We start from the raw sequence: 119,393 nt of genomic DNA on the forward strand, positions 1-119,393 counted from the left end.
TGTTTAGCCTGGAGGAGAGAAGGCTCAGGGCTGACCTTATTGCTGTCTACAACTACCTGAAGGGAGGCTGTAGCCAGGTGAGGGTTGGCCTCTTCTCCCAGGCAACCAGCAACAGAAGAAGGGGACACAGTCTCAAGTTGTGCTGGGGGAGGTCTAGGCTGGAGGTTAGGAGGAAGTTCTTCGCAGAGAGAGTGATTGGCAATGGAATGGGCTGCCAAGGGAGTTGGTGGTGTCACCATCCCTGGAGGTGCTCAAGAAAAAAATGGATGAGGCACTTAGTGCCATGGTCTAGTTGACTGGATAAGGCTCTGGGTGCTAGGTTGGACTGCATGAGCTTGGAGGTCTCTTCCAACCTGGTTGATTCTATGATTCTCTAAGAATGTAAATGAGATAGAATTACAATCGTTAGCTATAATGTCCAAAGTCTTGAGCTAAAAAATCATCTCTTGTCTTATTTCCATCACAACAATGATCCACTGTGATGCTCTAACCACCAGCATGGTGTCCTGGATGCCCCAGCTTTCAAAGATTGTGTATTTGCTTTGACTACTAGGTGATGTTTTTTTGCTGTTCTTATTCTGTTGTCTCGTTTGCTTTTCATTCAGGATTAGAGTCAATTCATGTCTCCATGCAAAGATAGTCCACGAGATCATCATCAAATCACACTTTTCTGTTCATCTGTTTTCCCATATGCAAAACACAAAATAGACTAGAATCATAGAATCATAGAATGGTCTAGGTTGGAAGGGACCTCAAGGATCATCAAGCTCCAACCCTTTGCTGTAGGCAGGGACACCTCCCACTAGAGCAGGTTGTTCAAGGCCTCATCCAACCTAGCCTTAAACACCTCCAGGGAGGAAGTACCCACAACCTCTCTGGGCAACCCATTCCAGTGTCTCACCACCCTTACTGTAAAGAACTTCCTCCTAACATGTAGTCTAAATCTTCCTTGTAAATAGTTCCTCCCCAGCCTTCCTGTAGGCCTTCTTCAGATACTGGAAGGCCACTATAAGGTCTCCTTAAGTCCTTCTCTTCTCCAGACTGAAGAGCCCCGACTCTTGTAGCCTGTCCTTGCTCCAACAGTTCCATGCCCCTTTTGTATTGGGGGCTCCAGAACTGTACACAGTACTCCAGGTGGGGTCTGATGAGAGCAAGGGGGAAGAATCACCTCCTTTGCTCTGATGGCCACACTTCTCTTGATGCAGCCCAGGATGCAGTTGGCTGTTTGGGCTGCACATGCACAGTTAGCTTATGTTGAGTTTTTCATCTACCCAGACCCCCAGGTCCATTTCCTCAGGGCTGCTCTCCAGCCATTCACCACCCAGCCTGTATCTGTGCCTGGGATTGTGCCGACCCAGGTGCAGGACCTTACACTTGAGCAACATGAGATGCTACACCTAAATTTTAGGGACCCTACCACTTAGTAGAATCAACCATTCCATCAGCAGTGCTCTTTTGCTTTCCATACAATACCTGCAGTGAGTGGGAGTCTAAGAATATTTGCAAAACCCTCAAATATCCAACAGCAAGAACTGAAAAACATAGCAGCTATCTCTCCTAAAACAGATGCACAGATGGGTAGCTTGTCTTCTTTTTCTTCTTTTGCAATAGCTATTAGTGAAATCATGCCTGAGGTCCAGAGCCAAATCCTTCCTCCTGAGAGGGCCTGATCTCTGTGGAACACTCTAAAGGAATGACATGAAGCTGATGACTTTTAACCACTAAGACCAGTTGACTAATTTCTTATAAATCTGCTCGTAAAAATGAAGTCAGTTCTGAAAATAGTCAGTAGCAAATTCCTAAATGCCTGGGAACACCTAAGACATATCTGGACCAAGAGTTAAATTACATTTCAAAAACTAGAATGAGTTGTAAAGGATCCATCTGTGGACTCTAGGCTTAAAAGCTACACTGTGCATGCTGGATAAACTTGAATTTTGCCTTACAAAACATGGTAAATTATATTTGACAGTTCACTGCACCAGACTTCAAAACTATAGTATGCAGATCAAGGTGAAACAATTGTTCCTTAGATGGTCATTGATAGTGACAAGTGTTATCCTAAGAGACATATAAACCACGATAGGCAGAAAAGGTACAACTGTAAGAAGGCTGCAGAGAGTGGTGGTATTTTTTGTTTAGGACACATTAAGACAGCATTTTTCACAAAGAGTGGAGGAAGAACCTAACTTTTTGGGTACTCTTTTTGGCACTTAATGACTTTAAACCAGCAATAAAGTTTCTTCTGATGATCTTGCTGAGGATTTGTCTCGTGCAAAGGAATTCAGCTGACTGCCGCTATCAATTTGTAGTATAGGAAAACCTGTTTATCAGTAAACAGATACATCCTGAGGGCTGAAGGAACATATCTATGGGGCAAGAATTTCAGCAAGATACTGTCCCTACGCACTTGCTTTTGAAGTCACACCTTTTTTGTATGCAAAAAAGTGCTGTTATGCTTATTTAAGAATACCTTTGCTACTCTTGTTTAAATAGTGTCCTGAACAATGTCATTAAATCATATAAGCTAGGGACAAATTAGTTTTTACAATGCTTGTTTTATAGATAAGAAAAAGTGAGGAAAAAGAGAAGCAGCTTGCCTATAGTCAAGGAGAAGCTGAGACAACAGCTTAAATCTTATCAATCTTGTGCTCTACTCAAAGCTCATTGAAATTATCCCCAAAACTGCTGCTGACATTAGCAAAACCCAGCAGAGACTCTTTATTGATCACTGGAACCACACTCCCCACATTTGGTCTCTTGTCCAAAACTATTTCACATTCCTCTTAAAAACACTACAAGTTTTCTAGTGTGTCATTTACAAGAAATCAGTCAATGAGTACGCTTTAAATGAGTAAGTCATGTGGGGGGTTGGTAATTTAGACCCATTAATAGTTGATATGTTAGGCTACATTAACTTTGTGGTCCTACCCATGCTCTAATCATAGCAGCAACTCCACTAGCTGCTGCACCTACTTCATCTCATTGCAAAGTAAACTGTTCAAGCAAATAATGAATTTTTTTTTGTGGTGTCGCAGTGAAGTGGATCCTCATCTCTTTAAGGGATTAAGTAGTCCTATGATATAAATAAATAGTGCCTCTCCCAGACAGATTTTCACCAGTTCCTTCAGAAAACTCGCAGACTCAATGTGATGCACTGAAAGAAGCATGAGTCACAACGCCCAATCTGGCTTTTCAAAATGCTCACGTGTGTGGAAGTGTTTCTGTCACTTGATTCAGTGGACTGTAAACCAGAATCCACTTATGGGGTTTGGGTTAACATTCAAACCTGACCCTCCCTCGAGTTGGGGGTTGTTTGGCACCATGGCCCTGACTCAGAATATCTATCACAAAGAATGACCTCACTCAAAACCATGCAAGTGACTCACATATTTAGTCCTTTTTGACTCCCTCTCCTCTTCAAGTTAAAATATTGCCCCGTTTTTCTGACATCAGCTCACTGACATGCAGCTATCAGCTAAAGTCAACACAATAAAACAGCTAAAGTCTCTCCACCTCTGTGGATGGCACTTCTATGATCGGAGTCATTCTGGCCACATCTCCAGGTTGCTAGAACCGGTTTGGCCACAACCTCACCACATCATCCCATGGAGCATCCCTGCTGTCCAGCTCACGTCCTTCATGTCTGCAGCTACAACTCAGGCGGTTTTAAGCGCGCTCCCCCCCGCTACAGCCGGCTCTTGCCTGTGTCTGACAAACTGCATCCAGTCCCCTTTAAAATGCCCCAGCGAGGCAGGCTGGCCCAGACCACATCCAGCATAGCGTGTGGAGGTTAATTTTTGTCAGGGTGAATAAGCAAAGTCTGGATGTTCCGTGACAGGAATCCTCACCTTCCAGCTCTCCATCCTTCCTCATGCATGTGCCTGAACATTTCTGCTCTACCAGAAACGCCGCTCGCCCACTTTTCCAAATGTTCCTGTGTTTTGTGTGCGTAACACTACGCGGGCAGGGTGAGATCTCAACCAAATTCACCCCATCGCCACATTGCCTTTTCTCCTTCCGACCGCTGTGCCCAGGCCCTATACCTTTGCCGGGCCTTGCCCGTACCGGCTGCTCGAGGACCAGCAAAGCGGGAGGTCACCTTGGTGGTGCGGCGAGGCTGTCGCGGCTGCGACCCCAGCCACGGTCCCCAGCCTGGCCTGCCGGCCGCGGAGCACTGAGCTCAGGGTTATAGTTAGGCGCTGAGCGAGCGCTGAGCAATGCGCCGCCGCTCGCAGCGGGGCCTTGTGGGTAAGGGCGGCCGCCTCTGCGGCGGGAGGACGGGGGAGGAGGCTCGGGCCGGGCCGGGTGCAGCGGTAGCAGTGCGCTGCCGGCGGGAGGCGGCCGCAGCATGGAGTGAGGGGTGAGGCGAGGCCGGTGGGGACCGGGGCTCCCGCCCGAGCAGCAGACGAGGAAGAGGAGAGGAAGACAGAGTCCGAATCCGACTCCACGGCAGTCGTTTCCCTCTTTCTTCCCTGCCTCATTTCGCCCTCCGAGCGGGCGCTTGGCCGGTACGATGGCCTGTCCGGTGGCTAGGAGCGGGCAGTGAGCCGGCGCCCGCCGAGGGACGCCCCGAGCAGGGGGAGAGGCGGGGGCACGGCGGGAAGCGCTCTTTCCCTCCCACATCTCTCCTCCCTCTCCCCGCACCCGGGCGGAGCAGCTGCCGCTTCCCCGCTCCCTTCATGTCTGGGCGGCCGCAAGGCGACCAACGGCAGCGCGCTGCCCTCTGCTCCCGCCTTGCTGTCCAAGCCCGGCCCGCCACGGCCCCCGCCCTTCCCCCGGCCTCTGCGCCTTGCTAGGCCCCGAGCCGGCCCGCCGGGCGACCTCGCTCAGTCCCCTCCTCCTCGGCAGCGGGGGATGGTCTCCCGCCGCCGCTAGGCGGGCCGGAGGATGAGCCAGCAGCCGGCGGTGAAGATGTCGGCGGCTCCCCTCAAGGCGGAGGCGCTGGACTCTGCGGCGGGGATGCTCGAGGGCCGCCAGAGGAAACTGGAGTCCATGATCCGCGACCCGCGCTCGCCGGTCAACGTGGAAAGCCTGCTGGTGAGGGGGACAGCCGGGCCGCGCCGCTGGGGGAAGCGCTTGGCGGGGTAACAAAGGGAACACTGCCCTAGCCGAGGGCGGGCGGGAGGAGGAAGGAAGGAAGGAAAGGGCTCTCGCGTCCTGGAGGAGCTTTCCTGGGGGAGAACGAAGGCTACTTTCCCGGGCTGAGGTGGGGGGCGGCGCCTCTGCACGCCCCTGGCCGGGCTATTGGCGATGGGAGCCGAAAGGCGCCCTGCCACCTAAGAGGAGGGCCCCGCCGGGCCGGGAGGTGGCAGGGAGCAGCGGGCCTTTTCTCCCGACGGCTGTTTCGGGGGTGGGTGGGTGTGGGTAGTGGAGGGAATACGCTGAGAGCGAGAGCTCCCCAGTTAGGTACAGCTCATTTGCGGAAAGCGAGACATGGCTCTGGAAAGATCAGACCTGGGCATGAACGCGCCCTTTTATTCCTGCCCAGTATCTTTTACTTTCGCGCCTCGTAGTGATAGTCTGGCCCTTCCAAAAGTACCTGCCTTTGTGTGCTCTACTGGGCACCCAGTACCTATCCTTTCAGCCCTCCTGTAAAAGCGTCCTCTAGTGAAGTTGAGATTTGCTGTACCTTGTGGAAATAATTCAGGAAAAGGACACGCCTAAGGGAGAAATGTAACTGGGGGGTCCTGTGGGGTCACGTTTATTTTCCATTGGAGCAAATGGATTCATCTGTCTCCCATTTCAGATAGCAGTTTTCTGTTTGCGTGTATGAAATATAATTTCCTTTAGTAAGAAATCCATGCCCTCGGGAAGGAGTGGGAAGAGAGCTGTATTTTCCCATTTAGAACATCCAAACCCTGGAAAGGCAGTGAAAGGGAATCTTTGTCATTATTTTAATTAATGTTATAATTACAGCAATGTATGGGTCTTCAAACTTTATATTTCCAGTTTATCCCAAGTTTCCCAGTGTTTCCTCAGAACAGAAAATGGGGGGAAAATCCAAGTTCTTCCAAGAGTCGCTCAAGGCACAAAGTCTTTGGGGTTTGGTTTTTTTTTTGCTTTCAAATGACTCAGTTCTGTTTAGCCAAAAATACAGGAACTGACTGAAGAGTGTGTATGCCTGCACTGTGTGGAGAGTATAGGAATTTCCTATAGCATCTGAAAAATGTTCTTCTCAAGGCTTTGGTACTGTACTGCTCCTTTCATTAGATGTTCAGAGGCATAATGACAGCCATAGTGGTCGATGAAGGGGAGTGGGAAACAGTGCTACATATCTAACTGGGATTCAGATAAGTTTTTGCCTAGGCCAAAGCAAGGAAAGCTGCCTCTGGGCTTCGCTCCCAGCATTTTCACTGTGGTATTTTGCTAGGAAAACTTTGACCTGTGGCCAAAAAAGACCAGTTAAAAATAGTACAGTCATTCTGAAAAATGCATCAGGTTAATACTTAACCCCAGCAGACTTCTTCACACTCTCTGCTTTTATGCTCACCGGTGTGTTTCTTTTATTCTCTTGCCTCCTCTGCCTTGGACATAGGTTAAATACTCTAGAAGCCGTTTATACTTCTGCAGGAGAATTCTGATTGCAATATTAAGATTGGGTTGCCTGTCTTTTTTTATTTGTTTGTTTATTTGGTTTGGAATTTTAAATGTTTTGTATGCTTACAGTGTAGGCCACTTCATATAATATGTTGGGCAAGTTGCCAAACCACAGGAGAGTGTTGTCTGGATTGTAAATGCATATTTTTTTATACTATAGGCCATCACTTTGTTTTTTGCACTTGCTGTTAGCATTGTATAAACAGTTGACAGCAAGTAAAATATGATGCTAATCAACTAAATATCCTATCTTTCAGGGTAGATGTGGATTCAACATGTCTGTGTATGAAATAATGAACTTTTCCAAGTTTATTATTTGTTATTATTAGGAAATTTGCAACATATTTGTTCTAAAAGGCTTTTCTTTTGGACTTAAGCATTTTTGCATTGTGATGTTTGCTGTATTTTTTATTGACATTCTGCTAGACAGTCTGAGTATGAAAACTTCAAACTGCAAAATTTACTTGTTTACTGAACGGCTCACTCTATATTATCACAAATTGAAATGTGTTTTCAGTTAAAAGTAGAAATACAGTCACAGAAACTAATAGTCAAGAAAACATCTGAAAAAGACTATCTGGAATGCCACTGTTTCATCCTCCAAAAATAACATGACCAAAACTAAAAATGTGGAATGGAATTCAAAATGGAATTCATTTCCTTACACTGTAAAAAGTCATAAACAGCTGCTATTCTGCATTTTGTGTGCATGCTTTTTTTTTAGGAAGCCATAAAAAGTGAAAAAACGGTTAATCTGCAACACATGGTGCAAATTTGAAAGACGTGGAGAGCTGAGGTAGTAAGCTGTCTTTCTCTAGATACCAACTTCCACTGCCTATCAAGATAATTAGTTCAGTGGCTTTAAACAAAGATACTTTTTTTGTGTACCTGCCTGACCACAGGATGTCTGACCACATCCATCTGTTTCTTCACCGTGAGAATCTATGAAGCCAAATACATTGATGTTTTCCTCCCATCCCTCAGTTGGGCTCACAATTTTCTAGTGTGGTTTTTTGCCATATTGTATGCCTTAACACTTGTCTGTTTATACCTGTGTTGAACATAATCATTTGTGCTTGATTAAAATGTATCTTTGAAAAAGACTTGCAGTCAATCTCGATTCAGTGGCATTAAGAGATGGAGAATTTGCCACTTAATTTGTCCTGGTAGTTAGTTACTAAGGGGAAGTGTCAACATGCAAATGGAAATGTGTGTGACATGACTGTCACTATCCTTTTTCTGCTGAATTTAACAACAACATCGGAGAGCTTTTACTCGTTAGCATGGTTCACATGCATAGCCTGTTCTTGGTGGATTTCTTCCAGTTTTGGTTGGACAAGGAAATTGAAATGGGTATGATAGAACTGTATACACTATTCCATGGTAGGTTTCAGAAAAGACATCTACAAAGAGAAGTGTTTTTTGCAACCTCCTTTAGACATCCATTGAGCGTTCCTTTTCTCATTTTATCACGTTGAAAGCCTGTACTATGTTGCTTGTGCCAAGATAAATAACTTTTTTATTTGTGACAGCTTTCTGTGATACCATCTCTTGCTCTTTTTGGTCATGTAACATTGCATTAGTGCTTATGAAAACCTGTTTTATATATAACATTTAGATTGTGCAGATTACTGTGCAAAACTACTTTATTCTTATTCTTCGCTCTTCTGTGAGTTTGTATCATTCAGTAATTTAATGCAGTGACATTTTTAAGTGTACTGCATGTACACAGTGATGATAGTGCTTAATGGTATTTGACCTTGAGCGATCTATAAGAAACCCTTCTATAAATACATTCCTACCAAATAGTTTCTAGTTGACAGCTACATATAATAAGAGCTTAAGGATTCTCAAATACATTTGTGTATTTAGGCTTTTGCATATATGCTCTGTAGACAGTATTAACTGAGTTTTTTTATGTAGCATTAAATATATGTTATTTAAGGGTGCTTTGCTAGGTGTTAGCTGAATTCTTCATGCATTTGAAAACTAGAGCAGATAGGTCAATATAGGCTGTGTAAATCTACTCTGTGTCTGCACTTCTTTGCCATGTGTAATTGTATCATTTAAGCACATGCTGAACCCAACTTTAGAGTTTTATAGTGGTGATGAACAGCTCTGATAAATCTTATCATTCCCCTCTCTGCACTTCTCTGCCTGGTTCTTCTGCTGGAGCTGCAGTTGAGTACAGTTGCATACAGAGAGTAACTTGTGCTCTGCCCTTGGTCTCGTTCAGTGCAAGCCTAGAATTTTAGTGTTAAGTTTAAACCTTGACGTTACGCTAGAGATGCACAGTGTTAAGTATCTGCTGCCTACTCAGCTATGTGTCAGCCTGTGAAAGGGGTTCTTAAAACTGCTAATTAGGTAGTGCATCAGTGAAATTGTGAACTCAGTGCTGGGCTACACTGGTAAAACATTCATGCTGGACTAAGAATGGACAGGTGATTATGAGAAGAATTATTAAGTGTCTTGGAATATATGTGCCTTAAAATTAAACAAGGTGCAAAACAAACAACTCCCCCCCAAAAAAAAAACAACCAAACAAAAACCAACACAAAACTGAACTAATTTGCTATTTCTTTGTTAGAATAAAGTTGACAGGCATACCATATGTATACTAGTTTGAACATGCATAGACATTTATCTAAGCTGATCATTGTAATTGAGACCTTAGAATTTTACTCCTAGTGAAAAGTGGGTTGCAGATACAGCTGTGACTCTGATACTATCAGTAGGTGCATCTGTCCATAGCAATCTCATCAACTGGTTGATGGCAACTTTATACCAAGAGTGTTAATTTAGCAGATCACTAGGCTGAGCTCTGTTAATACAGGGTCTCCAGGTCATCATGGCTGACACACATATCCCTTTGCAGGTTTTGGCCTTGTGGGCTTTCAAAGTCTTGAATATTTCACATGAAAGCTGTCTTATTTTCCTAAATTTATTGCCACATAATTTGAAACGGGGAGAACAATCTACTGTATTAATTTGAGCCAGTAAGCACAGACAAGAACTGAAAATATAGCAGTTAGCAGGCTCTAATTTGGTATTTGTTGCCCAGTAAGTAGTCAAAAAGCCAAATGGTTCTCTGTTCTTGAAGAAATTTTTTTTCTTCTTTTTTATAGCTCTTTTGCTGTTATTTCTCTTAGATTCCAATTCTTTCTGTACGTTTTCTGTTTCTATCTGTAACTTCAGAACTATTACAGAGCTGAAAAAGATTATCTTTACAGAAACAGAATTTTCTTTCATTCATTGTATTGTTCTCATGTGATGGATTTATATATAGTGGTGTAGTTAACTGGAAAAGGACAGATCTATTTTCTGACAGTTTCAGGTGCTCCTGTGTTACAGTTCATTCCACGATAAGATTAAAGCATTTCACTTGTTTAAGAAAGGAAAAAAGACAGTTTGCTCAGTTTCAATTATTTTACTACCACACATGTGATGTGTTTGGATTTTGCATGTACATTCACAGGAAGAATGTTCATTCCCAATATTTCACCTGTAAGGATCATATGGCAGAGTGGGTCATTAGTATCCTTTAGTTGTTCAGTCTCTGTAACAACTTAAAGGAAAGGAAAACACAGACAGCTATGGTATGAAATTAACACACTTCTCTTCTGCTTTATTCATGGTGAAGTAAAGAATGTGGAACTTTCCACTTTTCCAAATATTAGTAGCCTCAGTGTCAGTTGGAGAATGTGTGCCAATGCTGATTAAAACCGAGTCTTCAGTTTTTAATTAATGGCAGAGCAATGCCAAAGTATTTGGGTATTTGCCTAGTAATGCAATCCATAACAAAAGCTGCCTAATTTAAAAATGCTAGCTCAGTAACCAATCTCTGCAGCTATCAGTTGACTATTTCTTGCCAGTGTTTGATCTACAAAATATGTCTGGAATTATATCACTGCCCCCAAGGAGCTGACCTTTGGTTTTAAGGATGAAAGTTATTGAAAGTTGGTATTAGTACAAATGCAAAAGAAAAAGAAAATATTTTTCAGTAACCCATAAGGAAGGTTGGTTTTGGGGGTTTTGGGGTGGTTTTTTGGTTTTTTTTTTTTTGGTAGGAGGATGCTATGTTTTGTTCCAAGATTGTTCTAAACAGTTATACTGAAAAGCAACAAATGTTTCTGGTACCAAATTTATTTTAAATACTTCTTTCTTGATACATCCCATTGGTTAAGAACAAGAATACTATGTTTATATTGGCAGTCCTTGCTAGTAATAAACTTATTTTAATGAGTCTTTCACTATGTAAACAGTGTTGGATGTAGTGCTCAATTCTGAAGCCATATTTACTGTGCAAGAAGCTTTTGCTGCTACAATAGTGAAACGTCAAAACACTCCCTGCATTGCCAGCAGCAGTGTCTTCACAGCCAGTAACAGTTCAGCTTTTATAGAACAGGTGAAGCATCACTTGGATAAGAATTACCTGCTAACAGTGTTTTAAGACCATATGCTTTAAACAGTGATTTGTCAACTACTTAACATACAGAGGCTTTATATTTGGAAGGTTGTGATTCTGCTAATTTTGTCTAAATTTCAGTGGATTGGATAGTCTCAAACAGTAGCAGATGCTTATGTGATGTGGACTTAACTTTTTCTGGTTTGTGTGGGTTTTTTTTCTGTATTCATCTGCTACCAATACAGGTAATGAAAGAGGGCTATTTTTTTTGAGTTTTTGTTGTTTTGTTTCACATGAAAGTATGGATACAACTCCAGTGAGTTTTGATGTTAGTGTGTGGCATTCATTTTTGTTGGTAGATTGGTACAGAGGGATAAATGACAAGGATAGTGTGCAGGGGGTCTGAACCCTAGTTAGTGCATTTCATCAGACATTTTTTTCTTTGTTTCCATCTATAGGAAATAGAGATGACAAAGCTTTTCTACTTTAAAATCTGTATTGAAGAAGAATTTAATATTTAGGTGATACAAAAAAAGATGATCATAAGAAGACATCACGTCAAAGTGTAATTCTGAATTTTAAGGATTCAGATAACTAGTTGATTTATTGCCTCGTTACTGTTCTGAATCACAGGTAGTGATGTTATTAGTCTGTATAAGAGTAAAGAATCACAGGATCCAGCATAAAGAGGGATAAAGTTTGGGTGACTCATGTTTTTCTTCAGAAGGAAATTAAGAGGAGTTCCCATACAGACATGAAAGCTTTGAACCACAATGAAAGAAGGAAGGATAATCTTTACCAATTTTTTTTTTAATCTCAAAACAAATAATGTTGATTCTTACTATTACCAAATAAATAAATAACTAGAAGGAAAAAATGCTGAAGTACCATGTTTTCTTCCAAATGGTATTTAAAGTTTAACTAAAATCTTGATTACTCTTTAAATGCTCTGATGCATCACTGTTCTTTGTCCGTGTTTGTCACTGGTGTTATAGGGAGTTGTCCAAAGTCTGTAGGTTAGTTGTTGATTAAATATCAAACATTGCTCTCTCAACAGTGTAGATTTACTGTAGGATGATATAGAGAAATAGCTTTGAGTGTTCCTTGGAAATTACTTTCTATTGAATGAGCTGTGAGCTTGGAAAACTTAATCTACTTGTGTTTATTGCTATTGTACAGCTTGACTGACCCTCTGTGTTTTCCCTTTGTTCAAAATGAAGAGTGTTGCATCAATAAATTCAGTGGTGTGTATGTACATATCTTCAAAGACATTATGCTCAAAAAACTGTAATAGCTTTGGTCAATGGGCATACAATCATTTGGCTTGCCTATGCTATGAAAATGTTCTATTTCGCATCGAAGCTAGTTTTAAACTGGTTTTCCCTGTGGTTTCTAAAACTGGTTTGTTCTGGTCTCCGTTTTCAGTTTAGCTATGATTATGTTGAGTACAAGAACAGGGAGACAAAACTTCTGCTTGTTGATTTTTATTTGTAAATTACTTCTAGCATCGTCTGATATACAAGGAAGTAAATGTTATGGTAGACTTCTAATATGAGTAGCTCAGGTCTTTCAGAACAAGATGTAGTATGTAGATAGAAGATCTTGTGGGATTACATATTATCATTTCCACCCCTTCTTACACAATTTTATAATGATGCTTGACTTGTGAATGCTTTTTCTGTGTGGAATATTTAAACTTTTGTGATGCAACAACCATGAAGTCTCTTGCCTTAGGAACAGAACTGTTACCTCTAATAGTGCAAGAAAATAGACAATGGAAAATAGAATGAAATAATACCATGTTGGAAGTTGTTGGTTTAGTGAATAATGAAAACCTTTCTAATGACAGCTGTATACATGCATAATTTGTTTCTGTTACTGCATATTTTAGGACCTCTTCCTCCAACAGTAAAGGTCGGCCCACACAGGCATTAAGCCATAGTTTTTATTTCTGAATCTATTCGATGTAATGACCTCTTTAGGATGTATAAGGCTAAAGTACTGTGAAGTCTTCCCCAATATTTTTTCATGTGAAAGGTTACTGAGAACAACCACTTGAATTACTCACATGGCAGGGAGGTAATGACAGTTCATTATTGTGTTCCAGTTACTGCTATTAATTTAATTGTTATTCTGTGGTTTTTTTTTTTCTGTGATTACAAAATAGTCAGTAATTTTGTTAAACTAAAGAGTCCCATCCATGCTGACATTATAAGCACCTGCAGTAAGCTCTAGATCTGATAGGGAAAGCTAAAAATAACTGTGCTTTCAAGATAAAAAATATTCATATTACCAAATCGTAACATTTTGTAAAGCCTCTTTTTTTTTTTAATTGCTGTTAAGTTCACGGTTTGGTATTGCAGCCAAGAGGAAAGGTACCCCCAGGAAAGGGACCTGGGGGTACTGATAGACAGTAGGCTGAAAATGAGCCAGCAGTGTGCCCAGGTGGCCAAGAGAGCCAATGGCATCCTGGCCTGCATCAGGAACAGTGTGGCCAGTAGGACAAGGGAGGTTATTCTTCCCCTGTACTCAGCACTGCTCAGGCCACACCTTGAGTGCTGTGTCCAGTTCTGGGCTCCTGAATTGAAGAGAGATGTTGAGGTGCTGGAAGGTGTCCAGAGAAGGGCGACAAAGCTGGTGAAAGGCCTGGAACATGAACCCTATGAGGAGAGGCTGAGGGAGCTGGGGTTGTTTAGCCTGGAGAAGAGGAGGCTCAGGGGTGACCTCATTGCTGTCTACAACTACCTGAAGGGACATTGTAGCCAGGTGGGGGTTGGTCTCTTCTCCCAGGTAACCAGCAACAGAACAAGGGGACAGTCTCAAGTTGTGCCAGGGGAAGTATAGGCTGGTTGTGAGGAGGAAGTTCTTCACAGAGAGAGTGATTTCCCATTGGAATGGGCTGCCCAGGGAGGTGGTGGAGGCACCGTCCCTGGAGGTGTTCAAGAAAAGACTGGATGAGGCACTTGGTGCCATGGTGTAGATGACTGGCTAGGGCTGGGGGATAGGTTGGACTGGATGATCTTGGAGGTCTCTTCCATGGTTGATTCTATGATTAAATTACTTGAGTTGTGTGAAATATGCTTGCTTTTTATTGTATTTGTTTCCCTTAATCCCTGTCCCTGTTGGTTTCCCTGCTGTTCATCTCCCCAGAACTGAAGGGCTTGTCTTGACTCTGAAGGTGGTGATGCTTATGAAAGTGAGGGTGGGGAGCCAGTTGGTGACAAAATGTGAATATAACAGCAAATAAGTAGCAGAAACACGGTTTTGTGTGTGCACATTTGTTCCATTTTGGGACTACTTTAAACTTGATTTAGAAGATAAATATATAAGAAATGATAAATATACTAGCAGAAGCTGCATCTCTTGAAAAAAATCCTTCTAGTTCTCTGTTCCAAAAATTTGTATTAGGATTGTAGTGCAAACTTCCTAATATAGACAGCATAATGAAGAGTGGTTCATACATGTAGAAGCCTGAAACTGTAGCACCATGAGATGGGAATCACTTCACATATTTTAACGATTGACTGCCTCTGAAGAACATCAGTTTGTGTTAAAATAAACTATTTTAGGGCCTTTCATTTTTTTTTTTTTTTAAGAAATGCCAGTGTTTTTTCCCATGTGTACCCTGCAGTGTTTCTCAAATGCCAGAGTCCCAAGTATCGCCTCTCTGTGTGAAAACATATTTATCAAAAATTGACATGTTAAAAATGGAAAATATAACTTTGAACTCAATTCTGTAATGTATGACATACTTTATTAAAAGAACCCTCCTTGATTTACTTTATATTACTGTACTGCGGGATATTACTGAAACCAGAGACAATGCTGAATCTAAGCACAGTTTATTTTAAGCTTTCTATACATTGTGGTGTATTTTAGACTGTGTCATTGAATATATTTTTGATGATAGGGTATACATATTTTGAAGTCACACTGTGTAAACTTAAGCACATTGTGTCTTTCAGACTTAGATATATATTAGTGAAGTTTCTGTATGCTTGCAATGCGAGTACATTTTTATTAAATCAAAACCAAGCAATGTACAGTGAAATTGTTTCTGTTTATCAACATGTTACATCAAATGGATGCTGAATGTGAGGGGAGACAGGAATGTCTCAGGATCACACAGAATCCCAGGATATTAGGGGTTGGAAGGGACCCAAGGAGATCGAGTCCAGTGCCCCTGCCAGAGTAGGACTACACGTTTTGACTTTCTGTATTATCTATAAAGCAGGATAGAAGAGAAGTCTGAAACACATTCTATTCCTAAAACCTTGTAGTTACATTTTTATTTGAAGCTGATTTTTGTAGTGTGTTTCAGAAGAGGCTACCATGTGCGATTGGATTTCTTCCTTGGTACATGAGAACTGCTTTTGATTTTGCACAATGAGTAGTCTTTTCTGAATTGTGGAATTGATACTATTTTGCTGTTGTCATGTCTTGATTTATTCTCTAATGTATGAAATTCTAACCCTATTTGGTTAGTTGTCCTCTAAAATGGAAGAGGGTAGGAGCAGAAGAAACAAAAGTATTTGTTGCTGTAGTGTGATATGGTCATTGACGCTGAAAGGAAATGCACGTTGTGAGAGGGTTTTTTTTCTTTGTATCTGATTCTATTTTTGAAAGTAAACAGCACTGTAGTCTGTAAGTGTATCTACAACAGTAAACCAGAAAGTGTCAGCGTCCTGCTGTGCTTTAGCTGGCACAGTATTGATCTGTCACTAGTGTTAAGTTCTTAGCCCTTGGTTGTCCAAATGCATGTCTTGGTTTCAGCATGGAGAATAGAGGTCATACATGGAGGCTCAGGTGCAGCTGTTGTTTCACTTGTTGCTACAGATTTGGTTTTGGAAACCATCGTTCACCCTGAGCACTGTCAAGGTTAATTTTAAGCACACATTTTTGATTATTCTGCTGCTTTTGACATAATTGCTGGATTAGACACAGTGTGACAAAACAAGCTAAGAAACACTGTGGTGAAATTTGCCATTCTTGCAACACAGTAAGAGGTTGTAGCAGGAGATCTCTAAGATAATGCACTGCTAATTATTTGGTCTTATTCCTGTACTCACTTTCTGAAAATGTTAGTTTGCGAGTAAATAGATGTAACCCTATTCCATAATGAAACTTTTGGTATGTTTGGACTCTCTTCCACAGTAAAGTGCTTATATAGCTAGTTATAGGCAGATTTCCTGGGAAGGCTAGTAAGGAATTACAAGAAACCCAAGTCAGTTAGGGACACAACTTTAGAATGGTCTGAAACATCACCTAAATGATGTGTAGTAAGGCTGACAGACTGTTTTTTGTTGATGTAGGGATTTTGTTTCCTCGGATTTAAATGCTGCTTTAGTAACTACTAACAGTCTCTACTTGCTTTAGGGCAGTGCACACTGGTGTGGCTGTTCTATTTCAGCAAGTTTATTTGTTCTGTGCTCTGTACCTGGTGTATATGCATACAGGATGCATGCTGCAATGCTCTAAAGAGCCACATGTAAATTTTCTTCTCCCCCACAACGTTTAACCAACTGAATACACCTCTTCAGATCCTGGTGATCTTAATGCAAAGGAGTTTTTCCTTAAAATATTAAAAATGAGATTCCTTGAGGAAGCATCTGATTCAGATAGCTCCTGTTGCAGTAGATCTGTTCAGGTCTGTTGGCAAGGTGAGATAGTATTTGCCTATTAGAATCACTTGTCAAAGTTTAAGGAAATGTTAGGAAATGTCAAATTATTATCTATATGAAAACTATTTTCCTTGTTGAATTTGAAGTCTATTTTCTATTTTGCTTTGCTTTTCCCAACTTAGGATATTCACTTAGTCCTGAACTTCTTGCATTGTTTTTTTAGACCCTTTTTTTTCTTTGTATGCCAAAGACAAATTTGCAGAGAAAGGGGAAGTGAAGTGGAATGAGCAGAATCTGCATAATATTCTAAAGAATATTTTTCCATTTTAAAATTTCTTCAAGCTACTGCAATCTCAAGTTTTAAATATCAGTATTAAAAAAAGGTAATTTAACTATCATTAAAGGTGAACATGCATTTCTTCTGTTATATGACATGGTGATTAAGGCAAATACCACTGCTTTGAAAAACTATCTATTAAAAGAAAAATTGTATTCCTGGTTTAAGCTTCATAGTGCCTTAGAGTCTTGTAATGGCTTTATCTTGAAAAGGCTGTGAAATAGTGCTACAATTCTGAAGATACAAGGTACTTAGCTGTCAGATCGAGACAGATTCCTCAGGATGTGGGTTCCCTTGCGAAGATCTCTATCAGTCATAGACAAAGACTGTTAGAATGTCGTTCTGTTTTTTTCAGATAAGCTCTGTCGTCATCTGTTTAAGAGCCATGAATAGTCAGCAGATTAGAGAAACATTGAAATACTGTAGGATGCAGTACCTGTTTCTAAATGACTTCTAGAAGCAGAAAGGGTGAGCTTTTGCAAACACTAAATAGACAAGTATGGCTCTTGGGTGAGACAACTCCGGTCTGCAAGGTAAATAGAGCATTAAGACTAGCCTGGCTGTTCTGTAATTCTCTGAAGGGAGGAAGATGCAACAAAGAAGGCGAGCCTGTTATTTTTAACAAAGGTGGGCACAGCTGAGGACAGACGTGCATTCTCAGTGCTATTTATGTGCAAAAAAATAGTATTAATGGAGCCTGCTGGGCTTTTCTGCCTCAGCAGTAGCATATTGAGAGGAGGAGTAGACATGGTGGTCTTCATAATTGAAATAAGCTCTTCTAGATTATTCTTTAGCAGTGTATATATATATATATATATGCACTACTAATTTTAAGGGTTTATATTTTTTAAGGGCTTCAGTATTGAAGCATAGTCATAGTCGAGTTTTTGTGTGTTTAACAAAAATGTATTTATTTTCTGAGAGTTTGTAAATTGCACACCCTTGGATGGAGATGCCTAGCAGTTTTTAAAATTAGAATAATAAATGTTCAGAAATCTGAGGAAGACAGAAGTTTTTCAGTGTGGGAAACAACTTGAGCAATTCCAGAAACTTTTTAACCCATGTCTTTCTCACTTATTTGTATGGATTGAGTTAGAAACAAATGGCTAACAGAGTTCCACAAATAGTTTCACTATCAGTTAAAGAAGTAGCTCCACCTGCTTCCATGGGGCACCACCTTGGTGGATGACACAAATGTTTGTTGTGAATGGACTTGAGTAACTAATCTCATTTACAACTAATCTGAAACATTTTCCCAGTTAATCCTGGCAGATTTAGAGAACATGATAGTAACTACCACTATGACATTAAAATAATCCCAAACTCACAGTCCTAAGGTTGTCCAAAACAAACTAAAAAATTCAATGTATCTCTGTTCCTCAAAGAACTAGGTTTGAAATGAATGGTGTGTTTATTAATTAAATTATGCACTCTACTTTCTTTGAATGCATGCCATCCATCATCTGTGTGCTCTTACACAATGCTGGCAATGAAACTTCGAAGGAAGCATGGGGGCAAGAATAAAGCTGTGTGTACTGCTGTGCAGATAAAATGTAGTTGTTTTCAAAATTGCAGAAAACTTAAATTCAGATAGAATTTGCTTATTAAAAATTAGAAGAGAAGCAAATTAGAATGAGAGTGAAATAAATTCTACTACTATATTCAGATGTATGTAAGAAAGTAATGGAGTAATAGCACACTGTCTTAGGAGCTGTTGTACAGAGAAAATTATAGAAACTAGATAGGTCTGTTTCTAAAAAGAAACATTTAAAAGGTACTTGTTAGTACTTGTTTATGCCTAGATTGTAGTCTGTTGCTTTAATCTGCTGTTTCTTCCCCTCTGTTTTAGGAAAAAAACAGGATTGTGTATGTAAACAAACTTGTCATAAAGATGAATACTGGCTTATATTTTCTTCAGAAACATTGCTGAAAATAGTGGAATTCATCAACATACGAAATGCCAAAATAACTGATTTGAGGTCTTAGCTGCCAGTGCTTATTTGGAAGTTGCTCTTAGTGCTTTGTTACTATTGCTTCATTTCCAGTATGTACTTCACGTAACACTAGCACAAGGCAAACTGACTGTATTAAATTATACAAATACTTATTTGACTTTATATTTAAGGCACTTTTTTCTGATTTCATATTCTCACATCTGGGCAACAGCATCAACTACATCAGTATATTGAGTCACTTAAGAAAAAATGGTTACTTCTAAGTTGTTCATGAAGTGGTTGTTTTGCTTATCAACGATAAAACTATTTTGAAAGTTCCACAGAAAATGTTTAATTTCACAGTTGATAAAAGACAAAAAATATTTTTTATGATGCTAACATTTAGAGATTAATAAGAAAATAGCTGATTACTGATGTAGACTGGCTTTTTCTGTACTGATAACAGAATTCTTCCAGTGTCACAGAAGGGTTTGGCTTGGAAGTGAGCTGTAAGATCATGTAGTCCAACTGCCCCTGCCATGGAGAGGAACATTGCACACTTGATCCAAGTGTTCAAAGCCACGTACAACCTGACCTTGGACTTTTCCAGGGATAGGCCATCTACACCTCTCTGAGCAAACTGTTTCCATCTTTCCCCACTCAGTAAATAATTTCTCTTTCAGTTAAAAAATGTCTCTACAGGCACTTGTAAAAATTCTCTCTCAGACTTTCTTATAGATGCCCTTTAAGTATTTAGAGGCTGCTATAAGGTGTGTGTGTGTGTGTCCCCTTGGAGTCTTCTTCATTCTAAACAACTCTAACTCTCTCAGCCTTTCCTCATAGAAGAGGTATTCCATCTCCCTGATCATTCTGTGGCCCTTCTGGATTTGCCTCAACAGGTTTACCTCTTTCTTGTGCTGAGGATTCCAGACCTGGTCACAATAGTCCAGATGAGGTCTAACCAGAATAGAAGAGCAGAATCCCCTGCCCTGACTAGGGGGCCATGTTTGATGTAGCCCAGGATATGGTTGGCTTTTTTGAGCTCAGAGCTTACATTGCTGGCTCGTGTTCAACTTTTCACCCACCAGTACCCTGATGTCCTTGGTAGAGCTGCTGTCCATCTTTCCATCCCCCAGTCTGCACTGATACTGGGAGTTTCGCTGACCCAGGTGCAGAACATTGCACTTGGCCTTATTGAACCCTATGATATTCATGTGAAATAATAGTCCAACAATTTAGTGGAGTTACAGCTGGGATTGGTATTCTTGAATCTTTGTCTGAAAATCTTGCAAAACTGTCAGATATGATTTATAGAGAGAACAGACACTTGCAGTGTCACCACAGTCAGTTTTGTGTTCGTTTTGTTTCCTATTTGTAACCTGATATTATGCAACTCAGAGGCCTATTTTGGTAAGAAAATGGACTGAGAGTGTTAGAAAAAAAAATGTTTTCACCATTAGAGCACAGAAACTGTGACAACATCTCTTTCTGTAGATACTCCTAGATCTCCTCCTCAGAAATCCTAATGAAAATTTTATTTTAGGAAACTCTGTCCCAGGGGATGTCATTAGTTATTTTCATTAAGGTTCCTCTTTTGACAATACTAATGCAAAAAATCAAATACAGCAAATCCCAAATCTGTATTATTATACTGTTCAGATGTTCTCAAAATATGAAGTTGCCATCTTTTCACCACAATGACATGAGTTTCTGTGTCGCAGTGGGAAGTTTCTTTGGTTGTTTGTACATTCTTTCATATCTCTTTTCTTATAACTCTTTTCTCCAAGATAAACAGATTAGATACAGAGATTACTTGGGATTTTTTTTTTTTTATTAAATAAATTATGAAAGTGAAATGAATCCTAGAAAGATGAATTCCTGAAAGTCTCTTGAAAGGAATTTTGGGGCAGGGGTAGTGTTTCTCAGAAATATTATTAGGGTGCCCTTTTAGAAGCACTTAAATGTGTGTTTATCTTAAAACTTTCTAGTAAATACAATTAAATGGATAGAGCAATTTACAGGCTCAGATTTAGAATTAGATTTAGTGCAGAGGGTCATGAATTTGGTGATTGTTGCTAGTGACTGTGTAATTTTATTCTTTTTTTGTCATCCTAATATACAAGTTACTTGTATCCACTTCATGTTAATCTTTATTCTCATCTCAGAGCAACATGGAGCCATTTCAGTTGAAACCAGCAAATGAAGAAATGAAACTAGCAAACCATTTCCTAATAAAAATGTTTTAAGTGGATTCCTGGTGTCCTAGACGTGATGCTTGAATGTGTGTTTTGCTGTCATGTAGTTCTCTGAGCTTAATCATTACTGCTTTGAAGGTGAACAGATTACCTGTGAAATGTAGTAATGTTCAGTAATTTAGTAATGTGTTTAACTTATTTCCTTGGAATTCCACCCATTCTCCCTTAGATATTTAATTGTGTTTTTGGAGAGAGGTTTATGTGCCTCACAGGGAAATAATTGGAGGAAGAGGAAAGGGCAGACGTCCTGGGCCCAGCGATGTGTTGGTGGTTTTGGTTTTGTTTTGATTTTTTTCAGACTCCAGATGTTTTATTCTTTTACTAGACTATTTGGATGAAGCTTGGAGTTTAACTGTAATTATTTGCAACTGTTACACTGATGAAAATTATAAATAAAAATTACTATCAAACTTTTAAATATCAACAGGTTGATAGAACCTGTTTAATATTTTCTTACAAAGTTATAAAGACATCATACTGTCAGGTTTGCTTTCAGATCATTGGTAGGAGCTGGAATATGTCCTATTATGCATATAGATATGTGTACTTAGAAGTGTGTAATCTGATCTAATTGGGGTTGTCCCTGCTTACTGCAGGGGGGTTGGATTAGATGACCTTTAAAGGTTCCTTCCAATGTAATGCATTCTGTAATTCTGTGATGTGCTTCTATTACTAAAAGCAAATTTTGGCCAGAGATACATTCCATGTGAATGACTTATGTAGCTGCAAGAAGGTGTTGCTTACTCTTCATGTTCCCTATAATTAATTAATTTTTATGTCTGTGCTATTAATCCACTTTGAAAAACATGAATATTTAACACTAGAAATAATCAAAAGTATTTACTAATATCTTTAGTGAGGAAATACAGTATTGTTGTCTTTTCTTTGCTCTGAACTTTTCAATCAGTTTAATCAGGTGATACTGGATGACGGATGTTTTGTCCTGATCATCTCATTTTGTCAAGCATTTGGTGATAATTATTTGAATTTTGTCTGTAGTTTGCTCATCTTAGTGCAAGCTGCACTACTTCTATTATACTAGTCTCTGGCAAGCAATTTCAACCCAAACTGTCAAATATTAACCCAATATTACCTCCTCTTCTCCCCTTTTTCTCCATATGCACACAGGCCATCTTTAAAGAATAAGTATATTCTGAAATATTGAGATAAATTAGTATCTCTTTACTGGCCACTTTACAAGTAGTGGTAGTAACTGCTAATCTCTTTATTGTATGTAGGGGAAACTTTCTGCAACAAACTTAAAACGCTGACAGAGCACATTTAAGTGCATTTTAAAAATGAGCTCAACATAAGTGAAGATGGCTACAGTCTTTCTCAGACTTGCAGAGCTGGCTGCCCTCAAAGCTCTTACGAGCTCTCTTTGTCTTTAGAGTTTGGGCAATTACATTTGCTTTTCCATAAGCTGTTGTGCTGGCTTCCTCAGATATCATATTTAGAAACACATCCTGCGGCAACATTTGAATAGGCAATGTAACTTGCCCAGGAGAAGTTGGTGGGCTTTTCTGTGATCCATAATTTGCATGGAATTTCATTCCCTAGTTTTGGTCTGTCTCTCTAAAGCTATAGGCTTCTAAACAGAGATGAAAAAACTCATCTCTGTTGTTAAAAACCTCTTCGCTCAAGAAGAACATAATTAAGACAGGAGGGCAGGAGCACTGGAACTCAGCAATCTTTAAGATCTCTTCCAACCAAAGCTGGTTTATAACTCTGTAAATCTTTATGGAACATCTCACTGATGTCTTGATACTGTAAGGTGCAGTTCATGAACACAGTGTTTCTCAAGAAGTACTAAGATCTGTCTTCAGAGTCTAAACCATAGGACCCAAAGGCCAAATGTCTTGAGACCACTAACCTGGTGGTGAAAGGTATTACAATGTTCTATACAGCAAGACTAGCATCTAGAGATCTTCATGTCTATAGAATTGTTCGGCAGTAGTCCAGCTAAGATTTAAGACAGGTGAATAACTAAGGCTCATTTGCAGGATGGGAGATAGGAAGTTGAGGATGAAAACTGTCATTCATATTTTTTCAGGTGTTCTGCTCACCACTAATTCAGCAAAATGCAAAGCATTCTCTATGGATAAACAAATAACTACTGATAGTATACCTAACTACTGATAGTATACCTAGTGTATTTTTCTTAGAGAGACATGAAAATATTTTTTTCCCTTAGACTGATCAGTTCTAAAGACTTGGTAGATCTTTTCAATTATAGTGATAGAATAAAAAAACAAAAACAAAAACAAACAACAAACTCTTTACAGTTTTGTTGTGTTTGTTTGCTTTGTTGTGTTTTTTTTTTCCCCCCTTCCTCTCAGTTTTTCACGTCTGAATGAAATGACATTTTGTCAGGAGTAATTTCCTGCATATCTAACTGATCTGTCTTGGTTGCTATATTATTTCTGCTGACTTTCCACTTACTTCACCCTGCAATGAGCAGGTTTAAAGGAGCTAAATGACCAAAAATTAAACCCATGAAAGACCTGTCAAGTAGCTAAAACTGGCGTGCTCAGGATGAGAAGGATATCATTGCTGAGTCAAAGGACGGGGTGGGGTTTTTATTTAGAGGACAGGGAGACTGGTTCAGACTGCCCTGGAACTTCATCCTCAAACTTTGAATGGATTGTTGCTGTATGCAAACGTAGGCTGCCTGACTGGTTAATCTACAGCTCAGAAAATTACGATGGTTTGCTGTAAGTGATTTAGTTGTTGTTAGGTGCCTACAACATACACAGCTTTGGAATCAAATGATAATGTTAACCTGCTTTTAAAGTTTGTTTTGGGAAGACTCAAGTGAATGACTGCTTGAGACCTCTATCTTTTGTGGATATCATGTTTCAATTAATGATAGCACAGGCTTCAGCTTCTGATTTCTCTGCAGTTTTTATTCAAATACTTCTCAATAGCATCAACAATGTAGAATCATAGAATCAACCAGGTTGGAAGAGACCTCCAAGATCATCCACTCCAACCTATCACCCAGCCCTATCCAATCAACTAGACCATGGCACTAAGTGCCTCATCCACTCTTTTCTTGAAGAGCCCCAAGGACGGTGCCTCCACCACCTCCCTGGGCAGGTAATGTAATGGCTCTTATGCACAGTTTGAGCAAATAGGGGAAAAAAAGCTTCCAAAAGTTCCTTTATACTTGCCCTTGATGCAACATGTATATTAGCATGCTGTATAATGATAATTATTTCACATGAAAATTATCAGATTTGGTCAGTCTTAAGAACTTAAGTACAAGCTGTTCACTAAATTCCACAGGAGAACCCCTCCCAGACAACTACTTATGATAACTTTTCTTGATTGAATTAAAACAAAGCACTTACCAACATATTTTACAATTTCAACATTTCCACATTTGTTACTTGTAGAAATCCTTCAGGCTTTGTTAAAAGATGTAGCAACTACTTGCCCATGCATTTCGATAGTCACTTACCACAGTTTTTAGGCTTTTTCTCATTTTACATTTAACGCTCTCCTATTTAAATTATTTTAATAGGCCATAATATATTTAGACCTAAGTTTTAAATTTATGAACTTTATTTTGTAAACTTGCATTTTTAAAATAACTTTTATGCATTCCATATAGTTAATGTATGCAACATTTGCTGTAATTTGTTTTGTATAGGCCAGCCAATTGCAGATGTTGAGGCAATGTAGGAGTGATAGAGCGCATAGATTTTATTTGGACATTTCTTATATATGTTATTGTTAATGTCATGTTAGGAAAGGACTGTATGAGTGGCAAGAGTTTGTATTAATGTTCTTATTTACATAATGTTTGTAACGAGCTTATAACTTTACTGAAAGCCAGATCTTTAGTTAGAGGCGAAGTGACATCGCAGAGCTAAAACTTTAAGATTGGAAAGACTCCTGTTAAACTATGAACTGCTTTCCAAGAAATTATGGAAAACAAATGCTACAAATGTGTATGTGCAACTTTATATGGCCACACAGGTTCTCTGCCAGTGTTGGTGTTCTAAAACCCCAGTGGTTTATGTAGTGACATTTTGGCTTCTTAGGAGATGGTGTCAGGCTAGACATTGTTCTGCTCTTCAGTCAAGTTTTGAAGTGCTCTTAACATTTCTATAAAACATTTGGTAATTTAGTGATGGCATTTTTAACCTACTTGGGTTGCGTTTTACTGCGTAGTCAACTTAAAAATTCTCTTTGAAGCATGTAGAAGAGAAGTGCTTATAAAAAAGCTACAACTTAAGTAAAATTCTGTGGTAAATGTAATCCTTTCACAGAAAATGCTGAGGTGGCATCATTCCATGCAACAGAAGTCCAAAACCCCTTTCTAAATGTTTCTTAATAATAGTTATTTAGAATTTCCCAGCCTGTGTGAAGTTAGTAGAGTTCCATTGTATAGCTGTGAAGGAGACTTTAAGTAGCTTTTTTTGTCATTAATGAGACTAAAGAGAGTAAAACCTTCAGACAGAAGTCTGAAGAAGGTATTACTTAAGTTCAAGGAAGAACTCCATGAGGGTATGTCTCTGTATCTAGAGGGAAAAAAGAACATCTGAACTTTTGTAATGTAAAGAGAAGAATTCTGAAAATTATTATTCAGAAGTTTGACTTTCCCAAAAGGTCTCTACACTTCAAAAGGTCATGGTCTTTTCAATCTGAAGGTTCGCAAAGGTCTTTCATTGTGTGATCTGATGAGAGGAGTAGCACGGATTGTTAATAGAGCAGACCTCTTTACAGGTAATGTATTAAAGAAAATAAGATGTCAGGGAAAATGACATGGCTACCCCTACTGTGCAGTTTAAAAAGCTGTAAATGTGCTGGCCTAGTAAAACATTGCAACTCTGAGGAAGACATACAACTGCAATCAAACATTCAACGTTATGGAAATAATGGAAAGTCTGGAAATAATGCAAGGTTGGTTTTGAGAGAAAGAAATTTTGTCTTGGAACCAAGCTAAGATGGAACTATAGCAAGGAAAGACACCACATGAAGAAAAAAGCAAGAGAAAAGAGGGGAATAGGAACATGGCTTTATTAAATAACTACTCCTGACATTGCATTACTAGCAAAACTACAGCACTACTTTTTTAAAATCCTTGACTATTGAAGACAGCTCTGCTGGCTTTAGTAGAAATAAAGTGAATCTTAGCTGAAGTGCCTTATTGTAGCATGAACTAGTAAGAATTTTTTTAGCTTTTCCTCCTTATTTCTGTAGCACAAAGAGCTGCTGGAACTTGGTTCACAAGTGAAAGTTGTGAAATCACTTACTCTTTTTTGTGCCTGCTGCACAGAATAGCTTACCTCTGCATTTACAGGGACAGTACTTCATGTGCCTCTGAGTTACCAAAAGGAAATATCCCAGCATAAATTTCCATTATTCTTCATGCTTCTCTCTGACTTGAAAAATGTCCATTCAGTACATTTCTGTCTGGAGTAGGATCTGGATCTTTCAGTGGGACCTGAAGGAAGCAGGAAGGTTGTGCAGCTGGGAGATGACTGTCAAAGGACTTTTGGAGAGGTTGTTGAAGGTCTCCAAATACTTCCTCGCTTTTGACTTGTTGAGAAAATTTAAAAGGAGGGAGTTGGTTTGCTAACATCATGGCCAGTTGGAAGACTGCATTTAATTACAGTGTCCTCTAATAACATAGTCAGAAATTGTGTTTGCATAAAGCATTGTGATTTATATTGTCACAACTTCATTGAGTGTAGCTTCACTTTTTATTGTGAGTGTCGGAGTTTAACAAATGTCTGGTAGCACAATTTGAATTTCAAGTTTGATTAGATACATAGATAAATTTCAAGTTATCATCATATTGATGATAATTCCCCCTTTTCACCCAAACACACAGTAGCTCATGTAGGTGGCTGTGTGTTATGCATCACCTTAAATTTGAAGCGTATCAGGAAATTAAATAATTTTCCCATCTAATAATGTACTTACTAGAGTTTAATATTTGAGCAACTGCTCATAGGATTGGTCAAGTGCCCTGTTCTATCTTTGTTAACTGCTTTCTGTAGAGAGTGGAAGATGGTTTTGAAATGAAGCAAAGTATGATTGTAATTACCTAAGCTTTTTGGAAGATTAAAAGTCATATTGTTAACTTTGCACATACAGTCTTAATTGCAGCATCTGAGGAGGTAGAAATTAATATACAGCAAAGTATCGCTGCAGATTTCCATATATGTTGTAAAGTAAGATTGGATTGCAAATGTATGTTTAGCTTGGGCAAATGCCATCTTTTTGCTGATTTTCTCATAGCAGGTCTTTAGCCCTTTCATATTTGAAATATTTCTTCATGAAAAAGGGAGTGGATTAAGGTTTATTAGAATTCTTGTTAATCAAATAGCACAACTATAAATGTAACACATCCTAGCAAACAACCCTGTTTTCTTATATTTACCTAAACTTAAGTAAAGAACACTAAAGGAGAGAGAATTCCATGTCAGAAGTAAGGATGAGGCTTCTCTTAATGGCAGTGTTGCCTTTCATGTGTAACTGAAGGATAGTCTCTTAGTTTTGAAAATGATTGTCTATGGGTTTCTTCCTTTTTGCAGTTTGCAGACAGATTGCTGTGAGATGGAGAGGAGTTAGTAAATACTGGCAGGGAAAGCTTCTTATCACAGCAGGGGAATTCTGGTTCTTCTGAACATGTAATGGGACATAAAGCCCATGTAACTGACCACACTTGTAGGTGTGGAAGAACAGGACCAGAGCAGCTATCCCCTGTTGCGGCTCCTATTCCTGCTCTGCTTTCAGCATTGCTCCATGTGTCAGACCGCCTCAGTTGTCTGCGAGGAGCAAGGTGCTACTGCTGTGAGATATGTTTCTGCTACAGATGACTGTTGTTTTTAAATGTTTGAGTAGCATAAAAGCAGCAGATCTCTTTTAAATATGTATTTGGATATAGTATATTTTGTGTACTTGGTCCAAGTGATTTGTGTTTTTTAAAGGCAGATAAGAGTCTGTAGAATTTTGATCATCTGACCCTCAGTAAGAATGTCAGCTTACACAGTTCTGAATGACAATAGATCATGAAGATTTTTCCCAGATTTAAAATAAGTTACAGGTTTTAATACTTTGAGAGATACTCAGTAAAAAGATACTATGCTGTCTTGATTTATTTCAAGTGCTCTTACTATATATAGCACTTAATCAGTTTTAACAAGTGCATTTACACAACTACAGACAAGGGACACTTCAAGTAAGTACAAGGTTTCTGAGTGTTGAGTAACTATTGAACTCTAGAAACTTGTGCCAAGATGGGAGGAAGCATGAGAAAGAAAATTATGCTTCTATGCTGATCTAGTTGTTTTATTGCATAGGTAGGTTATTTTTTCACTAATGGATGATTCTGGTAAAAATTCACTTGTTTTAATTTATGACACCTCTCAAATTTACCTTTGATTTTGAGGCCATTTGCCTGTCATTCACAGTGTACATACTCCTGCTGGGTTTGGCTTGTAAAGGAGTGGAAATGCAGCACTTTTGTTAAACTGATCTGATTTTTCCAACAAAGTGAGTTGCTTACCTGTGTGTTGAGTTTGCAGCTTGTGTGAGGTATGCACTGTGACACTGTTAGTGTGATTAGAGAAGTCAGTAAGGAGAAGGGAAGTGTATCAATGATCTTGTGGTGTTGTGCACTTACACCAGACAGAAGTCTAGAAGTGTGACCATGTTTCAGTTTACAATGGGAAGTGCTAGTAGCAGCTGTTGAGATCACCTGCTTTTTCACTGCAGTGCAGCAGTAGGGCTATGGGTGTAATCTTTGCTGCTGGTACAGCTCTGAAATAGTCATTGCCATAAAATACACCTATACAGTCACTGTTCTGTGTGTTTTCACTTGGGAAGACTTCACTGGCTTGTGAAGTACTTTCCTCTGGAAACTTAGGGCACTTGTGATTCTAAAATCAGGAATGGTTCTTCCTATCATCTTGGCAGAAAATAGAACTTATAAAGTTGCAGGGTTTTTTTAGTTTGATCTGCATCCTATGCAACCTGCATTGTCTAGCTGAAAAGCATCCCATTTCTGTGTGCAACTGCATCTGAGGTACTGCCATCCTCACTCTTGCTTTGTGAGCATACTGGATTGCTAATTTTACAATCATTTAGGTTAGAAAAGATCACTGAGTCTAACCATTAACCTAATATTACTAAAAAACAAACTTCAATTTCCAGTTTATCCCCTCGTTTTTTGCATGCACGCAATATGGGGGATCTTGGAAACCATTTACAGACAATGAATCATGCACTTTGTGATGTACATGTGCTGGTGAATGACCTCAGAGGAATCTGTCTTACTGTCCCAACAAGCAACTTTAAAGTCTTGCCTTTTTCCCTAGTTGGAAATGGGAAGGACTCAGATAAGAGGTTGTAAAATCTGACGATCAATTTATGATGCTTTATTGCTGTGCTACTTTTTTTATGTCAGAGTACTTGCAAAAAAATTACACAGTCCCTTCACTAAATGGACTTATGAAAATGGTTCTAGAATTCCAATAGTAGTTAGTGTTAATAGTATAATAAAATTCTACAAGAAAGTTCACTTTTGAAATAACCATCATGTTTCTCCCACAGTATGATTCAGTGGTAGAGAGTTAAATTTCAGTACATTTGCTGACATTTTTTGTAGTTTTAATATCTAATTACAAACTGTAAACTACAGTTTAGCAGGTGATGGGATTTAAAGTCAGTGCAGAAACATTTGTTTATAATTTGAATTAAACAATTCTGATTGAAACGACTGTAACCATTTTATCTGTTCCTGTCTTCCTTATGTCCAAATCTAAGTGATAACAATATTTAGAATTCCTTTCAAAATTTCTTTGGTATGATCTTTGGCATTTGCCTGTGTAATCCTTTTCTATCCTTTCATCTTTTTAACTGTTGACTCCCACTTTTCTTATCTGAGTTCTGTGCTAAAACTCTGGCCTGTTTTTTTCTGGTCATTTTACTATGAACCTGGATTTTTGCTACTATGATTTACTGTAGAAAACTGTCTGTTGGTTTTCATTCTTCCTTTGCATGGACAAATGAGATCTAGTTTTCAGGCCAAGCTTTAATTGCTATTTTTGATGATAGATGTTTCAGGTCTTAAATATCTCTTAGTTTGCTGACTGCAGTATTTCTTAGTCTCTTTTAACACTTCTTTGGCTGTCCTTCATAAAAGAGGTTTTACATGGTTGCTATTAGGCGAACACCTACTTGTCAAACAAGCACCCCATGATCAATTTATTACTCAGATGTTTTTAAACTGCTGCAAGATCAGACAAAAAGGCAGGGATTCATTGCACATTAGTGAAGTTTCATAAATAGTTGTTATTATGGTGCAATCAATGATTAATTCAGTGTTTTTTAAAAGTACACTCAAACGTAGGTGGTTTCACTTACTGAGGTTAGATATCTGCTTTCGAAGAAACGAAGTTATATTTTCAGATAAATGAGTCAGCATAAAGGATTACTGCTTCTAGGAGTTCTATTTTGGTATCTAACTGAAGTATTTCCACAGAGAGTGATGGCATTCTGAGTGAAGAGATGACTTAACTGTAGAGTTGCATAGTGTATAGTTCAAGGTGATAGGAAAATTTAGAAATCAGTATTGGAAAGTAAGCTGCAGTGTGGGTTATTGTGTATTTGTTATAAGTGGTTAATATCTACACACTTTCTGTACTGCTTTGTTTGTGCATTAGTATTGAAATGCTTTCTTGTGAGTTGAAAGTGAAAATGGGATCCTTTTTACCTCTCACCTGCGTACTTTCATCTTCCTGATCTGTGTACAAGATGTTAGGGACCAGAAGTCTCCTAAAGAGTAAAAGGAGGTAAATATGTATGTCAGCTTCAGTATGTAGTGGTTTGGGGTTGGATTTTTTTCTTGAGAGCTTGAAAACTTGTATATCCATCTGAAAATCACATGACAGGTCTCTTAGCTAAAAGGATTCATGTGCATAATGTACAGAAAAAGTCTTTATTTTTACTTCATTCATAATGAGCAGAAGAGTGAGGGTAAAATAGCTCAGGAACTCTTTCCTGTGAAGAAAATATATTTGGTCTAGTATTTCTAATTTTGAAACAGTTTCACATGCTGCTTGTATGGTAGAGTAAATCTTCTTTTGAATTGGATTTGAAAATAATAATTTCCTAGACTGATAAAATTGTACAACTAATGTTAAATTGAAAGTCAATCTCAGTCATTGTTCTGTCCTAAAAAATTAGGACACTGGAGTTCCTTAAAGATAGATCTTATGTTTAGAATATTTCTCTTAGAATATACTCTTAGCAGTAAAAAAACTAAGGAGCTGCATTATGACTTTGAGTTTCTTTTAAGAAGACAACAGTTTCCTTGGCTAATTTGATGTGATTCCAGTTCAGAAATGCAAACAAAAATCCTGTATACACAAGCACACCCAACTCTTTGATTTGCATCTACAGCTGGAGAAGAATGTACTGGGAAGGAGAATGTTCTGGCAACTTATTATGCAAATGCCAGACCAAGTGTCCCACTTTGTTTCAGAGTTGCCATCTAGAGTATTACCACAACAAATAGCCTTTTTTAAAGTAGAATGAAGTTTAACCAACTGTAAAATTGATAATCAGTTGTGGTATTTCAAAAACTGCAGTCTGAGTAGTTTTTGTATTATCTGTGCAGTAATGAAAATCAAGTTCCTAGAGCACTGATTGTACCTGAAATGTTTTAAACTGCCAGAGAGAATTTTTATACACTTAGTTATGTGGAGTTTGTTTTCACTGAGAGATGAAGTTGCATCTGGAAAAGAGGAGAGAAAGCAACATTGCATAGCCACCCATTCCATTGAATTGAATAGCCTTCAGCAGAGTGTAAGCTTCCTAGCAGCAGAAATGTCCTGTGCACTAAGTTATAGCTTAACTGTGTGATGTGAAAAAAACTCTTGTCTTTTGAGTCTCTTGCATGCTATCTTAGTTTGCCTTCCATCTTCCTATTAATGGGGATCCAGCTAGCTAGTGAGTGAGTCACCACATATGCAAGAGAGCAGATCTCAGTTGGTTGCCTGTAATACCGTCTGATGTTTTCTCTGCTTATTTCAATTTGTACTCATCTATCAGGCATTTCTTATCTTAGATTTGACTGCAGTACAAAACAAAAAGAAGTCATGACCTTCCCCAGAGAGGTCATGGTACATGATCGATGGCACTGATAATAAAATTAATGATGAAATACTGTTTCACAAAATATCCTGTCAGCTTTCCTAACAGCAGCGTCTAGCCAAATAATTTGTGGTATTTCTGGAGATTTACATGGCATGCTGTCAGTAATGGAGCTCTGCTTGAAGCTATTTTTAGAATAGAACACAATTATCTATTATAGTTCAGGGTACAAGGGACCTGTGGAGCTCTTCTGGTCTAAGCTACTGACGTGCTCTTAAGCAGGTTCACTTAGATGATTCTGAAGAATTAAGTTTTGAAAATCTTCAGCTACAAAGATGCCTCATCTTCTCTGGCAAACTTGTTCCAGTGTTTAATCATGTTTCTGTACAGCTAATTGCAATGTCACAAGGGACAACTTTCTGTCCGTTGCCCCCTGTGATACCCCTTTGCCACAGGGGTTGTTGTCCTGGTTAAAGCTGGGCACAACACTTGTTCTTTTCCAGTCAGCAGGAACCTCTTCTAATTGCTGTCACCTTTTGGAGATATTAGAAAGCAGCCTGGTGACAATTTTGACTGGCTCCCTCACCCTGCTCACATGGACCCTGTCAGGATCCCTGAAATAGAGCTGTTTAAGTCTGTGGGGACAGCAGGAAAAAAGACAGAGTACCTATCTTCTGTCCCTGGGTCTTCTACTTCACTGAGAAAGTCTACCCTCATTTACTTTCTTTTGCAACTGATTTACTCATAGAAGCCTTCTTCTTGTCCTTCTTACCATTTCATTGGCAGGATCTAAACCTGCCTTTATGTGTGAGGATGTGTGTGTGTATATTCTGATTTTCTAGGCCAGCGTAGTTATAAATGCTTCCTCTTCTAATAGAAACAACTCCTCTTCTATGCTTGGCACAGGATGTTGTGCAGTAACCTAAGTGGCATGACATTTGAATATCTCACAAACACTGATAAGGGGATGTTTTTCCTCTGTTGAACAAAACTGAAGTGCTGTGTATTAACACAAAAAGCATTTATTCACTATGGTTTGTCTATTCAAGCCAGAATAGTTTGGAGGTTTTTTTCCTTGGTTATCTAGTATTATGTAACATTTAGCTTATTTTTAAAAACATTTCCCTCTGGCATAATTTGCAGTCAGCGTTAAAAGCTTTTATGAACTGATTCGTAGAGGAGAAGGTGGAACAGTTTGTCACAACGTGCTTATTGGAAACTCCAAATTAATATTATGTATGAAATGAGAATCATGCTAAAAAAGCCCAATAAAAGCACTTCTACAAATTAATTCCATAAACCCAGCTTTTTAAAGTTGTATGCCCTTTTTCATTCATAATGGAGTCGTTCTCTATTAACTCAGATTGTGAACAGATAGAACTGCTTTTGATAATGTCAGACTTAAAGCTCTTATCTTTCAAGGAAATACAGTTGTTAATGAATTAATGAAAATTATGGTAAATATCTTCCTTTATTGTAAGAGAAAGATACTTTTTTTTTCTTTTTTCCTAATTAAAAAATAATCTCCTTATCAGTCAAGCAGGTGTTGATCTGTTGGAGGGTAGGAGAGCCCTGCAGAGGACCCTGGACAGGCTGGATGGGTGGGCAGAGGCCAATGGGATGAGATTGAACAAGGCCAAGTGCAGGGTTCTGTGCTTTGGACACAACAACCCCAAGCAGCACTACAGGCTGGGGACAGAGTGGTTGGAGAGCAGACAGGCAGAAAGGGACCTGGGTGTACTGGTAGGTAGTAGCTAAAGATGAGCCAGCAGTGTGCCCAGGTGGGCAGCAGAGCCAGTGGCATCCTGGTCTGGATGAGGAACAGTGTGGCCAGTAGGACAAGGAACGTTATGCTTCCCCATTACTCAACACTGCTCAGGCCACACCTTGAATGCTGTATCCAGTTCTGGGCTCCTCATTTCAAGAGAGATGTTGAAATACTGAAATGCGTCCAGGAAGGGATGATGAAGCTGGTGAGGGGCCTGGAACACAGCCCTGTGAGGAGAGGCTGAGGGAGCTGGAGTTAGAATCGTAGAATCAGTCAGTTGTGCCAGGGGAAGTAGAGGCTGGATGTTAGGATGAAGTTCTTCACAGAAAGAGTGATTGGCATTGGAATGAGTTGCTCAGGAAGGCAGTGAAGTCACTGACCCTGGAGGTGTTCAGCCTGGATGGGGCACTTAGTGTCAACAAGACAGAGCTGGTTGATAGGTTGAACTGGATGATCTTGGAGGCCTCTTCCAACTTGGTTGATTCTATGAAAATAGAAACATGTTTTCTTGATGTTCATGCACTTATGCTCCTTTTATTTTTGATACATATTATTTTCACAGAGAGCTACATAGTAATTTTCTTTAAATTCCACTCATTTTTGTCTGGTGTCATTAGCTATTCATGGAAAGATATTTAAAAAGTTGTTTAATATGGACATTGTTTTGTCCATATTACTAACAATAGACCAAGGACAGTTTAAGGTTGAACAAGATCTTTTGACTCATAATTATCTAAAAATATTTTTTGCCCCATTTGCATTTTTGTTTAATGTCTGTTTAATCTTTCCTGCTGTCTCTTCACTACAAACTCTTCTCCTCCAGCTGCCATTTTTACTTTTCCAGAAGTTGTCCACAAAATATGGTAATATGTGAACAGCAGCTAAATGGTAGGATTTCTCTGTGCCTACCTGACTTGAATTGTTTCTCCACTGCAGCAGAAGCAGTGGCTTTGTGCATGTATCAGTGCATCCTGACACCTCATGGACTGGCTTTGATATTGTGACCTTAAAAAAAAGTTAAAAAATCCATCTGTGATAATAAAAGTTTTGGGTTTCTCTATGTTTCATCAAATTCTGTGCTCCAAAGGTAGATGTAATGTTGATTACTTCAGTTTTATTCATCACTTTAACTGGAAATCTGGACTAGTGGAATTAGGGCAGAGTACAGCACTTGTATTGTCAGAAGTATGTGGTGCAGCTGATTAGAATATGCTGCTGACATCAAGTTGAAGATAGAAAAGAGATAACATGGTAGGCAGACTGTTATTTATTGGGTTAGAAATGTTCTAAAAAGTGATTTTAAACAGTTGCTGATATTTTTAGAACAGGAAAATGTTGTAATCATTTGTTCTGGATCAGTAATTAGAAAAAAGCAAGTCTGTTTATTACTTCTAGTCATTTCTACTTTTAGGGGAGAAGGATGCTAGATGGTATCGTGATTTTGCATTCAAGCCTTGTTTGCAGTTCTCGTTGCTGTGAAACAGATTGTTATAATTTTTACTACTTAATAAGTAAAGTTTTTTAGCTTATTAGATTGTGTTCTCATATCTTACTTATCCAAGACTTCTAAATAGTTAGAAAGAGATGCACAAAATAATGCAAGTATTTGCATTATGGGAAGGAATAACTAAGAAATGTATTTATCAAAAAGTAAGCTCCTAGTGGTACCAGGGGATAAATGATTCACAGAATCACAGTGGTTGGAAAAGACCTTTAAGATCATCATGGCCATCCATTATCCAACTCTACCAGGACAATTGCTATACCATATCCTTGAGCACCATATCTAGGAGCTTTTAAATGCATCCAGAGATGGTGATACAACCACTTCCCTGGGAAGCTTTTTCCAAACTTTGATGACCTTTTTGGTCTAGGAGGTTTTCCTAATGTCTAACCTAAACCTCCACTGACATAATTTGATGCCGTTTCCTCTTGTCCTATCAGTTGAGACTTGTGAGAAGAGACCCAACACCCACCTCCGTACAACCTCCTTTCAGGTAGTTGTAGAAAGCAATAAGGTCTGGTCTCAGCCTCCTTCAGACTAAACAACCTCAGCTCCCTCAGCTGCTCCTCATAAGACTTATCAGAACTCTTCACCAGCTCTTCTTCCCCTCTCTGGCTCCTCTCCAGCACCTCAGCATCTCATTTATACTGCAGCCCCCAAAACTGAACACAGTATTCAAGGTGAGGTCTAACCAGTGCTGAGTACAGTGGAAGAAGCACCTCTCTAGTCCTGCTGGCCACACTGTTCCTGATGCAGGCCATGATGCTGTTGGCCTTCTTGGCCACCTGGGCATACTTCTGGCTTGTGTTCAGCCAACTGTCATGCAGCACCCCCAGGTCTGTTTCTGCTAAGCGTCTTCTGATGGTGTAATGTGCAATGGCTAGCTACTGAAACTAACTTCACAGACTGAACTGTTTGAGAGTACAAAAAGATGAAATAATTTTCAGGATGGAGAAGCAGTATTCTTATGAAACAAGAATGGCCTTGTGGTCAAAACATGGTCTTAAGAATAGACTGTACATCTGTCTCTTACCTCAACCACAAATGTGCTCACTGACCTGTGTTACTGGTCTTAGAATCATAGAATCAACCAGGTTGGAAAAGACCTCCAAGATCATTTAGTCCAACCTAGCACCCAGCCCTTGCCAGTGAAGTAGACCATGGCACTAAGTGCCTCATCCAGTCTTTCCTTGAACACCTCCAGGAACAGCGACTCCACCGCCTCTCTGGGCAGCCCATTCCAGTGCTAATCACTCTGTCTGTGAAGAACTTCCTCCTAACATCCAGCCTACACTTCCCCCGGCACAGCTTGAGACTGTGTCCCCTTGTTCTGTTGCTGCTTTGATTCATGCAGCTTTGGCCTTTGAAATGGGTGTAGTCAATGATCTTGAACATCCTTTCCAACTTAAAAGATTCTATGATTCTGTGAGAGCACTGGTTAGAAAGGTAGAAATAACAGAAACACAGAATGGTAGGGATTGGAAGGAACTTCCAAGATCATCTAGTCACCCCAGTCAGGTTGCACAGGCATGTCTCCATGCAGGTTTTGAAAGTCTCCAGAGAAGGAGACCTCTCTGGACAACCTGTTCAAGTGCTCCATCACTCTCAAAGTAAAAGTTTTTCCTTGATTTTAAGTGAAATCTGTATTCTAGTTTATGCTGAAGAACCTAGAAATGTACAATGACTTCAGATGAAGAGGGATTATGCTCAGTTACTGGATTTCAGTGGCTACAGTGATAACTAGCGAGACAGGCAAGACCAGTTTTATTGAGCTTTATGGAGAAAATAGCAACAACTGGTTTGGACGAGAAAATAGACATTTTTGTCATACTTAAATGTTAATACACAGAGTTTCTTAAAGTGAATAGTATCTCAGAGATCAAGTTGTATAGCCACAGCTGCTGGCCTACTCTTCTTTCTCAGTCCACTTTCTTTGGCTTGATGTACTAGTTTTGTATGTTTCTTAACTAATACCTAAAAGGTTACAGACAGGCTTAGAAGGAATTTTAGAGCTTTGTAGCCAGGTGGGGGGTGGCCTCTTCTCCCAGGCAACCAACAATAGAACAAGGGAACACAGTCTCTAGTTGTGCCAGAGGAAGTATAGGTTGGATGTTAGGAGGAAGTTCTTCTCAGAGAAAGTGATTTGCATTGTAATGGGCTGCATAGGGAGGTGGTGGAGTCATCGTCCCTGGAAGTCTTCAAGAAAAGACTTGATGAGGCAGTTAGTGCCATGGTCTAGTTGATTAGCTAGGGCTGGGGGGATAGGTTGGACTGGATGATCTTGGAGGTCTCTTCCAACCTCATTGGTTCTATGATTCTATGAGCTCACTAGTGAAGTCCTTTGCACAGCAATAGGATCCGTGGGTGGATCTACTCTAATAAGTAGTTCTCTAACTTGCGAATCTCTTGTGAAGGTGATACCTCAGCTGCATTGAGTGGATACATTATGTCATTTCTTCACTAATGTTATTTAGAGTCTTTTTTTTTTCTGTTCTGTAACCTAAATTGTCTCTTTCAGATAATTTTTTAGACTGTTTCTAGAGATGTGAGGATGTCTATCAGCATCATCACTCATAACAGCTTTTTATGTTCTGAAAGAATTTGTCCTGCCTCCTCACAGGCTAACGTTTTTTAAGACCAGAGTCACTGATCTTGACAGTCTTCCTAGCACAAATTGCATATCACTTCCCTGCTCATGTTAACTTCATTTCTTTTGCAGCTTGTCTTTTGCAGTTCCCACAAAGCTGGACACAGCATTCTGGCTTGGTCTATAACTATTAGCAAATGATTTCTGATCATTATTTACAGAAGAACCTTAACTCTCTGTGGGGTCTTATACAATGTACCTCCTGTTTATTCATCCTAAACTGGACTTCTAGTCTGCTGGAACCTTGTGTCATCCTCTTTTATCTTCCTGTTTACTTGTTTTGCACCATTTACTTTTTCCAAAAGCATTTTTTGGTGGGGATTTCCCCCTTCTTCTTGTATGTATCCTTTAAATTACATATGTTGGTTTTTTTTTTTCAGAAATTTTTACTTTGTTTTGAGACAATTTAAAGAGCAATTAAAAAGCCTCACATATACTCAGAATCCTGAGTTTGATATCAGTTGCTGATTTTTATTTGTTCTTAATAGCTACATTTCTTACGTGGCATTATGTGGTAATAAGTATTCTGTAGACTGGAAGGGGACAAACCCAGAAGAATTTCTTTCTGACACACTTCTCCAAATGTTGATGATTGCCAAAGTATTGATAATTACCTTTTGGACATGATTTCCTATAGAGTTCAGGGTTTTTCTTGGTTGGTTGTTTTTATTTTTTACTTCACTAGTGAGAAGCATGAGTCTTGTGCTTTATTCCTATGTTAAAATGCTTTCCTTCATTGATTACATCATATATTCTGCCAGAAGTCTGTTACATGACACTGTTTTTTTTTTAAATAACACAAAAAAACCCTGAAAGTCTGGATCTTACATGCTCATCTTCTAAGGGTTTTCAAATTGATTTATGTCTTGTTCCAACTCTCTCTCTCAAAGTATTCTGTAGTTTGGTAATTTTAATGGCAGTGCTTTGATTTGCTCTTTTCAGTCCTGACAACATATCTTGTTCTCCTGAATTCTCAAAGGAAATTGGTTATGACAGGCTTCTTAAATATTTTATAGTGTATTTCATTTGATCTAGCTGTCCTCAGCACATTTCTTCATGTATAGTGATATTTCCTTAGGATGTTTTTCCATTCTTACCCCTTCAGATATGTAACATTTAAGAAAAAAAAACAAAAATCAAACCAAATTAAGAAACCTAAACAACAACAACAAAAAACAGCAACAAACTGTTGAAGAAACCATGGGAAAGTAAAGAATGCCTTCTCTGTTTTCACTGCCTTTATTAACTCTTAATGGACTTCTGTACTCATCATCCTTCTTTATGCTGCCATTTCTTCTTGTCCCTTGTAAAGTACAGCTGGTGTACCTTTGCCTTTCTGATTTTTGTTCATATGTTTTTGCTATCATAGTTTTGTTTCTTAAAGTTCTGTTGTGTCTTGAACAATTTTGTGCTTACTCTTCTGTTAGCATTTAAGGATGAATCTATTTTTATCATCCTATTGTTACAGAGGAACAGCTTGACACTGTGTCTTTCAAACAGTAAGGCGAATTGTGTAAGACCATAACAATCCACACGTATTATGTAGCACCTGAGATTATGTTTTTGAGAAGTATTGTTTGTACAAGGAAGAAAAATTATCATTTATTCAAGAGCAGACATTAAAATCATTTCAGTAATTTAAATTATTCCAATATTTGTTTGCCTTCTTATAGAATAATCAGATATTAATTAAACCTGTTGTTAAGTATTTACATACTTATTCTTGGACAACAGCTGCTTTAGGTTTCTAAACCATATAGTCAAGACTATTAAAACTTACTTTTTAAAATTAATATGTAAGTATTGGAGAATTTCTAGAATAGCAAGATCTCCTAAATGTAAATCTCACTTATTATGCCCTGAATTATTTCTTTGCATATTAATTATGCTGAAGTAAGAGAAAAATTAATTGCAACATATCCTAAAGATCACTGAGTAGGACAAGCTTGGGAAATGGCATACTTGCCTTGATTTTTCAGTTGCTTCTTGTATTGTGAGCTGTTCACTCTGTATCCAAAAGTAGTTCCTATGATTCTGAAAGAAGTAATTGTTTAGGGAAGACCATTATTACTAAAAGGTCCACTTGGCATGTGGAAAACCTTAGTGAGAGTTTAATCCTGGTAAAGAGTCATTAGATGTCAGTTTCTGTGTGCATAGATTAAGGACATTCTGCCTTAGAAGGCATGCAGGTAAAGTTAGAAAAACGCCATCTGAAGTGAAAACCTGTTCTATCCTTGCTTTCCACTGCAGCATGTTTTATCAAATTTTGTGGGTTTAGAAAGGGAAAGGAGTAGTGTTTTGCTTTTCCTATATGTATTGGTTTAGTGGCATTTTCATAAAATCACGTGGATTTGGTTTGGAAGGGACTCTGAAGGATCATCTAGTCCAACCCTTCTGCCATGGCCAGGGACATTCTCTAGATCAGGCTTGTTAAGTTTTTCAGCTGTTGCAGGATTGTGAAGTGTCTCCTGAAGGATCTGACTGCCCAGAGGTGTGGTTGAGGTTCCATCCCTTGTAACATTTAAGATCAGACTTGATGTGGCCCTTTCAGCCTGCTCACTGCAGGGTGGTTGGACAAGGTGACCATTGAGGGTCCCTTCCAATGTGATGCAATCTGAGTCTGTAATACATCTGCTGTTCAGTTATCTCACTTTTTGGTCTTGAGTTTTACTTCTTTTTCTTATCATAAAAGTGAGAAATGAATCAAAGTAGCTAAAGCTATTGTGACACCCTGTGGAGTTTACTTTTCCACGAGACTTCATATCAGCATAGAATGGTTTCATTTGGTGAGGGGGCTATTGTGGGGTTGTCTGGAATTAACATTGAGCTTGTTATTTTGAGGCTACCATTATTTTTCTCTATTATTTCTTCTTTTGTCAGAAAACAACATAAACATCTGGTTCCTCTATCTCCTGAAGTTTTTTTGTTTATTTTTTCTTCAGTTCATTCAGGTCTGTAACAGTGAAAACTGCTTGCCACTATAGCCACGCTCCATGTTGACCCAAGAGGTCAGGACTACTACTTCCAGAGTGGCCAGGAACTCTTCTGGTGTAGGAGGGTGTTGCAGAAATATCAGTTTTGGGCTTTTCTTTTAGAAAACAATCTGTGGAAAACATTTAGCATGTTTGCCATGAGCAAAAGACTTTTGATAGAGGCAGAGCCATTCTTTGCCAGCAGCACATTTGTTTGGAAGCTGCTATTTTTGGCCTGCTAGCTTCTGAGCCTTTTGTAATAGCAGAAAGAGGAAGTGAACAGTGAAATCACTTTAATAACACATTTCCTGGTTGAAGTGACTTATCTGTGAGGCCTGAACAGAGGAGATGTCATTTCCTGGATTACTACTTCTTCTTGAACAGACTATTTTACTGTGTAATGATTTCACCCAGCTTCTTAATGGTAGTGTAATTTTTGTTTTAAGTAATGTAATCTAGGTCTTTTAGTGAAAATGTAAGGCTTTAAGGAAACACCTTTGACAAAATGCTGATGTGCAAGGCAGGTTTTTCATAAACTGCATGTTGATATGAACTTGAAATGCCTTATTTGACACTTACACTATTCCTCATGATGTTGGTATTAATCACCTCTCTTTGCTGCCAGCGGTAGCTGACTGTCCTCAAGAATTATGACACTTCCAAATAGTTAAAGATAGGCAGTTGTGCTGTTCACAAATTTCTATTCATTAATAAATACTTGCAAAAATTGTTAGCAGAAGTCCGTGAAAAGGAAGCAGGGAGAGATAATAAAACAATTAGCTGCAAATATGGTTCTCAGATTTTATAGCAGCAGTGACATCTGAAATAATCATATACAACTCAGTTTAATTTGGAAGTTAGAGTTGTTTTGGACTTTGACATTCAGCTTTACTACTAAAATGTCTTTTTGAGATGGTAGCTGTATTATTTATCATGACTTTGTGTGCAAGATACAAATAGAAAACACTATAAATGTTTTTCCCTCTGAAATACTTCTCTCTAGAATGACTCCTAGCATGAAAAGTATTAAGATATCAGATGACCTCACCTCTTTCCCCTAAAAATATGGAGAACAAAAGTATGTTCAGTCAATTTGTGTTAGCACTGAATATGTTTACATCTCAGGCTCTCAATTTGTTAGTGATCATTAAAATATTGCTTCAAAAGCAATGAAAGGAGAACGTAAAAAGATTAAAAATAAGGTATTAGACTGTGGAGAGGGAAACAGGGTAGGAAGGTGCTCAGAGCTGTTGAGAACTCATTTTGGTTTCAATCTGTGCAGTAGAAACAAGAACTCTTAATTCATCAGAAAAAAATATGTCCAGGACACAGTGAAACTCTAACTGTATTTAAATTCTGAAGAGGAAAACTCACTTTGATTCTGTCATTTGATACTGTACACTACAGGCATGTATTGATGCAGCTATACTGCAAATATGTTAATGAAAGTGTAACTTCAAGTTGTGTTTAATGTTTGACTTTATTGTTGCATCAACTACCAGCTAATTGGAATTGAGATTGCATCATGTTAGGTAAAGTCACAAAAGGTGGGCCAGTTGCGTTACATACGAGCATTTAATATAGTCCTTTTTTACATCTTGGAAGATGAAGATCTATATTTCTGCTGACACAGTGTGATACATCATGAGATATCCTTTTTGCAGGCAATGTTTGCTAAGTCAAGTTTGGTGTTACAGATCTTGTTATGTTATTTTGGAGGAAATCTCCTCAAATCAGTACTTTTCTTTGGATTTGTCCAGATTGTTGGGTAGTTCCTGTGCAGCTCATGCAGGGACTAAGCTCTAAGTATTGATTTTGTTACTTTAGTTTGATTTTACAGTAATATTTAATTAAAATATAATCAAATTTAAGAATAGGTAGTAAGTCCTCACTTCCTCTGAAAGATTAGTGTATAGTCCCCATTCATCATTTCTTCAGCCTTCATGAATCTTGCAGAAACAGTTATGGTCAAAGGCTGAAATAATGCCTATAAATATTGTTCCTAAAGTAACCAGGACTGATACTTTGTCTTCTTCATTGACCTTGCTTGTTGACACTGTTTCCTGTTTCTTTGATGGGTAGGACCTTCAGAACACAGGTTACACAGACAGAAGAGGAAAATTCTACGATTTCTCTGTGCATCAGTGGAAATAGTTTAGGTGTTATACCACAGAATGCTTGAGGTTCACAAAGATCTCTCAAGAGTATCTAGTCCAGTACTCAGTTCAGAGTCAGCTAGAGTCCTGGCTTCCCAGGACTGCATTTAGGCAGGTTTTGAGTATCTCCACTGATGAAGACTCCACAACCTGTCTGGCAAACCCATTCCAGTGCTTGATCACCTTCACAGGGAAAAAAAAACCAAGCAGTTGTGTTCAGATAGAATTTTATGTATTTCACCTTGAGCCCATTGTCTCTTCTGCTGTCAGTGAGTACTATCTTTCCTTCATTCCCTCCCATCAGGTATTTGTACAACTTGATGAGATTCACTGCCCTGAGTCTTCTCCAGCCTGAATAGTCCTAGCTACCTTGAGCCTTTCTTCTTGGGAGAAGTGCTTCAATGCCTTATTCTTCATAACCCTTTGCTGGAGTTCTCAATAAGCCCCTGTCTTTCTTGGTTTGGAAGAGCCTGGGAGAGGACACACTTCTCCAGGTGTCACCTCACTAGTGAGGTGTAGAGAAGAAAGATGACCTTCACTCACCTGCTAGCAGTCATTTCCCAAATACAGCCCAAGATGTTACTGCTCTGCAAGAGTGAGTTTCTGGGTCACAGTACACTTCCATCAGAACTCTCAGGTTCTTTGCAGACCTGCTTTCCAGCTTGTCAAGGCCTACCTGTACCTGTGCTTGGCGTTATTCATTCCCAGATAAAAGACAAATTTCCCCTTCTCAAACTTTGTGATTCTTCTTTCTGTACAGTTCTCCAGCTTGGCAAAGTTATTTTGAAGGACAGCACAAACCTGTGGTATGTCAGCTACTCCCCTGCTTTTGTATTGACTGCAGGGTACAGGAGATGTAATGAAGACAGTGAAGGTGTTAAACAGCACTTGCCTGTGTTGAGTGCTGGAGTACACTACTGATGACTGACGTTCAACTTGACTTCTTTGTGATCAGTCTCCTGGGCCTGGTCTTTCAGCTAGTTTTTAATCCATTTCATTTGTCTACCCCATACTTTGTTGGCTTGTCTAGGACACTTCCTAAGACACTTTGGTTTGTAAGAAGATAAAAAGTAATAAATAAATTACAGTCAAATCTCTTAGTTTTGAAAGTATGCTCAATCATGGACATGTTTGGTAGTGAAAAGTGATATTTCTACATCTCCACAGTCATACTTGGGTGCGTATGTATTTAGCACAGTCTGGCATTCAAAACGTGTTTAATAACCTTGGACCTTGCCTTTAACTCTGTTCAGGTAGATATAGTATTAGAATGATTGCACGAATTTAGTCCTCCTTCTCTGATATAGTAAGAAAAAAATAAAATCATCAGGTTCTTAGCTATAGCCTCAGTTATTGAGAAGACTTGATAAATTGTTGAGTTCTACTGGCTTCCCCTTAAAAAACACGATCTGGTCTCTGACTTAAGTCTCTGTGTTGCCTGTCAAGGCTCAAAAACCCAAAGAGGATTTTTTTCAGGATTTTTTCTTAGAGCAGTGACCAAGGCTGCCAGTTCATGTCCAACTGGAGATGTTGAGTATTAACTGAGTCTCTGTCTCTCCTTAGTATCTGAAACTATTTTTTACTTTAATTTGTCCCCGCATAACTGGAAAAGGCTTTGAAGAGTAATTATTAAAGTGTTTCTAAACTGCTGAAAGGTGGAATTAAATTAGAATAGGCATTTGTAGTACTATTTTGAGTTTAGATTTTGGTGATCTCTTTGCTTGCCATTTTAAGAGGTTTCAATTATTTTCTATGGAAGCACTGATAATTGGAAGCAGAATGGCATGTAGAGTTCTGGCTTGACTTCTGTGAAGTCACTCAGAAAAAAAATAATCTGGTCTTGTGAGCTTGAATTATGGTGAACTGTCTTCTTCAGTTAGGTCATTTTTCTTCCAAGAATAAAAATATGTACATGCTTTTTGATTATCCAAAATGAGAAGACAGAAAGACTGTGATCACAGTAATACTCTGGATAATACAAACTGATAGTTTTAAATATGCAGGGTAAGTGTAATGGAAATAAATAAATAAATAAAGCCTAGCTTGCCTGAACTGAGTATCTTAAATCAGTGTTTAATGACTTAGATTGCTTAATTAATGGTAAGATTAAAACTACTACTCCACTTTAAATTCCAGTGCCACTAAACATTGGTACTGTATCTGTACTATTTATAAACCAACTTGAAGCAAGTCAGTGTGTGTTAGCTCCTTTGCTGGTTTATAAACATACCCAAGAGCTTGACTGATTGGCCTACTAAGAATTTAATCCATGCTTGAGTCAGAATCATGAAATGGGCTGGGTTGGAAGGGACTGTAAAGATCATCAAGTTCCAACTTTCCTGCCATTCACTAGACCAGGCTGATCAAAGTCTCACCCACACATCCAGGGATGGGGCATCAGCAGCTGCTTTGGTGCCTCTCCACCCTCACATATCCTCTTTCAGCCTAAAACTGTCACCCCTTGTCCTCTCATGGCGCTGCCTGATTGTGCTGCCTGATTGCACTGCCTACAGGAAAGATGGCCCTCTCCATCTTTCCTGTAGGCCCCCTGTAAGTACTGGAAGGCTGCTAGAAGGTCTCTCTGAATCATTCTTTTCTCTAGGCTGAGAACCCCCAAATCTCTCAATCTGCACCCACAGAGGAGGCATTGCAGCCCTCTGAACATTATTTCAGCTCTCCTCTGGACCCACTCCAGCAGGTCCATGTCTGTCTTTTGCTGGAGACTACACAGCTGAAATGATACATAATCAGTTTCAACTTGTAGTTTTAAGAAAGGTGTTGGTTAAGGTTTTAGAACTTAAAATTAACTTTTTTCTTCTTCCCCCCCCCCCCCCCTTTTTTTTTTCAGGATGGCTTGAATTCTTTGGTCCTTGATCTGGATTATCCGGCACTGAGGAAAAACAAGAACATCGATAATTTCTTAAATAGATGTAAGTTACAAGTGGCCCTTAAAGACATTGTTGTGATCTCAGTCACAGGAGTTGTTAGAAATGTGTTATTGATTTTCATTTTACTAGTTTTAATAACTCTGAACTTCTGTATTCAGAAGGCCTTGAGGACCATTTGTTACAGAGCAGTTTCACTCTAGGAAGTAATTGTATCACTGAAAACACGTTGGAAAGTACCATGTGTGGATTGTAGTGTTCACAACTATAATAGGAAAGATCTTTTTCTGTTACTTTTTTTCATCTTAAATATGTGCAGCAACATAATCATAAAATCATAGAATCAACCAGGTTGGAAGAGACCTGCAAGATCACCCAGTCCAACCTGTCACCCAGCCCTGTCCAATCAACTAGACCATGGCACTTAAGTGCCTTGTCCAGGCTTTTTTTGAACAACCTTCAGGACTCCACCACCTCCCTGGGCAGCCCATTCCAATGGCAAATCACTCTCTCTGGGAAGAACTTCCTCCTGATTTACAAGCATATCATAGTTACTACTCTTTAGAAATTAACTACTCAAAATGCCAATGTTGTCTATGTAGTTTTATTTAATCTAACAGAGAAACCTTTTGTAGATTTCTAAAACTAAGTTATTGAGCCTTAAAATCTGTTGGCACATTTTGGAACCTTTGTGTAAACATTTGTGAGTCCCAAAATTAACTGTAGATAGCTCTTGGAGTTTATTGTGCATATGAAAATGGAAGATTGTTATATCAGAGCAGCTGTTAAGGTTTTTCTTTCTATGTATCTCAACATTTTTTTTTGCTATAGTCAAAATAGTGAATTACTTTCTTTAAAATATAAGTTGCAATGAGTAATCATTGGACCAATTGTGCCTTGTACTGAGATTATTTAGAGACTATATTCCTTTAAAACATACTTTCTATTGCAGATACAAGGCTGAGGGAGCTGGGGTTGTTTAGCCTGGAGAAGAGGAGGCTCAGGGGGGACCTCATTGCTGTCTACAACTACCTAAAGGGAGGTTGTAGCCAGGTGGGGGGTGGCCTCTTCTCCCAGGCAACCAGCAATAGAACAAGGGGACACAGTCTCAAGTTGTGCCAGGGTAGGTACAGGCTGGATGTTAGGAGGAAGTTCTTCACAGAGAGAGTGATTGGCATTGGAATGGGCTGCCCAGGGAGGTGGTGGAGGCGCCGCCCCTGGAGGTGTTCAAGAAAAGACTGGATGAGGCACTCGGTGCCATGGTCTAGTTGACTGGATAGGGCTGGGTGCTAGGTTGGACTGGATGATCCTGGAGGTCTCTTTGACCCTGGTTAATTCTATGATTCTATGATTCTCTTTTGATTACTTACTAGTAAGAGACATTTCTGTCTGCCCTTTGTTGCTCTGAGACTCTTTTGAATATCCAGTTGTGGTCCACATTGAAATGGTTGCTGGTGTAGTCACTTGTAGTGAATTTTATGTTTGGAATTTTGCAGTGCAGCTGTGCATTGTATGTATGATGTGAGGGAAGAGCCCTATCTACAACAAAACCAAACATCAGTGACAGTATCAGTAACTTTTCTGAGCTATTTGGATGCACCTTTACATTACAATGTGGTTTTTGCAGTAGAGTCATAGAATCCACAAGGTTGGAAGAGACCTCTGAGATCATCCAGTCCAACCTAGCACCTAGCCCTATCCTATTACCTTTTTGTAATCAGAAGACTACTATCTTCTGGTTATGAAAAATAGAAACTATGGGAAAACAAATCCAACCTTTGGAACAGGTTTCTTGTTTATTCTTTATTTCTACAGCCCCTGAAGAACCCTGAACATTCTTGCTGTCTCCTGCATTTTCTGAAGCCTGTAGCATGTTCTCCTACTCTTAAGTGCTCTCCCATTGTCATAGCAAATACTATTAAGCCTGCAGTGTACCAGCAGTAACAAAACTCCAAAAATATACTTTCATTCACACTTATGTTACTACCCTTTTTTAAAAAATCAGATGAAAGTTTATAGCTGAAGTAGCCAGGTACTAGTTAAAGAGGTGTATTACAAAGAAAAAAGAACCACAGTAGTTAGGAGTTTTTAGGGGGAGACTTATCCTTACCTACTGAACTTAGAAACCATGTAAGAGCTGACTGGTTTTGCTTACACATTGTGAGGCCATGCATATCTTTTAAGAGTCACCACTGTGACTTATCTCCAGTTTCCATAGTGTCTGGCAAGTTTGCAGATGACACTAAACTGAGCAGGAGTGCTAATATGCTTGAGGGTAGGAAGGGACTGCAGAGAGATCTGGATGGGTTAAATTGATGGGCTGATCTTATGGGAAATCTTAATGCGCTCTTCAGCTACCTGAAAATAGATTGTAATGAGGCTGATGTTGGTCTCTTCTCCCAAGTAACTAAGATGAAAGGAGATGAGTTTAAGTTGTGTCAGTGGAGGATTAGATTGGACATTAGGAAAATCTTTGCTGAGACAGTGGTGAGACATTGGAACAGGTAGCCCAAGGGAAATGTTGGAGTTGCCATCTCTGGTAGTGTTCAGGAACCTGTAGATGTGGCACTTCAGGTCATGGGAATTGTGTTACAGTTGGACTCAATGATCTTGGTGATCTTTTCCATCTTTAGTGATTCTACAACTATGAAAAATAGTGTTTCATAGCTTCTGCATAGCATAAGTAGTTTGTTGGGGTTTTCTAATATTTATGAAGTTTTGTAAATATTTGAAGCTGATAGTATTAGAGCACTGCAACTGAAAGAGTCAGATCTGATACAGAGGTTTGTTTCAAAGTCCTTTCTGGCAGGGGAGTTTGTGTGGTTTGTTATGAACCAGATTGGGGAACTATGCAGAATTCATGCAAAGAGTGGGGTAGCTGGTTGGTTTCTTTCTTTCTGTTAAAATTAATCAGGCAAAAGTAAGAAAAAGAGAAGAAAACAAACGCCTGAAGATCAGTTTCTGATTTTCATTTTACTTCACTGATGCTTGTGCCTGCACACAGAGAGCTGCTGAGATGCAGGAAAAAGTGTGAGGACAGTTTGGTTCTTACTGACATTGCCAATTAATGTGAAGTCACTGAACCCATAGGTCATGTCTGTTTGGAAACTCTTCTGGGGATAGCAGGTGTCAGTGGAAAGGAAGAGCACACACTTGCTTGTTGAAGCCTCTCACTACCTTGGACTTGGAAGAAGAGTTGGGAAATGTATTAAGAATTTATAGAACAGTAAATTGTTACTCTCATAGGTTAGGGAACAGTGAGTTCTTGTCTCTTCTGATTTTACTCAGCATCTGAAGAGCTGTAGCAAATGCCTGGATGAGAATTACTGTCAAAAGGTTCTGACACACTCTGATGAGTGCTCTGTGCCAGGGGCCTGGAGCCTGCATCCCTCCTCAAGGCTTCCCGAAGGCAACTGCAGAGAGGTGGCAGGCCCCTCTTGTGAGTTAGCACTGTATAACGCACGGCGAAGCAGCTGAGGTGGAATTGTTGCTTACAATTGGTTTAATCCACATTTAAAAAGCCAAAAATTGAGCAGAAATCTGCAGTAGTCATCACACTTTTGGTTGATTTAATCACTTCATTGAGAAGGAAAATTATTTTTTCTCCCATAATCCCAGGGGCTTGAATACACCCTGTTCCAGATCTACTGCAACTTGTTCCTAACCAGGTTAATGTTTTATTAATAGCCTGGTTTAATTTAAAAATGAAACAGTTTTGTGTCTCAGCTGAGACAATATTTGATAATCAGCTTGACTGATTATCAAGTGTTTTACTCAAGTTGTGCCAGGGCAGGTCTAGGCTGGATGTTAGAAGGAAGTTCTTCCCAGAGAGAGTGATTGGCATTGGATGGGCTGCCCAGGGAAGTGGTGGAGTTGCCATTCCTGGAGGTGTTCAAGCAAAGCCTGGATGAGGCACTTAGTGCCATGGTCTAGTTGATTGAATAGGGCTGGGTGCTAGGTTGGACTGGATGATCTTGGAGGTCTCTTCCAACCTGGCTGATTCTGTGATTCTACGATACTTCATTTCACAAAGCCACAATGAGCTGCCTGTATTGTAGCATCTTATTAGATGTGACCATTTTGCAAAAGCAGCCTGTTAATGTATTTGATATGCAAGAGGGTTTTTTTTTGCCTGCTTTCCTTTACTAGTCTTAAGGTATTAAGCCAAAGCAGAGCATGTTTTGTTTACAAGAGGCATACAAGTATCCCATAAAATACAACTATTCTTTTTCAGTCTTCTATATTGCTTTAATCAATGGTTAGGATTCTAGTTAATCTGCTGGGGTTTTTGGATGTCTGTGGAACAGGAAAGCATAAGGTAATATTTAATTCATGAAACAATGAGAGGAATCTCACAGTCCTTAGAGAGCTAAAAACTGGCTTACTTGTTTTAGAAAAGAAACTTGAACTTCACTGCATGGGCTTGAGGTAACAAATCATTCATGGTCTTTTCTTTTCCTCTTCTGTTATCCGGGCTATGACAACAGGTTGAGTAAATTCTTCCAAGTCACTTTTTAAGCCATCTGAGATTAGCCAAGTATTGAATCATGTCTTAGTGGCTTGTGCCTTTTTTTGGTGATGACCCCTGCATGTACTCTGTAGCCTATTTGCTGCTTTAACTTCTGAGAGTAGAAAGCAACAACTTTGAGCAATGGTTAAAAATATTTAATCATTTAGAATCTTATCAACAAGAGTAAAAGAGTATGAAGAGTGGATTTTGAGGAAGTCCAAACAGCAGCACAAGGTGTGGTTTCATCAATAAATCTGGTACAATCCAGAAGCTTTGACTCCTGAAAGGGATTAAGAACTTCCTATACATTATCCATCACACTCAAAAGTTGGAAAGCTCTGTTAAGATGATTTGCTGATGGGCTTCTCAATTCAAGAGAAAAATTGAGATACTGGAGCGTGTCCAGAGAAGAGTAGCGAAGCTGGTGAGAAGCCTGAAGCACAGCCCTGTGAGGAGTGGCTGAGGGAGTTGGGGGTGTGCAGCCTGCAGAAGAGGAGACTCAGGGCTGACCTCATTGCTGTCTACAACTACCTGAAGAGAGGCTGTAGCCAGGTGGTTATTGATCTCCCAGGCAAGCAGCAACAGAACAAGGGGACACAGTCTCAAGTTGTGCCGAGGAGGTATAGGCTTGATATTAGGAGGAAGTGCTTCCCAGAGAGTGATTTGCCATTGGATTCGGCTGCCCAGGGAGGTGGTGGAGTCACCATCCCTGGAGGTGTTGAAGAACAGCCTGGGTGAGGCATTTAGTGCCATGGTCTAGTTGATTGGCTAGGGCTGGGTGCTAGGTTGGAGTGGATGATCTTGGAGGTCTCTTCCAACCTGGTTGATTCTATGATTCTGTGATGTTTTGAAGAGGGACAAGCATCTGGGTTGTAATGGCAATGGATGTATTTATAGTAGAAGGACCTTTTAATACAGCTTTGTCACTGGTCCAGCAGCTTGCTAACTGCCTGAACAAAGTCCCTGGAGAGCTGCTTTTGCTGGTTTTTGTCTCCAAGCAGAAAGGCGTTATCTGGTATGTTGTTAATGTCTGTCATGACTGTTATTCTCTGTGCTCCATACTTCCTGTTAGCAACCTAGGTTAAATGTCAGATGCCAAGAAAAATCTTAGAAATTTAGTGCACTGTAGAACTTAAATTGAGTTAAGGAACTAATTGCCCCACTGTTCTTATCTTCATTTTTTTAAGGCCACTCCTTGCCAGGTCTTTGCAGTGGCCTAGGCAGGTTGGGATCTAGTTCCATTCTTAATAATATTGTTGTTGAAAGAGTAGCAATAGGAGAAGTATCAAATGAGCAACTATTACCAAGCAGAGCATGAATTAGTGCCACTTTGTTTAAGACAATGTCTTAGATGTATAAACAAGTTGTATGTCAATGTTATTAACCACTTTTTCCATTTGAGTACTTGGTTGATAAAAAGCAGTACACTTCTGCCACCAGGCTTCCTTTCATTAAGTCGGGGATGTGTGCTCTGCTAGTCAGAGGACTGCTGCTTTTTCTCCAGATCTGTGTAAGACAAAAAAACTTCTTGTGTCTTTTGCATTTTAACTCTGAAGCACCAGCTGATCTGAAGCTGTGCCTTCTAGTTTCTGCTGTTTCTGCAAGGTCTCCAGCAGCTGCTTCTTCCTTATACACCTTTGACCAGATATTATGTGTTTTTTGTTTGGTTTTGGGTGTGTGTGTGATTGCAGCACTTCCTGGCTGTACTTCAGTTTAATTTCTGGCTAGACTTTTGCCTAGGGCAGCAACATTTGACTTAATGTACTCCATAACAGCAGTCATTGATTGACTGTGTCTGGTCTGCGGGGATAAAATTGCACTCCCTTGCATTCTAATTCCTCACATATACACACCCAGGAACTACCCAATACACATTCTTTTAACTTTCAAGATAATAACTTGGATATGATTTTTTTTCATTTTAAAGAGCAGAAGAGCTTGGTTTTTTTCAGCTCCTCCCTACTCCACTTTACATTTCCAGTCAGGTATTGACTTCCTTTTTCACTTTCACTTGTAACCTTCAAGGACATTCTTATTGCCAGCTGTCATTGACTGATCCAAACACTTTGCCCTTTCAGAAACTGAAGCTTCATTTATTTAAAGGTTATAGTGTCATTTTGAAGTAGTAAATAAAAACCTGTCTTTACACACTTGCTATCAAGCATTCCTGAACCTACTTATATTACAGGAGAAACCTGAGTCATAGGTGATGACACTCTCATATTTTAGGACTTCTTCAATCATATGTCACAGTATTTTAAAAGATTCCATTATGTTCTGGGTATGGGAGTTCCATCTAATGTTTCCTTTAAACCTAACATTTTTCTTCTCCTGGGCTTCATGCTGTTGCACATCTCTGAGATGCAGTCTGTGGTTATTTGTGCATAACAGATACTACAAATGCACAAACTCATCTATGTGAAACCTTCTGAAAAGTTTAGTCCTGTACTACAAAGAAAATATTCCTGCACTTTGAATTAGATCATGTTATGTGATACATGAACTAAATCATATGATCCAGTATGTTGCAATTATGGCATTGCTTCAGGGTTTCTCTGAGCTTGCTTTCTTGAGGCCTGTTTTTTGTTGCAGATTAGTTCCATGCTTTGATTATCTGTTCCATATCTGTTAAATTCAGTGATAAAACAGACAATCCATCTGTCCACAACTCCTTCATCCCTAGATTATAATTATTATATTAAACTAAGATTACTGTATATTAGTTAAAGAAGTTAGGAGGGGCAACCTCTACAGCTTATATCTTTTCCCTGGTATCCAGGTACAGAAAATGTGGAAATGGTTCACATCTGTGTCAGATGGTAGGTTTAGACTGGTCGTTAGGAAGCATTTCTTTAACAAGAGGGTGGTCAAACACTGAAACAGTCCTCTTAGAGAGGTGTTTAAGGCCCTAGCCTGTTGTTGCATAAGAAGCATTTGGGCAATGCTCTTAGTGACATGCTTTAACTTTTGATCAGCCCTGAAGTGGTCAGGTAGTTGGACTAGATCATTATTGTAGGTCTCTTCCCCCCTGGACTAATCCTACTTCTGTTGTAATTCCTATTCAATTCATCTTTTAGTAAAGCAAGTAGCATTTCTTCATGCTCAGCATTTCACAGGGATGATGAGACTGGTAATTCCTAAGTTGGCCTCTCATTTGCTTGCTTCATATATTGTTAGGTTTTTCATTGCTTAACTGTAGTGTTTAATGCTTCAACACTTTCGCTTGAGTTCTATTAATGTTGTTCCTAATTTCTGTGTTACATTTTAAACAGAGAAGTGAGTTTCCTCTGAGTTTCTGACCAATAGTGGAGTTATGTAAGACTACATCTTACTCTTTCACCATGTTTAAATCCCTGCTCTTATCTCACATATGTGAAAAGATTTGAAGCCTCTCAGAAACACTTGAAAATAAATTAATGTGATTCCCTCCCTTGTGAGATGTAACATTGTGTTCAAATATGTAATTGTTCATCCTCTCTGTCTTGAAATTTGCTGATATTCCCTCTCTGTTGCTGCTTCCTGTGAATTTGCATTTATTCTTGTCTTGTGCTGGAGCTTCCAAGCACAGTCTTCCCTTCTCAAACTGGAACATTATTTCACATGAGTGAGATAATACACTCGGTGTTGCTGTCCTATGTTTCTTCTCTAAGCTTTCATGATTCACTATAGAACACAGCCTCAGAATTGTATCAGCTCCTTTCCTTGGCCACATTCCAGGTTACTTTACACTTACTGGTACACTGAATTTAGCACATTTGTCTACTTGAGTTTTTGGTTGCCTCTGGTCTTACAGCTTTACTAGCAGAGTCTTTTCAATCTGAGGTGCTGTAGCACCTCTCCTATGGAGACAGACAGAGAGAGTTTGGGTTATTCAATCTGGAGAAGAGAAGACTCCAAGGAGACCTTATTTTGTGGCCTTCCAGTATTTTAAGGGGGGCTGCAAGAAAGCTGGTGAGGGACTTTTTTAGGATGTCAGGTAGTGATAGCAGTAGGGGAATGGAGCAAAACTAGTAGTGGGTAGGTTCAAATTGGATATTAGGAAAAATATCTTCACCATGAGGGTGGTGAGACACTGGAACAGGTTGCCCAGGAAAGTGGTGGAAGCTCCATCTCTGGAGGTTTTAAGGCCAGGCTGGATGGGTCTCTGAGCAACCTGGTCTAGTGTGAGGTGTCCCTGCCCATGGCAGGAGGCTTGGAACTGAATGATCTTTGAGGTTCTTTCTAACCCTGACAATTCTGTGATAATTGACATTTTTTCTTTTAAATCTCTTCCCTTCACATTTAATCTTCCTGAAAGTAGAAACTTTACTTGCATATTTATGTGCATTTTTCACACATTAGGAAAGACCTCTGATGGTCAACTGGTCCAACTCTCTGTGTTAGATCAGGTTATTCAGGTCCTCGTGCAGCTGAATTTGGAAAATTTCCAAAGATTGAGAGTTTGCATATCCACCAAACAATCTACTTAATTCCCCAATTCTCAGGATTCTTTCCCTACAATGTAGGATTTCTGATCTTCCAACTTGTGTATGCTGCCTCCTGTCCTTTCACTTCGCACCTCTAAAGGCCAACTACTTAGACTTCCCCAAGTGGAAAACTTCAGTTCTCTCAGATTCTCTTTGTGCATCATGTAGTCCCACTCTGAGCATCCTGACAGCCTTCCATTAAGCTAGAGAATGTTTACACATTATCCTTCCATCAATGAGCTCAATACTAGACAGCATTCCTTCAACATACTCTCTATGCATTTAGCAAAGCATCCTTGAATGCAATCAGCTGCTCCTCATTCCTATTTGTTCATCATCTTGTTCACTGGGGAGCTCGGGTCCTCTTTCTCAGAGTGCCTTGTAGCTGGTGAGTGCCATCCTGTGCTGTTGTGTGGTGTCATTCCAGCCCAGCTACAGGACTTTGCATTTGTCTTTGGTGAGTTTTGTGAAGTTCCTGTCAGTTCATATACCCATCCCGTCTGGGTCCCTCTTAGGAGCAGCCTTGCTCTCTAGTATGTCAACTTTGAACCACTCACCATTACTCCAGCAAGTTTTTGATCCACCTTTCAGGTGGATTCTCTGTGCAGGTTGGGCTACAAAGATACTTTGAGATGCTGTGTTGAAAGTCACATGGCAGTCAAGGATTCTTGACAGATATCTCAGCATGGAAAGCAATAAGATTAAATATAGTTTGTCTTTTTTGGATCCAGTCTGTTCCCATCCTTGCTTGTCTGTCAAGTGCTTGGAAGTGGATTCCAGAAGGATTTGTTCCATGATCATTGTGGGTACTGTGGTTAGGCTACTGCTTCAGCCTGTAGTGTTCTGCATCCTCATTGTTGCCTTTCTACAACAAGGACAGTCCAACATTTGTCCTTTACTAGTCATCAGCAGCCTCTCCAAGTTGCCATGACCTTTAAAAGGTGACAGAGAATAGCCTGGTAATGGTGTTGACTGGTGCCTTTAGCACACTTGAGATGCATCCTGTGTATGTCATTTGCTTTATTGGTTCTTAACTCTTGACTTCCTCTAGTGCAATACTTCACTGCCTCACACTCTTCTACTAGCTTCGGGCAGTTAAGGGGCCTATGAACAGAGCTTGTCATTGAAGTCTGAGGTAAAAAAGGGAGTGAATACCTTCATCCTCTCCATGTCCTTTGGTACTATATCCCTTATGCTACTCAGAGCAGTGCACCTACATTTGCCTTGTGCTTTCTTCTGTTGCCAGTGTATTTATAAAGGCTCTTGATTCCCTACATAATGCTGTCTAGTTTTAATTCCAGCTGAACGTGGCTTTCCCAATTCCATCCTTGCATGCTTGAGAGATTCCTGATAGGTAGCATGGACCTGATTCCATGCTCCAAACCTTTCCTTATTTGTGCTTGAGTCAAGGCAGAGGTTGCCAAGTCAGCCAAACTGGCTGTCTGCCATGCCTGCTTGATTTCTAGCTAACTAGAACAGATTGTTCTTGCTCTATGAACACGTTGTCTTTGAAAGTCAACCCACTCTTCTCTACCCTCTACAGCAGCTTCCCACGGGATCCTACCAGTGAGTTCCCTGAACAAGCCATAGTCTGTTCTCCTGAGGTCCAAAGGTCTGCTGTTTTCTTTCCTCAGTTCTCTCAGGATCTTTAATACCACCATCTCACAGTTGCTTCAGCCAGGGCTGCAGCAGACTTTGTCATCCCTCACCAGTTTTTTCTTGTTCATGAGTAACAGATCAGAGTGCCTCTCCCAATGGGCTTGTTGCTCACATGGGTCAAAATTCTTGGTAGCCAGGCCATCTCCTGGATTACTTATAGGCTGCCAGGTTGCTCTTCATGAGTACATAGGAATGGTTAAACTATTTACTGGTGTTTGTTATCATTAACTCCCCACTGACAATGTCATCTTTAATGTCACACTGAATTAACTGTATCTCTGATTGTTTTTATTTTCCTATATTCAGATCTGATATCTCCTTTAATGCCTTTCTTGGGATCACTTTCCTTGGTCTTTCACCCTAAATGTGGATCTCACATTGTACACCTCTCCTTCTCTCTGATAATAAGTGCCTACAGCTTTTCATACAATTTCATGCTCTTCCCTGGTAGTAGTCTCGCTTCAGCTAACCTGTTTTGCTTGTTCCTTTGTGAGTGTGTGTGGGAAGCGGTGTCAAAGCTTGTCACACACACGGAAGATGACCTCCAGTATTATGGATTCCATTTGTTGCTCCAATTATCTTTTGTCCTTGTAATAAGAATAGAATTTTAAAGGTCGTTCAGACAAGATTGCGTTCACTAGCATGCTACATGTACAAAAGAATTACCTTTATATATTTTTAGAATGCATCAGAGGTCAGAATTTCACTGGTTTCACTTAGAGATTTCTGCAAGAAAAATGCTGAAAGACCTTATCTGCAAAACTTTGTACCAGAGGATTCTTGAACAGAGTATTATAGACCTAGTTTTATAACGTGTAGAACTACACAACCAGTGAACACTAAGAAACACTTTGAGATGGCCAACAGGTGGTCAGCAGTTACATACACTCAGTATTTTCTGTGGAATTAACAAGGCAATTAGAAGTCATATCCTTGCATGGTCCAAAGTTGTACATGAAGATTACTGACTTGTATACCTCACCATTTGCTGTTGAAGCCTCCAGGTCTGTAGGAGCAGGTTCAACCTGCAGTGCTTTTTGAGTGTAACAGGTACTTCACATTCCTGCATTGCCACTGGATCCTGGCAGAACAGGGGGTGGAAATGAATGATTGTCTGAAAATTCAAGATAGGCATCCCTGGTTCTTCTTCTTCCCAGAGTATTCCTGTAAACTTGTAAATGATTCTTAAAGGTGTGAAATGAGAGTCAGCAGAATCCAAATGATGTTTCAGTTGTTACAGCTAAAGGTAGGTGGGTAATGATTTCCCAACTGTAACAAGAGGGGATGTCAACAGTGGCTGCAGATTTCAAATACCAAGAAGGCTCTAAACACTTAAATAAAATCAGCTTATTTTGACTCAAAATGAAAAGTGCTATTCTGTTAATACATGCATGATCACAACTTCTGTTTTATTTGCTTTAGATGAGAAGATTGTGGAAAAAATCCGAGCTTTACAAATGAAAGCTGAAGACTATGATGTTGTTAAGGTGATTGGAAGAGGAGCTTTTGGAGAAGTGCAGCTGGTAAGAACGTAATGATGTAATGATTAGACAGATTTATGGCTCTAGCCAAAACCTCCCCTAGTCTGGCATCGTTTGTATCTAAAAATGCATTCTGGCAAAGAATAAATTGTATTTTCATTGTATCATGAGATCATTTCTGTGCTTGGTAAACAATACTTCCAAGTTTTAAACATGATGGGCTGGGGGTGAATGACTTGGGAAAGAGTGTGCTATCCTTCAATCAAAATGGACAAGGCAGTTCATGGTAATGACTTTTTTTTTTTGGCTGTGTAATAATGTCTGAAACATTCCTATAAAAGAGCAGCTAATAGTGCAACCAAAAAAACCCAGTTTGCTCTTAAAATTGTGCTGCTTTGATTGTGTTTAGTTGATACAACTCATGTAAAATTTGCTTAATACTGTCCACTTAATATTGTATCATAGACATAATATCTCATTTTAGAATGGGGTTACTTTTTAACTTTATATTGCAGAGGAATTCTACTTAAAAAAAAAACCTCCAAACAATCAAAATACAAAAAGTAACTTAATTTGTCATGCACAGTCTAATATTAATTTCATTTTGGTGTTTTCCAAGTCATACTGTGTGATGAATAGCACAAAACAGTGAGCATATGTACCTAATGCATTGATTTGGATCAATTTTGAAATAACCTGTGGATGTAAGCACCAAATAGAATCTGAGAATGCAGACACCACGAGCTAACAGGCACTATGAGGAGAGGCTGAGGGAGCTGGGGGCGTGCAGCCTGCAGAAGAGGAGGCTCAGGGGTGACCTCATTGCTGTCTACAAGTACCTGAAGGGACATTGTACCCAGGTGGGGGTTGGTCTCTTCTGCCAGGCATCCAGCAACAGAACAAGGGGACACAGTCTCAAGTTGTGCCGGGGTAGGTCTAGGCTGGATGTTAGGAGGAAGTTCTTCACAGAGAGAGTGATTGGCATTGGAATGGGCTGCCCAGGGAGGTGGTGGAGTCACCGTCCCTGGAGGTGTTGAAGAAAAGACTGGCTGAGGCACTTAGTGCCATGGTCTAGTTGACTGGATAGGCCTGCATGACCTTACAGGTCTCTTCCAACCTGGTTGATTCTATGAACTGTGCACCAGCTGATCCAACATTATTTCCTGTGTAAGCATTTTTTAAGAGATAGGAAGCAAGTCAATGGAAACAGGAGCGACTAATTTACAGCAATTGAAGCTTGTTATCTTGTTACTACAAAGTAACAAAAATTACCCTTTTGCTTATGTCTTTTGACATAGAACTCACATTTTGCTGTTTTGTGGTGGTTTCATTCTAGGAAGCTGGGAAAGTCATATTGTCTGGTAATGTAAAGCAGTTTTGGAAAACACAAAGATGTTTGGGAATTTTGTTGAGGAATGGTGACAAGATCCTGTCACTGAAGTGCTTATAGGAGGTACAGGCTGAGGGAGCTGGGGGTGTGCATCCTGCAAAAGAGGAGGCTCAGGGCAGACCTCATTGCTGTCTACAACTACCTGAAGGGAGGCTGTAGCCAGGTGGGGTTGGTCTCTTCTGCCAGGCAAGCAGCAACAGAAGGGGACAGAGTGTCAAGTTGTGGCAGGGGAGGTCTAGGCTGGATGTTAGGAGGAAGTTGTTGTCAGAGAGAGTGATTGACATTGGAATGGGCTGCCCAGGGAGGTGGTGGAGTCACCATCCCTGAAGGTGCTCAAGAGAGGACTGGATGAGGCACTTGGTTCCATGGTCTAGATGACTGGCTAGGGCTGGGTGCTAGGTTGGAGTGGATGATCTTGGAGGTCTCTTCCAGCCTGGTTGATTCTATGATTCTGTGATACATGGTGTATGACAATCAATTATTAATCGTTCATAAAGTTATTTGTATTTTCTGTATTAGTATTGATGAAATTGATTGGAACTGGAGTGAAAAACCCATGACACTGTCTGCATGACTTAGGTAATTTGCAAATATAAATATAATTTATGTGGCAGTTAACAACATTTAATCAGCAATTTTTGTGATTTATGTTGGTTTTGTTAAGGCAACATCTATCATCTAAGTGTCACAACATGAGAACACAGCTCACTCTTTCCTAATTCTTTTTGGGTCATTTGCACTTTGTGCTTTATTTTTTCCAGAAGAATTTAGGAAATATGGAGAGGAGCATTTTCAAAGATCTCTGCTTTCAAACAAGAGTTTAAAAGAATTACTATATCACAGAGTCACAGAATGCTAGATCATCCCTGAGGATGATCTGATCCTTGCTGGCAAGAGGTTAAAAACACAAAAACTTCAACAGAACCTTTCTTACTTGAGATGGGGCTACTGCAGGAAAGCTTTCTGAGAAAGAGTTTGCTCTCTTTCCACTGGCAGTCATGGCAAATAGTTTGTTTCAAGGTCTTGTGTTAGACTTTTTTCCACTGTATATGTCCACCTGCGGTATCCAGCAGAGATGCTCCTTTTTCATGCACTTGCATGAGAAGTCAATGAAGACTTTTTCAAAATAACTTTCATTTTCTCTATAGCATTTTATTTAAAATATAATTTACTGATTTGTTCTGGCTTTGAATGGCAAACCTTTCTTCTTAAGTCACCATGTCATGCCCAACTTAAATTCTACAGTCAAGGTGATTTTTCAGTGTACTTAGAGCAATTAGGTAGTTTGAGAGGTGTCGGAAAACTACTGGTTTCCCTCATCATTATAATGTAATGCATAGTAACTTGGTCAGATAATGATGGGATTTGGGTTTTTTGTTGTGTTATTGCTGTGTTGGGTTTTTTGGTTTAATAAGCCCTTCAAGCTTCAAAACAAAAATGGAATGGAACTCCTACAGAGCTGTTCCATATTTCATGTCAATTTAAAAGAAGACTCTTTTTCTAGAATGTAAAAATACAAATAGAAAGCATAACATTATTCAGTGTTACAGCTGAAAAGCAGTGGATTAATAAATACAGCTGTAGAGCTGAACTAATATTAGCTGATGATGAGGGCACACATACCTAGATTTCTTGCCTCACAAGGTATGATACAAGTTTAAACTACTGAGCTAAGCTATATCTATTTCTACTCCATTCAGAATGTTAACACCACAGTTGCAGATGATGGATTTGCAGTAATCAAAATATTTTGCAACACATTTTGTGATCAAAATAGAAATTTGCTTCAGTGAGTACTAAATGCAGAAAGAACCATAAATAAAACATGCTTGAGTGCATTGGTTAAATTCATGAATGTCATATTATCAGTGTGTGCTACTGTGCTTAAATATTTGTAGCACAAACATCTGTTAAATATTTGTAATTGTTAAATATACCAAGCAAAAAAATGACTGTTAATATACAACACAAAATAGTCAGCTGTGACCTCCTTCCTTAATTTAACTTTTTCCCCAAGCTATCTGCTCCAGTGTAACATTTTCTTGAGAAAAAAAGGTGGTGTGGAGAGCAGCTTCCCAGATTCTAGCAAGAAAGGAAAACACCTTCTCTGCTATTGTATCTTACAGCTAAATTTCTTCTTGAAAGCCTCTCTCCTTTCTTCCTTCTGCCCCCCCCCCCCAAAAATGGAAAAATACAGTCCTGTAAAGTGAGATGAGAGAACTCTAATCCAGGCATCTGACTTTGGTGGAAAAACAATTTCTTTAGAACTCCAGAAGTATTAAACTCTGCTCTTAAAACTCTGGTCTCTGGTTTTACTAAGTCTGTAGTGATGGGGAAAGCTAAGAAAATAATTGCCAGCTGCCAGATCATTGCTTCTCTTATGCAGTGTGGTAAATGAAAATGGCTCATGTCCAGGACAGACAGAAAAAATGGATTATGCTACTTAATGTGTTATTTGTGATTTATGCAGAAACAATAATTTAGGAAAGCACTTCCCAAATTCTTGTTTGTTTTCACTTGAGAAAAAATCCTCTTGATCTGAAATGGAAACATATTCTCAGTTTCTTCTCCCATGTCTAATCATGAAGTACTGTAACATTGCAGTGATGCAGCCCACTGACTCTGTCATGTAGCTGGAATAGAAAACTAAAGCCAGGCTGACTTTTCCTTGTACTTGGGTGTTACAGAATGGTCTGAGTGCCAGGCTGTAATATGTGGTTTTGCAAATCTGCTGTTGACATGGCCAGCACATGCAAACAGGTGCTGGTTTAGGGTTTTTTTTGTGTGTTAAATGCTTTGTTTATTAAGTTTTATTCCTCAGACACTGCTGATGAACACTTCTGCAGTACTTTATGTATCCATATGCAAAGGATGTGATGTAAAAAAAGTATAATACAAATGAAGCAGTCCAAGTCTACTGTAGAATCACAGAATGGTAGGCGGACTTCAAAACACCATCTAGTCCGACCCCCCTGCCAGAGCAGGATCACATAGAGCATGAACATTGGTACCCTATCTCCAGTAATTTCATATGCTCTATTAAGTATTTTAGGATACTTGTGATTATTTCAAACCAGTGGCCAGTAGGACGAGGGAGGTTCTTCTTCCCCTGTACTCAGCACTGGTCAGGCCACATCTTGAGTGCTGTGTCCAGTTCTGGGCCCCTCAATTCAAGAGAGATGTTGAGGTGCTGGAAGGTGTCCAGAGAAGGGTGACAAAGCTGGTGAGGGGCCTGGAACACAAAGCCTATGAGGAGAGGCTGAGGAAGCTGGGGTTGTTTAGCCTAGAGGAGAGGAGGCTCAGGGGTGACCTCATTGCTGTCTACAACTACCTGAAGGGAGGCTGTAGCCAAGTGGGGGTTGGTCTCTTCTCCCAGGCAACCACTGGTAGAACAAGGGTACACAGTCTCAAGTTGTGCCAGGGGAAGTATAGACTGGATGTTAGCAGGAAGTTGTTGCCAGAGTGATTTCCCATTGGAATGGGCTGCCCAGGGAGGTGGTGGAGTCTCTGTCCCTGGAGGTGTTCAAGAAAAGCCTGTCTGAGGCACTTAGTGCCATGGACTAGTTGATTGTCTAGGATCTTAGTTTTCCTTTTTATCCTTAAAGAAATCATATCATTATCAATACTATGCACTCCATCCAATAACTTCAAATGGATATGATACTTTATTTGCTTGCAGATCATCTTGATGTGGATGCTGTAGAAATTACAGTTGCATTTTGTGTGTTTCTTGAAAGCCTTACACTGATGAATCCAAGTAGAGGAAAATTCTTTCTTCTGAATGCACTTTCCTAAGTTTAAACAAGGTCATGTCAGTACTGATGGCATGAAGGGATTTTCCTACCTATTTTGAGAGTTACTGTGGTGGGCTGCATTTAAATTTGGCAGCTCATTTAAGCAGTTGGAAGAAACTGAAACATCGTGACAGTTTAATACATGAATAATCTGCTATATGGATGTACAAATATAACTCTGTACTGTGGCTATCTCCAGGGCTCATGGTAGTTGATAAAAAGGGAGTATCACTGATAGGTCTTCTCGCCTTGTAGGCGTGCCAAGACACCGTTGGGTGTGCCAATATGCTAGCTGTTGCTTTTGTTCCTTGTTTTTTGTACAGAGTGAACCTATCTTGAATATTTTATCAGGGAATAATTTAGCCAATAAAAGGTTTTTACTACCTTGAGGAGGTGCAGAGACTGTTTTCTGTTTACATTGCTTCTTCTGTGCATGTGTTTGACTCAGACTGTGTTGATTTTTCAAGAATTGGCTTTGCCAAGTACTTGAAGACATTTTTTCTTGTAAATGAACTATACTGACTCTAAGGGAAGAGTACATAGTGATTTTTGGAAGTGTAAACTGCTGAATACATTTCATAGATTCAATCAGGGTTGGAAAGGACCACAAGGATCATCGAGTTCCAGCCTTCCCTGCCATGGGCAGGAACACCCCGCCCTAGAGCAGGCTGGCCACAGCCTCGTCCAGCCTGGCCTTAAACACCTCCAGCCATGGGGACTCAACCACCTCCCTGGGCAACCCATTCCAGTCTCTCACCACTCTCATGCTCAACAACTTCCTCCTCATGTCCAGTATGAATCTCCCTACCTCCAGCTTTGCTCCATTCCCGCTAGTCCAGTCACTCCCTGAGAGCCTCAAAACTCCCTCCCCAGGTTTTTGGTAGGCCCCCTTCAGATACTGGAAGGCCACAAGAAGGTCACCTGGGAGCCTCCTCTTCTGCAGACAGAACAGCCCCAACTCTTTCAGTCTGCTCTCACAGCAGAGGTGCTCCAGCCCTCTGAGCATCCTCGTGGGCCTTCTTTGGTCACCCTCCAGCATCTCCACATCCCTCTTGTAATAGTGGCTCCAGAACTGGGTGTAGAACTCATTTCAAAGCTTAGTGAACTTTCACAAAAATGCATCTTCAATTAATATTATTCTGAGGTTGCTGCATTTTATGTTTCTTCTGGTTCTAAGCAGGATTATAAAAGTTCTACTTCAGAGAGTATAGTTTGTGTTCTACCACACAGTTTGTGGTAGTATGTGGTAGTTTGTGTGTACCACAGTGTGGTAGTTTGTAAAAAGTCCCATGTGGAGATAGTAAATGGGAAGGAAGTAGTTTGCAAAATCCTTTTTTAGGACAAGGACACATACATGCATTTAGAATTTACATGCATTAAAAACTCTTTGTTTCTGTTTGGTTGGAGAGTTTTTGATACAGCTGTACAGAAGTTGGTTGGTTATTGATAAACTATGCAAGAATACTAATGATAAAACTGTATCTTGAGAACAAAAAGCCCAGTTTCAAGAACAGTAAGTTCAAAAATAATCTGGTTGCTTTCTGTTTTCACTTTTTCCAAGACTACCCCACCATTACCACCTGATGCTTCTCCTATTTCTAGAGATCATTTCTGTTGGCTGGAGCATCATTAATGTTTACAGCTCCTCAGAAGCAGGAGACTGGTGCTCCCAGACTTGTAGACCAAATAGGTGCATTTCTGAAGATGTGCACTGCTGATGTAATAGACCTAAACCATGTACAGCTGTTCAGGAAAAAAGCCTGTTAAACATTCTTTCAAGTAATATAATTAAACTCAGACATTTTGTAAAATTAAGAGGTTGGGGAATCTGGTTTGTTTTATTAAATATGAGGATTTTAAATGCACCAGAATTTCATAGCCATTTGGTTCTGATTTCATAAAATTAGTCCACTGATTTTATTATTTTAAAAAAAAAATTGTGCAGAAAATATGCAGAAACATCAGATGGAGTTAAATTTCTTTTTTTCTGCTGGCTCAGATGTCTTACAGCTGACTGCTTCTCACTTGAATTTCTGCAAGGTCCTTTAGTAGTTGTTTCATTAACAGAGTAATGACTTTACAGTTTCTATTTAAAGGATTTTGTTTTATGTCCATATTCAGATGAGTTGGTCTCTTCTCCCAGGCAACTAGCAAGAGAACAGTCTCAAGTTGTGCTGGGGGAAGTATAGGCTTGATGTTAGGAGGAAGTTCTTCACAGAGAGAGTGATTTCCCATTGGAATGGGCTGCCCAGGGAGGTGGTGGAGTCACCATCTCTGGAGGTGTTCAAGAAAAGCCTGGATGAGGCACTTAGTGCCATGGTCTAGTTGATTGGACAGGGCTGGGGGATAGGTTGGACTGGATGATCCTGGAGATCTTTTCCAACCTGCTTGATTCTATGATTCTATGAAGTTTTCAAAAACATTTTTTGTTTCGTCATAGATGTTTCAATTGCCATTTTCCAATGAGATTTATATGACTAATTTTACACCATTTAAAGTTAACTAAAAAAGTACTTAAGAAACAGGAACAATCCTTTGTTTTTTGGTAATATTGTAAGAGGCTGTAATAATTGTAAGAGGCTGTAATAATTGTAAGTGGACTGCTTATAGGATGTCTGCAACAGATACATGATGTTCAGAATAAGGGAATATAAGCAGAGTTGCATTTTATTTCTCATAACAGGCTGGAACTTCTGAAGGGAGAATTCAAAGTAAGATGTGCACTGAGAACATGTAAAGAGCAATCCAGTTCTTTAGAGGAAGATGGTTCTTTCCTCATTCTGAGTTCTGGGTTGTTGGTTTTTTTTTAGTTTTGATTGGGTTTTTTAGGAGTTTCAATTTGAGTAAGCAGTATGATAGAGTCAGCTTCTCCCAAGCAAGCAGCAATAGAACAAGGGGACACAGTCTCAAGTTGTGCCGGGGGAGGTCTAGGCTGGATGTTAGGAAGAAATTCTTCACAGAGAGAGTGATTTCCCATTGGAATGGGCTGCCCAGGGAGGTGGTGGAGGCGCCGTCCCTGGAGGTGTTGAAGAAAAGACTGGCTGAGGCACTCGGTGCCATGGTCTAGTTGACTGGATAGGGCTGAGTGATAGGTTGGACTGGATGATCTTGGAGGTCTCTTCCAACCTGGTTGATTCTATGATTCTATGATTTATATGCTATAGCCATAGTGAGGAAGAATGTATGCATATATGAGTGAATCTTCAATAAAACAGATTAGCTCCTCCAGCCCCAGAGTACATCCTTCTCCTGGACTTGCAGCTCCTGTTCTGGGGTTGCAGTGGCAACTGCAGCAGTTGGCTGGGCTCTTCTTTAATTGGACATCCTTCTTATTCCACCCTTGCTATATTTTTTTTTTTGTTGTAAGTTTTTCTTTCCAGGTTTGGAAATTCTCAGATGCTTACTGTGTAGAGAATGAGATCTAGGAAGACCTGAAGGCATCACATCTCAGAAAGCAATTTGTACACAGGAGAAGCATACTGTGTCGGCACTTGAGTTTTTTACAAGGCGTTCAAAACAGTTGTTTCCTCTCTTTCTCAACCAACAGGTTCGCCATAAAATGACTCAGAAGGTTTATGCAATGAAGCTGCTTAGTAAATTTGAAATGATCAAGAGATCAGATTCAGCCTTTTTCTGGGAAGAAAGAGATATCATGGCCTTTGCCAACAGCCCTTGGGTAGTCCAGGTAAGAAAGAACAGTAAAAGTTAGATAATAAAGCTATAAATATTCCCCAGTCTTCAGCTGGTTTTGAGTTTACATCTAAACTCAAGTAATGGTTTAGGTTCAGGCTGTACTTTTAAAAGATATTTACAGCAATTTCACTGACTTTTGTGTATTTGACTGTGTTATAAAGTAGATTAATTTGTGATTTAGTGACTATAAATGCATCATAAACCAGAATTAAACTTTTTTTTTAATGCCCACATAATTATTTGCAATATAGGGAGGTTACTTTTCCAACTAAGAAAAATTCTCTATGGAAATGTAGAAACAAATGTCAATATTATATCCAGTCTTTCCTCATGATAGAGTCAATTGCAGGCAATTGGTATTAAGAGTTCTTTAAGCAGTTACTGTCTTTTCAGCTGTGATTTGGTAGATGGATGAATTTACACTCCAGGTCTCCTGCAATACAGGAGATCATTGCAGTGGTTTGCTTGTGGTCACTTCTCAGCTCCAATTAATTGAGAGTTGACTTCTTCAGGTACTGTAAAACACCACTGCTTGCAACTGTCTTGATGTGTACCATCATCATGTCTGTAATGTGAATTATGCCTTTGGGAAGAATTAGTACTAAATACTGCAATTTGTTGTAACTGCTAAATTACACCAATTAATATAAAGAGTAATGAAAGCATATGCTTAGAGAAACTGTCAGTACTTAATTTTGTTAAATACTTAATACACTTAAATGCTTTCACATATATTGCCATACTTGTGTATAATTAATAAGACTGGCCTTAAACCTTCCATATATTCTTCTTAATGCTTTACTTCATGTATGCAAGAAATGTTTTACAAGGTTTTCTTTATTTAGATGTTTTGTTCTTCTGTGTGCTTCCCTGTGTTCATCAGAAATACGTAACAGAAAAGATGAATTCTATTTAGTTCTTTCTGTTCTAATGACAATAGTTGTCTGGAATTTTTATTTTCTACTTGCAGGTGAAAGTAATAAGAAATGTATGACTCAGTTTTCAAAGGAAAAGTGTAGTAAGCATGATATAAATGTATGCATTTGTAAATAGCAAATGATGCAAAGTGTAGTTGCAGATGTGCCTTCTATGATGAAGTGTATTAGTGTGATATATTTAGCTAAATGTAGCCCAGAGGGAGAGGACATTGAACTGGTTTTAAGAAAATGTAGGTCCTATTCTGAGCTACAAACTGGGACACATCACACCACTTCTCTGTGCCTTCTTTTTTTGTGTGTGAAAAACCAATTAAACCCTAGATAATTTAGATTATTTAAAATTTTGTACTTAATTGAAATCCCTTGAGGGCAATAATGGTAGAACTGTATAAGGGGCATACTGTAGTGTTGTTATTCATGATAATGTTATACTAATATATCTTTATGTGTGAGAATGCAGACTATTTTGGATTTTAATTTAGATTTTAATGACCAAGTGCACAATCATATTATATATTGATTATAGTATCTATGAAAACGAGTACAGTGCAGTAGATGTGTATTAAAATACATATTTATAATATAGGTCTTCAGTTACTAAAATACAATAGTTTTTTATCTAAAATCCTTCAAAATGTTCACGCCTTTCATAGTTCCTCATACTTCACAAATTCCCTGGTTTTTATTTCCTCCTTTGCACACATCAATTGCCTTTGAATTTTGTATGGGTGACTTGGAGCTGTGAATGATTTTAGTTTTTAATGTCAAGGAGCCATCTCTGGGAAATAAGGTGAGAGACATTTGGAGACTTTCACACCAGTCATTGAACATTTGATAGTAGTGCTTTTTGCTGGCTTGAGCCTTTTTCAGGCATGGTCATCATTGGGGGAAATCTCTAGAACATCATCACTCTAGGTCTGAGATTCTTTCACTATTATGCCAGTAGGAAATGTAGTAGTTGCAGCCTATACCAGACCATTATTTTATTGTTAAGGATAATTTCTTTGTAATGTACTATACTTATGCTGGGGAACTTCTTTTTTTTATTTTGCTTTGTTATTTCAGTATTCAGGTCAAAATTAGTAGTGAGAAGTGTTTTGGTAAATTTGTACAGAGAAAATGAGATTTATAATATATGAGATTTAGAAACTATCCAAGATGCTACTGAATTTTTTCATGTCAATGCATGATGCTCCCTTTCTCAGATTCAGTATTTTACATTTTGACTCAGTGATAACTTCTAATGACCATAAACATGGATACATAGAACCCATGCTACTAAAATGAGGAGAAAATCTTTCTAACTTTCCTGAAAATGAAAATTAAGGGGTTTTGAAGTTCACTAAATGTCAAGGTACTGTCATAATCAATAGAAAATGTAGATTATCAGACTATAAAAATGAAAGTTACTTTACATCAGACTTGAAAACGTGCTCAGATTTGATAAAACTCCAGGATAAAATGCTTTGGGTTTTTCCCTGGCTATCTCCGCAAAGTAATTGTGCTTCTTCCTTTTTCTTTCTTTTTAATGTTGCAGCTATTTTGTGCCTTTCAAGATGACAAGTATTTGTACATGGTAATGGAATACATGCCAGGTGGAGATCTTGTAAACCTTATGAGCAATTATGATGTGCCTGAAAAATGGGCCAAGTTCTATACAGCTGAAGTTGTTCTTGCTCTTGATGCAATTCACTCCATGGGCTTGATACACAGAGACGTGAAGCCTGACAATATGCTTTTAGATAAATATGGGCATCTGAAGCTGGCAGATTTTGGCACTTGCATGAAAATGGATGAAGTAAGTACACAACCAAATAACTTGTCTTCCATAAAACTGCAATTTTAAGGTTGTTTTCTTAGGAATTACAGTTGCCAATGAAGTATACATCAAATCACAGAAACATTCAGGTTGGAAAAGACCCTCAGGATCACCAAGTCCAACTGATATGCCTACCCTATAAGGCATTCCAATGCCTGACTACTATTTTTGTGAAAAAATGTTTCCTAATATCTAATCTAAACCTACCCAGTTGCAGCTTGAGCCCATTCCCTCATATTCTATCACTAATTGCCTGTGAGAAGAGACCAGCAGCAGCCTCTCCACAACGTCCTTTCAGGTAGCTGTAGACAGTAACGAAGTCTCCCTTCAGCCTCCTCTTTTTCAAACTAAACAGCCCCAGCTCCTTCAGCTGCTCTTCATAAGATTTATTCTCCAGACCAGCTTCGTTGGCCTCCTTTGCACTGACTCCAGCACCTCAACATGCTTCTTGTGTTGAGGTGCCTAAAACTGATCACAATACTCAAGATGTGGCCTCACCAGAGCCAAGTACAAGGAGACAATCACCTCCCTATTCCTTCTGGACACAGCATTTCTAATACAAGACAGGATGCTGTTGGTTTTCTTTGCCACCTGGGCACACTGCTGGCTCATACTGAGTTGCTTGTTGATTAGAATAGTCCACTTAGTTAGAAAACTGTTCCTTATCTCCTAGTTTTAAATACAGGGGTGCTTTAAAAAGCATATTCTTACCTATAATAAACTCTTCTTGCACACGAAAGGACATAAACTTACTTTTTGTGACTTTTGAAAGCATGTGTGTTTATAAATTTCTGAGGTTCCTGGGATTTTTTGCCAAATGTCTGAAAAGCTTATGTGAATTATAGTTTCATCATTAGTAATCTTGGCACAGTTCATAAACTGACATTTTTCTGTAAATGAAATAATTTTATAGGCAAGATACAGTCCCTTTATTTTTTTCCCCTCTATGTGTAATTGTTCTCATAGCATCCTCTAGTGGCCATTAAAATGTGATCACGATAAGGCAGCAATGGTATGTGATAAATTGATTACAGTTTCTTAACTATTTGTCAACATGTCATACATTTTAATTGTCTGTGTTTTAACATTTACATCCAAGCCCACCATTTTCTAATGAGATGGTATAAGAATATTTTATTTTGATCAGGATATAATACCCTACATTATTAAAACTTATTTAAAGATAAAGCTGCCTTTTGTAGTTTGCACTTTAAAAATCTCTCCTGACAGTTTGCTGTAATTTGCACAATCACAGTATCACAGTATCACAGTATCGCCAAGGTTGGAAGAGACCTCACAGATCATCAAGTCCAACCTGTTACCACACAGCTCAAGGCTAGACCATGGCACCAAGTGCCACATCCAATCCTGCCTTGATCAGCTCCATGGATGGTGACTCCACCACCTCCCTGGACAGCCCATTCCAGTGTCCAATGACTCTCTCAGGGAAGAACTTTCTCCTCACCTCCAGCCTAAATTTCCCCTGGCGCAGCCTGAGGCTGTGTCCTCTCGTTCTGGTGCTGGCCACCTGAGAGAAGAGAGCAACCTCCTCCTGGCCACAACCACCCTTCAGGTAGTTGTAGACAGCAACAAGGTCACCCCTGAGCCTCCTCTTCTCCAGGCTAAACAATCCCAGCTCCCTCAGCCTCTCCTCATAGGGCTTGTGCTCGAGGCCCCTCACCAGCCTCGTTGCCCTTCTCTGGACACATTCAAGCATCTCAATGTCCCTCCTAAATTGAAGGGCCCAGAACTGGACACAGTACTCAAGGTGTGGTCTAACCAGTGCAGAGTACAGGGGCAGAATGACCTCCCTGCTCCTGCTGGCCACACCATTCTTGATGCAGGCCAGGATGCCATTGGCCCTCTTGGCCACCTGGGCACACTGCTGGCTCATGTTCAGGCAGGTATCAATCAGCACCCCAGATCCCTTTCTGTTTGGCTGCTCTCCAGCCACTCCGACCCCAAAAAATAACACATTCTAAAATAACTCTGTATGAATGTGTGTTGCAATTTGCCTGGCCTTTGCAATCTACTTAATTTGCATTTGCATCGTTAAGTTAATGTCTCTTCAGCTGTGTCTAGAAGTACTGTCTCTGAATAAGGTTTTTTTTGTTTCCTGCAACAATATTTTAACTTTATTGAATAACTACACCTGTTTGTTGAAGTTTAGTAGGTTGTTTAGTTTTGCTGAATTGCAATTGTTACTCAAAAGGCAGGTATGTTGTTTACTCCACTTTGATGATTTACTTGTCTAGATTTTAGGGGACAGCATTTTCCTTAATTAGAAAAGTCAAAAGTAGTACTTAATCTTATTTTAGTACTTAACAGAACTACAGAATCACAGAATATATCTGGTTGGAAGCCACCTCAAAGATCATCCAAGTCCAACCTTCAACCCAGTACTGAAGGGTCAATACCCATCTGAATGTGTTCCTGTGTGACCTGTGATAGATTGTATGATCCTGCTCTGGCAGGGTGGCTGGACTCAAAGTCTGCATAGGTCTCTTCCAACCTCTAACATCCTGTAATCCTGTGAACACAAAACCATGTCTCTACGTGCCAGGTCCACATGGTGCTTAAACACCTCCAGAGATGGCAACTCCACCACTGCCCTGAGCAGACTGTTCTGATGTTTGAGACCCTTTCCAGTGAAGAAATACTTAGAACCATAGAATCAGCCAGGTTGGAAGAGACCTCCAAGATCATCCACTCCAACCTATCCCCCAGCCCTAGCCAGTCAACTAGACCATGGCACTAAGTGCCTCATCCAGTCTTCTCTTGAACACTTCCAGGGACAGCAACTCCACCACCTCCCTGGGCAGGCCATTCCAATGCAAATCATTCCCTGTGAAGAACTTCCTCCTAACATCCAGCCTGTACTTCCCCTGACACAACTTGAGACTGTGTCCCCTTGTTCTGTTGCTGGTTTCCTGGCAGAAGAGACCAATCCCCACCTGGTTACAGCCTTCTAACATCCAGCCTAAACTTCCACCGGTGCAGCTTGTAACCATTTCCTCTAGCCCTTTCACTTCTCATGAAGAAGAGGCCGTCGCCCTCCTCCCTCCAACTTCCCTTCCAGTAGTTGTAGAGACTCAAGAGTTTAGACTGAACAACCCCAGCTCCCTTAGATGCTCATTATAGGTCATGTGCTCTTGGTTTTGAGCCAATAGTCTGTTGGTCTTAAGGGAATCTAATGTTCGTCAGAGGAGACATAAAAAAAAACCAAAATCCAAAAAGTTCACAATATAAATCCCAGAAATAGTGAACCAAAATGGCTTTGGTCTTTTTTTCCCTTTTTCACTGTTAAAAAAAAATTAAATACTAAAATGTGATTGATTAATGAGAGAAGTGCATGCACATTTCTCTTCAAGTGAGCTCCTGTTTAGACTGGGCATCATCAATGAACTGGTGATCTCCTAAAGAAATCATTTGGGGTTTTTTTTAGCATTACATTTTAAGTTCTTGACTTTTCTCAGACTCAGTGGAATGGCAACAATTTTTTATACAGGAAGCTTTAGAAGTTGAGAGGTTCTGGATTATCTCCAAATCTCATGCTACTTCTTACAAAACATGAACACATCCCAGCTGTGTAAATACAATATTGGTGTTGGCAGGATGATTTTTAGATTATATATGCTTGCCCAATACCTACTTCTTTTGTTCTGATTTGGAGTTCTTTTAGCAGTTGTGCACATTACCATCTTCCTTATGCTATTGAGAGCCTAGAAAAGCTCTGCTGCAATTTGGTGTGAGACTTTTTTGACCCTTGCTATGTCCTCTTAAGTCTTTCAGCCCAGACAGTTGCAGCAGAATTCCTCCTTACCACAGAATACACACAGAAACATTCCGGTTGGAGAAGACCCCGAGGATCATCAAGTGCAAGCATTATCCCTACTGTACAAAGTTCACAGGCTCACAGGATGTTAGGGGTTGGAAGGGACCCAAAGAGATTATCAAGTCCAAACCCCCTGCCAGAGCAGGACAATACTCTCTAACACAGATCACAGAGGAACACATCCAGACAGGCCTTGAAAGTCTCCATAGAAGGAGACTCCACAACCTCTCTGGGAAGCCTGTTCCAGTCCTCTGTGACCCTTAGTGTAAAGAAGTTTCCCCTTGTGTTGAGACGAAACCTCCTGTGCTGCAGCTTACACCCATTGCTCCTTGTCCTATCACAGGGAGCAAGTGAGAAGAGCCTGTTCCCTCCCTCCTGGCCAGCCTTCAGATACTTATAAACGTTTAACAAATCCCCTCTAAGTCTTCTCTTTTCCAGGCTAAAAAGGCCCAAGCCTCTCAGCCTCTCCTTATAAGCCATGCCCTCCAGTTCCCTAAGCATCCTCATTCACCCTTAAACCATATCCTCAAGCACCACATTCAGATAGTTTTTAACCACATCCAGGGTTAAACACAACCAGTATGTGAAATGAATTGCTGCCTTTTTTTTTAAGTGAGCTTTTCCAACGTAAAAGGAATTGACCTGTTTATGTAACTCAGTTGCTGTGGTTTCAGAGTTAGTGAGTTCTTTAGATTTTTTTTTTTCCTTTTAAAAAGCTTGGAACAAGATGAATATTTCTATAATTAAATAAAGATTGGAGTCAGCCTCAAAAGTTTATTAGGAATTGTGATTCTCTTTTGGTATTTAGGTATGAAGTAGCACAGAAGAGGTTTCCCTAGACTCTAGCCTTCAGATTTTCTGTGAAAAAATAGGCAGTGCTTAGCTTCAGTAGGTATCATAGAGCCAGAAACTCCTTGTGTTGCCAGACTCAGTACACAATGCTGTCTTGCACTAGCTGAGCCTTTAGAAGACCACAAGTTTAGAGGCTGTCTGTTGAAAAAATATGTGAACAAAAGAAGGGACTGTCACCATTTCAGGTTATCACCTCAGCTCAGGCAGTTTAAGTGGAAGAAGGGATGTGTTCCTTGCTTTAGAACTAGACTTTTCTCATTGAAATTCATCCAAAACTCTGCTGGATCCTTGCTTCTGTTCAGTCTGCAGCATGCTGCACAGGTCCAGCTGCACCTGATCTCTGGTATCCTAATATTTTTCTATGCAAGCACTCTCCAGCTCTTGTTTACTGAAAGGAGATTAATGAGAATGAAAGCCTAGATCTCAGCCTTAGTTCAAGACAGCAACTCATTCAGATCTGATGGAGATCCTCCTGAGGGTGAAAACTAAACAACATTGTCTTCATTGATATAGTAGTTCAAATGATGCTAGGGAACAAGCTGTCATAAGCTGTGAGAACATGCTGTGTCTCCTCAAAAGCCTTTTGCAGAACGCTGCACATCTCTCACGTAGCTGCAAAAGATGACTTCCAGGATCCACCTTTGACTTCAGAAGTGATGAGAAAAGTCTCAGGTAAAGCACTGACCTGAGCCTCCTGAAAGGAGGTAGTAGTGTGCTACTCAGGTGTAAAATAGAGGCTCAGTATTTGAAATATAGGACTAACAAACTGTCCAAAGGAAATAGCACCTTTTACATATCTTCAAATGCTGACATGTGGAAGGCAGAAGTCATCAAGCAGATGACTACAGGCTGTCAAGATGATGCACAAAGAGGATTTCCCTGTTTACTTGGCTTTGATGCCAGAGATCATAGAATCCTGTCTGGCTGTGGTATTAAGAGTATCAGTAGTTAAAAATACATACAGAGCAACACCCAAGTTCTTTGAAAGAACAAGTTTTTAAATGAGAGGAATAGAAATCTGAGAATGGTATACTCAGGTGATAATGGACCATCCTCCCCAGGGACAACAGTGGAATCCCCATCACTGGAGTTTTTCAAGATGCTATTGGACAGGGTACTAGATAATGTAATCTTAGGCTTTCTTTTCCACAATGGGCTTGGCCAGATCATCTTTGAAGATCCCTTCCAACCCAGGCTGTTCTGTGATTCTGTGAATGTGTTTTCGGATTTGTTCCTGAGACAGAAGGTAGAGCTTTTTAGGGGAGTAAGTATAACCAACTCTGTGTGTTTCAGAGAGATTCAGCTCATGGAAACTGACATTAGAAGGCAGGACCCTTTTAGCTGAAGAAGTACTTGTTAATTTTATCCAGTGCTTTGGCATCTTTTCTGAAGACCATATTACTGTTCAGAATTATTCTGTTTTGCCATTTATGCTGATGGCAGAATGCACAAAAAGCTTTGTAAGATGACTTAGAAGATTTCAGGTTGAGAGACAGAATAAAAGATTAGTATATTTTTGGTACCTCTCTAATTTTATACAGGATTTCATTTTATTCATCCATCTGGTCTCTCTGGAATGCATGCAGTGAATTTTATTAAAGGAAACAAGACTTAGAAGTCTGAGCCAGTGTGCTGGCAGATCTGATGATGCTTCTGCGTCATTTAGCTCCTGAGTTTACAGTCTCAGTGTAAAGCAAACGGACGAAGAACATTCCATTAACACGTCAGTGTTAATATATCAATAAAAATAACTCACAGCTAAATTTAGTGAGATAAGAAACAGTCTAATATACTGTGTAGCACCATAAAAATCATAAAATTGATCAATTTTTGAAAGATATAATCAAGAAAAACTGCTATGTAGTGGAGCATATATCACTAGGAACTGTCATTTCAATCCATATTGCTTCTGGAGTAAAAAAAAAATTAAGTGTTTCAAACCAAAATATTTTGGGCTGCATTTTTTATGCTTTTGCTGCTCTATGAGTGGAATAATTGTCTGAAGACTGAGAAGTATTTTTAACTGTGCTGTGTGAATGGTTACTGTTGCACAGACAGGTATGGTGCGCTGCGATACGGCCGTGGGAACCCCTGACTACATATCGCCCGAAGTGCTGAAATCGCAGGGAGGGGATGGTTATTATGGACGGGAATGCGACTGGTGGTCTGTAGGAGTTTTCCTCTTTGAGATGCTCGTTGGTAAGTAGTGAGGTTGTTGTTGAGTCTCTACTATGCATTTAGCTTTGCTGCAAGGAGGTTGGTTGTACCTCACTATCTAGTGGCTTCTGACTTTTGGCTGGTGCTGTTGCCTCATTCCTCTTCTCGTCACTCTGTCGCTCTTACGCTGTGACAGCTGTTTGCGTGCTTGCTCAGTGATTAGCTCCCTGACTCGGTTCAGCTTAAAACTAATTCTTAGAATAGTTTAAACTGAGATCAGCTATGATCTCTTGAAAGTTTGTGCCTCTTTGGGGGCAGTACAGTTTTCTGGCATGCAGAGATGGGAAAGGAGTGGGAAGGGCAGGAATGCCCTTTTCGTTTTCTCATCTTCTTTTCCATCCTTTTTTCCCTTTTGTGGCCCCCTCCCCCCTCCTCCCCAATTCCCTTCCGTGCCTCCACCCACCACAGCAATGACTTCTGTTAGGTCAAAATGACTGTGAAAGTATGGCTTGATTCTTTTATGCATAAGTTAGGATTTTCAAGTAAAATACATGGAATTGCTATGACAACGAACATAGAATATAGTCTGTTAAAGAGATGACTCATCTGCATCTTAAAATACAGTGAGGATCAGTATTATATTCTGGTAGCAAAACACTGATTATGGAAGGATGGAATTGAGCATATAATTATTAAAAGTCCAAATCAGCATGTTGTAGGAATACTGCAGATTTGATGTTTCTGGTATCCTGAGCCAGGAAAGACATTTTGATATATGTTACTGTAATGTCTCTGTGTCTTTCAGGATTAAGAGACTTTGACATACAAAAAAAGTACTTTATAATCTAATAACCTCTCAAAACCAATTTTAGCAATAAATAAAATTATTCAATTACTGAAATACTTGACATAGCTGTCCAGAATGTTTTTCCCTTTGTATCTGAGAGGGAGGATTCTCTCCTTTTTATCCTTTCAATGAAAGCATTTTTTTTAAGTTAAATCTCACTTAGTTTCTCCATATCCCACACACTGGCATAAAGTATCTATTTTTGTTTGTGTTTATGTAACTGATTCTGACTATGATCTTCAAAAAGTTTAAACTTTTAAAGAAACACAAAAAGCATTCTCTTGGTTCTGGCTTTAGTATAGAGGCAGTATTAATGGAAACTGAACTGCTTTTTTATTGTGCCCTTAACTAAAAGATAAAATGTTGGTCACAGGAGGATTCCTAACATCCATTCAGTGAAGTAGTTTTGAGGTGCAGACTAGATCAGAATTTCTTAGAATCATAGAATCAACCAGGTTGGAAGAGACCTCCAAGATCATCCAGTCCAACCTATCACCCAGCCCTATCCAATCAACTAGACCATGGCACTAAGTGCCTCATCCACTCTTTTCTTGAAGACCCCCAGGGACGGTGCCTCCACCACCCCCCTGGGCAGCCCATTCCAATGGGAAATCACTCTCACTGTGAAGAACTTCTTCCTAATATCCAACCTATACCTACCCTGGCACAACTTGAGACTGTGTCCCCTTGTTCTATTGCTGGTTACCTGGCAGAAGAGACCAACCCCCACCTGGCTACAATGCCCCTTCAGGTAGTTGTAGACAGTAATAAAATCACCCCTGAGCCTCCTCTTCTCCAGGCTAAACAGGCCCAGCTCCCTCAACCTCTCCTCATAGGATTTGTGCTCCAGGCCCCTCACCAGCTTTGTTGCCCTTCTCTGGAGATTCAGAATGGTTGAGGAGGTTTGGAAAGAGTGAGGCAGCAGCACAAATTGGTGATTTCCTCCAATGTATTGATATGGCAACCTAATGAAGTTACTAAAAGCCTAGATGTTAAAATCAAGGTGTTGTATATTTCTTATTGTGTCATACAGTGACAGGAAGAAGCTAAAGGTAGGATTGTTACATACATATTCTCGAAAGCTGAATGGGTTTTGCCAGTTGTTCCGTGTGTACTTTTGCTCATGTATTTAGGAGCTTCCTGGAAGCATGCTGACTGCCATGCCAGGTGATCCCCACCTGCACAAAGCACACCAGAATGGAGAAAAAGGCTTAGCTCATGTGATTGATTGTTCACTTTATCTGTTAGACTTATTGATTAATTGTGAGAAAGGACTTAAGTAAATGTTGCAGCCTCTGGATTAGTGACCCAGACAGTTAATGTATACAAAATGTCATCAGTTAACTTGAATGTTAGTTACTTTAATCACTACCAATTCTTTTTTGTTACCACAATTTTACCTTCCTTAGGATATTTGCAAAGAAATTAGACTTAACTGAAGCCTGTGCTGCAAGCTTTTCAGTGTGAAAGGAGTATGATTTTTAAAAGCCCATGTTAATCTGAACACCCAAGCTAATAAAATTTATCAGTCAACAAGATTTATTAATCAGTACAGTAAACCACTGTGAATAGTCCTGCTCAGAGCTGACTTACCTTAGGCAGCTCCAGGGGGAAATCTGTGTGCCTCTGAAATGATCTTTGGTGGATTCTTTCCAACAAGTGTGCATTAGCAAACCTTTAATGAGGTTCAGTCCGTTACACTCAGGGAAGAGCTTAAAGATGGGGATTTATGTGGGTGTCAGCCATCATGTAAATTAGGCTGAGAGTGAGAGTCTTCAGGTAGAACAAAAGATGTAATTCACTGGGTAAATTTTATTAGGGATATACGTAATGGAAAATGGTTTAGTTTGTAACACAGAGATTTTAGAGAAGGAATATTTTTCATAGTATATGTTGTTTTGTACCCTGTATTCCAGTTTTGCTGGTTTTTAAAATAAAAGACTGTTTTAGATAAAACTGCCTGTAGGGTTCATATCTTTTGTCTTTTTCAACTTACATGACTTGAATATGACTCAGAGTCACAGTCAATTTACCATTTTATTTTCAGGTGATACCCCTTTTTATGCAGACTCTCTAGTAGGAACATACAGTAAAATTATGGATCATAAGAACTCATTACATTTCCCAGATGATGTGGAAATCTCTAAGCATGCAAAGAATCTTATTTGTGCCTTTTTAACTGACAGGTAAGTTCATGTATTATTCTCGTACTGTTTTTATTTTGGATTATATTAGCCCGTGTACATTGTAAAAATTAATTCCATTACTTCTCCTAATTTCTGTTGAAATCTCTTCTGCAAAATCTTCTGTCCTCTACCTTTTCTACTGGGGTATTTTTTCCAACTATTGTAATTTATTTCTATGAGCAGTTCTGCCAGCTCCTGTTAACAACACAATTTGTGCCAGACAGATCCTTCCAATTGCAGTGTATAATGTAGTAGCAACCTGTAAGGCTGAAAGTAATTTATAAGCTCGACAGCAAGGACCAAATTGTGCTCAGTGTCTAAGAAGGTGTTACTTGGAAAAACTAAAGAAAATACTTCTATACAAATATGTATTTACTGAGTTTGTTTAAAATGTCTTAGAGTGTTTGAGCTTTTTTTCATTTGCCTTATATTAATTGACAAGTATTGCAAACAAACCAGTGAGGATACTGTTCTGGCTGTAAGCCGATGCTAGAGGTCTCCCTATGATGAACAGAGCCATTTATTGATACTGAGCTGTGTAAGCTTGTTACTGTCCACTTAACATTTTCTTTAGTTCCAAAAAGCAGATACCATCTTCAGTTTCTCTGATTTAAAAGCATGCCCTTGGTCTATAGCTAACTCTGGATTGATGATACCTTGTTATGCTTTCTTGTGGTCACCTGAACTTGGCTACAGCAGAGCACCTATCCTTTATACAGTGAGAGATTTGGGGGAAAAAAAGAAACAAAACCAAAACACAACAACAATTGCCTCGTAATGATTTTTGCATTCAGAGAGAGAATGTTTGCTCTGTTGAGCAAGACTGTGGTTACTCAGGAAGGATGTGTTTTACCGGCTTTTTTCACCCTTAGTAGCTAAAGGGTAGAGAGAAAATAAGAGTAGAATGTAATAATGTAAATGTGGTGAGGTGAACTTCCACTACGTGTGTCCGTCTTCCTGTTTTTATTTAACTCAGAGCTGGAGTGATTTATTTGAAACAGATGCCTTCTTTCCATATGTGTGATCACTGCTGGAGCACTTACAGCAGGAATCAACCCTATGATTTATTAGTTCTTTTGCACGCATTGTTTGTATGTCTTATTCTTGTAGGTGGTTTCAAGAGAGACACTTCTGGTCAAACTAGAAGTTTCTTGTGGCACTTAAGATTTACATCTTGCAAGTAACAGCAAAATATGTGTCAGGGTTAGTTATGGGGCAGAGAATGTGACTCTGAAAATATTTATTCCAGTCCAACTTTGAATAGCTGTTCTGTGCAGTAAGTTAGACCTTCCTTCACTTGCATCTTAAGGTTTGTCATGTGGTTTGGCAGACACAGAACTTCTGCATTTTTTTTTCCCCTAAGGGTGTTGGGTTTTTTGTTTGTGTTCTTAGTTTTTGCCTCAATGCTCTCTTTCTTGCATTACTCCCCACGTGGCAAACTCCAAGTTCTGGACATTTCAGCAATCACAGGGAAGAGTGCGTGCTAAGAAACAGAGTAGGTTTTATATAAGAGACAACAGAGCAATGGTTGGATTTAAATTCCTTTTTTTTTTTAATTTTACCATTAATGTGGCTAACAAAGACAAATCTTCACTGAGAATTTCTTTGCTGCTTCTGAGCAAGTGAGAATTTATTTGTTTTTTTTTTAAAGTGATATTTTTTCCTAATGCGAATTTGGTTTAATTGCTCTGTTTAGGGATGTGCGACTTGGAAGAAATGGGGTAGAAGAAATAAAGCATCACCCTTTCTTCAAGAGTGATCAGTGGAACTGGGACAACATTCGAGAGAGTAAGTAAATCAGCTTTAAAGTTCTACTTTTAGTCAGTATTTGCAGTAGTAAAAATGGAAAAAACAGTCACACTTTAGGAATTATTTTCTGTCAATAATTTTGCTGAAGCTTTAGCAGTCATAAAAACTAGATCAGTAAGGGTTAGCAAATACACAGGTTTCCTACTGGAACTATGCTGACCCATGTTATGCTTTTAATGTATACATTTTTATTTTGAACAACAGAAGAGGATGTTTCCAAATGTTTTGATAAAAGGGTCATTCGTGGGGGGGGGTGTGGGGGGTGTTTTTTTTTAAGTGGGTGCTGGAGTGGGGGTTGTTATCTAACCTTCTGTAGTTAAGACAGGGGTTTGAAAGCAGTCAGTGTTACTGCTTTTCATTTAAGGCATCGTGACCTGGATATCTTTGGGGATAAAAAAGAACAAACAGTGTGTCAGTTTATGTAATGAGCTTGATCATAACTTGGTTGTGAATGGTTATTGAATTTAGTGTCCTCAAGTTTAGAATTCTCTTTGCAAACCTTAGCAAATGCTATTTTGTGCATTGGGAAGGCTATGTAGTAGGCAACTGATGTAAAAATCGATGAGCAAAAAAGTGTTGACAGTAATATTTACAGATCTGCATGGCTAATACATATTTAACTAGCAAGATAACTTTCATTTTGGGCTTTTTAATGTTACAGACATACAAATATAAAGCAAGTGGTTGCATCTTGGAATGAAGCTGATTTTCTTTTCTCCCCTTTTTCTAGCTGCTGCTCCTGTTGTTCCTGAGCTTAGCAGTGATATAGATAGCAGTAATTTTGATGACATTGAGGACGACAAGGGAGACGTGGAAACCTTTCCAATCCCCAAAGCCTTTGTGGGAAACCAGCTGCCTTTTATAGGATTTACCTACTATAGAGACAATTTGTATGTGATACTTTAATATGCATTTTTAGAAATACACCTGCAGGTTTTTGTTTTGGCTTATGGGTATTTTTCCTCTCTAGATACGTGGCTTATTAATTGTATAACATCCTTCTATGTCCATTTGTGAAGATAGAAAATGCAGAGTTTAAGTAGAGTATTTAACTTGCACTGTTTTGGTAATCTTGCTAACTGTGATTATAGTGTTTTTATATGAACAAAATCATACAGTCTCTCCAGGAACTAAACTACTGATTTGTAATTCAGTTCTAAAATGGCTTTTAATTAGTAGCTTTAGACAAAAACTTTGTTTAAGTTAATGGCTTGCTAGGACTCAGTTTGAATAGCTATGAATTAATTGTATTCCTTGAAAAAAATAAGCTACCATGGATTTGAAAATGTATGTTATACTTTACTTAAGAAAAGATTCAAATCAAGAAGATGCACTCACAGTGAAATACAACAAGCTTCATTTGGAGAGTAGTGGAGGACAGATTAAGACTTGAGAGGACTGATTAAAATGAGTTGATTGGCAAGGCTGCCAAAGATGTTGAAAACTTGAATAAGAGCTCGAGGGATTTGGTTTTGTTTTTGACAGGTTGCTAAGTGACTCCTCTCAGTCTTGCAGAGAAAATGAATCTGTACAATCTAGCAAAAATGAGGTTAGTGCCTTTTTTCTTAAGTATTAACAATACAATTAACTAATTCTGTTAAGTCTGCCTAAGAAAAAACAAAGCTTAAAACAAATTTTCAAGACATTCTTTGTGGGATTTTTGGGTTTTAATAATTCTCAAAGAAAATTGTACTTTCTGTTTACAGGATTTCAAGGAGGTAAGTTCCTTGTTTGAATTATGAAAAGAATGAAAATTTTCCTACATTGTTTGTTTGAATGTAAAATATCTTAAATGTTTACTTACCAAACTGTCAACCAGTTGTATTTTGAAACATTTCTACTCAAGCATTAAGATGCTCTGCTTTAAAAATTAAAGCATACAAATTGTTGTTGAATTATTTCAACATCTTGAATTTGTTTGGAAAACAAATGTGCAAGGCTTTGTTGGCCAACTCTTGGAAAGCTCGTGAATTCTGCTTCACACTTGACTGAGTGATTCATGAGTGATTTATCCAGAATTGAAAAAGTAAATTGTCACCTGCAGTGTTAAGGGAATGTTTAAATTGTGCTCTTGCTTTAAGTGTTTATATGGAACACAATTATCCAGGTTTTGAAGACTGATAATTTAGTTTAAGTTTGCAGATAACAGGAAAATGCTATGGAATTTTCATGTACTGACTTACTTCATTATGCTTGTGGGTAGAGGAGGAAGGGGAAGGGAGGAAAAAAAAAATATTTTAAAGCCTGAATATGTGAGACAAATCCACAATTTATTATTTCTAAGCTATTGCATGAATATTTCCCTGGATCTATATATTAAAAGTCATTCAGGATTAATTCCTTCTAAAGATGTAACTTTCCAGCGATAGCTTTAAAATTATGTAATGGAAGATGTAACTAATTTTCCTCATTTTTGCCCTTTTTGTTACTTAATTGAACTACACTTGTTCTGTGTGATACTGTTTTAATGTCTGGACCATGCTTTTTTGACATTTTGCACAGTTTCAGAAAAAACTAAGCAAGCTAGAAGAACAGCTCAGTAATGAATTACAAGCCAAAGATGAACTAGAACAGAAGTACAGGTGAGACTGTTTTGACATGTTTGATGTATTGATAAAGAAATTTTATTACAGCTTTTGGGTTTGAATTATTAAAAGCATTATAATACACTTTGGGGATACTCTAACCTGCAAGGAGATAAATTACTGGCTTATTTCTTACTGCTTTTGTGACTACTGGTGTTTTTTGGGGTTGTCTTTGTTTTTTTTTTAATCTTTGTTCTGTGTTTCTCTGGTTTGTTTTGGTTCTGGTTGGTTACTGTGGTTTTATTCCACAGCTCTCCCTAAGAATCACTATATTTTTTTAGCAATTTCCCTGGTCCTTGAAGTTTCATCTGATGGCTGAAAATATATCATACACAAAATGAATGAGACCCATCAAAACATTCTAATTTTCTGTATATTCAATAAGTTTTTAAAATACTTCTCAAATCTCCTCAGGTCTACTAATACTCGTTTAGAGAGGATAGTGAAAGAGCTAGATGAAGAGGTAAGTCTGTAATTACTTCTCAATAAAATCAGACATTTAACAACTGTGTGTAGCTTTTGCCCTGAGGAAGCAGGAAATTACCTTCTAGAGCTGTGTACTTGTAGCAAGTAATATCACTTGATTTCTTGATATTCACAAGCATGAAATTGTCACTGTTAAAATTATTTTTATTATTTTTGTACTACAGCTACGCATCCAGGATCCAGGTTTTATTGTGTTTTGACTTTGGAGGGCAGTGTGGTATCAACATCCCATATAAAGTTCTAAAAATTGGACATGTGAGAGTAATCTTGCTAGGAGCCACTGAATAATGCCATTCTTTGCATTATTCAGTGTTGGTAAAAGGACTGTTGTCCAAATTTGCTCTTTAGTCCTACTGTAAATGATACAAATATAGTGTAAATGATACAAATATAGTGTAAATGGTATAAATATACCATAAATTGTATATACTGTAAATTATATAATTATACTGTAAATATCTTAAGTGGGGGTGCACAACTTCTTGTATTGCTCACCCAGGTACATGTCAAGACTTTACATCTCATCTGTGCTTTTGTGAGCCACTAGGTAGCTTTACCAAATTCATCAGATCCAGACAATCAATCTTTAAATTGTAAAAGCAGGAGCTTTTTACAGTCTTAGTCCTCCTAAACTAGATTTGGGATGGTCTCTTCTGCCAGGCAACCAGCAATAGAACAGGGGGACACAGTCTCAAGTTGTGCCACGGGAGGTCTAGGCTGGATGTTAGAGGAAGTTGTTGCCAGAGAGAGTGATTGGCATTGAAATGGGCTGCCCAGGGAGGTGGTGGAGTCGTCATTCCTGGAGGTGTTGAAGAGAATACTGGATGAGGCACTTAGTGCCATGGTCTGGTTGGCTGGATAGGGCTGGGTGCTAGGTGGGACCGGATGATCTTGGAGATCTCTTCCAACCTGGTTGATTCTATGGTTCTATGATTTGGCCACAGGTTCTGATATTCTGTGTGTTGCAGGCAGCAAACTGTGTGTTTCTCTCTTACATGCTAAGCTGAGTGCATGAGCTTTCTGTTTAAAGACTCACCCTTCTCTACAGATGTTTGGGTTTTTTGAAATATATGGTTTGTTTTTCTAAAAAAATATATCCAGATAAGTTCAAGGAAGAACATAGAGTCTACAGTCAGACAGTTAGAAAGAGAGAAGGCTCTTCTTCAGCACAAGAATACAGAATACCAGAGAAAAGCAGAACATGAAGCGGATAAAAAACGCAATTTGGAAAACGAAGGTACATTGAATTGTGCTTGATGGCTTCTGTTTTGATGGGGGGGGTTAAAACACAACATAAATTGCTTAAAATTAAAGTGGAAGCTTTTTTCCATGACAGCTCTTAACAATACTGATTTGCTTTTGTTACAGTTAACAGTTTGAAAGACCAACTTGAAGATTTAAAAAAGAGGAATCAGAACTCCCAAATATCCAATGAGAAGATCAATCAACTACAAAGACAGGTATGCCTGCCTCTGTACTTACATACCTATTTGAAGTACAGATTGTGTTAGTAGCTATCATTTGTTGTCATGCTTTGGCATTCAAAAGTAATCTGTAACATGTAGTATTCTGTAGTAGAAATGGTAGTTGTTATATTGTAATTCTTTCCAAAATGTGTTTTTAACAATTTTTAGTTGGATGAAGCCAATTCTTTGCTGCGGTCAGAGTCTGATACTGCAGCCAGGTTAAGGAAGAACCAGACAGAAAGCACAAAGCAAATCCAGCAGCTGGAAGCTAATAATAGGGAGCTACAAGATAAGAACTGCCTGCTAGAGAATGCAAAACTCAAACTGGAGAAGGACTTTCTCAATCTTCAGTCAGCTCTAGAATCAGAAAGGAGGGATCGAAGTCATGGATCTGAGATTATCAGCGATTTACAAGGTATGACAAATGCAGGACTTGAATGACTCTTCTATGAATAAAGACTGAGAGAACTGGAGCTGTTTAGCACTGTTCCGTTTTGAGAAGGGAAGGCTGAGAGGATATCTTATCAATGGCTATAAATATCTGAGGGGTGGCTGTCAGAATGAAGGTGACAATGTTTTTTGGTGGTTCCTAGTGGTAGGACAAGGAGCAATGAGTACAAGCTAAAACACAGGAGCTTCCACTTCAACATGCAGAGATGCTTCTTTACAGTGAGAGTGGCAGAGTACTGGAACAGGCTGTCCAAAAAGATGTGAAATCTCCTCTGGAGACTTTCAAAAACCACCTGGATGCCTTCCTGTGCAACCTTCTCTAGGTGATCTTTCTTTGGCATGGGGTTTGGACTCTGATTGGTGGAGGTCCCTTCCAACCCCTAGCATTCAGCAGTTTTGTAATTTTACGAAGTAAAGCTTGCTTCTTATTTCAGGGAAAAAAAACCACAGCATTTTTGGGATGTTATTTGAGCTTCAGTTGGTGACTAGATTGATGTGCTGTTCTATAAAATGTTATGTAAGCATGGACACCCATTTAAGATAAAAGGTGTGGTAGTATTTATAAAGTGTTATTAATAATTTCTAAAAATCACCCCAAAGGGAGATCTTCTTAATAGTCAGAATTAGAAGCAGTTGTATTCGAGAAAAAAATATCCCTTAAGTAGATAAAGGACATTGTTTTTTCACACACTGCTCAGCCTCCTTGATGTTTTGGTCATTTTTAGGTCGAATATCTAGCCTTGAAGAAGAAGTAAAAAATGGAAAGAGTGCACTAGCCAAATTGGAAATGGAAAAGAGACAATTGCAGGAGAAACTTACAGATTTAGAAAAGGTAACAACACTTTTAGGTGAATGGTTGTGTTGCATCATTAGAGCATTTTTAAATTTGCATTTTTATTACTTGAGATATGGTGACAAAATCTATGCAGAAATGTAAATCTTGCTTTCACTGTTAGTTCCTTTCCTTTGAATTTGTTTTTGCAGTTTCAAAGGTGAGGGGAAAAAATCAACATTGCCCTCATGATCCTAACACATTAAACTTTACAGTACATAACAGTACTGCAACTTAACAGTGCAGTAGCAACATAGAATTTCATCTGCTGTTGTTTTTTTAACTCTCAATGTTGTCAAAAGTAAAAATGATTCTGCTAATACTTTTCTTCAACAAATTTGTCATTGAAACAAAAGCACTACAAAAATTATGCAATAAACTTAAATCTTTGAGCTGCTCTTAATACAGAATGCTGGCAATAATTCTATAACTGTTTGCAACCAGGAATGTCAGTGTGCATTTTTGAAGCATTTTTCTTTCCATCCATGGAAAGACATGTAAAAATGAATTCTCAGTTGGCTCTTCAGAGTCTGAGAGCTCTTTTCTACTCTTAACACACTTCAATGCAGTATGTTACTGTTTTCCAAAAAGTTGCCTTTAACCTGATCTGTTTAATGTTTTATTTCAATGTTATTTTTCTTTAACAGGAAAAGAGCAATATGGAAATAGATATGACATATAAATTCAAAGTTATGCAGCAGAACCTCGAACAAGAAGAAGCTGAGCATAAAGCCACAAAGGCACGATTAGCAGACAAAAACAAGATCTATGAATCTATAGAAGAAGCAAAATCTGAAGCCATGAAAGGTATGTAATTTGACCTCACAGTTGGGTTTAGGTGTCAATTATATAAAATAGAGAATGTAATTGCTTCATCCTAGTGGAAGCCTAAGTCTGGGCTTTCTTACTTCAGTTCCCCTGTTCTTTTTAAGTATAGTTAGTGTCATAAAAATATATTGTAGTCTCCTTGTTCTTGGTGTACTAGGTTAAAGACACACTACTCTAGTTTCTGGAGTAAGCACACTATCCACTGCACACACAACTGAATCGTTTTCAGTGGTAGTGCATTTTGAGTTATCTTCCTTAAATTGATATTATTAAAATGGCTTAAATCGTTTTTGTTAAGAGCTTTTCTGTGTTCTCAAAGTATTCATACTTCTTTTATGTCTTCCTAAATGAAATATATGCCTTCAACTTAAGAGATTTAAATCATAGAATCAACCAGGTTGGAAGAGACATCCAAGATCATCCAGTCCAACCTAGCATCCAGCCCTAGCCAGTCAACTAGACCATGGCACTAAGTGCCTCATCTAGGCTTTGCTTGAACACCTCCAGGGATGGTGACTCCACCACCTCCCTGAGCAGCCCATTCCAATGCCAATCACTCTCTCTGGCAAGAACTTCTTCCTAACATCCAGCCTATACTTCCTCCAGCACGACTTGAGACTGTGTCCCCTTGTTCTATTGCTGGTTGTCTGTAGATCAGATAGAGTTAGATATGACAAAGTCTTCGCTATGCTTCCATAGTCACAATGCATATTCTGTGTATCTAAGGGCAATTGAAGTCTCTTGGAGATGGATCTTACTTTTGAATTAAATGGATTTTGTTTATTGCAGCTACTTAAAAACCTACCCACACCTCCTGCCCTTCCAGTTACTGAACATTCACAAAGACGTTGAGCATGCAGTTGTTCAAGTGAAGCAAAAGTGATTCAGTAATAATGGTTGAATCACTCGGCATATCAGGGTCCTAAGCAGCTTCAACTCTTTCTGTGATTTCAAATTATCATAGTCAGAGCAATATTTCAGTACATATAGATGGATTATGTTTAAAAATCCACCTTTTTATCCATCTCAGCTGTGTCGCCGATAAACTGGAAGTTAACTATTTTTTACCTTTGAGTTTCAAGATATCACTTCGGAATGCTTGCAAAAGCCTCTCAGTGGAGTCACCATCCCTGGAAGTGTTCAACAAAAGCCTGGATGAGGCACTTAGTGCCATGGTCTAGTTGATTGCACAGGGCTGGGTTGCACTGGATGATCTTGGAGGTCTCTTCCAACCTGGCTGATTCTATGATTTACTGTGAAAATTAATGAATTGCTTCTCATCAAACTTTTTCAGTGCTGAAATGATAAACATGTTGCTTGTTGTTAATACGGGACTGAGGTCCTCCTGCACTCACCCTCTAGAATCTGCTGGTTTGCACTGACTGATGTCTTAAATCTCTTACTTCACAGAAATGGAAAAGAAACTTCTGGAAGAGAGGGCTTTAAAGCAAAAAGTAGAAAATCGGTTGTTAGAAGCAGAAAAGCAGCGCTCCATGTTGGACTGTGATCTCAAACAATCACAGCAGAAAATCAACGAGCTGCTCAGACAAAAGGATATACTCAATGAAGATGTAAGGAATGCTGACTCAAGAGGCCTTGAGTGGAACCTGGTTTTCAGTGTCTTCACATTTTCCCTGTTACACCTGTATCTAGGAATATTTGTGACTGAAAATGGTAGCAACGTTTTCATTCTTGGTGCTTTAAAAAAGTCTACAGAGTGTGGTTTTGTTTTTCTCTTCATTGTTACTATTCTTGAAGCTATTTTCTTCTAGAATGTACAATGTGAGATTGACATGAGGAAAACTAGCTTAGTTATTGTGTGCTAATGCCTTTATTCAGGAAACAGCTTTGGCATATTAAAAGATGTGAACATGCTGCATAGAAATGTAGAGGAAGTCAATAAGAGACACTGTTTAAATGTTGCTTTCCTGCGTAGGTCTGTAAAACTCACAGATTTCTGTTTATTTTTCAGGTGAAAAACCTGACATTAAAAATAGAGCAAGAAACCCAAAAGCGCTGTCTTACTCAAAATGACCTCAAGATGCAAACGCAGCAAGTCAACACCTTGAAAATGTCAGAGAAGCAGTTAAAACAGGAGAATAACCATCTGCAGGAAATCAAATTAAGTCTGGAAAAACAAAACAACGAGCTCCGCAAGTATGCCGAGTTGCTCTTTATTTTTGATTCATGGTCCTGGTTTGTAATTGTTTGGGGGGGAGAAAGCTGAGAGCAATATTAATTTCAGAAACTTGCTGCACAGAAGGTGCTGTTCTACAGAGTAAAACTTAGTAACTTAGCATGCCCGTGGTTGAGATTTGCCCTACTGATTCAGCTGTGTATAGATTTGTACTAAAAGATGTTTGTTATCTTAAAAAGCCCAGCTTCAGCTCAAGAGTGGGAGGTTGTGCCGAAGGAGGTATAGGCTGGATGTTAGGAGGAATTTCTTGACAGAGAGAGTGACTGGCATTGGAATGGGCTGCCCAGGGAGGTGGTGGAGTCACTGTTCCTGGAGGTGTTCAAGAAAAGCCTGTCTGAGGCATTTAGTGCCATGGTCTAGTTGATTTGCTACAGCTGGATGATAGGTTGGACTGGATGAGCTTGGAAGTCTCTTCCAACCTGCTTGATTCTATGACTTAAGAGAAACTCTTATTTAACAGAAAGTCTAGGTACTTGTTTTTAAGACATGAAATAGGACTCCAGTGAAGAGGACATTCACTGGCATTGCTAGGCCAAGAAAGTTTATTAGAGCTGGAAATGGTTACTAATACAGGGCTGTAAAGAGCCACCATAGGAAATACCTAGTACCACAGATGTCGAAATACATCTGTTCAGCATTCAAATAGTTGTTCTTCAAGGTCATACAACCTAATATTTGCACCTGGTTATAAATAAATACTTTCTCTTTTCCAAAAAGAATGTTCTATAAATGAAAAAGCATGCTTAGCACAATATTGTTCTTCTGATGTCTTATTCCCTTGTGGCTTGATTTGTTCTGTTAGCAAGATGTAGTTATGTCGAAGGCAGCTACACATGACAGTCGCTCTAATGTGAAACAGTGGCAGAGACCTTTTCTGCTACATTAATGTTCTTTGTTCTGGCACTAACTGACTTGCTGAGTTGTTTTAATAACAGACAAATACAAAAAAATTATGCATGTCAAAGCATACAGACATGTTTTCACAGACTGAGCTCTAGCAAATGATACACTCAAAACAATCTGTCACTACAGTGATGTTTTACATGAAAATAAGTTTCTGCCAGTGGCTGTTTGCTTTATCATTGTCTGTTACTGGTTAAACTACATGATACAGATGTAGTTGGTGTTTTAAGAGCATTAAACTCGTTTTTTATTAGCTGCAGAAGTGAGCAAGAGAGCTGGTACTGAGAGCAAGCCCGAGGTTTAATTGTCTATCATACTTCTGTCTGGAAATGAATGAAATTCTGAAGAGTGTGCATGCTGTCTTTTCTGTTTACAGTTTTTGTCCTTTAATGTGTGTTACTCCTTTCTAGGGAACGTCAAGATGCAGATGGACAAATGAAAGAACTTCAAGACCAACTTGAAGCTGAACAGTATTTCTCAGTATGTGATACATGTATTGTTTTGTTAATCTGTTTACCAAATGCAGTCTTAGCTTTTCTTCCTCCTCAGACATCAGGCATTTCACATCTCCAACATAAAGCTAATCCTTTTTCTTGTGTCGGTCCTCAGTCTTGTCTGCAGCATTGGCAGTGTGATCACTAAGCTCATATTAAGAAAAGTCCCAGCTTTGGAAGGGAGTCCCAAACACAGTTCAGAGAGAGGGAGGAGTCAAGCATCTCATTCTTCCACAGTGTGAATAATTTTCTACATGTTTCAAGCCTTTTGCATTCAGTATCTCTTCCATGCTGTGTTCTTCTGAAGAGCTATATTCTCAGAGTCATGTGGGGTGACACAACATATGCATTTAAAGCCTGAAAGGAAACATGCATTGTAGTTAAATTGGGTAGACACCTGCTGGGAGTTTTTGCTTTATTGTGATAAAATACAACAGCATGCGTAAGTATTGTATTTAAAAGTCATCAAGAGTATAAGGAGGTTTAATTTATATCCATAGTATGTAGACAGTCACACTGAAGGCAGAGGTCAAAGGGCTTGCTTCAAAATAAACACAAGATTTTACTGTGTTCAGTGAGGAGAGAAACTGAAGTTTTATCAGATTGAACAGGTTGAACACATTGAAAGAGAGAAGGAGCAAGCTGATGTCAGTTGACTGCTGTGCATAGGCCAGAAAGAGTCTGTCTTGAAATCCCTGCAGTAAATCTACTTGCTGTTGTTTGTCATGTCATTTGTGTTTGTCAAGTCATTTCAGTGTACAGAGCAGGATATTTTTCTTTCATGTCATTTAGAGCTCTAGATTTGTATCAGTTTCACAACATTTTGATTTTCAAAGGCTCTTCTAATCTAATTTTCCCCCTCCTCTTGTACTACTTTTTGCTCTTTAACTGCTGTCTTGGTTTTGTGGATTATTCTGGTTAAAGTCTTAAATTCTAGATACCTGCTTACATCAGGCAAAGGTTTAAAATAGAAAAGTAATTTAGTTTTTTTCCTTGTTTCTGATACTTCTGGGTTTTTTTTATCCTATAGTGCCTTCTACATTTAATCTCTTTAGTAGTATGTTTACAAACATAAACATTTATATCATACATTTATCCATTCACAAGTATGCAAGGTAGGAGAAAACAGCAAAAAAGATAACCAGCTCATTTGAGTACTGCATACAATGTCATCTTGTGTCATTTTTTGCATACCTTTAAGATAGAATAGAATAGAAAGTCACATCTTTTTCTTTTTAACTATACATTCTAGACTCTGTATAAGACACAAGTGCGAGAACTTAAAGAAGAATGTGAGGAAAAGACCAAACTTTGCAAAGAAACACAACAAAAGATACAAGAGTTACAGGATGAGAGGTAGGTTTTAGTAGTTGTACTACTAATACTTAAAATATTAGGATTGCTTTTTGTTGTTTCCTACTTATTTCCCACCTACCCTCCAGTAACTTGTCATATTTTAAGGTAATAATATATATCAATAATTTGCAGAGATTCCTTGGCTGCTCAGCTAGAGATTACTTTGACCAAAGCAGATTCTGAACAGCTTGCACGTTCCATTGCTGAGGAACAGTACTCTGATTTGGAAAAAGAGAAGATTATGAAAGAGCTGGAGATTAAAGAGATGATGGCTAGGCATAAACAGGAACTTACTGAGAAAGATGCCACCATAGCTTCTGTGAGTAATATAGATTGTGATATTGGTAGAAGTTTACATGAGCTTGAGTTTCATTTGCACTTTGAGTTACCTGTTGTCATTGGGCGTACTTAGAGGTAAATGATACACAACTGTATCTGACATTTTAAAGATGCTACTTTTCTATAAATGAAATTAAAAAAACCCATCTGTTATGGTGTTTCTCCCATACATCTCTTTGATCATTCTCTGTTCTGTGTCCCTAGCCCTCTTACAGCTATTCCTCTTATCCTATCCCAGTTTTACTCTGAAACATTTCCTTCTATCCTGCAATGCTCTAGTATGCCAAGTCAGTTTTGTTACATGGCCACATGTACTTCTTGTTTTGTAGTTGGAGGAAGCAAATAGGACACTAACTAGTGATGTGGCTAATCTTGCTAACGAGAAGGAAGAACTAAACAATAAACTGAAGGAAGTACAAGAACGTATGTATTTTCTCAACCACGTGCAATTTATCTTGAAATCACTTTTATAGTTCCTATATTCTTTTGTAATGAGCTTTCATGGCTTTTTTTTATTACTTTGCTACAGAAATTGCAAAGCTGAAAGAAGAAGAAGCAAATGTAGGAAATATTAAAGCACAATTTGAGAAACAGTTATTGAATGAAAGAACTTTGAAAACCCAGGTAGGCAAATGTATCTGAATGAATAAACAGTGTTCATGGATGAAGTAGTTCTTAATAGAAAGCTTTCCTCAATGACCTGCTGGTGCTTTATTCTGTTGTACAGAACAAAATATATTGATTTTTTTTTTACTAAGTAAACTTTCAGTGTATTGAAACAACATCCTCACAATTTATCATAGAAAAACTCCCAATCCACCAGTTAAATGAATTGATATTTTACTGTTTTCCATCTTTATTCATATTCCATAAAACATATTTATGATTTTACTCTGGATTGATGTTTAGAACATTTTAACCCAAAGATGTATTTTGGAGTTGAAATGAAAACAGAGGTGATATTTAAGAGTAAGCATACACAGCTAATGCTTGCTTTAAGTGTAAATGGCATCTTTTCAATTTTGAGTAGTATGTTGAATTAAAGCAACTTTATTAGTGCATGGTTGCAGAGCTCTTGAGTAGATCAGAAGTGTCTGTTCGTAGATAGGAGACATTATTCGTAATGTAACTGTTTATTTATTGGTGTGGCTTTTGTCATTTGTTTCTTTCTCATGGAAAGGCTGTGAATAAATTGGCTGAGATCATGAATCGGAAGGGTCCAGTCAAACGTGGAGCTGACACTGATGTACGGCGGAAAGAAAAAGAAAATAGGAAACTGCATATGGAACTGAAGTCTGAACGAGAAAAGTTAACCCAAATGATGATCAAATATCAGAAGGAGATCAATGAAATGCAGGCAGTAAGATCATTTTGCAACTATAAACATTGATAACGTTTTGTGTAATTCTCCCTGAATCAATAATGGGCCTTAAGGTGGTGTGTAAAAGCTCTCTTCCTCAATTTCCTGTGACCAAATGAAATACACAGCCAGTTGAGACTGGCTGCAAAGTCGACCTGATTTTCTACTTGTATTTTCTCTGAGTAACTGAATATGCTGATAATAGAAAATGCTGTAATTTACCCTTTCAGCAAATAGCAGAAGAGAGTCAGATACGGATTGAACTTCAGATGACTCTGGACAGCAAAGATAGTGACATTGAACAGCTTCGCTCACAGCTGCAGTCCTTGCACATTGGCCTAGACAACAGTAGCATAGGCAGTGGACCTGGAGATGCTGAGGCAGATGATGGATTTCCTGGTATGTTAATTCTATTAATATTTCTGCCCTACTTGAGTTCATATCAGTATTTTGCCATATTAGCTGAAGTATTAAACACTTCAATAATTCTGTGACTTTTCAACTTGATGTGTTTCTTCAAACTTATCAGTGCTTTAATACCAATCACTATCCACCTACTAACTAAATCTGTTTGTAATCATCTTTCATCTTACATGTTTAAATAAATTTCTTTTTAAAATCCTATTGTAAGTCATTAAAATTAATTATTTTTGTCCATTTTATTGTGGTGCTTACCTAGCAATTATTGTGTAATGTAATGAAATGTAAAACTAATACTGTCTTCATAGAGATTCTGTTTTGACTTCTTTTCTACCTTTTTCCTTCTTTATGCTTTATATTTAGTCCATATCACTCAATCCCACACTATGGAATCCATGTCCTTTACCTACCAGCACTCTTCTACCTCTGTCAGTATTGCCACTAAGCCTTCCCGTTCTCGCATGCTTCTCGATTCTGATTCTGACTCAGAGGAAGAACCTTTGTCTTGTTCCCACAGCCCTACAGAAGTTGATAGCACAGGTGACACCCCTGAGAACTGTTTGGTTTTGTTCTTACTGTGTCATTTTCTTGGTTTCATGACTAACACTATTAATAAGTTATCCCAAAAAAACCCAAACCGAATCTTGCATTTAACACACTGCAGTGGCTGTAAACATTGCTGTCAAAGACATGAAAAAGTTGCATGAACAAAAAACTTGCCTGTATTCTCTAAATGTTTTCAAATGCTTGCTGCTATTTATAAAACCACCATTTTTATTAAAGCATTGAATAAATGAGCCTTATGACTTTGTCTTAAGGCATTGGAATGGGCTGCCCAGGGAGGTGGTGGAGTCACCATCCCTGGGGGTGTTGAAACAAAGCCTGGATGAGGCACTTAGTGCCATGGTCTGGTTGACTGGCCAGGGCTGGGTGCTAGGTTGGACTGGATGATCCTGGAGGTCTCTTCCAACCTGGTTGATTCTATCATTCTAGCCTCTGTTATCTGCAGCTATCTGCATTACGCCAATATACTGTATACCAAAAAGTGAAATCTTTGTGTTTAAGTGAAATGTGAAGACATGCAACTTCTCAACATCTAAATTTACGTTATCTATGCATAGAAGTTCAGTCTTCTGAGTCTTGTTTTGCCTTGATTTGAATCTTATATTTGATATTTGGCAAGCAAAATTTGTTTTCTAGATACATAAAGCATGTAATGAAATAATATGGCTATGGTTAAACAGAGTTTTGTTTTACTGATTATGTATTCATTTTGGATGACAACACACACACTGTGTTGAAGAAAACTTCTGTTTAGTGTTAATGTCAGATGTGGTTTTTTTGTAATTGCATGTTTGGGGTTTTTTTTATATTTCACTGGAAATTCCTTTAAAGTGTGAATACTTTTTCACTGTAAATAAAATCTGTTAGGAGATACTAGCATTACTTCATCAGAATAGAGCACAGTGAAAAGTAATGCATTTGCTCTGTTTTTCTCCTTTGTTTTTTTCCTGTGAGGCTTCTACTAAAAGTATTATTAAGCAGATAGAGTTTTTTTTTAACTTGTTAGCTGCTGTTGTGGTATCTGCATGGTATTGTTTTGTTCTAGAGTAAAACCATATCTAAGCTAGGACTTCTTGCTGACGTAAATACAGTAGATTTGAGGTATGGTGGTTGTATTTTTTAAATTATTTTTTCCCTCCCAGTGATTCATAGAATCATAGAATCAGTCAGGGTTGGAAGGAATCACAAGGATCTTCTAGTTCCAACCCCCTTGTGACATGGCCAGGGACACCCTACCCTAGACCAGGCTGGCCACAGCCTAATCCAGCCTGACCTTAAACACCTCCAGCCATGGGGCCTCAACCACCTCCCTGGGCAGCCCATTCCAGCCTCTCACCACTCTCATGCTCAACAACTTCCTCCTCACCTCCACTCTGAACCTACCCATCTCCAGCTTTGCTCCATTCCCCCTAGTCTTGGCACTCCCTGACAGCCTCAAAAGTCCCTCCCCAGCTTTCTTGTAGGTCCCTTTCTGATACTGGAAGGTCACCTCAGAGCCTCCTCTTCTCCAGGCTGAACAGCCCCAACTCTTTCAGTCAGTCCTCATGGGAGAGGTGCTCCAGCCCTCTGATTATAAGCATGTAGTGTTCTACACTTTTTGTGATCTGTTAGAATAGAATGGGCACCAGAAATGAAGAAGTGTTCAGTTTCATGTGAGACCATTAGAAATTAGAAAATAAAGTAGGAAAAATATAAGGTTTTTTCCATATCATTGACTACATTTGCTTCATGGATATGAAGAAGGAGTTTTTTGCATCAGTATTATGCTTGCTATCCTTTGTATCAGGTGTAGCTGAAATGGGCAATTTAAATGGCAGGTATAAGGCAAGGTTTAAATTGCAGAAATCCATGTACTTGGAATGCACATTAAAATGGGTCATCAACAGCAATAGTTATAGAGGAATAAACTTTGAAGACTGTGTATCTGAATAAATAATCTTGCTTCATATCTGCCCAGGCAAAATGAGAATCTGTGGATCATAGAATAGTTTGGGTTGTAAGGGACTTTCAAAGGTTATTAGTCCAACCCCTTTACAGTAAACAGGGACATCCTCCACTAGAGCAGGCTCAGAGCCTTATCAAGCCTGACTTGGAATATCTCTAGAGCTGGGGCCTCAGCTACCTCTGTGGGCAACCTGTTCCAGTGTTCCACAGCCCTCATGGTAAAGAACCTGTTTCTAATACCCAATCTAAATCTCTTCTCTAATTTAAAAACATTGTGCCTCATCCTATCACCACAGGTCTTTATAAACCTTGTCCCCCTCCAGTCTTCTTGTAGGCCTCCTTCAGGTATATATATTTGTTAAGCTATGTTAAACGTGGGCAGGATCTTGCAGATGTCCTCTGATGATAAAGAAAATAGTAGCTTTTGCAATTTTGGAGCACATTTGTGCTCCTTTCGTGGTTTTGTGTTTGTTAATACTTAAGGCTTCAGGACCTTTGACTTGGAGGTTTCTCAGCAGCAGCAGACATTTTCTGCTAGAGTGGGAAACTCATTGGAAAAATATTATTGCAATTGAGCAGTTCCTTTTAATAAAACATAAGGGAAAGAAAAGCTTGTTTGAAGTGCAGCTATAAAAATAGGGTCAAAGGCTATGTGATGCTATGTATTGCCAAGCACTAGGAATGTGTGATCCTGGTGAGCTTTCTGTTACTACTGAAATGTCAAACAACAGCTGAGCTGTTAATGCTGCTGATAAATCCAATCTGACTAATGTGTCAGTGTAACAAAAAATATTGCAAGTGTGTGAAAGGGCAGTTGAATTTAGGCAAGGCCTAAGGATTAATTAAAAATTACTTATTTTGGAGTTGCAAATTTACCTAGGAGATACAGGCAGAATTTGAAGGAAAAAAAAGGAAAACAAATATACAGCAGAAAATGTAAATTAAAACATTAAACTTCTGAAGTGTTAGACAGCTTATAGAGGATATAGGTTATTTATGGTGGTAGCTTGCCTTTTTTTTTTCACCTGAACCGGATGCTGTGTACTAATATCTTCAGACATCGTTTTAAAAGGTCGAGCTTGATAGATGTAAGCAGTTGAAGTCTTGACAAAACTACTAAAGTGAATGCATGTGCTATAATTGCAAGTTTGCCCTTCCCCTTCTTGGTCATGGTTCACTACCTTACTGTGATTGCATTGTTGGTTAGTAGCTGTGTTCAGGAATAGATGACTTAATTTATTCCCGTACAATTACGGTGATAAGCTTTGCAAGACATTGTGGTTTTAAATAGTTCATGCTCTTATGTTTGCTTTATTGCTTTATTATTGATCTTTGATAACTACTTTTAAATGTACCATACCCTCAAAAATAATGTTTTGTGAATATTTATATTCTTTAATATATTTTCTTTCTTTTTCAGAATCAAGATTGGAAGGCTGGCTATCACTGCCTGTTAGAAATAACACTAAAAAATTTGGATGGGTCAAAAAGGTAAGAAAACCTAATCTTATTTAATGTATAGTCTGGATTTTAAACTTACTGCACATTTCCAACACTTCAGTTTTAATTTTATACATGGTCTCTTGTTACTTAAATGTGTAAAATATCATAGTAGGTATAGCTATGGCTGAGAGAAGCAGGCTAAGACAATTGTAATTGGTTAAAACACTTTGTTGTCCAGCCGGAGGTGAGAACAACCATGAATGATCTTCAAACATTTCTACATTCAACCATAAGCATTCCCCAGCAGTATTACTTAGCTGGAATTCAGAAGAGTCTGGAAGCAGATGCCCTTGAGAAATTCTTTATCAGGAGATAAAAATGACAACAGCTCATCTGCCTGGTGCAACCTGCATTCAGTTATTGTTTTTCAGTAACGTCTTTGGGTCTTTGCCCAAAGAATAACATAGACATTTTCATACCAGTTCACTTACTGCTCAAACTCTTAATTCTGGAGATAGAGGAGGTCTTCTGGGTAACTTGCTTTGTTATGAAAAGAGCTAGCAATGCTGGTAAGTGTATCAGTGATCTTTGTGAGTGTGATCCCTATTAGTTTTGAACTGCATGTGTAAAATAGCCATCATAAGACTTTCACTACCAGTCTCATTGGAAATCAATCAGTAAAATAGAAATGAAAAGCTTTTGTCTTACTTTCTTCCACAAACACTTAAATCTGTTTAAATGTCAATTAATCTGATCATATAAATTGATTTATGGGGTAATCAGAGTTCTTTTTGTAGTGTAGTTATGGGCTTAGCATACAGTACTACTGTTGTCCTCACTATTTAATAGAATTGTAGAAAAATAGTGCTGTTACATTGTTGTAACTGCTATGATACCTTTGACATTCAAAATGTGCTGGATTAAAACATGTACTTTATCCTATTCTGTCTCCTAACAGTATGTCATTGTAAGCAGTAAGAAGATCCTGTTCTATGACAGCGAACAAGATAAAGAACAATCTAATCCCTATATGGTGTTAGATATAGAGTAAGTATTATCGTGTGAGGTTCCTCCTTCTGATTTGTCAGACCAACAAAAAGGCTTTTGAGATCCAATCTGGGAGCACAGCATTAAATGGAGCATACTTCCATAATTGGAACTACAGAGCTGAAACTTTAGGTTATCAGTTGTCATGACCAACTGCATTTGCTGTAAGCAATAGTACAACAGCAACGTGGTGCTCAACCTGATACAGGGAGATCTGCTGAACTCTAATAGAACTGGACTAGCTAGGCCTACCTCACACATTGCAGCAAGAAAGCTATAGCAGAGAGGCTGTAATCTTCAATGTTTGTACATTTTCAGTCATACCATGTCCCTACATGGGGGTTGCATAGTTAGTGAATGTATTTCCTTGATAAATGCAGAATGTGGATACTCAGAGATTGAAGCACGGAGAGAGGATTTTGTTAGAAAACTACCAGCAATCATTAATGTCAGATGACACTGGTTTTTCAGTGCTGTTTTGTTTTGGGTTTTCTTTCTCCATACAGAAGTACCTGGATACTTGTGACTTCTTTTTATTCAGGTTTTTTTGAAGTTCATATACAGGATTGAAAGACAGGACTTTAATCAAGCAATGACAAGTTTGTTCTGATGAATCTTTAGTAGGTTAAAGTCTTAATGTGGTATGTCATGTCCTAACTTAATCTTGTCAGTGAAAATTTGTCAGTTTGGTAACATTAATTCATGTTCTTATTGAAATAATTTCCTACAGCAAACTCTTCCATGTCCGACCAGTCACACAGACTGATGTGTACAGAGCAGATTCCAAGGAAATTCCTAGGATATTCCAGGTATTCAGTAATAAATTAATATTTCTAGTGTAACAAACATGAGATCTAACACATTGTCAAAAATATCTTCCTAACTTTGTCTAATGAAATACTAAAAATTCTTGAAAAACATCAATTCTGGTATAATTGCTCAGTCTTTTGACTCAGTACTCTGAATCTACGTTTGCCGTCTAGGAGTACTGAGATTGTTTTGCTTTGATCCTAGATTCTGTATGCTAATGAAGGAGAGAGCAAAAAGGAACAGGAATTTCCTGTGGAGCCCATGGGAGAAAAGTCAAATTACATTTGTCACAAAGGACATGAGTTTATACCTACTCTTTATCACTTTCCAACCAATTGTGAAGCTTGTATGAAGCCTCTCTGGCATATGTTTAAACCTCCTCCTGCTCTAGAATGTCGCCGTTGCCATATCAAATGTCACAAAGACCACATGGATAAAAAAGAAGAGATTATAGCACCTTGCAAAGGTAAATAACAAATATTTGGACATGCATGTATTCCCTGGAGTCACAAAACCTAATAAATCAGAGGATTTAGTAATAGTGTGACACCAACTAAACATAAACAGGGGTTTCTTTTACTAGTACTTCTCTGAGGGTGTCTACATGAGGATCAGCTCACCGCTATGAGTTAATGGCTTGTGCACCTGCTGCATAGTCAGTCTCATGCAGTCAAGCCTGGTAGTCTAACACTGCTCACACTGTGTGCTCTGCTGCGTTGCTGTGTGAAACGGTACTGTTAGTGAGTGCTATGGAATATCACAGAATCATTCAGATTGGAAAAGACCCTCAGGATCTTCAAGTCCAACCATTAACCTCATTCTATAAGTTCACCCCTAAACCATATCCCCAAGCACCATCTCTCAACAGCCTCTAACCACATCCAGGTGTGGTGACCCAGCCACCTCCCTGGGCAGCACACTCTCATGTCTGACCACTCCTATGAAAATATTTTTCCTAATGTCCAATCTAAACCTACCCTGTTGCAGTTTGAGGCCACTTCCTCTTGTTTTATCACTAATGACCTGTGAGAAAAGACTAGCACCAGCCTCTCCACAACATGCTTTCAGGTAGTTTCATAGAGAGCAATAAGCTCTGTCCTTAGCCTCCTCTTTTTCAAACCAAACAGCTCCAGCTCCCTCAGCCACTCTTCCTAAGGTTTATTCTCCAGGCCCTTCACCAGCTTTGTTGCCATCCTGTGCACTTGCTCCAGCGATGATGTTCAGTGAAGTTTACTCCTTGTGACTCACATTACATCATTTCTTGTGCTCAGGCAGAGGTTTTTGTGTTGCCTGTGATTTTTTTTGCTGTATGACTGTGTGTCTTCCACAGTATTGATTTGTTACCCTCTAAATGTTAGGAGGAGGTTCTGTCAGCAGCCAGGAAACATAGATTTTTGCAAAATCCGGTTTGCTCTTCTTTTGATTTCTCTACTGATACATCTTTAACGTATTTCTACTTCAAAAATTCTTATTACAGTGTACTATGATATTTCAACGGCAAAGAATCTACTACTGCTAGCCAATTCTACAGAAGAACAGCAAAAATGGGTGAGCCGACTGGTGAAAAAAATACCCAAGAAGCCTCCAGCACCAGACCCCTTTGCTCGATCTTCTCCCAGAACTTCCATGAAGGTACAGCCAAACCAGTCCATCAGACGACCAAGTCGACAGCTGCCTCCAAACAAACCAAGGTGACACAAGAGCTGCTATTTAATTTATTGCTTTAAACATTTTCCTGCAGTTCATGTGGTATGTGTTTGTAAGAGGGAAGCGTTGTGTTTGATCAGAAGTTACAACAAGCTGATAATCACCAGGTTACTAAAGATAAGGGGAAGCAAGGCTTGCAGGTATGCTCATGAACAGTAGGGAAAGATGGCATATAACAGATTCCAAAATAAAGGAGGAATTTGGTTCTCCTTGGTTCAGAATTCTGGGATGCATTGGACACAGAATTCTGAACACCTCTAAACCAAGAGCGTGGGTAGGCGAGTTGGAGCAGTGCCACTCTTACCAGCATGATAGTGCAGTGCCTGGTGGGACACCTACCTTCTGAGACAGTGGCTGACCACCTCTGCTATCTCAGGAGCTCTGCTGGCCAGTTGGATAGGGTGAGTGTAGCCTGCCCTTTGATCAGTAGAGCTACTTGGAATTGTTTATCATGTCTTAGGCAACGCTGTAGTTTCTCCCTGTGGCTGTAGCAAGTGAGCCATAGCTATTGTGTATATACCTTTCCCGTGTTAGTTTTAGTCTTTAAGCTATAATAAAAGTATTGAAACTGTACCCAGAGTGGGGTACCCATGTGTGAGAGCATTCCATGGTCCCAAAGAACTCACTGGAACAGTGTTGTTAAGGAGAAATGTTCACAAAGAAGAGCCACTGTGTTTGTTTTGCTATTTGAACTGCCTTGCCCTGTTAAATTGCCTTGTTAACCCTACCATACTGATAATGTATCCTATCCCTCTTTTGTTTAATAGATGAAACGTTTATCATTCATAGCCTAATAGTTCCTGTGACCTGGTAGCTGGTAGGGAAACTGCTGTCTAACCAGCCAAGGGCTCAGTAAGAGGGGTGTGAAGAATTAAAAATAGAAAAGAAGAGATTTAACAGTTTCCAGTAAGACTGCTACTTACCTGATTTGAAGCAGAGCTTTAAATAAAATTAAGTGCTAATGAACCTTGGAGAGGATTAAGTGCCTTCAAAAAGCTTTCTAGAAGGCTTTAAGCACAGAGAAAGACTACATGTTTTTTGTTTTCTCGTTGGTTGATTTTTAGGTATATGTCTGAATTTCTGGCCTGCTCTAAGGTTAGCCATGTGATTGTGGGTTTGTACATTAATGTGTGTTTCATCTAACCAAATACATATATATCTCTCTCTGACTCCATCTCTGATTGATGTCTAGAAAGAGTTGTTTTCAGGATTCATATCTTACTGTAGAAAAGGAGCACACTCTTGGACATCTACTGAAAGCTAGTTCACATAAATCTCACTTGTGTCTCTACCCATGTGGGATACAGAGAGCAGAGCCTGTTGCTGCAATGGTAGGCATCTGTCTGAGCATCACTTGTGCTTTTTGAAAGACAGCCAGGAAGATGAAAGGTGAGGTGTCTACATGTAGTCAAGTAATTGAAGCACTTGCCAAAGGGTGGAAGAATTAGTATTGCTTCCTTATTCAGCCTGGAAGGACACATCCTCATGTCTCATGATTCCAGTTCAGACTTGGGAAAAATGTCCATACAACAACCAGTAATCTGTTACTGGATCAGTTTTAAGGAGCAAAATCCTATCTTACATTGGGGAGAACATTCTGCAGGTAGTGCTTATGTAACTGCACAGTGCAGAATTCCTCAGGGTTTTTGGTTTGCCTTTTTCATAACCTAGAGAACAAGCTAATGCCTGGTTGTATCACTCCCCAGTTAGTGAACTGTGAAAGGTTTTTGTCTGTCTTGTATTGTTTGTTGCAGTATTCCTGCAGCAATGGAGAGTTCAGCAAAGGCTTACTATTGTACCCTAGAGATAATTTGGTAGTGGCTAGACACTCCTGGTTTCTGTAACCAGACTGCCACCAGTATCTAAGCTGACTGACTGAAAGCTGAGTTGTGTGGGTTGGGTGAGTTGCCAGATTTACAGTGGAGAATGCAGTCTAAATGTGCTTTTACTGTGATGCTGTTGTTATCACAAACAGCCTTGTGCTACAAGAGTTAGATCTTAAAAAATACTGGTATTTTAATGTCAGGAAATAAATAGTGAAAGGATTCGAAGTAACTTAATGTCACTGCTCTCCTAACTCCATACACAAATAATATTTAGTGATTTATTTTACATACTTAGAAGAAAGACTTCATAATGTGGATTTTAAATGGTTAGAGTATTTTTGTTGCTGTTAAAACCATGAGGTAAAAGAGATTTTTAATAACTACTTTTTAGAGACCAATTATTGCAGAGTTTTTGTGCAAAACAAACCAAAATAGCAATGATTAGATTGAAGCATGAATCAAGGAAACGTTCAGGACTTGGAGGGCAACTAGAATGCTTTTTATTTTGCACAGTGTTTACAAACTAAGTCAGTCATGTTATTCTGTTTCTTAATGTTGACATGTACCATTTGGGTGGGAGTGCTGATCTGCTCAAAGATAGGAAGGCTCTGCAGAGGGATCTAGACAGGATAGATCAGTGGGCCAAGGTCAGTTGTAGGAGGTTTAACAAGGTTGGTGGACAAGCAGCTGAATACGAGCCAGTGATGCACTCAGTTGGCCAAAAAAGCTATCAGCATCCTAGCTTGGATGAGCAATAGTATAACCAGCAGGAGCAGGAGTGACCATGCCCCTGTACTGGGGGGGGATGATGCCAGACTTTGAATATTGTGTTGAGTACACTACAAGGACATAGAGTTGCTGGAACATGTCCAGAGAAGGGCAGCAAAGCTGGCAAAGGGTCTGGAAAACAAGTCTTATGAGGAGCAGCTCAAGAAACTGGTGTTATTTAGTCTGGAGAAGATAAGGCTGAGGGGAAACCTTATTGTTCTCTACCACTACCTGAAAGCAAGATGTATTGTCGTGGGTCTTAGTCCTTTCTCTCTAGTGTAAAGTAATACAAGAAGAAATTACCTCAAGTTGTTGCAGAGGAGATTTAGATTGGATATTAGGAAAAAATTCTTTACCCAAAGAGTGATCAGTCATTGGAGCAGGCTGCCCAGGGAGGTGGCAGAGTCATCATGCCTGGAGATGTTCAAAAACCCATGTAGACGTGACACTTCAAGACATGTTTTAATGGCCATGGTGGTGTTTAGTCAATGGTTGGACTTGATGATCTTAAAGATCTTTTCCAACCAAAAGACTGATGATTCTTTTTAGTTGTAGTCTCTCTCCACTACATAGCAGTGTTGAATGTGGGGTTTTTCTGTGTATTTTTCTCTGTCTATATTCTGCAGTTGTGAGAGAAGAATGAAGATGAATATTTTTGTGTGTAAACCATTTTATTTTTGCAGTCAAAATTTCCAAGTTAGCTTTGCAAATGTACCTAACAGATGGAAAAGCACAGTACTGTGAGATCATGTCACCTATCACCTTACTAACATGAGTCTTTCAACCTAGTGGAAATTTGTAGGATTTTAAACACCTCTAATTAGAAACCACATTCTTGTAAGTTACTGTAATTGCTGTGGCAATTTTATATCTGACTGGTGCTTCTATGAGGCTTTTGTGCAAGGGTTTACAATATGGAATAATGAGTTTTCTGTTCCAAACTTTATTAAGAATGAAGATGCTTTGCCACTTAAATCTGGGGCATGAGTGGCTGGGGACAAGCTGGAGTTGAGCCAGCCGTGGGCCCTGACAGCAGGGCTGGATTGTCTGGAACCGCACCAAGATGAGTACAGCCAGATGATTGAGGGAAGATAGGTCCTTCTGTTTACTCCTCAGTCTGCAGTGAGATACTGCTTCCACATCTGGGCCCCCAGATTCAAGCCAGACATTGGTAAATTGGAGAAAATCTAGTGGAGGCCACCAGGATGATCAGACCAGAGGCTTGAGGAAGTTGGCTTGTTCAACCAGGATGCAGTCCACAGGGCATTATCATAGTGACTTGTCCCTGTCTGTAATGAAGGTATAGAGGAGATGAAGTCAGGCTCTTCAGTGCTGCATGGTGGGTGAGTGAGAGATAAGGGACTCAGCTGAACTAAATGAGATTCCAGCTGAATAGAAGGAAAAGCCAACACAGGCTCTGGGCAGGGAGGTAGGCTGGCAAGGCTGGACAGAATCCATCCCTGGAGCCTGCCAAGATGTAATAGGGCAAAGTCTTGAGTAGCCTGAGCTGGCCTTACAGCTAACCCTGCTTTGAACAGGTTGGGCTAGAGACCTCCTCAGGTTCCTTCCAACCAGCATGGTCCTGTAAATGTGCCTGCTAAGAATTTCACACACTGATTTTTTTTTCTCCAAGGTTTTCATGGCTCTTGCTCATTCTTCATGATGATTTTTAAAAGTGCAAATCAGGGTTTTTTTATACAGGCCATAAAATTTATGCTTATCCATTCATCTGATTGTGTTAAAAAAGGATGATTCCAAATTGAAAATATGTATTTTAATGCCTTATACATTCTTTTAAGTGTTTTAGGATTTACCATAGGTGTAATTCATGTAATAAATTAATATAGAGCATTTTCAGGGAATTGTCACATTTTAAAGTGTAAAAGCCTGAAACCCTAAAGGGTCTTGGAATCCCATTTTGATTAATAATATCAAACACCATAGCACGTTTTTGTTAAAGAACAATGAATGCTCTGCTGGGGTAAGGTTTCCATCCCTGCCTCCTATGGTTGACATATAATCCTCATTTAAGATCCATTGAGCTCACTGGAGAGATGAGACTGCATTTCATTTCTTTTAGCTGTAACACTTGAGAAGTTGATACTTAAGATACTTGGCCAAGATCCTTCAATAACAACAGAAAGAGATTAATGCTTCCAGACAATGATTCATCCCATCCCAAAATAAGTGACTAAAATTGGTAAAATGACTCATTTGCTCATATTGTTTCCCTGACTTGCTTTCTTTGTTCTAGTGACCATAGAAGGAACACAAGCCCTGCTGCCTAGGGAGCAAGTTGCTGTATCCTCTTTTTTGGCATTGCTTAGCTTTAAACAATGAGCTACAGGATGACTGTGTGGTCTCATCCCACTGTATTTAGGATATAGTAAAATTCTAATGTATTTGTAAATTCAGGTGATTGTTGTTTCATGTTCTGGCCAGCAGTCAACATTAGTTGATTTTACTGGAAAAAAATGTTAGCCTTGTGTTATTGTCTGGAAAAAAGGAGAGTAGAAGAGCATAAAACTGCATCTCAGGCAACAAGAACAGAAGCAAAACAGAAAGCAGCTAAAATTATATGATGTGTATGTGTTGGTCTTTCCTACTGAAATGTATGGTAACAGAACTGAATGATAAGTGAGATAAATTTCCAAAGAACACAATATTCCTGGCTGACATGAATCATAGAATCAGTCAGGGTTGGAAGGGACCAAAAGGATCAGCCAGTTCCAACCTCCCTGCCTGCCATGCGCAAGGACACCGTAGCCTAGATCAGGTTTAGCTGAGTCTATATTCTATGATAGGTGAAGGAAGTAACCTACCTACCTTAATCCAGTCTTAAAAAGGTTTAGTGGTTAAAAAACAAGGAATTTTGAAGTCTTTTATAAAAGCATGACACACATTAAACATCAAATCCTCCTATTGCAGATTACTTGATCTGGCATTTAAGGACTGGGATTGGTCATTTGATGATGTTGATGATATTGATGGTGATGATGATGACGATGTTTTTGATTTCTGAAGAAGTATAAGGGGTAAATCTACATAGAGAGGAATGGATTTGTTTGCCTTTGATTTCAGCATGCTATGTTGGATTTTGTTTCTCAAAGCAGAGAAAACACAAGATCTCATTTTAATATTTTCAACAGTAAAAATGAGATTCTGTTGGTGATGTTGATGAAAATTTAGAGGAGTCATTTTCATTAAAATGAAGCTGTTGTCTCTATCCAGTCCTTTTATTTTTCTAATTTTAGATACTTCTTTGGAAAATTCATGTCTGCCTGCCTTAAAAAAAGAAAAAAAGTAAATAAAATCTGCTGTTGCCAAGAGTAGTTGCTCATCTCTAGTGCCAGTACTGCCAATCTCTGCAGATAATTTTTGAAGGCCAAAAGGAAGGTGGTGGCAGCTGGATGTTTAGCTGAAATGGAATTGGTATTTACAAATCCTTTTCATTGTTAAGCTTTTAACATAAACTGACTTAGTCCAAGGCTAGCAGACATGAAATCACTGGAGTTCTGCATTTTGCTTTTTTACCTGTGTTATGAAGTGAAATTGACTCAGCTTTCCTTTGCAGTGCTGTGCTTTTTGGGTACCTAACCATGCATTTTACAACTACATAAACAAATGGGCTTTGCAGCTTCTGTGATACGGATCCCTTGACTGCTTTAGTTTTCTAAAGGATCCGTCCATTCTATTGACTTAATTTGTCCCATGGCTTATTTAATTATGCAGTGTGAATGCACTGGAAGTAGTGGTAACTGTACTGTAGTTCTGAATGTTTAATCATTTCACAAGTTGATGCAATGTTGTGTTTACACAGGAAAAAAAGAACCAATCCAAAACAACCCAAATGTTCAGTTCCTAAGACTTCTTTTAAATAGTAAAGTCTGTCTCAGTCTTATGAGGACAAGCAATGACTGCAGCAGCAGGGCTGTACCTCAGCTGTGCATTCAGTGAACTGAGATACCAGCTCTTGTAGATTAACTGGCTTAGTGTTTATGCTAACAAGCATTACTTTAATTAAATATCCTGCATCTTTATGTATTAAAAGCTTACAAATTACCAGTCTTTTACATTGTGCACGTTACCCTCACGTATTACAAGGGTCTAATTGATTTGGGATGGTAACAAGCAAGGATGTACTGCGCTTAAGTAACAACGCTGTTGAATGCAGAGCAGTGACATTTCTCCCAAGTATGCTGATGGGCCCATCTTAAATGAAGGCTGTGAGGAAGTGTATTTTTGGCACGTTTACATTTGTTGCATTCACTGACCCAACTTCCTGCTTCTTTTTCAGCTAACTGCTTTCCGTGAACGCAGACGCAATTCGAGGTGATAATTTTCTTCCCGTTACAGAAGACTGAAACATATCCCAAAATATATTAAAAATATATATTTTTTCCTGAGATATTGTGCTATATATATCAGAGGTTTACATTTTTGCTGCAATATAAATTACTAATCTCTGAGGGTTTTCCCCGTATTCTCCTGAGTGACTGATCAAAAGAGGAATGGTTGGTAAATGGTAAGAGGATATGTTAGGTAACCTTTTCAACTCTATTCCGCGAAAGCTTTCTCAGCAAGACACATAAACACTACGTCTCATAAAAGGATCAAGAGGAACGAATGTTAAAATGGAAGAAACTGACTTTTTTTTCAGCTTTCATAAAGATGCCACCAGCATGTCTGCATGAAGAACAGGAAGAAGCTCCACCATAGTGATATAGACTGCATCTGTAAGAAGTGACCATTATACTGTGTATATATATATTGTACTGTAATACTGCAAGAGGGGTTTAAAAATCTTTCCACTTTATTTTTTTATGCTTATTAATCAGATACCGTTACTTATTGCAGTTGCAACTATGCACTTGTATAAAGCCATAATGTTGAAGTTTGTATCATTCATATACATCTATCAAAAGCTGCATGTCAGTGTTCAGCAGCTGGTATGGGTTTGAAGTATATACTAGTTTCAGCTATGTCATCGTGGGTGGTCCTCTTTTACCTGTCTAATTGCCTTAATTTAATTTTTCTCTCAAGGGTTGTTTTTTTTTTTGCCCATTTTCTATTCAAGGAAAAAAAGAAGGTTTACCAGCTCTTAGGATGCAATTGTGCTTCGTGGCAGAAAAAAAAATAGTGCACTATTTTTACACCTAGTAAGTATATCCATGTCAGCCTATTTTGAATGTATATTGACTGGTTTCAAGGGTGGAGAAGTGTGTTGGTTACAGAAACAATGTCTGATACCATTGGAATTACTACACCATTCGCTTGTACATGTAACTGCTCATCCAGCCCTTTTTACAAACCTCAATATTAGTTATTGATTTATATTAACCCTCATTAAGTGCTATGAAACTTCATTTTGCCTTGTTTTTACATACTCTCCTAGATGTGTTTTTTATTTCGGGGGGGAGGGAGAGGGGGGAGATGGCAAGAAGAAAAAAAAAAAGAGGAAAAAAAAAAGAACCTGTGACTATTTTTACATTTCACAACACAATATCCAAGGACTGTCACAAACTTTAGGAAAACTAAACCATACTGTAGATGTATTTTAATTTTTTTTTAATCTGGTTCTCTAGCACCTAGCTGTAGGCATAGAAAAATATTTCAGTAGTGTGTTTTGAGAACTGACAGCTGGGAATAAAGGGCCTCAGAGGCACTTAATCAGACTTTTCTTTTTTTTTTAAACTTGGGAGGAGTTGTACCAAAAAAAAAAAGACCAATCTCATTTCTGTGGGCTCATTCATGATGTGTTCATAACTAATCCCAGAAATTGCATGTTTTTATGCAACTACAGTATGCGATGTTAAACATAATGACAGTAAAAAATGTAGTCTCCTATTTGGTCTCTTTATATAGATAAATATATATATATATATATATTTAAAATATATATATATAATATTGTGTGGGAGTGCAGTAATTTAAAATATGATCTAACACTTCAATGAAGGAGGACATTTCACTTTAAAATTTTGTTTGTTTGTTTTTGTTTCTTTGGGTTTTTTTCTATCCTAAAGAGTGTTGAAATGTTTGGAAGGGTAGGACCATGATTTATTTAAAACAGTTATGAAAGGTGAACTTGGAAACACTGAAAATTAATAAATGTATTTCCATTTTGTAACCTCTCCCTACAGTTCAGCTTAACGGAGCCAGAATGTATTCAGTCATCTTATTTATGGACTCTCAAAGTCAAATACTGTTTGTGAGTTCTGAACTTCAAAACTAAAATTTTCATATCATTTCTGTTAGCTATTATAACCCAGCACACAGCTGCAGTATTTTTTTTATCCCCCTGCTTGTTTTGATTTACAGAAGTATGCTATATTTTTTAGGTAATGCAGAGATTTGCATAGAGTACAACATTAAAAATGTATACAGTAAAACTGTTTCCATTCACTGAATGCATAAATATTTTATATATATATATTTATATATATATAAATGTTACACTGTGGCAAGTTCTTTTCTGGATTGGAGAATATTATATATATATTTTTAAATAAACTATTTGAGTAAGGTAAAATAGTTCCTGACCTTGAGAAGCTGGTAATTAATTGAAGTAGTTAAATATAGAGGCAACTAATGCAGCAGATAGGGGAAAGAGTTGCTCAAAAGTAAGCCAAGCAAATTCTCTGTGTGGAGGAAGCTCCAAGGGAGCTGTTTTTGTAGGCCATCAGGTGCTGGGGCTGGATATGTTGCACTTTCTCTCACTGGCTTGCCCTCATTTACTATGAATCCCTGGGGGCTTGTTAAGCCTGACATTTTGGGCAATGTACTGCATGAGACTATTTGCTAGCCACAGCTTATATATTCTACACTCATACAAATGGTTAGTAGCAACACATGGAGCAGGCTGTACTGAGATGGTGTCGTGGTACTGTATGGGCTGACAGGGAGCACTGGAGGTCCCCTGGAGGACCTTTACCTCAAAGCAGGACTAACTTAGTGTAGGCTCTTCAAGGCTTTTGAGTTTTCAGTGCCCCTAGGCATGGAAGTATCATAGCACTGCTCAGTTCTCCTTCACTCCATTTGTCCCACAACAAAACAACAGCATGGGTTATGTTGAGCTGTAATGTGGAGATCATTTGGCCAACGTGCATGAATCTCATTTTGTACCCAGGACACAAAAAGCAAAACAGCTCTTCCATTCTCACTACTACTTCTGCTTGAGACAGAGCTTCCATCTGCTGATCTATGGAATTCAAAAAACACTTAAACGTTAGTTCCTGGAGATTGTCTTGTTTCCTTATTGTCTACTGGTAACCTTAAAATTCTTGAGAGAAGAGCATATTCCTGAGCTAAGATGTGTTTGTCTTAGTGTCACTGATATTTAAACACTTTCCTTTTGTAACAGGGCTGCCCCAGCAAACAGGACTTTTTTATGGCCTGGATGGCTTTATCTTATTTATCTTCTGTTTTGCAAGAGTAACCAAATAGCATAGCCGAGCTGCAAATTAACCTTCTGGAAAAGTCAGGGGTCAAACTTGGAGATGGAAGTTCAAGACACTTGTAGGGAAGTTGCTCTTTGGTTCCCATCCAAGAGCTCACCAGCGGAGAAGCTGGACAGGAAGACCCCATCGGAGTTAATGTGTCAATTAGCACCAAGACCATTCTTCAAGGAGATTTCCACTATTGTTCTAGCTGTGTACTGCAGTTTCCTACTCCCAGTGGTTCCTGCCAGAGTTCAACCCCTCACAGCGCTGCCAGCAATCCAATACCAAGCCCTCATACTGAAGGAAATAATGTGGGGTTTGTACTTCTTAGCATGGTAGATGCTATAACCAAAACATGATGTGGACCATAGTACCATTTGGAAACATGCAAGAGGATCAAGTATCTTGGCAGTCAGTGACAGTGACCAAATTTAAGACATCACTGAAGTTTCACTGAAAGTGTTTAAATCTCTTAACTACCTCTGTTGAAGACACTGAACCTCCTACATTTTTGACAGGCTCTCTGAAGTCACCAAGGCCAGGAAAGCTGCCGATAGAAATTGGATGCTTTCTCTTTAGTTTCTCAGACAGTGCCAGATGGTCATTAGAAATTTGCTCATTTGTATTTGTAATCTTACAATGTCTTGTTTTCCTGTCTAGCTTTAAGAAAATCATCCTTGGAAGAGGATTTATATCTTTTGGTCTCAAGTGCCTTCACCCACCCTGTGCTTGTGAGGTCCTATTTCAGATGCTGCTTTGAAAAGGGGGAACTTGTATTGAAAATAAATGTATCTGCGTCACTTTTACTTTACCACCTCCTTATTCTAAGGCAGCACAATGTAACAGTCCAGGGTCTAGTTCAGGGAGTTGAAGTATTTCTGTCTTCTTAACATTCATGGAAACTTTGCCTCAGCATTCATGTTAAAATAGGGATTCGTTTACTTTTTCAGAGAATATCTCAAGTTGAAAGGGACACACAAGGATCACTGATTCTAACTCGCAGGACTGCCTAAAACTAAAGCATATGACTAAGAGCATCATTCAGCTGCTCCTTGAACTCTGACAGGCTTGGTACCTTTTCAGTGCATTACAGGTGATCTTCAGGCACCGTCCCTGGAGGTGTTCAAGAAAAGACTGGATGAGGCACTTAGTGCCATGGTCTAGTTGACTGGATAGGGCTGGGGGATAGGTTGGAGTGGATGATCTTGGAGGTCTCTTCCCACCTGGTTGCTTCTATGATTCTATGATCATTTGTTACTTCTTAAGATGATCCTATGAACTACATAGAGATCGTGGGGCTTTGCCTACTGCTTTGAAGCATCCCTCATGAGAGGGGGAAGGAGTTTTCTTTTGGGTTGCTGTAAAAGATGATGTTGGAGTGGTTCTGAAACTAATTCATGTTCTTTGTTGAAGCTGCTTATAAAGTGGACAGCGACGTACTCAGACGTGCTTATGTGAGAGCTGAGGCAAGCCTACTGAGATGTAGGTGGCAGAAAAGAACAGGGTGTCTAAACACATCCAACCTACTTCTGCCCAGAAATCACTGCAATGAAAGGGAAAGCTGATGGTAAAACCATAGCTGTAAGAAGTGGGAATGCAGGGGGGGCTGTAGTTTACCAGGCCTTGTTCTGAAGATAGGCGGTTTTGAATCTGTCCTCCCTTGTAGGCAATAAGAAAGTCAAGCTACTACCTGAAAATTGCTATAGCAAGTGTGAAGCTAGATTGGACAACTGCTGCTTTTGCTCCGGTCTTACAGAAGCTCCAGGATTCAAGTGGTCTTTCAAAATTAAAATCACAGTGAAAGGTCACAGAAGTTTTAAGTGTGTACAGTCCTGCATACCTCAGAGAAGTTGGAAAACAGGCATCTTCAGCCTGAAAAGAAGAGGCTGAGTGTGTGGCCATTGCATGTCCTGGCACCTCTTTTTAGAGTGCCTAGCTGAGCTATGTAGAAATGCTTTCACAGCCAAGGCAACTTTAGCTGGTGCTTTGGTTACATCACCTTAATTTGAAGTCTAGGCCTTCAACATCTTCTCAGAGATAGGAGTCTGCTTCTATGTGTAGCCATATGTTGTCATGACCCAGCATGAACTAGGTCATCCAGTTCTTGTCATCACCCTTGCTGGTTCTTCAAGATGGTGGGTTTTTTTTTGCCCAGGATGCTGTTTTACTGTAAGCATGGCCAGCCAGATAGAATCTCTTAGCTCATCTTGTAGCGAGGTGAAGGTCTGGCTGCATCTTCAGGACTTGCATCTACCCTTGCTGCAGCTCATGGTCTCCCATGTCTGTGTGATATTGTCCAGCATATTACGACCACCACGTACTGGAGGCCAGCTGAAATTCAGTAGGAACTTGTGGAAGGGCTTGACAGAGTGAGGAAGGGCTCCTACATGCTTCATATACCATTCAGAGCTAGAGTGATGGGAATTTTATTGCTGGGAAGGTAGGCATACATGCAAGCTTAAAACAGACATCAGCACTAAGAGAAGAAAATATCCATGAGCTCAGAGAGACCCTGAGGACTGTAAGTCATGTTGATGGTGCACTGCAGGGAAAACAATCTAAAATCCCTCCAGATAAGTCATTGTCTTGGAAGTCAGCTCAGTGAGATCTCTACCTAAATTGCTCGGAGGTGAAACAATTCCCTTACAGTAATCCTTTGGTAACTTAAAATACACTTTGCACAAGTTCAATCTATGCTTCATTAGAGTCCTGGTTTACATGACAGAGGGACCACTGAGGCACAGGAACTGTGTTCTTCCACTTCACTTTTCTTGCAGTCTGAGACAGGTCAGTCTGGGTAGTACTGTCCAAACCCTCCCCAACCGAAAGCAGTAATCTTGCAGGTCCCTTAATAGGCATTTACAAAGGTGACTCCCAGTTACAATCAGGTGGCAACTAGAATTCATTTTCAGTGTGGAGCCATGTTACTAGTCAATTTGAAGCATAATCATTGTTAGCATTATTGTCACATTTTGGACTGCTTCAAGTTCTGTCCTTTAGTTTCCAGAATACTTGGCAGATAAAGCAAGATGACTGCTCTCATAAGCCTTTGTTCCTGTGAGTCAGTGACACCACATAACACACAGCACTGGTTTAGGCTGATGATGATTTAAGACTGTTAGGACATGAAACAGAGCATGAAGAAAATTCTTGCAGTCGCTTAAAATCTCCTTTAAATATCCTCAAATTTCATCAAGTGTATCATGTAACAGAAAAATTCTCTTACTTTATCCCTGACACAAAGACTGCATTTTTGTCTATGACAGAGATGGTCTTTTCCCAAAACTGCTTCCAAGGTAACATGACATAGTCAGCATCTTTAACCCAGTCTTGCTATCAGGCAGGAAACACCTGAGGTCTATCAGGATGCAGATCTGTGAGACTGCCAAGGTCTTGCAATTGGATCCAGCACAAGTGATGAGCTGTCAGGTTCTTAACGTGATGTTTCTTGCAGCTGCCAGACACCTATTTGACATCAACAGGCATCTTCAAGAACTGTTAAGTATCTTGGAGAACTCTTAACTCAAAATCAAACACTTTCATTTTATTAACATCCTACTTGTTAAAGTGGTTTTTTTTTCCAGCTTGCTCATATTCTAAACTGAGACATCTTTAGACTGTTATTAGTGATGAGGGTAACGTTTCATGTTCTGCTTCATAGATAAATACAAAGACTGAAGTAATCTGCAAGGGAATGGAACAACCAAGCCTGAAAAGAGTCAGCAGGGAAGCAATTATTTATCATCACATCATGGCTAGGAAACTACCTCATTTGAGCTGATCTCCACATCTGTGTAGCTTCTCATCTCTTAATAGTTCTTCCTGTGGGCTCTGAGCTGTTACTTCCTTTTAATTTTCCTTCTTTTTTTTTTTCCTGTTGCATATGTTTTTAATAGATAATGATTGTTTGGTGGAGGATGAGTAATTTTACCTCATTTAAATAACAGAGTGAATTAAGGCTTTATACAAGTTGTAAGCTGTTTGGCACCTTTTAAGTAATTGTGGATGACCTTCCCCAAAAAATCAAACCACTCTGAAGTCCAGCTTCTGTGTCCCAATGATTGAGATGTGTGTCCACCTCTCACCCCACTTTCCCTTCTCTCCTGTTTCAATGAGTCAGATGGGCAGAACAAGGTTAGGGAGCGACTACGTGCAGCACAGTGTAAGCCAGAAGGAAAGACACAGAGGTCAGAGAGGGGCAGGGACTTCTGAACAGTCCGTCCTTTGCTGGATTAGAGTAACACAAAGGAACACATCTGTGTCTGTGTCATTTAACTCTGCACAGAATGCTGAGTGTTAGAGAGGCCCGTGAGTGGGAGAGATGATGTAGTTAGCAGTTGTGGATGATCTTCCTGAGGATTGTTCAGAAATAGGCTTTTGAGAAAAATTAACTAGAGAGTCTTCCACTGTCAGCATCCTTGCTTTCAGACCTGCAACCTGCTGGCTCTGCAATGCAAAACTTTCTTTGGACAGTAACTCTCCTGGTAAATGTTTTCTCTCCCATACTGCTATGAACCTTGTGGCTAAGTGTAACTTGTAGCTTATGTGTCACCAAATGCCATCAGACATCATCATATCCATAGCTGGAGATAAGTGGTTATTCAGGGGACTGTCTTTTCACAGGTAAAACATTTCTTACTTTTTGAAAGCCCTGACAGGACCCACACATTACCAGCCAGGACAGGAAGGGTAATGCAACCTTGTGAGCATGCTGTGAACTGGTGCAGTTAGACACCAAGTGTGTAGTTCAGCACTTCCACAGCATCTGTGAATGGAGACCTTTTGCTTACAGCCCTGTGGATAGAAGCTGCTTGTTGCCTTACACGCAGTATAGTAAATCCAAGATGCTTTTCCTGCCTGTCCAGTGCTGCATTATGCAGTGAATAACTCACTTCTGTCCACCCAGACACTGCTGAATGACAAGTTTAACAAGATTGGACCTCCCTGTGTATTTTACCTAAAGCTATTCCCTTTAATCCTGCTACTGAGAAGATTATGGTTTATGTACTGAGAAGATGATGGTTTATGTACTGGAAAACTACAGAGCATACAGTTTTGTGGGCCTTGCCTCGGACTTAAGTATATGTCTACCCTATGAAAGTGGAAGAAGTTACTCTAGGGATGGGGAGTGGAGTAAAAAAGAAAGTGAATAACAACTATTTACATTCTGTTTCCTATCTCTTGCAGCTTGAATGAGAACTTAATGCTCCAGCCGTACAGGTCCACAAAATCAGTTTACCTTAAGCTTGGGAATTACCCAACTTTGTTTCCTCTTTTCAATATCTTCTTTTTTTTTTCCCTGTAAACAGGTTGCTAAGACAATTTATTAAAAATACATTAAGCAACCTGGAAAGAACTTTTCTCAAGTACATTTTCAGCATTTTATTATGAAAAAAAAAAAGCCCAGCTTGAAGTCCTGATCCTCACACCAAAAATGGAGTGTTTTCATTTTGATACAGCATTGATCAAGGCTGAGAAAGGGATCAGACTCTATACAAAATCTTTCTCTGTCTTTATTTTTCTCTGACTTTATTTTTTTTTTAATTGTGGGAACTGTGTTTTTTTTTTTCCTTTAAAGGTGCTGGAGCTCTTTAGCATTTTACAGGTTAATATGTGGCCTCATACGTGAAATATTAAGGTGAACGCTGCCCCTTAATGACCTGAAATGAATATTTCATTTTCTTTCCATATGTGAGATGAGAATAAAAACCTGAATGTAAAGAAAATTAACTGCAAGAATGACATTAATCAGTCATGAAAAATAACATTTATTAATAAGACCTGGAAAATGTATCACCTGCCACCATTTAGACCACTTCAGGTATCTTACACCGCTTTAGTAAAACCAGTAACAGGATATTTACTCTCTCAGCCTACACAGAAATATTTAACATTGTATTGGAGCAGTAAAAAACCCTGGTCTCTGACCCCCCTCCCCCCCCCCCCAGTAGTGTGAAATACATTGAATTGTACACCCACAGACACCCCTATTCCCACCCTTTTTCATTCTAAAAGAGTTCACAGAGCAGCTATGTTTGCTGATGGTGAAGGTCTCAGTTTGATTGCCGGCAGTGACATCTGCTTCTGCAGATCCTGCCCTTCCATAATAGTGCAGTGATTTAGCATGTTGCAAGGAAGACTCGCCTCAACTGCAGTCAATGCAGCCTTCCCATAGCTTTCAAGGGTGTGAGGACCAAGGGTGCCAGGGCTTTAACAGTAAGACTCTCAGAACTCTCTTGAAAAGGCCTCTCTTTTTCCTTTTGGAGAATGTAATGAGGATTGAAGGCAAGCTGCCAGATTGCTTCTGTAACTTCTGGTTGGAAAGGCATTATTTCCAAAAGCCAAATCCCCCATTCATGTTTCCCAAGAATATCCTTGTCCTTTTCTTAATATATTCACTACCAATTGATTAAAGACCCCAAAGTAAAAAAAAATTAACAAGTAAACTCTTTATGTTCTAAAGCACACTGAGCACAAACAGGCTAAAAGCT

At 39.1% G+C, this 119,393-nt stretch overlaps 1 protein-coding gene across 1 annotated transcript; it reads left to right on the forward strand.

Annotated features, from left to right (window-relative positions):
* Positions 1–4,275: 4,275 nt before the first annotated feature.
* On the forward strand, positions 4,276–111,590 carry ROCK2 (Rho associated coiled-coil containing protein kinase 2). Its single transcript, XM_064146452.1, has 32 exons — positions 4,276–5,040; positions 46,163–46,244; positions 58,257–58,357; positions 67,047–67,184; positions 69,668–69,928; positions 76,691–76,835; positions 79,688–79,826; positions 81,523–81,614; positions 82,366–82,525; positions 83,121–83,184; positions 84,138–84,217; positions 84,635–84,683; positions 85,808–85,943; positions 86,075–86,166; positions 86,341–86,587; positions 87,348–87,454; positions 88,102–88,261; positions 89,693–89,853; positions 90,255–90,439; positions 91,793–91,862; positions 93,129–93,232; positions 93,365–93,551; positions 93,901–93,994; positions 94,101–94,195; positions 94,752–94,931; positions 95,162–95,330; positions 99,280–99,350; positions 100,261–100,349; positions 101,080–101,158; positions 101,364–101,625; positions 102,637–102,850; positions 109,758–111,590. Exons 1-32 carry the CDS (start codon positions 4,891–4,893, stop codon positions 109,759–109,761), a joined length of 4,167 nt encoding a protein of 1,388 aa, XP_064002522.1. The 5' UTR covers positions 4,276–4,890; the 3' UTR covers positions 109,762–111,590.
* Positions 111,591–119,393: the final 7,803 nt, after the last annotated feature.

Source organism: Pogoniulus pusillus, chromosome 7, assembly GCF_015220805.1.
Source record: "Pogoniulus pusillus isolate bPogPus1 chromosome 7, bPogPus1.pri, whole genome shotgun sequence".
NCBI lineage: Eukaryota > Metazoa > Chordata > Aves > Piciformes > Lybiidae > Pogoniulus > Pogoniulus pusillus.

What these genes read in the sequence shown, in the direction of transcription:
- ROCK2 (XM_064146452.1), top strand. Translation starts at nt 4,891, where the DNA reads ATGAGCCAGCAGCCGGCGGTGAAGATGTCGGCGGCTCCCCTCAAGGCG. An exon ending in CGATAATTTCTTAAATAGAT is followed by an intron (nt 46,245 to 58,256) that starts GTAAGTTACAAG and finishes TATTTGCTTTAG; the next exon opens with ATGAGAAGATTGTGGAAAAA. An exon ending in ACCTACTATAGAGACAATTT is followed by an intron (nt 82,526 to 83,120) that starts GTATGTGATACT and finishes TGTTTTTGACAG; the next exon opens with GTTGCTAAGTGACTCCTCTC.